Below are 142,461 nucleotides of genomic sequence, written 5' to 3' on the forward strand. Positions count from 1 at the left end.
TCCAACTTAACTGAATGAACCATCTGGTACAATTATAGCTATTCTGAACTATGCAGTTTATGATAACTATGCAGCCCCTTCAGCAACTGAAGAATTTGAAAGTAAATTAAAACAAAATATAATTTTACATTAAATAAAAAAGTTTTAAACTTAATTAAAATAAAACATGTCTTAAATTAAAATAAGTAAACTGTCATGTTTATTGCTGCCAAAAACAAGTTAAACACATTTGGACAGTGAAGGAATGTCAGGATTGTTGCTCAGAAAAAGGATCAACATGCTCTGAAGTCAGAGCACAAAAACCTTTTTGTAACAAAATATTGATTTCTGCTGTCCCTGTATCCATACATTATTAGCAAACAAAATATCACGATGCTACACAGTACGATTTTTTCCCCCAACCCTAGTAAGTCACAACATACCCTTCGTAAATACTAATGTATAGAAATCCTTACCAGCTATGATTCGTTTATTTTTTGTGGCTTTTTTCACAGTTTGTTAACATGCTGTGTAGGTGTGTACTTGACTAGCTGATATCAACATAACGGGGAAACATCTGGTTTGACTATTCTTCACCTGAAGTTTGAATGCTGAACATTTGCCTGTTTAAATCATAAGACCAGTCACTATACAGAGATGTGCTTCTGAATGTGGACGATGTGTCTTCTCATTTTGTAATGCAGTACTGCTTGTGTTGAGTGACGTAAACAACTGATCGATCTAAACTCTTTAAACGTCAAAATTGATCATTAGATTTTTCATGACACGGCAGTGGTGAGTGTTCCCACCTCTGCTCTTTGTAACTTAACGCGATCTTCCCGTTTTCGTGTTTTGGACATGATTCTGGAGTATATCTTCGCAGTGGCGATTGACTGCAAAATAAAGCTACCGGAAATGTACAACCCTACATCCGGTCTTAAAACAGGAAGTTAGCATTTTCTCGTGCACAGGGTCTATTAAAGAAAATATTTTATATACTTCACTTTACTAATTGGCTACTGCCAATATGAGTGAAAAAAGCATTGATTACACCAGTATGAACAAATGTCACAGCTATAAGTTGACCCACAAACTGAAGAAACACCTGTAAGTCCAGGTGGAGGGCAGAAACCTCCGGGCCTGAAACATGAAGCCGACACTGAGATACCCAGAAACTGCCTTTCCTCTAACAAACACCTGAGGCAAACTCCAAAAGGGAGTCAATCCCCATTGTTTCCTATGTTAAAATGTACAACGTTACAGCAGAAACCCACTGTAATGTAAAATGTGCCCCACCATAAGAACTGTTGAAATTTGTATAGCAGTATCTATCAGTGTCCATCTAGTGAGGTTAACATTAGGGGTGTGGCCACTTTGATTGCCATGCACCTGCAGCTGATCGTTGTCTGCCAGGCTCACTCATTGAACTGGTCCTCTCCACCATGTTTGTAGTCTTTATGCCTCTCAAAGCATGTTTAATGAAATAATAATAATGTCCTGCTGTGAGTTACAGACCATCCAAGATGTTCGTGACTGTCTAGAGCTTTATTGATCTGTTACTACTTAGCAATGATTAGCAGATATCCATGTTAGTGCATTGCTAACCACAGTGACAGGTTAGACCTTTGGAAAGCAGAGAAGGGAGGAGCCGTGCCTCACGCAGCAACACAACAGCTCCGATGTGAGTGACTGAGCCTGATTAAGAGCTTGTGTGTGAGAAAAGTTGCCAGAAGGGAAGAAAACTGTTGTTAGTGACTCTGTGATTTATTGCGTCATAAATTGTTTTAGTGCTGCGATAAACATCAAAGACAATCTGCAACCTGAAGCTGGGCTTTAGCTTTGACTGTAAATCTTTAGTTTAGCTACGCATGATTAAAGTATAATTAATTTTTTTATTTCTGGTTTTATTTCTAATGGGTTTTTTTTCACACCTAGTTTTAATGTTTCATTCAACAATAATGACCTTTGTGTGTACAGGTGTGTGCGTACCTGCAGCCTCCTCCACACATATGGAGACAGCTTTTTGACGGCGTACGCTGTGAGCAGGACGGCCGTAAATTTCCTGAGTCTGGAGCTCCGCCTCAGCTGAGCAGGCAGCTTCTCATAGGTCAGCTGCATGCTGACAGGTAGCCCACGAACGACCAATTGATGCACAGAAATCGCAGCGTGTCACCTAAGGTCAAACCGAACCTGATCCCAGACGGGTCCACTGTGAACCGATGCGGGTTTGTCAAGGAAACGCCATGCTGACCTCAGAGCGTGAGCCACCACCTGCACAGACAGGATCAGGTTTTAGATTACACCTCAGTCCAGCTGCAACCGTTAGACAGTTCATGCACTCCATAACACTGCAGAGTAAGCAAACAGCTGCACAGGGCCCAACAAGGCCCTCCAAAAAAGAAACATGTGGCTGTGAATGAATGATAGGATCGCACGGCTCTGTGTTCACAATCGTGTAGTGAAAAAAGTAGCCATCAATCAATTTTTATTATACTAAAAAAAGCAAAGACATGTGCATTTGTTTTTTATTGTAATGACTGATCAACATTTCTTGCTTTGTCTGAGACTAACCCACTGCTCTGGTGGAGTCACACCAACCAGTCTTAACTGGGAGAGCTCTTTGATTTCACCCATAAATAAAGACATTAGCAGTACAATCTGGTGCATGACCCATTCAGCAGAATTCAGGAAATTAAGGGCCTGACTCTCACAATTTCCTCCAGGACCCCCACATGAATGTGCTCCTTTCTATATTATCTACACCCGTGTGTGTCAGTGTGTAATGCAGGGGTGTCACGCATGCAGCCCGGCCTGCCAGAGGGTCTGATCCGACACCCTGAATGACTCTGCAAGATGAGAAAATTGCAGAAAAGTCTTCAATAATTTAATCTTCTTAATAAAGTAATCTGCTGTTCTATAAAAACATCAAATAAAATTGTTACTTAGACCTAAATAACTCCACCTGAGCTTTTAAAGAGCCACTTAAATCTGTGAAGCACATGTAATGTCAGCTCGAGACAAGCTGTTTCAACTGCTCTTACTTTCTCAAGATAACGCAGGCGGTTTGTTATGTCTTCTTATATACCTTAAAAGGATATCCATGTTAAACATCCCCAGCTACAAAACACATTTACACTCTGTTAAAAACATAAAATTATTCTGACGCAGAAGGAATATCAGCCAGAAGACGACCCTGGAAAGACCTTTCATATGCTATAACCTGTTTGTCCAGCCACCTGTCCCACGTGGTCCTCTGACCCTTGAGCCCTGAAAGGTAACTCAAAGTACTTTTCCCAGTTTTCTCCAGTGACTTATAAGCACACAGATAAAACATGTTATACACATTAAATCACTGCTGAATCTATGTTTTATCTCATGATATTAAAGCTTAAAATTAATTATAGAAAAATGAAATGTTGGCTGTAGACTGTCACACCTGCAGTGAATCTAAACCTGATTCATGTGCAGTTTAAACAGAACTTACATGTTTTCAGTCCTGGAATTTTATTAAGTTATAAAGGCTGTTCTTGCTTGGGGGTCTCTAACTCTGAGAACAGCCATAATACAAAGGTAAAAATTTCCATTACTTCATTAGAAACGCTAAAGTTATTATATTAAAGAAATCAGCTGATTCTGGGGGATCACGTGGAGGTATTTTCAGCTTTTACTGGTTTGACACGGAATAACCCAAAGATTATTACGCAATGCTTTCACTGGCCCACACTGAGCTGTATGTGACCCATGAACTAAATGACACCCCCCCCCCCCCCCCCCCCCATGTAACCTGATTTGATTAGTGTAACTTTATACGTATTATAAGTGTTGTGAACAGACAGAAGGAAGGTCTGTGATATATGTAATAATCTGACAAAATGTTGTTATATAAGGTCAGTAAACGTGCTGTGACATACTGCACACTGTTATATAACGTTAATAAACGTATAGAGATTATATAACATTAATAATAAGATCCTTGCTCTCTCTCTCTCCCATTTACTATCGACCAAGAGGACGGGCTCCACTTTAACGTCCCGCAGGTGTCCTGTCGGTGTTCCGGGTACTCTGGTAAACACTCACCCGGGTTCAGCAGCAGCAGTCGGTGACCTGTTGAACATCCACAGTCGGTGTGTCGGTGTACAGAGTCCAGCTCCGGTATGTTAGCTCCGGTCCCCCTAGCTTCTAAGTCTCCCGTGAACACTGACTGTAACAAACGGCTAACGGCACGCTGTCGCGCAAACTCGTTTATAACACTACTGCCGTTCGCAGAGTGTCCTGCCCTCCCGCCGAGCAGCTCTCGACCCGGACTCGAACTTTACTCCGGGCTGGGTGACCCGGCAGCGGACCCACGGTTGCTAACTGAAGCTAACTGCTAACAGGAACTTTGTTGTTTCTCTGATGTTGACATGAAAAGAGCACGAAGTTCCGGGTTAAATCGCTCCTCCTGCTTCACAGCCGCCCGGGACAGACGCGCGCACGACCCGCCGTCACTCCTCCACCAACTTCTTCTGCTACGCTGAACCGGCGGTGTGAGGACGGTCACACCGGCGGAGGCAGAGAAAAGTTCAGCATCTGTTTACCTGAGCAGCGGGCCGCGTCCGGATACCGACACAAGGTGCCCTGAAGGGCGGGCCGCGTTCCGATACTGAGGACGTGACCTCCCTCTCCTCCTTCTGCTTTTATCCGAACAAAATATAAGTAGCTGGGCGGTGGTGGGGAGGGGGTGTGATATTTTAAAAATAAATAAATAAATGAAATAAAACCTCTGATGGTTGGAGGTTAAAGTGATACATTTCAAATAAAATTATGTAAAGTTTACAAAATTAACTTCTAAATTAACAATAAAAAAAACTTGCAAAAATTGACAAATTTATGTAAAAAAAAAATACTACCAAATTTCAGACAAAAATATGGGAAATTTATAAACTAAAAGATGAAAAAGAAGTTTTGGAGAAATAAATTTGCAAATGTACAATGAAAAGACCTAGCAATAATTGGAAATTTATGAGAAGAATAATGCCAAATGTCTGAGAAAGAACTGCAAATTTATGGTGGAAAATATTGTTTATTTTTTTTTTAGGAATAAACGTTTTTCTTCTTATAAGATACAATAAAATACAATTTGAGTCAGAAAGCCTAAATTCTCTAACTTCCACTTGATAGAAAGAACATGAATTTATACCCAGTTTCATCAGGATCTTACATTTAGATCAAAATCTCTCAGGAGACCTGCTCAAAAGTAGCAGTCATACACTGAATCATAATGAAAACAATGCACATGCAAAATTATATTCAAATGTAACAAAAACAGGAACCGCCACATCCACAATTTAGCAATACCTAAAAACATGCTTGTCATGGAGGTGTCTTCCATCCTTTGTATACAGTTTATAACATAGATTACAAATAGCAGCAATAATGAACTTGAGTGTTCATTTACAGGTAGCTCATAGTCTTCTGCTAATTCTTTAGTTGTATTAAACAGACCTTAGTTTGAGTTAAAAGGGTTTAAGATTTCATTTAGAAACAAACAATGAACTCATTTGGTTTCTGCTTTGCATATTCTGTCACAAATACTTCCTACTGCTGGACCGCACACTAAAACACATCAGCACTTTGTCAGGCAAACTAGTTCAGCTGGTTATTTATGCAAATATGTGATCAGACAATCACATGGCAGCAGCTGAATCTATTGAAGTAAGCAGATGTGGTTAAGACGACCTGCTGAAGTTTGAACAGAGCATCAGAACAGGGAGGAAAGATGGCTGAAGTGACTTTGCACATGGCATGGTTGCTGGTGCCATTATTATTTAAAGATAATCATTATTTTAAAACACCACACTCTACCTGAGTGTTGTTGCTGACCACTTACCACTTTGACATGTGGTGGAATGGATTCACATCATGAATGTGGATGTTCAGAGGACAAATTTGTGACAACTGTGTGACGATTTGATGTCAATATGAACCAAAATCTCAGAGTGACACTGAAAAACTAGTTCATGCATTTATTACGTCTAGGTTGGACTACTGCAATTCATTATTATCAATAATAATATTAATAATGACAATAATTACAGCTTCCAGTTTGGATTCAGGAGACAGACGCTATCTCTACTTTTAAGATTAGGCTTCAAACTTTCCTTTTTGCTAAAGCATATAGTTAGGGCTGGACCAGGTGACCCTGAATCCTCCCTTAGTTATGCTGCAATAGGCCGAGGCTGCTGATGCATTGAGTGCATTTAATTATTAGTTAGTATTAATCTTTGGCTCTCTTCCTCAGCATGTTTTTGTCTCGTCTTCCTCCACTAACCCCAACTGTTCGAACCAAATTGCTGCCCCTCCCTGAGCCTGGTTCTACTGGAGGTTTCTTCCTGTTAAAAGCAAGTTTTTCCTTCCCACTGTCGCCAAAGCGCTTGCTTATCGGGGACCATGTAATTGTTTGGGTTTTCTCTGTTTTCTCTGTATTATAGTAGAGTCTACTTTACAATATAAAGTTCCTTGAGGCAGGTAAGACTGTGTCCTTAGACATTTTTTGAGTCCCTACATTGTCAGTATTATTTTACTGTGCGCGCAGTAAAGTTGTTTCAGACACACTGAACTACAGATGTCAGTGAATTTTCTTTTCTCAGATCATTGTTGGCATCGTGATGTTTGCACACTTGCATTTACTTGTGAGAAACGAGTAAAAACAGCCAGGAAAAAGAGGATCTAACACTTACTCCTCTGTGACTGCGGTGGAAAAAAAATCCAACAATAAAACACTGCAGATCTAAAGGAAGAGAAATCTTTATTTAAAAAGCACCTGCTGACAGCCTCAGGCTTTATTTACACCAAGATTCATTTCCATCATGAAACATCAGAAAGAGTTCAGAGTGGAAAAAGTACAAACGACCGATAGAAAACCTTTTTTTAAACAGAGTTACTGTACAGCAGAAAAAACAGACTGTACACAGTGCACCTGAATGCATCGTAGCAGAGCCACAGTCCACACAGTGGTACTACAGCTGGTCCTGGACCTGAACTGGGACACAGAATGGCAGCAGGAGGCCCTCAGAGCAAAGAGCTGTACTGGAGACTAGTACAACTTCAGCAGTACAGGAGATAGAGCTTTAACCTAAAAAAGTACTTAACTCAGCTGGAGGAAATTTACTCTCATACTGAGACAGAAAGAAAGAAATGTTAAATCATCAAAATACTGTACAGGGTTTGGTTGAGAGGCTCCACTGAACCTGGACATCAGCACGTCTGCAGTCCTGGTCCCTGAATACTAGCACTGCTCATTACCAGTACTACAGCAGGAGTACAGTACTGCACTCAAGCTAATACTGGTACTGGAGAGTACAGAATGTGACAAATATTCAGACTGGTACCACACCATTACATCCTGGTACTGCAGTAATGCAGTATGTTTAGTGGCGCTGCAGTATTATGTACAGGTAGAGCAGTACGGCAGCTCGAACAGTCGTGAACACGCGTGCTGTATTTACATCGTATCTTCACATGTTTCTGCTTTGGTGTGAGCGTGGAGTGAGGAGAGGGGCATGCTGAGACTTTCTGAAGCCGGAGGGTCACATGACCAGACTATCCAACACCCTGCCTGGATCTCTGGAGGTCGGCGATGCTTACACAAAATATGACTGAAACGTTTTGCAAACGTGCCTAAAAAATGCAAACAAATGGCCCTGATTTGGATTTGGCCATTACCCACTCCCAGGTCAATACAACATTCCCAGTCTCTCCCGAATCACCTGCTGCTGAATTCCTTAAATTCATTTGGTTTCCATTGAATGTTCTCCCTCAACAACGCTTGATAAAATATGATCCTTGGAGACTGGAGAGAATGTGGGCAGGCCTTCCTCCTAACACTGTGGGCTCTTCCAGTAAAGACACTATTTGGTCTCCAGCTGTTTTCACACAGACTTTAAACTTCTTACACTGCTGGAAATAGATTTATTCTATTCAGCCATACCCACAACCCATTATCGATGACTTTTCCTAGGCAGCTGGCAGGTTAAATACTCATTCATGTCTGATTCAACAGTGTTAGAAAATAGCCTGAAGCTTCAGCTTCATAAGGCACCAAATCACTCTGGACTGTCTCAAAGATGGCTCTCCTACATGACACCAGACATCCAAGAGCTGGAGCAGATTAAAGACCACTTCATGTATTTGGGTAAGTCCTGGAACAGTTCTGGGCTACAGGTCATGTGTGAAAACTGGAGATCCAGCTCTCTTCATCCTCAAAATTAAAGCTGACGTTTGCTCTCTGAGCAAGTTTGAGATCCACGTTGAAATCAACAGAAGAGCGCTGGAAACAGGACAGTGCTAAATGGGAGAAGCCTACATTAACGGGGACGACAGCCAAACTTAAATCAGATATGATTTTTGCTTTTGTGATAGAACACAAATCCGATGTTTTCACCTTTAAAATGTCTTAAAATCTTCTTCTAAAGTGAATCTGTGACCTGAGAAACTTCCTTTGATGTATCACAACCTCTCAAGTCTCAGTCTGATCTACCAACTTGGTCTGAGTTTGTCGTCATATTGGGTCATGTGACCGCGGCTTCATTGTGGGGGAAGCTGGAGGTCAGGCCGGTTTCAGTGAAGCTGGGACTGGGTCAGGCAAAGCTGCAACTTATGCTGAAAGACAATCAATAAATACAGACAGTAGGAACGTGTGGACACAGATCCTGATCAATAACTTATGGATTAATAACACTGACTTCACAGCGCTGAAGAAGCTGCATTTCATTCACGGACATTTATATAAAATCTTTTTTCTGGAGCAGAGTACCAAAAAAAACAAAAGAAAAACACAGAATAAATTCAAATTCATCGATTAACCAGTCACTACTGTGACCACTGTGACATTTCCTGATTGTCGCTGCAAATGCTTTTTTGTTTTTATTCCTGACAGAGCGTTAAAATTTGCAAAGGGAAACTTGGAACAGCTCCTCTTATTGCTTCAGTCGTCCTGGACTTGGAGTCCCGGTCAGCTCAGCAGGACAATGGCTTCACTGAGGGCTCCGAATGGGGCAGAAGGTCTGAGCTGCTGATGCTGTTTCTCCACATCTGGATCTCATTCAAACCACAAATACAGAAACCTCCAAAGCGATCCCTCTTAATCAATCGAGTGTCTGATCAAACAACTCCTGGTTCCCTTAGATGTGACTATTTTCGTCTTTCTGCGAGAACAAACTGTGTCGCAGCTGATGACTGTTTCATTATGGATTCATCTGCTGATCATAATCTGGATTCACTGTTTAAAAAACCACAAACAACAAAAACTGGGGAGGGGTTTCCAGTGCAGGAACTACGGGTAGCTGTGGGGTATTTTCCTTGAATCGGTGCCTCATTCAACAAAGAGCCTTTACACTTCCTGTTAATGCAAAACCCTCAATGAATGGGAGTCACCGGAGCCAAACCGCTTAAATATTTATTAACTCTTCTTCTGTAATTTTCACAAATACAAACAACTTTCTCAGCTGTCACTCTGCTAACTGCTCTGTTAAGACCTTATGGAAATCTAGAAGCAGCTGTTTGTGGTGCATGAAGGCGACTCATCTCAGGAGGCTGCCGAATACCTAATAACTAAAAAAAGATATTTTTCCACAACCCAAACCCTCTAAGTTTCAGCTCCATAGAAAAGCGTATTGGAAACAAATGAGAGAAGCCTACAGCAAACGGGATGGCAGCCAAACTTAATTAGTGTCTTTTGCTTTTTATAGTTGAACATTTTGAGGGGATTCCTGTGATGTCTTGATGTTCTACTGATGTCTAATGATAAACTGAAGACTTCACCTTTAACATTTCTAAAAAGGATCCTCTAAACTGAATCAGTGACCCGTGGAAGAGCGCCATAGGCGTTTACCGAGCATGTGCCTTTGTTTTGCCCTGAAAGGAGTCTTCCAGGTGTGGTTCTGACAAAATACGTGCTAGTCGTTCAAATTCTAGGTTCAGACTACAAGAGTTTAAGTTTCCTTTGTCACATTTGGGGACAAAGCAGGATGATGTAAATTACTCTCTGGGGTTAAAGTTAGGAAACTGTCTGGAATGAGCAGCTCGGAGGCCACGATGCACCAGAATTCATGCATCGGCTAAAGCGTCGACTTTGCACTCGGGAATTAAATACTGGTTTATTTGTGATCTGACTGAGCTGGACATGGGCTGAAGTCGTGTGAGTTGCATGTGTGAAAATGGCTCTTTGATAAGAAACAGCTGCCAGGGGTTAAAATGTCCGGTTCAACTTTCTGCGTTTGTAATTTCTCACTGCAAAGTGCAGCTAAAGTTAAAAACCTCTCCGGTGTTCCTGCAGTGGAAACCAACAAACTATCCAAACCTTAAAATGATTCGAAGTGAATTACTAAAATGAAAAGTGTCAGATATTCACATTTCAAGTCGAGTTTTCAGAAACCAAATGAACCTTTCAGCAGTTTGTATCGGCTATTAAAGTGTCCCGTTTGCAAGCATCCTCGTTTCCAAGTATCTGAAGTTATCAGATAAATTAACGCGTACAGAAAATATTTCCCTTTTGGGAGAAAAGACTCGTGAGTACGTCAGCTTCTGTGAGTCACTCTGCATCAGTGAGGTGGGAAGCTCCGTTTACTTCAGAGGATTTATTCTGTTCACGTTTGGTTTCTACTCGAGGGCTCTGCAGCTGCTTAAAGCCACAAACAGCAGCAGCGACAGTTCAGCTGGTGTCAGTAAACTCTGTGCTCGAGTTTTAGTGCAGAGATGTTGAGTCCAAACCGGGAGAACCTCAACGCGACGCTCCCTGCCTGGACTCACCTGAGGGATCGACAGGTCACCTGATCAAGTCACCAAAAAGTTCTTTTTACGCTTTGCTGGTTGGCTGCAGGTAGCTGGTGATGTCATCTGTCTTCAGAGGAGGTACGTCCTCCTCGTTGGTGTTTTAAGAGTCTGATTGTCTAAGCACAGTCTGAAGGGTGTAGAAACAGAGCCACAGACACCTCGTTCAGTTTCTGATTTAATCTAAAACCTTTCAGAAAATGGCTGCATCTCTGAAAGGACTCCAGGAGTCTTTGTTTTAGCTATCCCAGAAACAGGAACCTGTGAGAGACGCCGCATCTCCATCTTCAATCTGAACGCCTGAGAAATAACGACTTCCACAAAAGCAGAGAATCGTCTTCGGCTCGTCCATCTGCAGCTTTTAACAATAAAATGTATTTGGAAAAGACACGTACAGCCTGTGGCTGGTGTTCCAGCATCAGTCTGATGCCACCGTAGGAACCCGGACCTTCCTTTCTGAACAGTTACGGCTGCTTTTGGCCACTGATCGTCGGGCTGAGTTCGTTTCTCTGAGAACTGCGACTCCATCGAGCGAAGAGAACCAAAGATTTGGCCACGACCATTTACGTCGCTTACATGTTAGAAACTAAAATCCCTCAGAGTGAAGTAGCCGTTAGGATAGTTTGAGAAATCTCAGGGCAGGTCGTGCATGTGAACATCTCTAATTAGTCCAGAAATGTAGCATCTTCCACAGCAGATGACACTTTTGGTGGCAGTAATCAGGGCGAAGCAGAACGAGACAGATTACTTTCTGAATCCAGGCTTTAACAACTGTCAGAGGAAATTGCTCAATCTTCTTCTTTGCAACACAGATTGCTGCAGGAACTTCCTGTCATTAGTTCCTAGTAGAACTGATGTGTTTGGTGGAGAAGCAGCTGTTGACTTAAAGTCCATCCCTGATAGAAGAAGTTCACCGAGCAGAGCAGCAGTGACCCGAGCAGCGAGGAGGAGGTCCAAGGAGGGAGGAGGTGCTCCTCCCTCCTTGGACCTGGTCTGGGGTTTGGTTCATTTTTACAAACAGAAGCTCGACCCTGAGGGCAGACGAGGACGAGGTGGGCGGGGTTTTCCATCCTGTACGATCAGGCAGGAACTTCCATCCATCAGGACCAAGGTGTGTTTGATTCAGACACCTGGACACGCATTCCTTCATACTGCTCATCCCAGGAAGCCAGCCTGGAATTAGTCCCTTTGCCTGCCTCTCAGCATCGTGATTGGTTGCCGAGTCAGACCAGAGTCCCAGGAGACGGTTGGTCCATCGGCGGATCTCTGAGAGGGACTTCCTGTTTCTGAGCAGGGAACGAGTCGTGGTAGAGCGAGCCATCCACAGACCTGTAGGAAGGACAGAAATGGATATTTACCCACACAGCAGACAGTCTTCCTAAACGTCGCCTCACTTGCACTGACATTATTTGACCTTTTAGGTGCTTTAACATTTGTTCTCATTTTAAATATCGCTCTTGCAGCTTCAAAGCAAACATTACTGCTGAACAGAGGATAAGAGTTCTTCAGGGTTCGGACCGACCGCAGTGACCAGCAGGTTGGAGCGGATCTGTAACGAGGAGGCTTCAAGGCTCAAAGCTGAGGAGAAGCGCTCTCTGCTGAATACGTTTGGACTAATTTACACTGATTACCATCATCGAGTTTGAGGATAATCATGTTGGAAGATCTAAGCAAGTTTTTGCTGCCGTGTCTGGAATAAAGAGCCTGCTGTGATCAAAGACGAGTCGGACGCTCCGGCTTTCAAAGCAAAGACTAGAAGTGAAGAAAAAGCGTCCTTCAAAAAAAAGTAGATTTTAGCAGGTTTTTATGATTTTAATCTACTTTTAGTCCGGACACATTTGCGTCTTAAACTATGTAACAAACTTCTGAGTATAAAGGGGGGGCGTGGTCATCTGACCCATACCTGCCGTGCAGCGGGTGTCCGTGGAACGTGGCTGAATGCGGCAGCGTGTGTTTGTGATGCGGCGCAGCGTGCTGATGATGATTCGTCTCCGTCTGATAGGCCGACTGCTGAATGACACCGTGTGTCGTCCGTCTGCGCTGCAGAGCCCCGCCTCCTCCCGCCTGCCCTTTGACCCCTCCATTCATCTTACTGCCGTTGGTCCCTGCGGTCACCTTTCCATTGGCCTGGTTCTGGTGGGAGGAGCCTAAGGTGTTCCTTAGGTACCAGTCCCTCAGACCTGTCAATCACACATCAACAGCTTATCACAGTTTCTGCTCCATGGAAACGTCTCCCATCACCACACTCGGAGCAAGTTTCACGCTGTGGAGCTGACTTTAATCGTCAGGTTCAGTCCAACCTTTGAATCTCCTGCAGACTTTAGCTGTGTCCAGGTAGAAGATATGGTTTAAAGACTCCCAGTATAACCAGTTGTTAATGACACCCACATCAAACCACAGTGGTCTGTTGCACTGTTACGTGTACTGAACCTTAGATTACACCTTTAAAATAAAATAGAGGAAGTCACTTAGCTAACCGATCACTCACTGGTTAACTTGCTCACGCTCGTGTGGTAACAACTTATCTGTCTGAATACACAAACCCTGTTTTATCTACTGGGGACTATAACTCAACAAATGAACGTCAGGTTGCATTAAACAAGAAGTGAAACTAGAAATGAGGTCACAGAAGGCGTGAGCGCCGTTTACCCTTCTATTTAAACTCTACGGTAGTGCGCCTGAGACTTGATAACAGACAATAAAGTTGACCTAATGCAGTGCAGATAAATTAAGTGATGAAACAAACAACAGGCGGTGACCTCCAGTTTACACTGAGGCAGTCCACGGCCAAGTGGGAAAGAGTGGGAATAGAATTAGCACCTCCAACTATGGAGTACCCTCTCAGAGTCCAGGATGAGTTGCTGCCCCAAGTGGAAGAGTTTAAATATCTTGGGATCTCGTTTATAAGTGAAGGGAGAGTGGATCGTGAGACCGATAGAGGGATTGAGAGCCTGCTCGGTGGCTCAGGATGAAGAGGATGCCTTCTGGACGCCTCCTAGGTGAGTCTTCCCAGGAGGAGACCCTGGGGCAAACCCAGGACATGCTGCAGAATCACGTGAGGTCTAGAGAAGTCTTGGCTTCTCTGCTTAGACGATTTCCCCGAGATGCAAGCGTGGGTAAGCAATGAATGGATGAAGCAAACATATTTGTGTTATTCTGTCTGACTTCCACCAGGTGGCATCACCTCCTCACTGCAGTACACCAGCAGACAGTTTCTGCTGCACTGACCCAGTTTTATCTCCATCCCATGAAAGATTCAACACGTTTGAGCTTCACAGATCAGCAAACATCAGGAGCTGAGAGAGGCTGAGCTGGAAGCTAACGAGCCCCAAAGCCTCCGTAAAGGAAGTGCGGAGCAGCTACAGGGTAACGATACTCACCTTCCAGGGCGAGGGCCTTGTGGAGGCTCCTGGTGGCCTCCTCCAGTTGGGAGTCCTGGTTGGGGGGCAGCTGAGGGGGTCGGGGCGGCAGCAGGTGGGGGTGGGGGTCGGGCTGAATGGCGACCAGAGGGGGATTGTGGGTATCAGTCTGGCTCTGCTGCACCGGGAGGAACGGACCGCACGATTTGGTTCGGGTTACCGTGACCCGCCGCTGGTCGCCTTGGGGGCCGCGGTAGGTGGGCGGGGCTCCTGATGGCTGCTTGGAGTAGCCATTGTAGACTACCTGCTGCTGCGATGTGATTGGCTGTCTGTGGGGCTGAGAATGCTGTCTCTGCAGCTGCTGCTGTTTTCCCCAAACATAATCCAGCAGGACATCGCTGTACCCCGCTCCTCTTCCTCCTCTGTCTCCCCTTCCTCCTCCTCTTCCTCGCCCTGCACCTCCCCCTTTTCCTCTCCCATCGCTGACTCCATTATTTGCCCTCGACCGTCCGTCTGTCAGCGTCTCTGAGTTCCAATACGCGCCGGCCGTGCTTGTTCCTCTGGACCCCGGCAGCCCGTTTACCCACAATCCCCCCTGCTGCACCCCAACATCATCCTCGGGAGGGGTGATGCGGTCCAGGAGGCCATCGGAGCTGTTACTACGGCGAGCTGCATTAGCCTTGAGTCCTGCCTCCCCTCCTGCTCCAGGGTCAGACGGGCCAGAGGAAGAGGAGTCCTGAGAGCGAGGGGGAGGTGGAGGAGGTTGTGAGGGAGGCAGTGGGAGGGGCTTCTGGCTGTCCAGATGCTCAGTTCTGAAAGACAAAAGGAAATATTTTCAGTATACAGAGGGGAGGGGCAACCAAACATGATGAGGTGACGCTGAACATGAAACCTCAAGAAATCTGTGAGCTCCGATTATGACATCACAGACCGTGACACAAATGTGGACGTGCTCTGAGCGTACCTGTTGTGCACGGAGTTCCTCCTGGTTCTGTTCTGATAGAAAACCTCCACCGGAGACCCAGAAGAAACCAGCAGGGGGCGACACTGAGACACACCGTCATCTGCCAGATACATAGACAGAAATTTACTTGTGCTAGAAATGTCTGTGAAGGTTCTCAGTCATCCAGGTCATCGTAGTCAAAGGAGCTTGCAAAGAAAAGCGTCTGGACTTCTTTAAGTTAGTTGAAGACGTTTCACCTCTCATCCCAGAAGCTTCCTCGAAAGAGTGTCCTTTATCCTTAAGATGCAGATGGACAGCTGAGTCTTGTCCTGTGGAAGTGGCTCTTCTGTGTTGTGCCATGCGCTTGTGAAGTGGCTGGACCCACACCCAGTTTCACACCTTGGCTCAGGCGATTAGAGGATCATCAGGGGGTCCTTTTGTCCCTCTGTGGGGGGAAACTCCCACTAGGTTTAAATCTGGGACTCTCCACCATTTGACCTTAGAACTGAAGAAGCTTCTCGGATGAGAGGTGAAACGTCTTCAAGTAACTTAAAGAAGTCCAGACGCTTTTCTTTGCAAGCTCCTTTGACTTGTGCTAGAAATATTAACTTTAACTGAAATCTATACCTCAGTTCAACTTATAAAAGCTGTCAATCACTTATATTTTCCTTATGATATTGTAAGTCAGGATAAATACAGCTGTAACCATGGTAACCGTACAGAATGAAGATTATGTCAGATATCACGATGTTTGTAAGAGAAGCAGGTCTTATAATTTAAGGACATTTAATTTCGGAAAAGTGTAGCAGGGAAAACATCACATTCATAAACATGACCTTTAAAAAGATCGCACATTATGAAATAGATAAAATGGGTAGATAGATATAATTTTATTTCGAACATGCAAATATAATTCAAAAACAACAGAAAAAAACAAAATAAACAAAAAACAAAACTTAAAAATCATCAAGTTTTCATGTATATATCTTTGTCTACAGAATGCGTGTGCTCGAAAAGGAGTAGGATGAAGTTTACACTTCCTACCCCCTTATTTCAAATTTCATTGCTTACAAATTCATATCCAGGATTCAACATTATTTGATCATATATGGTTAACTATGTACGTCTATTAACTGCGTCTGTTAACTGTGTAAGTCTAACACATTGAACATACACAAATAAAAAACATTTTCAGCACGTAAACCAGAACAACAACAAACTACATTTTTACATAAACTAATCACCCTGTAATAAATAAAAATAATTAACTGATTAACTGTCTAGTGTTTGCCTGATGTCTAGTATACAAAATGTCCTATGATAAAAATATAGAGAGAGAATAAAAAGAAGGGGAAAAAACATTTGTTCAAAATAAAAAAATGCTAAATAATCAAAACACCCTATGCCGAATCAGTCTGTTCGCCTATTCACTGCCAGCAGCCGTGCAGTTTTCCAAGATGAGACCAGAACTGCATTAAACCTTTACTGTTATTCCTCCTGTCAGCCAGCTGAGGGCGCTGCAGCTACACTACCAGCTCTACAGTGTGTTTGCCTGTACATCCATCTTTGCGAGGACCAGAGCACAGACCTTCTGTTTCAGGGTTACATCAGAATCGGGTTTACGTTCGGGCTCAGGAGTGTTGGAAAAACATTAAGTGATGGTCCTCGTACAGATACAAGGGTGTGCGCGCGTGTGTGTTCATTACCATTGTCGTGTCCTGTTGAGTCTGATGTCGAGCTGCTCTCTGACCTCACTGTGTCGTCTGGAAACACACAGAAACAGAGTGAGAATAAAAGCAGGAAGACGCTGGTTTCCTCATCTTCCTGAAACAATGGCTTCACATCTACTGCCAGCTGTGAGTGTCTCCATATGTATGCATGTGTATCTATGAATGGAAACTTTCCAGGCCGTCACATCTATCGCACTGACTGCACCTTCTGCGTCTTTGGTCCTTTGAAGACCCTCCAACGAGGACGGCTTTCAGGAAACTGATTAATTCAGTTGTGAGGTCAGCGAGTGTGATGTAAACACTCATATCTTTGACTAGAGCTGATTTCAGGGTTTTACTCGCTGCGCGAACGTTACATAACGGACTCAAATGAAAACACGTGAGATGTGATAGTAATGATGAGATTACAAAAAGCAAAAACTGTATCCCCCTTCTCTGCTCACGTTGACCAGTCCCAGCCTCTGACCACTCGCATGCAAACAAACCTGCACAGATAAGAAAGGCCTTCCATGTCCATGATGTGAAAGTTCTCCTCACCTAGGAAAGGATTAGTGTGTTTGGGCACGAGTGAGATGCGAAGGTAATGTCGGAAACCTGTGAAGTGCAGTTTCTGGGTATTCTGTAGACTTTTAAAAGTCAGTCAGAAACATTTACGTTAACTTGGGATTTTTAGCAACATTTTTTTAAACCTCTTGAACTCGTTGCAGAAATCTGAGGACCAGTTTTGGAGGTCGGTGAACCAGTTGGAGAGCCGTGTGATGAACTGGCGATCTGACCAGAGCCTGGCAAACTGGATACATACCAGTCCTCGCATCGTTTAGAAAATGGATGGATAAGTTGCAGAGTGTGAAGACTCGTTGCAGGATTCTGGGAACTCGTTTCTGATGTATGAGGACTTCTGAGGTAGCGGGGCTAGTTAGAGCGGTAATAACACTAACTGCAGAGAGCTGAGTACACACTGCACAGGTCTAGGAACTAGTTTAAGAGGTCTAATAACTTTCTAAAGAGATCAGTAAAGTACAAAGTAGTGTGTGCCTCCTATCTGTGAAAGTGCTGCATAAATGAATACTATTTGCTTCGTAATGTCCTGAGACATCTGGGGGAGGTTATTTGATGCAAACCAAATTCAAGTTCATGGCCTGCTGTCACGAGATGCAGGACGTGTTGTTGTTGGTGTTTGATGTGCCGACAGAGTGTATCACTGAGTGAGGTGACTACTCTGAAGGGGATAGTACCCAAACTTCAATCAGGCTTTCGGTTTCTAACCCTAACCCATGTATGTACGTTTTTGATTAGGCCCTATAAACACGACATAGCAACTATACCTGAAAACCTCTCAACTGGAGGATGACAGTATTTCATTTTATTTATACAGCACCAGTGCACAACAGCACCCTGCAAAGTCCTTGTTGCTTTTTGCAAGTGCTCACCTATAGAGGAACGAGATGGATCAGGTACCATCTGTATCATAAATGTGTGCCAGGTGAATATGGCAGCAGAAACCGGATTGTGTGTGTGTGTGTGTGTGTGTGTGTGTGTCTGTACTGTAGACATCTTTGTGAGGACATAAATTTGGCATGCTGCTATGCCCACCAGTTTGAAAGGATTTTGAAAATGTGGTTTTAGTGTCAGGGTTACAGTTAGGCTATGGTTAGGATTAGGCTTTCATTTTTGATGGTTAGGGGTAGGGAGAGCGCCTAGGGAATGCATGTGTATTGAGTAGAGATGGACCGATCTGATATTACGTATCGTATCGGTCTGATACTGACCCAAATTACTGAATCGGATATCGGAGAGAAATAAAAAAGGTAATCCGATCCATTAAATATCAAAAAAGCACCTCACAAAACTTGCGACACGGCGTAACTCGGCTCATAACCGTAGTACGTCGGAGCAGTGTGCTCACGTGATAGAGCGGCTGTGTGTATTTGTAGCCTTGCTAGCAAACCAGCATTTTATCTCCGAGGAAGTGATCCCAGAGAGAAGTAAAGCAAGTGTGTAAGTTCATCTCTGAATGTTTGTAAAGCATTCCCACATTAAGCTTAACAACCGATATATGGAGCGAGTGCCTCTCTCTCTCTCCTGTTGCTACTTCAATCGTGAAACTGATCAATGATCAGCTGATCGGCTTTTCTGTCGTAAGTCCGTCTCTCTTCTTAGTTTTTGGCCCACTTCGCGCCAGAAAGAGGAAACCAGCGGCTGAACAACAGCAGCACGTTTAACCTTGATAATCTGTTGTTAGAATTTATTTAATATTACTTTCTACACCAGGATCCTTTTCTACAGCTGACGTAACTGTGCAGGGGCGGATCTAGCAAAGTTTAGCCAGGGGGGCGATAGGGCATGAACAGGGAAAAGGGGGCACAAAGACATACTTTTCTTTCTTATTCTCATTTAAAATGTCTAGCTTTTAATAAATAATTATCTGAATTTTACACCCAAAGTTTTAATCTTGTGTAAAATATATAGAAGTCCATTACTGTATATAGTAACTGTTAAGTCTAATATACCCTAGTAAGCTATAGTACTTTTTCCTTTGGGAAGATACCATCTGTGCAGTCTGCAGTTCTGTAGAAGAAAGATGTTGAATCTATTTAATTATTCTTGAAAAATAATTTATTTCTGTGCATTTTTTTCACACTGCATCAAATTAAAGTTGATTACGTTGATTAAGCATCATGAGGTAGAGGGTGGTTCCCTATTTTTTTTTTTTTTTTTTTTGCTGGGAGTTTGCAACCCTATTAGTTAGGTTGCTTAATATTTCTGCTAAGTACTCTTTAAAATACCAGAATAGGGAGGATGGAGCAGGTTTAAGTTTATTAGATTGATCAGTGTTGCTGAACTATGAAATATTTTGGGTGCAGTGTGGGTTTTTTTTTTGTTTTTTTTTACATACAGGTATAACAGAATAGCTTTAGTGTTGTCGTTTATTTAAACTTGAGTATGAACTTATACAAAATGCAGCAATATATTAAAAAAACAGTTTTATTGGTTAAAAAACACTATATCAGATTCATATCGGTATCGGCAGATATCCAAATTTATGATATCGGTATCGGACATAAAAAAGTGGTATCGTGCCATCTCTAGTATTGAGTGTGTGTGTGTTACCTGTGTGGCAGCCTCTGTGGACAGTCCTCTTCCCGTGGTGTGTGTGTGTCTGCGTGTGTGCGTTGTGCTCAGAGTCGCTGTGTTTCCTCAGAGCTCCACTGAATAAATTTTTCTTCGGCTTCGAACGCTGAGCGTCTTCCTCCTAAAGAAAAAACACACGCAAATACCTAAAGGTCACACCAACACATGCACGCACAGGGATATACAAACAGACTGCCTCAGCGTGAAACACACATGAAGGTCAAAACTGTTCCATCAACAACAAAAACACACACACACACACACAGAGGAACAGTAAAATTCTCCACCACTGTTGAAATTATTTAGAGTGAAATCACTCCTCAGCTCCTCACCTCTACTCGACACTTCCTGTTTCCCTGGCGGGACGTCCCACCTCTCCTACGAACACAGGGGGGCTTCTCCCCTGCCTCCAGGGGGAAATCACTGGGCACTGCACCCGTCAGCTCCTGACCAGGAAAACACAGGAAAACTTACAGCTATCTGGCAGTTACTTTAGTCGTTGTTAAAGTAAAAACGAAGGTAGAGTCGGCTGAAGTAATCGGAGGTTGGGGGCTGGACAGAGAAGACTAGTTAGAGACATAAAAAGAGCATCTGAGGAGGTTCAAGCACCAGATAAAGACATCTGAAGACCACGTGGAGAGGACTAGTTGCAGAGAGGGATAAAAGGATCAGTTGGAGAGTGAAGAAGACTTTGGTTTAGGTGGGAATGCGCTGTCAGTGTCATATTGTCATCTCTTTTTATGACATCACTTACAGCTTCCTGCAGACAGATGCGTCTCAGCTCAGCCAATCGGCTGCTAAGCAGCGCCTGGAGACTCCGCCTCCTCTCCTGTAGCTCCACCATTCGCTCCCTCTGCTTCCTGTCTGGGCAGGTGAGAGGGTCTGCAACACACACACACGTAAGAGACAGCTAACAGACACACTCGAGAGTGTAGCATCACCACATGCCAGCGTTTATTCTCACCAGGTGCTGAGATGAGTTGACCTTTGACCTCCATGGCTTGTGTGTCCCATATGCCCTCTCCACCTCCTCCTTCCTCACTACTCGACTCCTGTTCACCTCCCCACACACTCTCTCTCACCTGCAACAAGTTGTCATCACAAATAAAGGTTAGTGCTGCAAGCTCGCACAGACTCCCTGCAGTCCTGATGACACTGACAAACCCCGCTGCTCGTGTGATGTCAGCACCATGTTTTGACCAATTAGCCAATTAGAAGCTTCGGGACTTTCTCACCTTGCGACTGGGTTCATAAGAGTTCCAGTAGTTCACTCCTGTGGCCATCCAACAGTCAGAACACAAACCACAGCACTGCTTCACTAACTCGTCTCACTGCTCGGTTAGCTGTTAGCTGACGGTGAAGCTGCAGTTCCAAAATGGGCCTGAAGAGGGAGGCAAACAGTCTTCAGAGCTCCTGACCTAGGAGGAGAACAAAAGCACAAGAAGAAAAAGAAGAAGGTGTTAGAGTGAGGACCAATCAGGAAGTCAATAAAAGATTAGAAGCTAAAGTTCAAAACAAAAGATTTTCTCTCAAAAAGTCACAAATACTATCAAAGTAAACATTTTAAAATGTCAAAACGGCGTGCAGTTAGCTTGAACTTAGAACCTTAACAAATACATTTACACGAGAAATTACCAACGAAAAATAAAGCTGGAAAAAAACCCCTAAGAAATACTTGGAGTCGCTCTGGCTGAGCAGGCGACCCTGCCTGGGTTTGATTCCATCCTGGACCATTTCCTGTCTACTCTCCTCTATATCTGTCCTGTCCAATAAAGACTCTGGAGGACGAGGTCTCATTAGCAAACTGCAGCACAAACAAATGTTTAAATAGTGAAACATGTAGGTTTCAGCTGCTCCGTTATTTACAGCGCTCGCCACGGCAGGTAGCTGTGCACGCTTGATTTGGCCAGTTTATGTATACTCCATATGACTCTATATGTGTGCATCTGTGCATTAAGTGAGCTGTTACACACAAGCAGCATCAAACCTTGCAGTTGTTTGGCCACATGTTGGTGGCTGCAAAAGCCAGTAGCGCACCATAGACTCTCATTAAAATGTGCAACTTCTCAGCATTAAAAGCACGTTTATTGGCTGGTATGAAGAAAGGTTTGGTGTCTGTGGACAGCTGTACAGGGGGGATTTTTAATAACTGATCCATCTGCATACGGGTGAAGCAGATGTAGCTGCTCGGTGTCCAGTGTTGGGGAGTAACGGAATACATGTACCGCCGTTACGTATTTAAAATACAAAATATGAGTAACTGTTTTCCGTTACAGTTACCGTTTAAAAAGGTGGTATTTAGAATACAGTTACTTTGTTGAAATAAATGGATTACACGGCGGTACTTCCCTGTTTCATATTGTCGCGGGTCAGGACTGTTTGAGTTTTGTTTGACAGCTACGTTCTGTTGTTCCAGGCGGCAGCGTTACTGTTGCCATGGTTACAGGGTGACGCTCTCTCTCTGCGTGTTTCCTGGGTGAGAGAGGCCTTTTTGTTGTTGTTGTGCTAAGCTAACAGGCAGAACGCTACAGGTATAGCTCTAAAGAATGTAGCATCATGGGCAGTGTAGTCCGTGCTGCAGGGAGAATGGACTGCCATACACGTTATGTGTCTGTGAGCGAGGGAGGAAGAAAAAGGAAAAGTACGAGCTGTCATCGAGCAGAAACGGGAGCTGGAAGCATGTAAATATAATAATAACCACTGCAGCCAAGAAGAGAGCCTGATGAGCCCAGTTGTAAGTAAGCTATTAAGACTCGACTGTACACAGTGTTCGTGTTTTCCTCCAAAAACAATAAGTTCTGTTGGAGCAGCCTTTCAATGCCTCTCTCTGTCTCTGCTAGCAAAGTTGACCCAGACAACAAAGTAAAGCTAGTTTTCGGCTACGAGCCCAACACAGAACCCACCGTATTAGCCAGAGGTCCCTTTACTACGGTTCGGAGCCGCGGACCTTCAGTAACAGTAATAAATCACAGCAATAGTACATTCATGTAGTTGTAAACAGCATGATAATATATTAAGTAATCCAAAGTATTCAGAATACGTTACTCTCATTGAGTAACGGAATACGTTACAGAATACATTATGGGGCATGTGTTCTGTAATCTGTAATGGAATACAATTTAAAAGTAACCTTCCCAACACTGTTGGTGTCTGCAGGGTCTCACCTCAGCTAACTGCACTGAACTGGACCTCCCCAATGTTTTTGTGCTGCTGTTGCCTCTTGGAGTGTTTTTAATGGATGATCAAATAACACCATTTGCTCTGTGATACAAACGTCTTTATTAGCACCAATTAGCAGGTAGGTGTGCCAGTGTGTTGCACCCACAGGGACACTGTGGAAAATATCCTGACCTGGTTCTCACAAATCTGATGTTGTGGCTTATTTGTAGATGCTTCCAAGCCTTCAGCGGCCAACAGAGAAGCATCAATCTCGCCCACCTGCTTCGACCCAAACACCAACAAAACGTTTGGATTCACATTTTAATTGCAGATTTGTTTTACATGCAAAGAAAGCTGAGTGCAGGTAAAACCTTAAACCCATTTTCTGTTTGACTGCAAAATAAAGACAAAGTTCACACGTCACATAAATGCTTCATACAGTTTTATTCTTTAAAAGCTCAACGTGCCCTAAAGTAGCCAGTCTCTGCATTTTTACCAAGCAAACAGGAGAGGATGTTGCATTCATTAGAGAATGAAACCATCACATTTGGTGCTTTCGTGAGAGTTTTTACAAAGAAAACCTACAAATACTTTGAGTTCATGGTGATAATTAAATATGTCAGCCACTAAGGATGACTCAGAGGCTTTAATGGTTTGGAAAAGGCAAAGCCTTGAAGATCCTTGGGTTAGGGATTCAGTCTGTGTTTGTCTCTAAACTGGGATTAAATGCACAATATGAGCAGAGATACGATTTAAATGGATCTGAAACAATGAAGTCTTTTCTCGTGGAGCTTCGTGATCAAATGCGCAGGTTTGTGTGCTGGAGCTGCAGACGGAGAGAGCTGGCTCCAGATTTACTGGGTTTAAAGGAAAAATGTGGCGAGAACGGCGAGTACTGACATGCCTCAGACAAAAGACAGACACACAACACACACACACAAAGGTTTGTCTGTCAGTCTGTAGCCAAAACAGAGAAAGACCAAAACACATGAAGCCCATTTACAGTGACAGCGCGGTCGGGCGACAGATGTTTGAAGCTTGTGCGACCTCTGCGTGTCTGTCTGGAGAAATATTATCTGGACCTTTGAAAATCCAAATTTTAAAAAAGAGAGAGTGAGAGCTTAAGTATATCCTGCCTTGTGATTGGCTGGAAGCAGGTGTTTGATCTCTTCCTGCTGGTTGGAGGAGTGAAACCGAGAAACATCTGCATCATCAGACAGCAGCAAAGTCACAGCGCGATGGAAACAGGCTCTGAGCTTTGGTAACATTTTTACATGTAAACTTTAACCATCTCCAGCTGTTCCTCTGGTTTCATTCAACAGTTTTTTCTAATCCAGCCACATGTGCAACACTGACTGACGACAGTGTCGCTGCGTTTAAACCTTTAAGACCTACCATAGAACCAAGTCCGCCAGAGCTTATATTATATGTTTACATGCTGTGGAGCCATTTTTGGGAGCATTTCAAGTTGATATACATCAATACAACCATTATAGCCGTGATTTTAATAATATGTCTGCATTAAGTGCATAGTAATTACATAAATTGCAAAAAAGTGCAATAAACTACAAAAAATTGAAAATCTTTTTTTTTTTTTTAACATATATTTCTAGTTAGAGAAATTTAAGAGGCTTATCCCTGAAAACTGTAAATACAAAAAAGTTGCACAAAATAGTTTCCCACCACAGGAAATTTATTTTAAGTGTCTTCATAGTTTTATTTTTGAAATACACCAATTTTTATACACTGCAGGAAAAACGAAAATAAATATTATAATGCAAATTTGCAAAGAAACAGCATATGCATCAAAATAAACTATTTCCAGCAGTGCAATATGAGTCCTAAGCATCCCAGAAACCACACAGAAAGTCATAAAGTCAAAGATAACTTTTAAAAACACCAGTATAGGCTCATAAGGCCCTGATGGTAAAAAACTACATTTCTGCAACAATGACGTCACTTCCGGTTTCGGGCAGGTCATGGCGGACACACGATAGTTCATGCTGACGTCTATTCCAATGTAGGAAGTGTTACAAACAGCTGATTGGATCGGCAAAGCGTGTTTCTGGAATATTATGTTTTTGTTGCTGCAAGTGCTTTTTATGCAGTTTTTACAAAGCTATATGTGGAAGGAAACTGTGACCGAGGACAAGCTGATGGTATAAGATGTAAGTACAACTCCTCCGGTTTCATATGCAAAAAAAATTATTGCGCTAGCTTACGTGGTTGCAGAGCTACTGGGATTTAAAAATAGTTACGCAAAACAGAGCGTGCCCGCTCCAACCGGCTTTAAAGGGTTAAACCTAATTAGTTCAAAAGCCCACAGAGGATAAAAAATACACCGCACAAGCCTCTTTGTAAGAATAAAGAGGTTTTACATTTTAAAGGCTGTCAGTGGCAGAGTGCACGTCCGGAGCATGCAAACGTTTTCTCGAGGAACCTGAACAGCAAACCTAACAATATTTAGTAAAAAGCACAAACAGGTTCATGGATCTCTGAGTGTTTACAGGACTACGCTGTGCACATACAGCCTCTGTCATGCAACATCTACCTGCCTGTTTGAGCATCTGTTATAACAAGGCAATCAAGACCAGAGCAAAAGGTCGTTTTTCAAGCTTTAGATCTGTTCAGATTTGATCATCTCCTGTCTGTTTGCCTCCTAACAGGGATTCAATACTGCAGAAAATCTTATAAAGCCACAGCACGACGTCACTTCCCATCCTGGAAATGTTCCAGCCCAACACAGGAAAGCAGACACGAAGAAAACAACAAGTGTTACTTAATCACAAAACAACAAGGAGTCTGAAACCTCCGAGCACTTTTACCCTCCAGCTGGAGGAGAACGAGATGTCCTCCGACAGCACAGCCCTGAGAACAGGAAGTGGAGCCCAACAGGAAACAGGAAGAAGGAAATGAGTGATGAAAAAAAAAAAAGGGGGAAATTAGGGGGGATGGGAAGGACTGACTGGGAACAGCTGAAATGGTTGGTAACACTGGTGTGATTCACGCCACAGTATCCAGCAGCGGAGGATAAAGTCTCACACAAAAATTCAAGTTTGTGTAGAAATGGCGAGGATCAGAGAGGCGGAGCTTATAGCATTATCGCAGTCTTCTTCACACAGATGTTGAAACTGTGTAAGGAAGATTGCAGCAGATGGTTTGACGTCCTGTTTCTTTGGAAAGCTTCCTGTAGAGCAGGGAGGAGGTCAGGGTGGATGATGCAGGATGTTCATAAAACACTTTGAAATCTAACGTTAAACTGGTTTTGTTGTGACCAGTAAAACACATCTACTGACCCAGCTGCCCAGGAGGACAATCAAACAAGAATAATTTGCAGTAAAGCTTCATTTGTCGACCGTGTACGGACGCTGAAGTTATTTCAGTATTTGCAGACTGCTTCTTGGAGCCATCGGTGAGTCAGGCATGCAGGGACGAGTGCCAGGAGTCCACGAGGAGACGGAGGAGACACAAAATTACAGCCTCTACTACTACAGGAAAAAGACAAATGTACAATTTGACACTAAGATCATTAAAAAGGGAAAAGCAGCTGTACGTGACGTTTTCCTGCCTGAGCTGGCAGCTATTGTAAAAAACGGGTGTGTGCACCAATTCTGGTACCTGTATCCACTTGTGAGCAATTTTCATGACATATGAAATCATCTGCTGCACGAACTACACCGATCTCACCGAAACCATGGAGTTCGAACGCGGCTTTTGCTGCTCGGGTATTTATTTGCATGACATTACAGAGGAGACAGATGCAGCACTGATCAACATCTGAGGGAAACACTGGATCTGGATTTTAACGTTAATCAAGGAGTTTTTCCTTCAGGGAAAACCAAACAAATGTGGAGATGAGCCAGAGCTTACTGACGGGGTTTTCTGACACCAAATGCTCTGTCAAATGGTCTCCCCCTCCTCTCTGTCCTCCTCCACCCTCCTCTTACATTCCTGAGTCCTGCCGGGCCGAGTCCAGACCTGCAGCTCCTCCCTTCATCCATCAGCGGCTCGATTGATCGGCTTCAGCTCGTCCGTCTCCTCGCGCCGCTGTGATGGAGTGAAGTCTCCGAGACAGCTGCAGAAGTTCTGATTGAGCGCTTTAGCCGCTCTGATTCTCCAGCGTGTTGTTTGTGCTGCGAGGGCGACGCGCGCTCTTTACCGTTGGCGTCCTTTGATGTTTTGTTGCATCTCGTCACCAGAGGTTTGCTTCACATCTGTTTTTGTACTCTCACACACTCGCAGCCTGGTCTTTGACCTTGTTGTCTGTGTGTGTGTTTTGGGGGAGGGTTGGGGTGTCACTCTCACCTCCCCTCCCCCCTCTCAGGTGTTGCAGGCCTGAACAGCTGATCTGATAACAGCCCGCTGAGGCCAATCTGTTTCCAGTCTGAGTGCCTGATCTCTCTGAACCAGCGCAGCCTCCATCATCACTGCGAGGAGCAAACGCTTTCAGAGCCTCGACGCTCTCCCACCTCACAGTCCAGGGTCGGATATACGAGGGATGCGTGCACACAGACGACACACAAACACTTTTTGTGTTAAAAGTTCAGAAATCCAGAACAAGAACTACAGCTACATCCAATTTTCAGCACGATGCAGCTCTTATTTTAAACCCTTACCTTCTTCTGTAAATGATTTAATAACTGTAATTAAACTGATTTAATTTGATAGATTCACACTTCCTCGTCTCTTTTGTTTCAGTCGTGGCGCTTTAACAGCTGCTGCCTCCATTTATTTTGTGCCTTCGGTAGTTTTTCATCTGCTTGCGGCATCAGATCTGAGATTACCCAAAACTCATTTTTCCTGAATGTCTCGCCTTTATATTCTGTGAAATTGTGCTTCTTCTTTGCTGCTGACCTAAGAGAGTATGACATTCATTCACAGCTAAATGTGAAAACATGAATGATGCTCGTGAACATGCACAACACTCCAAAATGACTGGAATTCACAAAAAGACGACCAAGCACATGTGAAGCTTTATAAGTCAAACAGAAAATGCACAGGTTTCTGCCTTTGTGCACTTTTAGTCATGAATCTCTACAGTTTAATGCGTCTGGGCCGAGAGGTCTGCACTGTGAGGACTGAACCTCAGGTTTAACCTGCGCCTTCAACGTTACAAAGGTGGGTCACTTCTAGGGATGGGTACCGGTATCGGTTCTGACATAAACGGTAGTAACCAGACCGAAAAGCAGCGCACATTTCGGTGCTTTATTTTCCTGAGCTGTGATACACTTTAGATTCTAGCCAATCATTTTATGTTTCCGAGGATAGTAGGCGGGTCCAGGTACGTACGTTCTTTTAGAGCAGAGCTACAGATTAAAAATGCCCAAGGCGAAGCGGTCAAAGTCTGGCTGTACTTCACAGCAAAAGATGCAAACTCAGCAGCTGCAACAAGTGCTTTAAGCTGATACTGTGATGCTGTCAAAGGAGGTAACACCTCAAATCTGATGAAACACCTGGCGACACATAGCGTTTTTTTAAAAGCCGAGAAATGCGCCGTATTTGATAGCTTGCTGCGAGACCTCACACCGAGCACATCTACTGCGGGTGTGGTGCCTGTTATCGACCCGGAGTTAGCAACATCCCCCAAATACCCGAAGAGGAGAGTCCTGGCTCCTAGCCCTGCCAGTGTAGCAGAAATGATGAGGATGATGATGCAGCAGCAGCCGTTCTTCTCTGCGTGAGTAGCTTAATGTTGTTCGTGTGTAATTTACGTTGAGTAGGCTAACCACGTTATTACATTAATGCATGTAAGGTGAACTAGCAAACACCATCATAGCTACATGCAGCTGTCTTCTTGTTTGATGGCAGATACTCCCTTCACCCTGGACAAAAAGGCTAAAATGACCAAAGAAAAAGTGGAAAACAGTTAAACACGAGAGGTTTTTGGACTAAGTTTGTGTTTTTTCCATTGTTTAAGCTGCTTCCAGCCAAGAGTGATACCATATATGCCCCATAGCTGCAGAAAAGGCTAACATTGTTATGTTTTTACAAAAAAACAGCTGAACATGAGAGGTTTTTGGACCAATTTTGTGTTCTCCATTCTTTAAGCACCGGTTTGAGCACCGTTTAAGCACCGGCACAGTTTCAAAAGTACCGGTTTGGCACCGGTATCGGATAAAACCTAAACGATACCCATCCCTAGTCACTTCTGAGCCGTGCATCACACTGGCACTCTGTCCAGGACGTGCTCTGCGTTTCGTCCAATGACAGCTGGGACACACTCCAGCACCTCTGCAACCGTGAACTGGTCAAGTGGTTAAGAAAATAGATGGTTGGTTCCTATCAGCGCGCATCATTGTCATTTCGTCCCGTCTTCCTCCCTCAGCTGGTCGTGGCAGACGGCCCCGCCCCTCCCTGAGCCTGGTTCTATTACAGCTTTCTTCCTGTTGAAAGGGAGTTTTTCCTTCCTACTGTCGCCAAGTGCTTGCTCATAGAGGTTGTCTGGTTGTTGGGGTCTTCTATAAATAAAACTTTAGTTGAATTATTGGAAATTATGCTGCAGACCTAACTGACCTGAGAACTCGAGATAAGGTGCGTAAAACTACCAGCCAATCAGTCCTCTGGAAAAAAAGAGAGACAATTCCTTGAAGATCCCGGAGACTTCCATGCTCAGGGAGTATGTCTTTCCTGAATGACATCCAATAAAAAAAGAGACTCACAGAAGCAAATTATTCCTTCACTCGTGACCCCTCCACCTCCCCCACCACGACCCAGAAGACTCCAAGTATATTTCATTGTTTTATAAGCCTAATAATTGCCATATTTCCTTAAAACATGACACCTAAACCTTGTATTTGTTCATCTTGCAGGTAAAATTCTGCTTGTTAAATTCTTCACTTGCTCTCAGACCGTTTAAAACCAACCAGGCTGCAGCTGAATAACCATAACAACCTTTATTCAACCAGCAGGCTACACATCTGTACTTGAAGCCAGATCTTCCCTTGTGTTAATGAAGGAGCAGTGGACCTGATTACTGTTTCTAGCATTAGACGAACTACAGCTTAACTAACCACCTCTCACGTGCTGCCGATTCATATTTTTCCAATATTTCAGTTTGATCTTTGTTTGTGAAACGCTGCCAGCAGACCTGTTCCTGTGATTGTGAGATGCTGATAGTTAGACTGAAAGCCCTGAGATGACACATCCAGCTGATAACAGCCTTCGTGTGATTGCTGACTGCTGATCTTAGGTTAAGTGAAGCCAGATAAGGCAAAGATATCCTGAGCATGCTGGACGTGCTCCAGGATTCGTCCTCCAGATTCTGCTCAGACTCACAGCTGTGGAGTTTTACTCGCCCACAGAGCAAGACCAGAAGAAACACGTCGGGCCAATCAGGATCTGACGTTCGCCGCTAACGGCAACATGATGTAAACAGAGAGGAGCTCATGAGCCCGACAAGTCAACAACAAATCGAACATTTAAAGATGAGAAAGATTAACACATCAAATGCACAGAAGAGGCTCAGCACTTCACACACACACACACACACACACACACACACACACACACACACACACACACACACACACACACACACGGAGAGTTGGTGATGAAAGGCTGCAGCTGCAGACAAAGAGATGCAAATACAGGATTTAAATATTCAGCAGAGAGAGAGATGGATGCTCTGTGTGTGTGTGTGTGTGTGTGTGTGTGTGTGTGTCCTCTCACTGCCCTCACACTAAACCGCGAAGGCAGGAGATCCCAGCAGCACTAATCCTGTTATCACAAACACTCTCAGTAGGAACTGAACCACGTCTCCGACCCTCTCCGGTCCAGTACCGGATCGGTGCTGCGCTGCGTGACCACGGCTTCGGCTGCATTCACATTCATCTCACCAAACTCGTGCAGGAAATCAGAGAAACACGGCGAACATATAAATCACGCTGCCCAGAGTTCACCGATGTGTCCTCGCAGCAGCAGGTTCACACGAGTCTGTTCCTGCTGTTCTGTCCACCTACACATCAACCATCAGGCTTAAAATTCAGACACACGTTCACCTGCATACAGCTGACTCCTGACGGAGAGTCCAGAAAGACCACAGGTTTGTTCCACACCGTGTCACAGCCACAGACGTCCACTAAAAATCACACATTTATCATAAGTTTACAGCGCACGACTCCTTCCTGTGATCCCTGTCCATCAGAGCTGTTTGATCTTCACCATCAACACTCGTCTCTGGTTCCAGGGTCAGACGACATGTTTAATGTGCTCTTTTTTTAAATTTTACCTGATGAGCCCGGTGAGTTCACCGTATCTAAAGCCCTGATTACAAAAAACAGACTTTAAATAAAGAGAACACACTCATTTGAAACTCTTTAAAGCCCAATTCTGACTTGAAAACTGCATAAACACATGAAACGTTTAAACTTGGACGTTTTTACTTTCAAATAAAAATCTGCCCATTTCTAATTCGGTGCCAGGAACACGCTCCAGTAAAGTCAGAACAAGTTCCCCGCTGTGATTCATCACCTCTCCCTTTTGACACTGCTCGCTGCATGCCTCCCATTCTTCTACTTCAGGTCTCCTTTGTTGCAGTTTTTGTTTCATAATCCTCCAGCTGGTACAGGTCCTGACTGCAGGCAGGCCGGTTTAGCAGCCGGACAGTTTCCCTCATACGTGTGCAGAATGAGGTTTGGTTTTTGTGTTACTGAAAAAAGCAACACCTTCTCTAAAAAAAAAAAGGTTGAAAAAGCTGCAGCGTTAATGTTGCCCTCACAGATGTGGTGATACCTGCATCCTTGTGGATGCCGGCTTTGAACTTTGTGCCAATAACAAGCTGGATGAGCTGCTCCCAGCAGGTTTTTGATGGGGCAGCGCGACAGCGTTCACTTTGCCTCCGTCCATCGTTAATGAAAAGAAGGCAGCGGCGTTTCTTCAGATCGTTTATGGCTTGTTCCTGAGCACGAGCATTGATTTCCACTTCAGAATCGTGTGTGTCTGTAATGCTGCTTGAAGATCACAGCGAAGGTTTTCAGCTTCGTCTCTGTCAGCAATGAAGTTTTTTAACAATGTCATGAACAGTAGATAATAAAACCCCAAAGTTTATGAAATGTTACCTTCATGTAGCTTTATTACACATGTTCTAATGAAGGACCTCACCTTACTCTGTGTTTCGTTTTATACCCAATGTGACCCTCGAGAGACTGGTGTCTCCTCCTGGGATCAAACTGGGGAGCTTTCGCCTGTTAGGTGAACGTATAAACCACCACACAATAGACACTCTTCTCTTTTTACCAATCATGTTATCTAATTATCTAAAAATAAAAAAATAAAGTAAATAAATAGATTTTTTTAATCTTACTCCAGTCTTCTGTTGCCCCTGTCCCAGCTGTGTGAGACGTCATCAGATTGAAAAGGAACACAGTTTTTCCTTAAGAGCATTTTTTATGTTCTCCTTGCACAATTTTTAATTAAATGTCGGGTTTAGATAATCAGTATTCTATATTTTATTCTGGGAAACACGTTTGTCTAAATCTCAGCATCAACTGAATAATTAATCTGCTAATTTATTGAGATCTATTAGCTGCTCTGACACGTTTAAAGGGAATTTTTCATTTAACTTTTTACATTTTTTTATTCTCTGATTTTTCTACTTTTGTTCTGGCGTTAAAGTTCTTATAATACCAGGATCTTCATCTTTATCAGTTATTTACTTCATAACTTATTTAACTGCACAAAAGTCCATCCAGGAAAGTAACGAAGGTAAGGCCGGAGGCGAACCAGCAGCGGTGAAAAGGCTGTAAATACCTGCGAGTCTGAACCATCCTGTTCGCAGACCAGGTGTGGTCCGGCTCCAGCTGTCCTCAGGACGGGCACGTCCGCAACAGGAGCCGAGAAAAGGGAATAAAACAGCTTCAGTCCCGCGGACCAACCCGCCCGTTTGCTAGTTAAACTCCGCTTTTCTCCTCTCAGCGTCTCTGAGCTCTGACTCGCTCTCTATGACTCTCAGCTGAGTCTCACCAACAAGCTCTCCGCTGTCACCACCCCTCCACTTCCGCTCTGCCGTGTCAAAATAAAATGACAAAAGGAAGTCGTTTCACATCTCCGCGGGAATTCGATTAAGCAATGATGTATGAACTGCTTACATCATGAACTGCGTTTATTAAGGCTGTTGTGTTTTTAACATGTTTTGTATCTTGTTCTACTTAATCTGAACAAACCCCTAAAAAAAAGTCAATAATCACTTTCGGCCTCGGTTTTTATTATCACTACCTAAGCTCAGTTTTTAAAACCTTACGATGTAACTACAGCTCAGCCCATGCAGCAGTGTATTAATGACTAACCTCGTATTGTGGATGGATTATCTCAGTTGTTCTCCTGACTGAAGTTTGGTCCATTTACAAATGCGATTGCATTTGTCCCTAACCATCGGGAACCCTCACTTTAACTTTTATCAAGTGGAAAAAAGTTAACATTCATCCTCCAGCTTCACTGTGCTAATGTGTTTATATTATGCTAATCATAGCTGTGTAGCTAGCACATCATTATATACCAGCTACTCCAAATTCAGTAACCCTACAAACGTCACTGCTGTTTACTTTTCTGTCTTCATTTATGTCAGAAGTGATAGCAGAACTGCACGTTTTAATTTTCCAGTGAGAACGTGATCTATCCTCTTTAGATAGAAACTAGCGAGCTAACTCCCTGCTAACTTCAAACTCAGTTAAACTTCATAAATTCTGTTTTCATGGATGCCTGGATGTTAAACAGTTACCCCTGGTAGAGCAGCCACACTGATCATTTTATTAAAGATGAAAAAAAATTGTTATCATCAGTTTTTAACTCTCAGTGATGCCGCAGTGTTCATTTGGGACCTGAAGCGGAGTTTGGGCGGCTAATTACGTCAAACTTAAGACCAGATAAAAGTCCATGTACCGGTCCGTGAGTCGTTTGGTACCGGGCCGCGAGAGTTGAGGCTCAGGTGTGAAATGTATGGTTTTCAGGGTTTTATCGGTTTTCAGCGTTATTTTGTTATTATTTTTATCTTTATCTCGGTTTTCCTGGGTCTTTTCACGTGTGTTATGAATAAATTTTCTTTTTTCGGTACCGGTACTAGTTTTATTTTGTTGTATTTATCCGCGACACCTTAAAGGCCGGTCCATGAAAATATTGTCGGGCATAAACCGGTCCATGGCGCAAAAAAGGTTGGAGACCGCTGTTTTAAAGTTTAGCAGAGACGATGGAGGATCTTAAAATCTTACTGAAATGAGACCCGGGGATTTACTGAAACATAAGCAAACATAAAATAAAGCACAGTGTAAAGCTAAAACAGGGTTTGTACAATTCTACTGAGTTTGAAGCAAGTATGTGGCATTTTTTTGATTTATTTATTTATTCCTTTATTCTTGAACGCTAATATGCAGCTTTCCTGTATTTTCTTTAAGTAGTTTAAAGAACCATTTCCCCGGGCTTCTTGAAGGACATTTAAAGCTCTTCTCTGGATGTTGTCTGCCTTTTGTTCTGCTGTCCACATGACTCCACACTGCTTCAGCAGTGTTGATGTCTGAGCTCTGGTGAGGCCAATCCATGACTGATTGTCGATGTGTCTCGGATCACTCACATGCTGAAAAATGGAGCTGTTGCTATTCAGATGCTTTCCAAATGGTATTGCATGGTGGATCAAACTCTGACTGTAATTTTCTGCTGACCTCCTCTGTACTCACTGCCGGCGATTTGAAATCTTTTGAGGACACTGCAAAGTTTTCAGCTAATAGCTGTTTGGAGTCACCTTGTTGTTACAAAATTATAATTTTATACCCGTCAGACCGCCATAAGTGCCTAAAGATACAAGTTAAAGTTGGTTGTTTGGTAAGTTGTCTGTTATCTTTAGACAAAATAAATGATATAAATAAAAAGAAATAAAAACATTTGTTCAAGTTACATTTATTTTATTCTCATACGAGCTCCATTTTTTCTCCTGCTGTTCCTGACTCTGACCTGCTGCTCTTATTTTGAAAGTGGCAACATCCTGATAAAGTGCAGCAGATTGAAGGTTTCTTTTCTGCCACATGAAGGTTTTCTGATTCTAATGTGGGTCTATTTTCATTAAAGACGGGAAGCTGGAGGACTGTATTTTGAGATTGTGCAAAATCTGCCAAAACTCAAAGATCGATTTCTGCCCCAGAAACATCAGAAATTAACAGATGTGTCAATAAAAACTTAATCAACGTAAAATATAAAATCTATTACTGACATTTGAAAAGTTTATTTTTTATTAATCTTTTCTATATTCAGGTTTATTTATGTAAAACGCTCATGAGAAAAAAAAATCTTTCATTAAAAATAAAAGTAATATGAAAATTTATGTCATTTTCATTGATACTTTATATTATAAATGTTGAAAAATTATGGTGAAAAAATTTAATTACATAAAACTTAACTTTAATTACATAAAAAATAAAAAATTACATAAAAAATTAAATAACTAAAAGTGGGAAGATCCTAAAAAAAGCTGTGATGATGACAAATAAAAAAGATTTATTTTATTTAAAAAAAATAAAATTTGTCAAATTGTTACTTTATTTTCACATTTTTCTACAATTTCTTCATGTGATGAAATCCTATTTAGTGTATTGACTGCTGGACATGTGTGAGACTTTTTTATTGAATTAAAATAAATGAATTAAGAGGACAAAGAGCAGATGCTCATCAGAAAACTGCTTCTTTGCTTCCAGCTGTTTTGATAACGCTGTGCCCCCCCACCACCACCACCAACATTAGCAGAACAAAAGGCAAACACAAACACATAAATCACTGGCATTCACACACTCAGACAGACAAACACTGAGACTCCTCCTGTAACTGTCTGTTCTCACATTCTCCAGCTCAGCAGGACAGAAGCAGGGAATTCTGGGAAATAAAAACTTCCTGATGTGTACTTACAGACTTTCTGCAGGTCGGCTTTTCTCTCGTACACAGATTTTCCCATTTTTCCCACCAAGCGCCTGCCTGGAGCCTCAGCACACTCTCATTATTCATACATAAACAGCCCAGAAGCCACACAAACTGGCTCTACTGTGTTTACTGGTTGCACTGGTTGAAGTATTTATGAGCACAGCCACAAACAAGGGTCGCTGACTGAAGTACTGCCCAGTATTTAAACTGTAAAACATGACATCAAGAGCAGCCATCAAAGCTGAGAGGTGATGCTGTGCTTTCAATCTGTCTGTCAGACTGAGAAGATCTGAAGCCATGAATCAGCACATCTGTGCAGCAACTCACACCCAGCCAAGAAATCAAGCTAGTAAATGATGTAAATGATATTTACTTCACATTAAAAGCAAGCAGACTCTATCAGAGAATTCAAATAACTTAAGGTAAAGCTGCAAGTGCCAAAAACTGCAGTTCCTGTAACGGCCACTTGAGGCTGACTTCAAAAGTGAGTCAGTCCTGTAGTTTAGATCCTACTGCAAAAAATATTTTGCCATCTATGGATAATTTTTGCCTTCATAACATCCATACAAGGCATGATTTCTTTTTAAATTAATCTTCCTGGATCACAGAAAATATAAAAGACACACATTGCTACTGTGTGTTTGTCCTGCTTTGAAGCCACTTGTTAGTTGATACTTTACAATCTGGTTGATTGATAAGAAAACCCTGATTTTAGCAGAAAACCTCAAATCATCAGGAGCAATCAGACTTTGAAGAGATATTTCCATGAATGGGGCAAATACAGAAGAAGGAAAACGTACTGATTCGAATGACCTGACAGCTTTTAAGCATCGGGGACAACAACCCACCACACAGATGGAGGATATCGCTGCTTCCTGCATTCATACACCAGCGTCTTGTCTCACATGTGGGCGTGCTATTCCTTGTTTGGCAGAGGCATCAGCGGCACAAGTGAAGAAAAGCAGCTCCTTTTATTTTCACCGCCCTCAAACTGCAGATCTGCGCTCCCCCTGGAGTTCAAGGAGATTAATTAAATGATTTTAATGATACTTGCATCTGTTTTTTATGACCTCTCTGGTTACTGTGTTCTTCTGCTGTTTTTCTGTTCATTGTTCCCGAAGGTTTCAATCTCACTCAAGCTGCCTGATTAAAAAAACATGAAACTTGTCAAAGGCTTTATCAAATGATCAAACGTGATTCTACAGCAGGCTGAAATCTAAAAGTGAAGGACGGTGGTGCAGAGTTAACACTGATTGGAAAAACATGCTTCAGCTGTTTCAGGCCAGCAGTCGATGCTTTAACACACTAACAAGTTTAACAGCTGCTAAAAACCAGCAAAATCTTAAGAAACAGATTAACAACCATCTTTGTGAAATGACTTCTGTTAGGTTTTAATAAATAATTAGTTCCCCAGTAACTGCACATGTGCCATGAATATGACACTTATTACTCACAGCAAGCTTGATGTTTACAGGGTGATTCACAGAGATCGGTCCATAATGAGAACTGCAGAGTCTCTACTTAGCAGTGCACACACACACACACACACACTCCTCGTGCATATGGTACGATAACGTTTCCACATGCCCCTGGTACACTGCGCAGAACAACCTTGCCACACACACACACATACACAGCACTGGTCTGTTACATAACATATTGACGTGTCTGTCCAAATGCAGCAATTAGCATGACTTAAAGCTGTTAAAATGATGTCTGAATCTGTGTCAGCTCTCCTTGTGTTGCCCACAGGTGGCTGTGAGTGATTCTTCCCTTTGACTTTACTAAATATCCGCCGCCTCACACAGCATGCAGAAGAAAAAGAAAACCAGAGCTACAGTTACACACGTGGAGCTGTATTAATAACACGCTAACTCGTTCAGAGTCCTGCAGTAAAAAGTCTCGGGTCAGCTGTTAAACACAGATTTCAGGTTTTTATGGCAGATTTGCTTTTAATCAGGAAACCTTTATGAAAACCCCACAGTGCCTTTTAATATCAGAATGGTTAGCACTTCTAACAGAACAAACTGGTTCTCCTTCAGCTACCTGCCGTTGATTGAAGCTTTCAGAGAGAAAACATGTTTATATTACGTTATTTTCATCAGGCCTTTTTGTTTTTTAACTAACAAATCTGAGCTGCTTGTCTTAGATTATTGGTGATTATTCAAATGAACTGGCTGGATTTGTGCTTGTAAATCGGCACCTTATTAGTAGATTATTTGGACTTTTCATTTGCTTATTTACCCCCCAATAAATCTGGACTAAGGTTATTATTTAAACACTCTACACCAGGGTGTGATTTGTGAAAGAACAGAAGAGCCTGTTACAGTATTTATTTTTACACCGCTGTCATTCAAATGTTTTTTACAATAACTTTAGAACTTAAACTACAGTTTTTACAACAATATTGTAACATATTTGTTTAATGAAATAAATGATGACAACACCGGCATGGCACATAAGTACTAACTTGTGAATGCAGCGAATGAATGAGGTTAGGATTCATTCGTTCACACAGGAGTGCGCCTGCTCCTCTCTGTCAGCCCAACAAGAAGAAGCTGTAGATCTCACCTTTGGAGGGAATTCGATGTCACCAATCAGGCAAGTGGCTGTCACGCAGTAAGTCTACTGATTCTCGAAGTGAGTCAATTTCTCTTTTGTTTGGTTGACAGTAGTTTTCACACTGAAACACTGGTGCTTAGTGGCTTAATGACAAATCAGATGATTTCCCAGTATCATCTCATTTGCCATTCCCTTAGTTATGCTGCAGTAGATGTAGGCTGCCGGGGGATTCCCATGATGCATTGAGTTTTTCCTTTCCAGTCACCTTTCTCACTCACTATGTATTAATAGACCTCTCTGCAGAATCATACTTGTTATTAACCTCTGTCTCTCTTCCACAGCATGTCTTTATCCTGTCTTCCTTCTCTCACCCCAACCAATCACAGCAGATGGCCGCCCCTCCCTGAGCCTGGTTCTGCCGGAGGTTTCTTCCTGTTAAAAGGGAGTTTTTCCTTCCCACTGTCGCCAAAGTGCTGCTCATAGGGGGTCATATGATTGTTGGGTTTTTCTCTGTATCTATGAAGCGCCTTGAGGCGACTTTTGTTGTGATTTGGCGCTATATAAATAAAATTGAATTGAATTGAATTTGCCGTTAGATTCTCCTGGATGTTAGGTGTCAACGCTTAGAAAATATCTCACACAACAAATAAGTGTTGGCACGTATTGTTGCACAAACTGCAGCTTGTCCCATATGGTCTAGCGGTTAGGATTCCTGGTTTTCACCCAGGCGGCCCGGGTTCGACTCCCGGTATGGGAACGCCCTTTTTCCTCGAGTTTTTACCCAATTTCGCTGTGCAAGAAACTGCACAATCAGAATCAGAGAGACTTTATTTATCCCCAACGGGCAATTAAGATACAAATAATGACAATAAAAAGCTCTAAGTCTCTTATTTCAGTGAATATGGCGTCACTTTGGAATAACTTTTGTCATAAGGTGCTGTTCACCACTCGGTGGGTATAAAGGGGCCCTTAACTGTTCTTTGCTCTGTAGACTGTTTCAAGATCAACATCTTTAGTCCCCCCAGGGATTAAAATAATTTAGCAAATCTAGGCTGATGTAGACCAGAGGTGGCCAATCCCCTTCACCCCTGCTGGGAAATCGCATGTTGCTTTGTTGAGCCAAACAGTCAGAGATAGTTTAGCCACACTCTTAGTAAACTCTGTTTGTGTGTCTGACAGAGCTAAGCTAGCTGATGTTGACTAACTAGCACAATGGAGGTGATTCGGAGCAACATGGCAGTGAGAAAGTAAACAATATTTGGCAACTTTAAGCAACTGTTGGTGAAATGACAACAAAAAGTGGGCGGGGCTTGAGATAAACATCTTAACTTTCAGGTCAGCAACTTAAGCAACTTCCACTGACAGTGAAGAACACCACTGACTGACATTAGATGGTTTTCTACTGATTTTTCTTGACTTTAACCACAAAATTATTTTTTCCCTCCCCAATATTAACACCCCCGCCACTCTAACCTGATGCTTTTATTGCTGTTATTGATGAGATAAAAACAAGTAAGCAACTTTTTGCTTCCTATAGAAGAATCTTAAGCGTTACAGTCTGTCAAAGTTGAACTGAGCATGTTTCTAACAGGAAAAGTCAGATGACACTGCTGGATAAAGGCGGTTTATGGGGAGCTGTGGTTAAGTTGGTCCATTGGGGAATCAACACAGTGGAATTTGGCAGCGACCAATCAGGGCAGCTGCTGAGAGCCGGCTTCTAATTCAGGAGCAGAGAGAGTATTCATTAAACACAGAGACAGAGAGATAAACACCAGCTTCACTGCGCAGATTTCAAATACTTTGAGCGTCTAAATACAGAACGTGGATTCACACAGAGGGCACAGATGCTGAGGGAAGGAGGAGCCGTGACCTCACACTGACTGTAGAAATGCTGTAATCAGTGTCACTCTGTGGTTTTTGGTATTTAAAAGCATTTTTATTTATAAACTCTTTGCACAGCTTTAGTGTCTCCTGCATAAAGCAGATGGACCTCATCTGCGTTGAGCACTATATTTCTGTCTGTGAAGGTTCTCAGTCATGCAGGTCATCGTAGTACTACATTTCCCATAACACACCTGAGGCTCCCTGCACTACCTGGGGTCAGAGAGGGCGAGGTGAGGCAGCCGCTGCCCCCTGCTGGAACTGCACACACACTGCACACTGGTGACAGGACGCGACCCTGATCTTTTTTCCCCACGAGGGTCTCTGTTTTGTTGTATCTGACACCGCCGGGGGTAGAAAATAAGAGTGGGCGAGAGACTCTGACCCAGACAGAGAGAGAGAGAGAGAGAGAACTTCAAACAGCTGATGTTTAGATGAGATATGAAACTGCATAAAACAGCAGACCAGTGTGCTTCTGTGTGTGTGTGTGCTGTTTTTGTTTCTTCAGATGAATCTGCTCTGATATCAGAATAGATAAAAGTGTCATTTTATAAAACTCCAAATTCCATTTTTCATAGTGTATGTTTGAGGTATATTTTATTTTATTTATATTTATTTAACATAATTCAGTGGCTACATCTGAACTTCAAGGATAGAAACAAAATATCGATCATATCTCACTACTATCAATCCAATATCAATACCAGCGTTGGTATCAATAGTATAGATATTTGGAGTAATTGATTTGGACCCATCTAGCCCCCCCTTTAATAGCTAATGCCCGAGTACCAAAAACTGCAGTTCCGCCTTTGGCCGCTTGAGGCAGACTCCAAAACCAAATAAGTTGTCTTGGGGTCCCAGGTTAAAATGTCCAATGTAACAGCAGAGTTAAGCCTATCACAGCTGTCATAGATTGAGAAGCCGGGTACATCCCACAGACAGGTCGCAGACAGGTCGCTGTTCACGCCAATGTTCAATTTAGAATCACAAATGAACTTAACGCCATGCACGTCTTTGAACTCCAAGAGGACGCCAGAGTTCACAGAAAAGAAGCTGCATGCAGAAAAGTCCAACCTGGATTCAAACTCAGGACCTTCGTGGTGTGAGGTGCTAGCGCTAACCACCGGACAAGCGTGCCGCAGATTTGATTAGCTTAGCTTGGATTTAAACAGGACGCTAAATATGAAGTATGCAATGAAAAAATGTAACTATCCAGATCTGTAGTTCAGGAATTGCTGGAATGAACATGCTGAGCGGGAGAGTCCCAGACGTTCACACTGGCAAAGGAAGAGTCTTAATATGCTGCTGATCTACGAACGCCTGCACTGTCCTTCTGACGGGGCCACAGGGCGGGGTGCTGCTGCAAGAACGGCACAAATACAGCTCGGAGCATTTCATCTCTGTCGAGTCAGATTTGCACCACGAGTAATCAGATCAGAGGTGGTGCTCCTGGTCCATGCAAGTCTGCAGGAACAGCTGGGACACGCAGCCTGCCAACAGCCCACAGGCCTCGGTCAGCATCAGCCAGTCACGGCAGGGTGACATTGACGCTGTGCGTACGCTGCTTTATTGTGTTCTGAGAATTCAGTAAAGTGAAGCAGTGATGAGTTGTACAAGCGAGACAAGTTAGCAATGCCTAAAACCAAACTTCACCAAATATGTTCGAGTTTTCTAGGAGACTCAAACGATTTGCTGAGAAACAGATAAAAAAAACATCTCTGTTTCTTTTTTTTGGCTACAGAGCTTGAACTGAAGAGATATATAACTTTGTGATGTTTTGTTTGTCAGATGTGATGATAAAGAAAAAGTATCTGAGGCCGTCCTCCGAGCACGTTTGACCCAAGAAACTGAAAAACTGATCCAGGACCTGCGATTGTGTGACTTTCAGGTCAACCTGTAACCTCACCAGCAGCAGCACAGAGACAGAGGCTGAGCTCTCTGATTGGACGTGTGTCACAGCAGGGGTCTCGGGGAGTTATAAATGGTCTTCTGTGTCAATCCGTGGCTCCGCCCTCTGAGCTGCTGTATGTGCGATGTCACTGCGATATCACCTGAACGCCGCGTTGTATCGTTCAGCGGATAAAACCAGGACACTTACTCTGAATCTGAAAAGAGTCTTTAAAAAGGTCTGACCCCGGCAGGCAGACGTGTCCTCACTACCACGGTTTTTAAACTGAAAGTTGTCCACACACACACACACACACACGGAAACACACACACACAGACGGTGCCTGGGGGTTGAAAGGTTATTGGCTGCCTGGCTGGATCTCTCAACCAATCCACTGCGAGTATTCAGAGTTGGGATTTTGTGCATTGTTGCTGTGCAGAGAATCAGCAGCGTGACCTACATTCATCCTCGACACACACACACACACACACGCACTGTAAGAAACACACACACAGGTGCTGAGTGTGTGAATCAGTGTGTGTTTGGCTCAAAGGCACAGAGGCACCAGCTTCATCAATACTACATGTGTGTGTTCTCTGGAGGGCGCGTGTGTTGTTGTGTCTCTGTGAGGGCCGGGCTGAGCTGCGGGAAGCGTCCTTCACAGAGCCGAGCAGCATCCGAACCTCCTCGCTCTCTGAGATCATCGCATGGCTTAAACGCTGATACAGGCAGGGACACGACGGCGTTAACTAGAGCGCCGTGCACACACAATTCACCGATCAGTTCAACAGGAGAAACAAAGGAAACGCGGAGGAGGAGACGGTTTCTGTCGGGATGAAATCATCCCATCCAGCTTCTGTTTTCCCAAAAAACATTCCTGCACCAAACGCTGCTTCCCGTCAGCGAGAAAAGACTCGGATCTATGAAACAAATCCAATAAAATCTGAGACATCTTCGTGTTGAACTGAAGCCAGCAGAGCCGTCTCAGTGCCGCTGCTTTTCTCTCCATCTGTCAGCACTGTCATCCGGTTTGAATAACCTTTATTGAACTGCCGGAGCGCGCGTGGGCTCGGTGCTGAAGCTGACAAACTCAGGGACAAACTCCAAGCTTCTCTCACACATGCACTGCTGCCCTCAATCTTCCCGAATTAACTTTCTGTTCATTTTGACCCAAAATATTTTGATTTTAAACCTGCATCATCTGCTCCCGGGAGAACCAGACTCAACACGGTGTTTCCTTGAAGCTTGAAGGCTCTTTAAATCTTGCTGAAGCTTTGGGAAAGGCTGAGCTCAGCTGATCCTAACAGGACTTGAGTGTGGACTCTGTCAGCACTGTCACCGGGTCTTATTGGTATTTTGACACCTGGAACATCGGCAGGGTTTAAGGATAAATGACGGTGATGAGTGGGTGTAGTAGTAGAAGATGTTGCCTGCCAGAAACGTAAAGACACTGGTGAAGGCAAAGTTTAGCTAAATCTAATTGGGCTAGTGAGGAGAAGAGGCGCTGCTTTTCTCTCCATCTGTCAACACGCTCATCCAGTTTGAATTAGCTTTATTGCATCTTTCAGGACAGCATGGAGGACAAACTTCTGCTTCCCGTCTGGCTCACACATGCTACATGCTAATCTAAAATAAACACATGGAAACGACTAAAATTAATAATTGGGGGACGCGTTGAAATGACAGCGTAGTGAAGCGAGTGCTTCACTGAAACCTGCATCTTTCTGGGCAAACACGGGGTCTAACTCTTGCCCCTCTTGGCTCACACATGCACTGCAGCCCTGACCTTTTCTAGAGACTACCTGACATATGATCAGATATTAAACTGCCTTTAACACAGCTGATATTTGCCCATGTGAGAACAGTGCAGGTAAGACAGAACCACACACAGGAAGACCCTCTACTCTGACCGTGCGTGAGACAAGACAAGAGATTCTGCACGTGAGAGAGGAAAACGGAAAACAGCCACAGATGCAAACGTGAAGCCTGAGAAATGTTCTTCACTGCTGCCTGCGGCTGACAGCGAGGAAGGCGCGAGCTGGGGATACAAGAAGGAGCAACAGCAAAGAGATGAATACATCACACCTGCAGATCGCTCAGTAACAGCCGAGGACTTCTGGTTTGTGAAGACCCGATCGCATTCAGAGCAGTTTACTTGTCACCCATCACTGCAGCACACATTCACTCTGCAGCACACATTCACTCTGCAGCACACATTCACTCTGCAGCACACATTCACTCTGCACAAACTGAATATAAGAAACAAACACAGGCACAGTCATGACTTCAAAACCTCAAGCTGAAAATTTTTCTCAGCTTTTACTGTGGACGCGATTAATGCTGCACTCTTATTGCGGCTGACCCTAAAGCATACCAAACCTCATTGTCTTTCTTGGGATTAATGAGGACCATAATTTAGAGCACAAACCTCGTGTCGTAATAAATAAGAGTTGAAACAAGCGACTTGGACCATAAACTAGACCAAAAGAATTTACTGAGTTCAAAGAGACCAGGGAAGCTGCAGGGTGTTTTTTGCATGGACTTCAATACAATCAAACTTCTTTTTACAACCAGAAAAGTCGCCCCCTGCTGGTCGTTGGAAAGAAGGCAGGTTCAATGCGCTTCCACGTGACCTGCACTTTTCACACTACGTGCACCTTCGATCAGCTGATGAGTGTTTCAGGCTATGTCCTCACATACACAGGTATTTTTGAAAACAGAGATTTTCCGTTTTCGTTTTAAAAAATAATCCCGTCCACACGTAAAGGCAGAAATGAAGGAAAACGCTGCTAGGAACATGCCAAAGCAGCAGGTGGCGCTATATTCCTAACCGTGTAGAAATGTTGGCCAATCAGAAGTCTAGAAGCCTCGGTGGGAAAAAGTAAACAAAGCTGGGGCATAGAAGCAGAACCGAGTCGTCTGTGTGGAGGGACAGTAACTGTGTGTGTATATGTAAGCATTTAAACACTGCAGAGACAATTAACAGTAACAGTATTGTAGAAATTCATTTCACCGAAACAATAACGTGGCGCACAGTGTGACGTCAAAAAAAGGCGCACATCTTTGACGCTGCGTTTTCTCCGTTTTTCTCAACCACACGTAAATGCAAAAACGGAGTTTTAGAAAATATCCACCCTGGCCGGAGTTTTTAGAAATCTCCGTTTTCAGTGACCGAAAACGCCGTTTACGTGTGGACGAAAGGTGCAAACGCATAGAAAAATCTGCGTTTTCAAAAATACCCGGGTACGTGTGGACGTAGCCTCAGTATCCCCGCCTATCACCGTAACCTTCTGCATCATTTGCTCCTTTCTCCCCGCGTGTCCTGTTCGTCGCTGCCGGTGAAGTTAATTGCATTATAATCAATAATGTAATCAGCGAAACAGCATTTAGTCTCAAACCAGATGTTTGCAGATGTTCTACATCAGCGGTCTCCAACCTTTTTTGCGCCACAGACCAGTTTATGTCCGACAATATTTTCATGGACCGGCCTTTAAGGTGTCGCGGATAAATACAATAAAACCAGTACAGGCACCAAAAAAAGGAGATTTATTCATAACACACAGGAAAAGACCCAGCTAAACCGAGTTAACTATAAAAATGGTAAAAACCCTGAAAACCATCAATTTCACACCCGAGCCTCAACTCTCGCGGCCTGGTACCAATTGGTGACATCTGGAAGGAGAGGAAGCAGAGGATCTGACATCACTTCCTGTTTAAATAAACTAAGGCCAACTTATTGAATCTCTCTGAGCAACATATCAGTTCACACAGAAACGACCGCAAAGCATCACAAAGGAACTTTAAACAGGATAAAAAGGTTAAAGGTCAAATAAAGAGAAGGTAAAGGAAGCTCGGTTAGGCGAGTCATGTCAGCTCATGTTCCCACACTGACCCATGTTCATGAACTTTGGGTAATGACTGAAAGAATAAAACCACAAGTATAACTCTCTCCAGCCGGCTGCGCGGGGTGCCCGCGGCTGATTTAGGAGGGATTACACTTGCAGCTGAGCCGGGAGTGGCAGAGGATCCCCTAAGAGGAGCTGAAGGAGGCTACTAGAGAGAGAGAGAGAGAGAGAGGAGCCTGAGTGCCTCGGCTCCCTCGATGCCGCCATGAGCCTGAAACAGAATAAGCTGCTTTACTAAAACAGAGAGAGAGGAGGAAAGAAAGAGTGAAAAGTTGTGAAAAAAGGAGCAAAACAGCAAAACGAAAAGAAAAAAACAAGTGTAAAGAAATTAAAAAGCAAAGCATACAAAGAAAAATCAATAAAAGAAGAAAAATAGAAAAATCAAGGAAACAGGAACAAACGTGCAAAAGAAAGTTTGAAAGAAGCCACAAAAAAATTAAGAAAGAGGAAAAGCAAAATATATAAAGAAGAAAAAGAATCAGGTGAAATTTTTATTCTATGGCTCTATGCTGCAAAGTCTCTGCATCACTTTGCTCTGACAGCTTCTTGCCGGTGAAAAACAAACGCAGAAGCCTTGAGCTGCCTGCTTTCTGCTGACTGTCTCCAGCAGAAGCTTCAAGGCTCTTCTAAAACAAGCACACAGCTGAAGGCTGGTTCAGCTGACCCTAACCGGACTCGAACGTGGACACACCGACCTCTGTGCAGGTGCAAACGCCCGTCAGAGTGATCAGACTCAGACTGCAGGACCGGCTCCACGTGCAGCCTGAAGGTCCTCGTTAATACAGTAAACATGGGCTGTGAGTCTGAGAGCAGGCGAGATGAAAATCTGAATTTATCAGATTTAATGTTCAGCTCTGACCAACACGTTAAATCCTCTAATCCTCCTCTCTCTCTCTCTCTCAGTTTTAATTTGCTTTATGGAGCGAGCACAGAAACAGACAAACAGCAGAAGAAGAGAGTTCAAACTCCAGGAAACACACACCAACGATTACCACACACACATACACACAAACATCCATCTGCTCCTGCAGCAAAACAACAAGTCTGTCCCCCTCAGCTCCCATCATCCTGCTCTCAGAAATAAGCGTCCTGCACACATCTCAGCCTGCTACCAACACTTCTACACAACACTACACTGCTGCAACGCTTTTCCATCCACGAAACAAGATAAAGTCGCTTACTCTGTGTCACAGTCAATCTGCAAACTCGTAAACGTGTAGTGAGCCAGCTGGAATCACCAGGATTTCCCCGCTGATTACTCAAAATGTGATCTAACGTCATCTGTAAAAGCTGAACACAGCCACTGTCACGCCGCCTGTGAGCGGACTCAACATGTTGATGCCTCGGCATCGGAGCCCATAGTGATGACAAAATCAGGACAACAGGGCGGAGTGCTGCGTGATCATGCAGGCTTTGTCTTTGTTGTCTCCGTTACTGTTTGTTTGCTTGTTTCACTGACATTTTGTGTCTTAAAGGCAGAAGCAGAGACGAGGTCTACACATTAGCTGAGGCTAGAAGTCCTACATGCGGTATATGCAGTAATGTTAACATGCATGTCCCTGTTATGTGGTGCTAACAGCAGAAAGTATCAAGGTCCAGTACAGTGATTTGAATAGTTTCCCCCATTATAACAACTCTAAGAGGTGTAATTTTTTTCTTTACCTCTCATACACCTGTGTAATTAAGCTACAGAGCATGGCTAATCACTGTTCACATAGCTATATTGCAGCTAGCTGGAGGTGCTGCCTGTTCACTGTAGTTTTAATGCATTTATCATACAAACATCGTGTCCTGCTGTGTGGTACAGTTCATCCAAAACATTTACGTTTCATTTTTGGTTAATTAGAACTAATTAACGGGTATCTCTGCATCGTACGCATACAGTTTGTTGACGCAGCTTGCTAATTAAGCTAACTAGTTTTAGCTAATAGCTACACTCCACCCTGTGGTGTAAATATGGTAACTTCCTGCCCTAAAAGACCAACATGATCTCAACCAGTAACACTGAGGTTTCAAAATCCAGATTACAGAACTAATGGTAATTCAAAGGTGGCTACGTCCATCTTTTATATACAGTATATGGGGAGTTACTCGCTTTTAGAGCTAGCCTCATGTGTTGCTCGAGGAACTGCAGTTCATGTTTCTGATGTGGAGGTTGCAGCTTGTAGCTGACTAAACACACAGGAATAAAGCTCCATTAGCAGCTACAGCCTCTGTTAGAGTTTACTGAAAACTTTGATTTGTTCCTTTCAGTTTATCGACGTTTCTCGGATGTGTTAATTGAACAGAGCTCTCCAGGTCATGCCTCAGCATGTCAGTTGTGTTAAGGTCAGGCTTTCTTCTTCACTCTGGTTTTTGTTTCATTGTGGGCTTCAGCTCGTGTCTAAGCTTCAGGAGGAGTCTAATCCACTTCTGAGCCGCTTGAGTTAATGTGAGAAAATCTCCTCAGATTAAATTAATCTGCTTCAACACACTCATTGAGTTTTTTCCTCACATCAGATGAATGAAGTCACCGAGCTTCTCCTGAACTCATTGCTGGACTTCTGATCTCAGTTTTACATCAACACTGAAGCAGGACACTGTTTCTTTGCTTGTTTGTAATAAAAGATAATAAAGAGTCTGGGAAAAAATATCTGCAGCACGGATCTACCTGATTGATCGATTTGGTTTTAATTTATACTCTGAACAAACCAGGAACAAATCAGGACATCTAACTGACATGACTTTGGTTTTCCTTTAGTTTGGTGACATTTTTGTTCATCCTCAGGATGCACAGATTTGTGTTCAGGCAGACAAACCAGTATTTGTGTCTATATGTGGACCAGCCCTGCTTACAGTGGCTCCCCGAAGGCTCATTTTGAGCCTCACACAAGGCAGGACAGCAAGAATAGCTGTGTGTGCGTGTGCGTGTGTCTGTGTGTGTGCGTGTGTCTGTGTGTGTGTGTGTGTCTGTGTGTGTGTGTGTGTGTGTGTGTGTGTGTGTGTGTGTGTCTGTGTGTGTGTGTGTGTGTGTGTGTGCGTGCGTGCGTGCGTGCGTGTGCGTGTGTCCCAAAGCGACTGCACAGGGAGCACATCCGAGGGAGGAAAAATAAGGGAAAAGAAAGAAGGAGGTCAAAATAATGGTTCTACCGCCATCACAGCCGTGGGGGCTCCGCCCACCTGCAGTACTGTAGAGAGTACTGGTAACGCCATTGGATGAGAGCATGAAGGAGAAAGTACTTTACAGAGGTGCAGTTTTCATGTACTTCTAAGTATTTCTGTGTTAGGACGGTTTCTGCTGCAACTTCATTATATTTCAGATGCAAATGTTGCACTTTGTACTCTGTAAAAATTAATTTTAAAGCTTTCATTACTTTTTCTTATTTTGCACATTTTATGATATAGTTCTGTTTGAATTATTACTGTATTTATTGCAGATTTATGGCAGCTGACTCTCAGTATTGTAAACATATATGGCAGATAACAGATTTTACCAAAGTAACAAATAATAAAACTAAAGATATTTTCTTCAGAATTATTTTTTAATTTAGTTTTAGTTAACTAAAATAACTTTTGGAGTAATTCAGGTTTTTTGTGTGTGTCACATTTCAATTTAGATATTCAAAGTGAGGCCCTATCATGATTTTGTCTTTATGTCCTCCCTGAAGAAAATACAAGAGCTGCCCAATCCTGGCTTAAAGCACATCCAGCTCCTTTCAGGGGCTGTAATTTACAAAACAAATAACACGTTTTATTTATTAAGACCTAAAGCTAGTGATACAGCCAATAAACTCATCAAGAATGTGTTTGCTGGGCTCGTAGATCAGGTAGGAAGTAGAGAAGTTTTCTCATAGACTTCTATTCCATTGAAACCAGGTGAGTCGCCCCCTACTGGACATTCGCGAGAATGCATGTTTAAGACAGGGACTGGTTTCAACCCCGACATATATGTACAAACATGCATATACCACACATACACAGAGAGAGAGACACACACACATCTACACACACTGTTTCTCTCTCACACACACACACAGATACAGACACACACACACACACACATACAGGCACACACCTACACACTCTCTCTCTCACACATACTATACCCTGGGTCTGTCCGTCAAGTCAGTGTTTTATGATCCTGAGCAGGAAAACTGGGAAAACCCTCCAACCTTTCATTAGATAATTACTAATAAATAATTACAAACCGATATGTAACATCGCGCGCAGGAGCAGCAGCGGCGGCAGCACGTGGCGCTGGGTGTGACGCGCAGCCACAACAACAACACTGCTGTCAGATCTCATCATCGCAGCAGCTCCGGTGTTAAAATCAGCCTCACTCGGGATTTTTCTGTCTCTGCGGAAAAACCCAGCACAGCTTCAGAGCACACCTCTCGCCGCCGCCCTCTGAACTGTGACCCGATTTGTTAAAGAGAGGCTCGGTAGACTCGCGGCACCGCCTCGTGCAGCTCGGCTGCAGCCCGCAGACATGCAGACTAAAAACAGCGATTTTTTGAATGGAGTCTGGCGGAGCAGCGGGGAGCCAGCCGGGGCCGTGTGTAGGTGCGCCGGCGGGTGACAGAGCTCCTACCTGCTGGCCTGACCCTTCACCTGCAGCTCCTCCGTCACAACGTCCAGGTGCCGCTCAGCTGATTGTCTCCCGCTGCGGCTCGCGCTCAGCCTCACATCACCTGGACTCTGCGCGCCGATTGATGACGCCGACGGTCGCCTCCCGCGTGCAGCGATCCGATCAGTCATGTAGGGTCGACACTCTGTTCATCACTCTTCATCCTCCTCGACACGGCGGCCACTCTCTGTGCTCAGTGAAGCTCCATCAGCAGCAGCAGCAGCAGCACGAGGCGCGCTCACGACGCCAGCACCATGCGGCGGGCATGCGCACGCCCTCGCCCGACTCCAGCAGGAGGTCCCTTCATGTTTCACAACGCGACGTGTCTGTGAAGGTTCTCAGTCATCCAGGTCATCGTAGTCTAAGGAGCTTGGAAAGAAAAGCGTCTGGACTTCTTTAAGTCGCTTGAAGACGTTTCACCTCTCATCCGCGACGATAATCAGAGGAAACTGTATCTGATGTAGATCCATCCGCACACCTACATCAGTCTGCTTACACCACGCTTGATTTATAAAACACGTTTCAGCCAAAAACTAAGTTTTAAAAAACGTCTTAGTGAAGGTCATAGACTGGATATAAAGGATGGAAGTGCCTTCCTTTTCCGTGACCAGCAGGGGGCGACTCATCTGGTTTCACGAAGAAAGAAAAGAAAAACCTTTTAATTGTTCTTATTCATGTTACTGTGTCTGAGTAATAACACTGCACTGCTGGACAGTTCTATGTAACAGTGGTCAGCCTTAAAATAACTGCTTTGTCTCCAGCTCTGTTCTCTGTGGAGGAATAAAACGTATTTGACCAGTCCTCATCTGTCAGTGTTATACACTGCAACACTTTTTAATCAGAGTTTAGCATCAGGTCAGTTAAACCTCCAGGTATATTGATGTGATCAGAGGGTTGTTAATCAGTTTCATCTGCTTTGGCATTAATGAAACTAACAACAGAGGAGCAACAATGACACAACCCCAAAAACAGGAATGGTTTTACAGCTGACAGCCACTGACATTTTTCCCTCTTCATCTTTTCTGTATTTTACTATTTAGCATTTGGCTCGGGTCAGCGTCACTACTGGTAGCATGATACTTGGACCTTGCACAGGTACTCCAACTCCTCCAGGATTTCACCCATTACCACAAGGTTTGTTGTGGCACAGTCTCAGGAGCATGGAGGAGATTCCAGGAGACAGACAGTTGCTCTAGGAGAGTTGGACAGGGCTGTGGAAAGCCCTTAATCCATCAGGAGGACCAGTAAATGGTAAATGGACTGGTTCTTATATAGCGCTTTTCTACTCTTTCTGAGCACTCAAAGCGCTGTACACAACTTGTACATTCACCCATTCACACAAGCACATTTTTCTAAGTGCTTTCTAAGTAACATTCACACGCACATTCATACTCCGATGGATGCATCGGAGAGCAATTTGGGGTTAGTATCTTGCCCAAGGATATTTGGCATGCAGACTGGGGAAGCCAGGGATCGAACCACCAACCTTCCGATCAGTAGATGACCTGCTCTACCACCTGAGCTACAGCCACCCCAGTATCTGCTCCTTTGTGCAAGGAGGAACAATGAGCACTTCCAGAGCTACAAAATGACCTCCAGCAGGCCACTGGTGAGAACGTTTCTCACAAAACAATCAGCAACAGACTTAATGAGGGTGGGCTGAGGCGCCGACATCCTCTAGATCCAATAGTTCACCTCTGGGACAGTGCCATCCAGACTGTCCAGAAGCTCAGAGAAGGCCTGGTCCAGATCTGGGAGGAGACCCCACACACCAACCTCTGAAGCCTCATTAGGAGCATGCCCTGATGTTGTCAGGTATGCAAAAGCTTCCTTTTCTCATTTGACTTTGACGTAAAAGCTGGAACGTGACTGTATACATAAATACCGATTTCTTGTAGGCATCAGTGAAAATGATATGAACACTTTCCATCACAACCAGTGCAGTCTCTTCACATTTCCTCCTTTTACTGAGATGAATGTCTGTGTGCCAGAAGAGACATGAAGCCAGGTACGATCACTGTGCTCCCTCTGTGATGGAAACCCCTCCTATTCCACGTGATGAATGCTGGAACAGCTCCAGCTCTGACGGAGGCCGGGGCAGCAGGTCTGTGTGATCAGCTGGTGAAGAAAAATCATATGTAAGCTTGAAAACTCAAAGGAAAACAAGTCATTTCACCTTTACGTGAACCACAGGGATCATGAAAAATCAACTTCACTCAGCGATAAAGTCATAAAAACCAGCTTTCTGTAACAGGCTGGATCTCTAGTTTCAAGTCAAACACTCAAGATGTGATTGAAGTGCAGACTTCCAGCTTTATTTCCAGGGGTTTAACAAAACTGCTGCATTTCCTGAACGAGGATTAAAGCCATTATTGAACAGCGTCCGCCCTGTTTGTTAGAGGCTTTAAAGTAATTCAGTGAGTGAAGTCTTGACTGATGGATTTAAAATCCACGGTGATGGTCTACAGAGCCAAAATTACAAATACTGTGTGAATACGTACGTACCTAAATGTGTGTTTTAATTGTTAATCATATAAATATGTTGTTGAAACCATCAAATCATTTTAGGTTGAACTTTACTCAGTGAGCAATATTTAAAAACATGAATATGAGCAGAAGGTGACCTGCAGGAAACGTGGAAACAGAAACTCTGGTGACATCTGGCAAACTGTGAATCAAACGTGCATCTAAATTCTCCGAGCGGCTCAGTTTGACTCGGAGCAGCACATCTGAAGGGTTAATTCAGAGAATTATCCTGCCGCTGGGACGAATGCAGAAGAATAGCTCCCCACCTACCACCACCCACATGTGCAGAAACACAATGAGGCTTCAGGCTAAGCTGCTCCTGTTTCCGCTGATTTCTGCTCAGATGATGTTTAAATCTGCTGCTGCTTCCTCTCTCCTGTACTCCAATTACTATTTGACTGACTTTCAGCGTCTGATGATGTGAGCAAGCGCTTTGGTGACAGTAGGAAGGAAAAACTCCCTTTCAACAGGAAGGAGCCTCCGGCTCAGCGTCAGGGAGGGGCGGCCATCTCTTGTGGGGAGGAAGGAAGCATCTTCTTCAGGCTCTCGTCTTTAAGAGTGCATCTCTCCAAAAAACTCACAATAAAACATTTAAATTTTGTTTAAATGTTGATGATTATCGCGTATGGCTCAGACATCTAGTATCTTGAATTATGATATTTCCTACGATCATTGAAAAAAGGATTTACATAATGAAATGCAGAGATGGGCAGTAACGCGTTACTTGTAACGCGTTACTGTAATCCGATTACTTTTTTCAAGTAACGAGTAAAGTAAGGGATTACTATTGCAAAAACGGTAATTAGATTACCGTTACTTTCCCGTAGGAACGCTGCGTTACTGCGTTACTAAAACCGTGATTTTCTTGCGAGAATGTCTCATGACAGTGACGTAAGCGAGTGCGACGTGTGTGACAACAGCTGTGTGCAGATCAACAATGGATCATATATCGAGTGCTGGAGAGAGTATGAGCGTGCAGCGTTTAAAGCGTGGAAGTACTGACCTTACTTTGAGTTTGATTCCATAAAAAGTGACAAAAACATTAGTGTCCGTTGTGCGTGGGAAGAAAACTTCTTTTTACAGCGAAAAAAAACCCCTAAACTTCCAAGCAAGCACCGAGTGCGCTACGACGTAATGGGAAACTCACAGAGAAACTGCGGTATCCTTCCACTGACCGCTGTGGCACACCTGCACCAGGATAACCCTCCGCCTACCCTACTCCTGCTTTACAGGTGAAAATAGAGCAAAAGGACCGCTAGTCTTTGACTTTATTTATTTTCTGCTGTGTTTTACTTGCATCTGAAAGAGTGAAGGTAAACAATATATATATATATATATATATATATATATATATATATATTATGTGCTGGAATGTGCAGAAAATAGGTTTAAATGTTAAACTAATTTCTTCCAGTCAGAGAATGGTGCATATAATTAAAATTTTGCTTCATGCATAAAGTTAAAAGATTAAAACTAACAAAACAAGTTTTAAAAAGAGACTTTTCCATTTGATTACATTTTGTATGATGGATTATGTAGAAAAAGTAGAATTGGGCTGAAAGATCTATCGCTTTATCGCCTATTCAGGTTGTAAATCATGTTTTTAAAAAGTAACTAAGTAACTAAGTAACTAAGTAATTAATTACTTTTGAAAATAAGTAATCAGTAAAGTAACGGGATTACTTTTTTGGGGAAGTAATCAGTAATTAATTACTGATTACTTTTTTCAAGTAACTTGACCAACACTGATGAAATGTCAAACTTCTGATCAGTTGTGTATGCACACACAGCATTTGGGGCTCCTTTACCACAAATGACTGCACCCGTGTGGTGAAACATGGAGGTGTTCAGCTCGGCTGTAGTTTTGGGTCAGATGTTTCGCCTTCTTGAAAATACTCCACAAATTCTTTGCGGGGCTCAAGTCAGGCAGGTGAGTTGACTGCCTGCTCAAACGCAGTATACTGGCAGCTGTTTTGGTGCTTTACCCCCAAAAAGGAAAAGGAAATTAGCATCTCCATACATGCTGTAAAATACGGAAGAGGATTAGGGCCACTGGGAAAAAAAGTCGGAACGTCTTTTTTTTCTCTTCTTCTTCAGAATTCTGGGAAAAAATAATTCTGAGGAAAAAGTCAGAATTCTGACTTTCATCTCAGAATTCTCGAAAAGAAGAAAAAAAGATGTGCCCACTTTTTTTCCCTGGTGGCCCTAATCCTCTTTCGTAGTAAAACCTTCTGGCAGAGGCTTTGTTGACTTTGGACTTGATAGAACACACTGGACCGACCACAGTGTTGGGGAGTAACGGAATACATGTACCGCCGTTACGTATTTGAAATACAAAATATGAGTAACTGTATTCCGTTACAGTTACCGTTTAAAAAGGTGGTATTTAGAATACAGTTACTTTGTTGAAATAAATGGATTACACGGCGGTACTTCCCTGTTTCATATTGTCGCGGGTCAGGACTGTTTGGGTTTTGTTTGACAGCTACGTTCTGTTGTTCCAGGTGGCAGCGTTACGGTTGCCATGGTTACAGGGTGACGCTCTCTCTCTCTGTGTGTTTCCTGGGTGAGAGAGGCCTTTTTGTTGTTGTTGTGCTAAGCTAACAGGCAGAATGCTACAGGTATAGCTCTAAAGAATGTAGCATCATGGGCAGTGTAGTCCGTGCTGCAGGGAGAATGGACTGCCGTACACGTTATGTGTCTGTGAGCTAGGGAGGGAGAAAAAGGAAAAGTACGAGCTGTCATCGAGCAGAAACGGGAGCTGGAAGCATGTAAATATAATAATAACCACTGCAGCCAAGAAGAGAGCCTGACGAGCCCAGTTGTAAGTAAGCTATTAAGACTCGACTGTACACCGTGTTCGTGTTTTCCTCCAAAAACAATAAGTTCTGTTGCAGCAGCCTTTCAACGCCTCTCTCTGTCTCTGCTAGCAAAGTTGACCCAGACAACAAAGTAAAGCTAGTTTTCGGCTACAAGCCCGACACAGAACCCACCGTATTAGCCAGAGGTCCCTTTACTACAGTTCGGAGCCGCGGACCTTCAGTAACAGTAATAAATCACAGCAATAGTACATTCATGTTGTTGTAAACAGCATGATAATATATTAAGTAATCCAAAGTATTCAGAATACGTTACTCTCATTGAGTAACGTAACTGAATAGGTTACAGAATACATTTTGGGGCATGTATTCTGTAATCTGTAATGGAATACATTTTAAAAGTAACCTTCCCAACACTGACCGACCACCACCAGCACGATCAAGCAGACCGACCCATCAGACTGTGGAAACATTAAAGACTCTTCAGTCTGTGCCTCTCTATTCTATCTCCAGACCTCGATCTCCAAATTAAGTGCAAACTTTACTTCAATGAAAAGAGGACAGTCCAGATCTTTTTCTCCTCAGGCCAGGCCAAGACACTCCTGATGTCGTCTCAGGCTCAGGAGTATCTGGAATGTGACAGGTGTGATTCCGGTCCAAAAGACGTCTGTGTGGCGGCTCTTTATGGAACGACAGCAGCCTCAGTCCAGTCTTTGTGAAGTTCTCCTGTTCTTGAGTAAACTTGTCTTGACATCACTGTTTCCTGCAACACTTTTCCCAACTTTCCATCAATATGCTTCCATACGGCACTCTGTGAACAGCCAGCCTTTTCAGCAGTGACCTTCAGTGGCTTAACCTCACTATGGAGGGCATGATGGTCATCATCTTTCACGTTAGCAGCTTCCTCGTGACTGTGCTAGAAATATTACAGTTTACCTTTTTAGTTGTGATGAACAAAGGAAAAAAATGTAACACTATATAATAAGGCCCACGAGTAAGGCTGTGAATGCCCTGTAATTAAACTGAATTTCAATTTAATTATCTTTACCTACAAATACTTAAAAGTAGGCACGAGTAACAAGTCAGGTAACGATGGAGCCTTTTTTCACCCCTTTCACAGTCACGGTTTAAACAACTTTCTAAAGGTGAATCTCCTTTCCTGGTTTCCTGAGGTTCGGCAAGAATAAACCACTCCAGCAGTAAAATGATGCAGTTACACTGTAAAAGTATTTACAGTATAATTTGTGTCTCCTTTCCCAGGGCGGGTTTAGGCACTACTTCAAAAGCAATTCTTCAATATTTCTTCGTCCTGGTAAAACAGATGAAACAAAGTACTTAAAATAATCATGTTGACTTTTTTGTCCTGATTGTTTGTTTCTGTCACATTTTGTTTGTTCTTGTTCCAGATTTTGAACACAGTTGACCGAAAACCAACATCCATGCTGGACTTCCTCCTTTGAAGGAGGTATAATTCTTTGTATTATTACAGCTCTGCTGTTGGAGCCAGGCTTCCTTTCAATCAGCCTCTCCATGTTCTGCAAACACTTAACTGCAGACTATTTTGCATAATTTGAGTCTTTTCTGAGATACAAATTAAAAAATGACTCAAAAAGCCCTAAATTATGTTTAATGCTTGATCCAGCACTTGGATTGGTGTAACTGGTGGTGGCTGGTATGTAAGAAAACTTGGAAAACTGATGGTGACCGAGACCTTTGGCTCAGATTAGATTAACAGTTCCTACTCCCGTTATACGATCCTATTTTATTTAATAGAAAAGTCCAAAATTTACACTCTTTTTCTTTTCAAGGCCATCCAACACCCTTCGAAGGACCAACATTAGCTGCCAGGCCATATGTTTGACATCAGGGACATAAAAGCTACACTGCACAGATATGAATTACAGTAGATTACAAATCAGCTGATTCTGAAAGGATCAGGTGGAGAAATCACTGATTTCTGTTCCAAGAGCAGGAAATGTTCTAAAAATCTTTATTGTTTCTGAGAATATTCACAAACATCTGGTTTGATTTTCAAACAGCTCGAGTTTCCTTCACTGACCAATTTGTGAATGCTGTGAACAACAGAAGAAGAAACAGAAACCACAGAAGAAGAACTTTGAATAACCTGACAGACGTTTATAAAAATGAAAATAACATTTCAATGCTACAGGGAGAAAATAATTTACAACAGAGCTGGTTTAAACACCGCCCCTCTCTGCTGCAGAGGCTCCGCCCACAAACAGCACCATAAACTGTGACCTTTAAAACGACCTCAGACAGAGAGAGGGCGAGAGACATTCAGAGAGAGAGAGGGAGGGGGAGAGAGAGAGAGAGCTACCTACATATAACTCAAATAAATTCAAATTTTAATCCCATTTGGAGAAATGCTGTTGACTCTGCCCAACATTGTCTCCATGACAACAGCAGAAAGAAACAACAAAGGAAGAAGAGTTCTGATTGGTCAAAAAAAATGTACAAATATCCTACAAGTCTTTTGTTTTGTTTGTTTCCAGAGTCCCGCCTCCTCCAGGTTCTGGCAACCAAGCAACAGTAACCAATCACAGTCTTCAGGAGAAAGTCGACTCCTCCTATTGGTCGGGTCTGAACTTCTTTGGTCCGGCAGATTTACTAGGGACAAAACAAAGAGGTTCAGTGAGATTTAAAGAATGATTCTACTCGTTTCAGCTTTGCATGAATCACAGCTCAGAATAATCCTTCTTTATCTTAAAAAACAAAACAAAAAAATTTAATTATTGTAATTTCTTCCCTTCTAGTCACTACAGTATAATTTCCTGCTGCGAAACTTCAACATATCCAGGATGTTTCTGTTATCCGCTCCGTCAGGTCAGGCGGCCTGCAGTCATGTGACTACAGCCCTGTGGAGGGGCAGCATGTACTGCAGTCGAAGCGTTGAGGCTGATATTTAAAGTCTAAAATCACGATGAAAATAACTGAAGGGAGTCGGCTTCGCTCTTTTTTTTTTTTTTGCATAAAAATGAACAGGAAACCGTCTGAGAAACACAAATGGAGTCTCCTTGTGTAAAGTCAGTAAAATGGACATTTTCACATGATCAAATGAATGTTGGGTTGTTCCCTTTTGTTTTTTAAATACAGAACAATAAAGTTGTGTCAAAGATGTCCTTACAGGTCTGCAGCGGGTCCTGATCCTGGTCTCTTCACCGCTGCTTTGGGGTCTTTACTGGTTTCTACAGAAGACAGAAAAACAAACATGAGCTCCATTTTTTTCTGAAAAACATCAGCACACCTGATCCTGGTCCTGGTGGTTCTCACCTTGCAGCCACCGGACCTGCGTGGCGGGACCGTAGCCCTTCTGGTTGCGAGCTGCAATGCGGAAGATGATGGCAGGTTTGGTTGTGTAATCGATGTGTGCGTTGGCGAGGCTGGAGGACTGGACCAGGCAGGACGGGTTGGGGCCACAGTAGACCCTCATGAAGGCCAGCTGGGTGGCACCAGAACCTGAACTGGAGGAGGAGGAAGCCTGGCTGGAGTGGATGGCCAGATAGACGGAGTACTCCGTGATCTTCCCCGACGTGACGGCGGGAGGCTCCCAAGTCAGCTGGGCCCCGTCCAGGTTCTGCAGGAGCAGAGGTCACATGAAAACATGAGGTTCGGCGCCCCCTACTGGTAACATTGCAGGATAATTGGCGGCCATAAAGCCCGCATCTCACCTTGCTGATCTTGATGGCGCAGGGTGCTCCGGGGAAACCGGGCAGGCACGTTTTAAACGCCGACACCTCTGAGAACGCGCCACGGCCGCAGATGTTGATACCTGCCACACGGAACTTGTAGGCTGTCCCCGGTTGTAGCTCCACCTTTCTCATTCGAGTGTAGTCCGGGACCGCGCCCGAGTCGTCCTGCAGGATTGGCGTCATCAAAGACATGATCAACAGGAACATCCCTGTAAACTGAATAAAACTTTATTTAAAGGCGGCGTTCTTACGTCAGGTGTGTTGTCGTCGTAGGGGACGTAGTAATGCGAGACCACCATGTTGGTGACTTTAACGATGCCGACGTCGAACCACCGATCCTCCTTCACCGACGTCTTCACCTGCAGGGGGCACACAGTTAGCCTTTTGTTAGCATGACGTTACGGTTTTGTTAGCATGACGTTACGGTTTTGTTAGCATGTCATTAGCCTGTTTTTCAGTCGCTCACCGGAGCAGTCGGTGCGATGCCGTTGGGTGCCTCTGGCAGTGCGGCAGGCGCTTCATTCTTCACCTGCCCTGATGTCAGAGTGGGGGCGGGACCAAACGTGCTGGCCAATCGCGCAACAGCGCTCGTTACCGCCGATGATGCCAGCTCGTGTCCGTTACTCGTGTCGGCTGCCGGGTCGTTGAGGCTGTCTGCAGGAGCAAGGCCCTCTGGGAAACACAAGATATAAAATCTTATAAGGCTTATAAACTAAGCAGCAGCAAAGTCATCAGCTGATCAGCTCTGATCAGTTATTGATCAGCTATCAGTCCTGTGAGCAGATTAAAAGTGATGAAGTTTAAAAAGAGCCAAACTCAGTTCTCTTAGAAATGAAGAAAATATTTTTGTCTGTCCTTCGATTGTCTCCTAACGAACGCTCTATGACGCTGAATGAGAATCTATCCATGGACAGGTGAGTTTGAAAGCTTTACAGGTGACTTATTTGTTCCTCACACAGAGTCGGGATCGATTTACTTTACTGCAAGTGAAAACTGATCTGTTTATTTTCCTGTCAGTTTTATTTTTGTCTGTTTTTATGCCTAAATTCATAGACGTAAGGGCCGTAGAGATTCGTTTGTAGCTAAAACATTGGATGGGCATGTGAAATCTCTGGTTCGGTCTTGTTTTTATCATGAAATGTGGCTAAGCCCGGTTTTATCTTGCTCTGAACTCAAGATTGCTATACATGCATTTATTTCGTCACGCTTGGATTATTGTAATTCGCTGTTTATGTGTCTAAGCAAAGGTTCTCTGGATCGTCTGCAGGTTGTGCAAAACGCTGCAGCGAGGCTTTTGACAAAATCTTCCAAGTACTCAGATGTGACACCGTTATTATCTCAGTTACACTGGCTTCCTGTTAAATTTAGAGTCGATTTTAAGATCCTGGTTTTGACCTACAGAGCTGTGCACAGACTGGCACCAGCCTACATCTTTGATCTGCTACAGCCCGATGTCCCCAGCAGGTCTCTGAGGTGATCTGATCAGGGCTTACTTGCTATAAAAATACTAAGAGGAGGACTAAGGGTGACAGAGCTTTTGCCACTGTGGCCCCGAGACTGTGGAAGTCTCTCCCCCAAACATTAAGAACTGTGGACTCAGCAGCTGTTTTTAAAAAACAACTCAAAACTCACCTTTTTAAAACTGCTTTTGGTTCATTTTTTGCCTGTTTTATTTTCTCTTTTTAAATCTTTTTATGACTTGTAATCTTATGTGCAGCACTTTGTGATTCTGTCTTGAAAGGTGCTATATAAATAAAATGTATTATTATTATTATTATTATTATTATAAAACAAACTGCCTAGCAACAATGACAACATTTAAATATACAATAATGACACTAAGTTTAGACGTCTGACAGCAGGTGTACCTGTAGGGATGCTGCTGTGCTGTGGCTCCGGTTCTGGCTCAGGCTCAGGCTCTGGTTGGTGGATGCCCTGCAGTTGCTGCTGCTGTTGGACGAGCGCTGCCAGCTCCTGCTGAGTCAGAACGATGGGAATAGACTGCTCTGAGCCCTCAGCGTCACCTGCACAAGACAGACAGAATAACATCCGTCATGAAGGCAACTATGTCACACTGGATCCACACATTTATTTATTTATTTTTTTGACACTGTAATTTTTATTGATAATTTTGTCACAGTTTAAACACAGACATGTATTGCATTACAGGAGAAATAACCATGCAAGCACACAGTCAAAACAAACAGAACTAAAGCGAACAAAAGGTGTGGGTGCCAATTCTAATCAACTACCGTATGCATACCTGCCTTTACTCCGCAGCATACATACTCCAGCTTATATACGTACTTTTATACGGGCAAGCATCAATAGATATACAGAGTTATAGACCTTAAATGTTTTGTTCGTTCATTAATTTTCCTTGGTGCCATATAATGTCCACTTCTCCCACTTAGCAACGAAAATATCTTCCTTTAATCATTTTTTCCATTGCATAGATTTCTCCAACAATATTTAACCAGTCTTTTGAAGAAGGCGGATCCAGTTTGCACCAGTTTCTTGTTATAGCTTTCTTTGCAGCTATCAACAGGATTTTTGTCAAATACAAGTCGTCGTACATAACATACTCTCTAATATTCCCAAGATATACAGTTTTAAAATTGTGTGGTAATTGATAGCCCAAGATATTGCCTATTACAGGATCCACACATTTTGCTTTTAAACCTTTACTTTTGTTGCACACTCAGATGTGATGAGTGAGGGGTGGACCTGACTGTGAACCCGCACACCCATCAGCTAATGACTTGTGGTCGGCAGGTCATTAGCTGATGAGATTATCCTGGATAATCCCCCTCTGTGATTCTTACAAAAACTGTAGCGTACAAAATGAACTTCATGTTTTAATCAGTATGACCTGAAACTAGCAAGGCGAGCCGTTGAACTCTTAATGTTTCCCGAGGAGGCGTTTGATCGAATAAAGGGGAGAATTGGGAAACGCTGCAGTTGGCTTATCAAATCCCTGACCCCAAAGAGCAAACAGCTGGAACTGGAAACATGCAAGGACACAGATGTAGCTCCAGCTGTTTGGACTCTTTTCTTGGCTTAACGTGAATGATCATGGCTGGTTTTTAGTGCTCTCGTGGGATCAGAGTAATCAGAACCCGGACATTAATGAAGCTGTGATGTTGTGAAACTGCAGTGGTGGTGAAAGTAAGTGTGAAATAAGTGAAGTAACAGCTTTTCATATTCATGGAGTTCTTACGTCCACTTACGGCCAGACGAGTCTTTAAAATAATGACATCTTCTCACCGATATGTCCCGCTGCCTGCAGTACTGCCTGTATCGTCGCCTGCTGGGCTGCTTCCTCTGTTGCCGTGGTAACAGCCAGCTGATCCGGCATCAGCGCCCCCGTCACCATCAGGGTCGTCGCCGTCCCAGAGACGTCCTCGCCTCCGTCCCCTTCAGACGACATCAGCTCCTGAGGAAGACCGCCGTCTGAGGACGCCATCTGAGGGTGGGGACAAGCCAATCAGCTGCCTGTAGGTGAGTGTTTGTGCAAGTGCGTGTGTGGACGTCTTACCTGTGCTGCCGTATCGCCACCCTCAACATGAACGTGTAACACTGCCGCTGCTGATGACATCACATCCTCTGCTTGGCTGTCTGTCTGCATAGGCTCCTCCCCCTCATCTGCTGCTGTGTCCATAGCAACAGCCTCCGAGGACTCCTCCCGTGGCTGTCCGACCAACGACGAGATCTCCTGCGGAGGCACAGACATGTTGGTGTAATGTGTCATAATAGTGATGCCACGGGTGTGTGTCCGCGTGTCCGCCTCTTACAGGTATGGCTGGTCCTGGTGTGGGCGTGGCCTGTGTAACAGTAGTAATAGCTCTGCTCTGATTGGCTGCTGTGGAGGGGGGCTCAGATGTGGAGGGTTCTGTGGATTCCCCCTGTTGGCTGTCTCCACCCTGCTGAGCTGAAGACCACAGGACAGGAAATGAGGTCATTTCAGCTCTCGTTTTTCTTTGTCTTCAAAAAGTCAGGTGTGAGCAGGTTACCTGTAGCAGTGGTGGCGGTGTTGGTGGTTCCAGTCTCGTGGGTCTCACACGGTGGATTCGAACACACCTGAAACCAGAAACCGTTACTCTTGTTTGTCTTTAACCTGCCACAACTCACCTTCTGATCAGCTGACTCACCTGTTGGAGCCCTCCAGCTCCAGCTGTGGTGGCAGTGTTGGTGGTCCCGGTCTCGTGGGTCTCACACGGTGGATTCGAACACACCTGCAGACACAAACAGCTGGTGTTTAACTACAGACATCACCACACCTTCAACCAACGACTGTCCACCAGTAACCTGCATGTGTCAGGACTCAAGCGCTCTCTGACCTGTTGGAGCCCACCAACTCCAGCAGTGGTGGCGGTGTTGGTGGTTCCAGTCTCGTGGGTCTCACACGGTGGATTTGAGCAGGTGTTCAGAATGACAGCAGGTGGAGCTGACTGCTGAGCTGCAGGCTGGTTTGAACTCATCTGAGGAGGAAAAGCGGGAACATGATGGTCACACAGAATCAGCAAAAACCTTGCGAGCCCTTACAGGACTGAGTTTTTCCTGCACTGTTAGCTAAACCGTTTTACAGACTTGACTATGCGCTCCTATAACAACCACATGCACAGCGAGCTGGTCCTCAATTATAACAGAATGATTGAGGAGACTCGACTCAAGCTGAGTTGGTACTACGGAGAGAAAAAAGACTCCATGAACTCACCTGCAGCTGCTGGCTCATGCTCGCTGAGGCCACCGTGGCAGTGTTAGTTGTTCCTGTCTCGTGTGTCTCACAGGGCGGGTTTGAGCACACCTGGTTGCTACCGCCGATGTTGGCGCTGGCGACGGTAGCGGTGTTGGTCGTCCCCGTCTCGTGCGTCTCACAGGGTGGGTTGGAGCACACCTGGTTATTACCGAGGATATTTGCAGTGGCGACTGTGGCAGTGTTCGTCGTCCCCGTCTCGTGCGTCTCACAGGGCGGGTTGGAGCAGACCACTGTCACTGCAGCATCATTAATAACAGCATAAAAAACTTTGAAACAACCATCACGTAGTTCAACGTGCATTACAGTTTATTTCGTGCAGCAGCTAAATAGAAAACTTGTGGTACTGGTTTCTGTACCTGCAGCAACTGCACTTTCCCCAGTCTCTCCCTGCGCAGTAGTTGTTGTACTCGTAATCGTAGTACTTCCAGGTTCCTCTGAAGTAGGAGAAGCCATGATAGAGACTGGCAGATCCTGGACGACCGGCTGAGCCTCTGCACCGCTTGGTGTTGTGATCAGAGTCACCTACAGAGAGAAATTACAGTATTACTACAGAATAATGGAGAAAGAAAAGTACTAAAAACAAGTTCTGCTTGATAGTTTTTTCATGTCCTGTCCAGTGTAACTGCAGTACTACAGTAAAGTATTCCAGTATTTCTCCAACATTAGATGAATTACCTGCTTGGGTCCAGTGGCAGCTGTGGCTGTCGTGACCTGGCCAGCCAGTGTGGCAATAGTTGCCAGGGTGGTGATTGGCGTTGCCAAGGAGGCGTTAACCTGAGCACCGGCGGTTCCTGCCACGGTGGTGGAGATGTTTCCTGTAATCGTCCCCAGACTGGAGACACCTGCAGAGGTAAAATCACAGCTGCTGTGTTTGGACTGGTCACATGTCCACTGACACTGAACAGACTTAGCGGGGGTGCAGTGCAACAGCCGCTGGAACATTTTGGACAGCGCTATCATCGCTGCTACAAAATCGTGAGCCAGCTGGTCGTCATCATCTCCGACCTCAAATTTGGGTCAGATTTTTAACCCTGCTACTTTTGGATAATGTAGGATGGATGCTGTTGCTGTAGTTTGCATGCAAATGTTTCAGTGGTGAGACATTTTATACATGTAACATATTTGCAGTGTAGAAGAGAAGTTTTAATCATGCAGCCCTGGTGCCAGAACCGACCCACTGAAGGGTCTAGTGTAGCCCACTGGAGAGCTTTAAGTGTGAAAAGTCAAGCTGTTTAGAGGCCTATGTCCCATAATCTTCTTCATACCAAAAACAGAACGTCTCATGCAGTGAAAGGAGGCGTTTGTCTGTGTATTAAAGCACAGACACACATAGTAGCAGAGGCAACAAAGACATGTCGATAATGCCAGACAAAAACACAAAGTGTGAAAATTCAAAATGTTTCAGGCTGATAAGGAGAACTACGTCATACAGCTGTTTCAACATCACACGCTGTGTATACTGCATGTGAGTGTTATTAGAAAAAAGGTGTCATTAGAGTCTGGAGGAGCTCAATGTTGCTCTAATGTTAGTATGATTGGCAGACATGTCACTGCAGCACTGACAAAACAAACGTGACAAATCATACATTGTCAGGCATTAGTTTGTAGCCTCGTAGCAACAGCATCCCCCTGCTGTGAGGGTCAGTGCAGGTGGGTTACCTGTGGTTCCCTTGACAACCAGCGTGGTTACTGTGCCGGGCTTGGTGCCGACACCTCCTGGCGAGACCAGTCTGACTCCGCTCATCGGGACGGTCCTGAGGATTGTGCCGGGCGTACCTGGAGCTCCTTTCAACACCACCTGAACACACACACACACACACACACACAAAATACTTCAGTTGGCTTTAAATCCCCTGGGTGGTGCTGGAAAGATAATCCTCACTTTTTCCTTCATGAAGGTAATTTTGGCGCCCCTCAAAAAGACTTTAAGGTCTTTTCACAACTGCGGTGTTTAGTTGGTCTAAATCAAACTCATTTTCCTCCTTGGTGCGGTTCATTTGTGCAGGTGTGAACACAGTAATTGGGTACGGACCAAACCAACTGCAGTGAGACCTCTGGAGGTGGTGGTCTCGGTGCGGTTCCAAATGAACGCCAGGGTGGTTCATTTACGGTGTGAATGTAATCGGACCTCGATTCGAACAAACTACCAGGCGTACGTTACGTTTAAAATGTTCTGTAGCCACGTATGCTTTGCAGCAAAGTACTCTAGATGTGCAAAGGCATGAACGGGCTAGAAGCTAGCTGTGAAATTAGTTACTCCAGTTCTCCTATAGTCCAGAGCACAGCATCATCTTCCTGTATTTACTCTTGTTGTCCCGCCCCAGACACACCTGGCCAATGAGCAGACTGAATATTCTCATGTGGTTTGTAGTGACGTAAACAAACCAAACCAGCAACAAGTTTACAAACTCATCAAGACCAAAGTAAACGAACTACAGGTATGAAAACAGTCTTAGAACAAAAAAAAAAATCAATAGACACAGCTTTGTTAATCAGGGTTTCCATCAAAAACAAAAACAAACGAACACAAAAACTCACTGCCTGTACAGTATTTGAACTGTTACAGTTATTAAAAAAATTAATATAATTTAAACCTGAGAATGGAGAAAAAAAAAAAAGTACTATATTTTTGGAAAAAACACAACTTTATGACCCAGAACTAGAAAACTAAAATGAAAAGAAAATATATTTATATTTAACACAGTTTTGTTAAAACCTGTCAGCACAACCAGCCTGATGAGGCTTGAGCTAAAAAATGGACTGAATTTAATAGTTTTAGCCATTTTAAATATCAATGTCACAAATTAAAATTTAATGTGTAATTAATAAAAAAAATTAAATGAGAAAAAAACAAAACTATAATAACTGTGATGACAGGCGGATCACGGTGACTGTGAGCCAATAACATGAACAACTGAAGAGAAAAGCTTTGCTGCACTTTGTACACGCCACTTTAACCTGATGCTAAAAGAGCATAAAGATGACAACGATGTGGCAACAGAGGGTTCATGTAAAGGAGCCTCAAGTGTCTCATTGGGTATAATTTTTTTAATTGAATACATGTGGGTTGGTGTCTACCAACCCACATGTATTGGTGGTGTCTACACCACTGATGTGGTGTCAAATGTGGCGGATGTGGCTGATACATGGAGTACATCAGATTACCGTCTATTAAACAAACACACGACCAACACAGACTTCCGAGGATTGTTTTCTGACAGTTTCTCGCAGATTTCTAAGCTTATGTTTTTTTTCCTGACGTTCTAAAACCAACACGTCTCATCAGTCTGATTCGTTCAGCCTGAATTTTACTGTCTGCATGTTCACGCATTACAGTGTGTGTGTGTGTGTGTGTGTGTGCGTGCATTACCTGTGTGACCCCCTGCTGGCCTCCTGCAGACACTTTTGGCACGGTGGTGAGGATTTTTCCAGCGGTCCCTGGAGTCACCATCTTGGTAGTCAGGATGGTGATCGGACTGTTTCCACCTGGAAGGGAGGAGCTTCACTCAGTCATCCACCACATTAAACATTAAACTGGACTTACAGTGGTCCCACTTTCTTTCAGGGATGTTCCCGGGGGAGTGAAATGACCCCAATGAGGCAGTCGTAATAAGAGCTGGTCGAGTTCTCTTAATGCAGCAAAAGGTTTCTCTGCTTTTTTATCTCCTTTACCAATGAAACGACTGTTCTAACCAGGCAGAATCTACAACATTGAAACACAGAACTGAGGCTATTTGGATGTGTTACTGGCTCTTTAAATCATGGAAGGCTTTGAGGTGTGTGTGCTGGTGTTGTACCTGCGCCTCCCTGCAAAGCTGACACTGGGATGGTCTTAATGATGGTGGTTCCGGGTTTGGAGGCTGCCGGCGCGACGCCCAGGATGGTGGGTTTCCCTGCTGAGGATCCAGCCTGTGCCGTGCTGAGGATGGTGGTCTGCTTACCATCGGCAGACGATACCAACTTCAGGATGGTTCCTGCAGGGAGACCGCCCTTAGCCTGACAGGAAGCCGGAGGAGGAAGAATTGGGGTTACTGAGTTTTTAAAATTTTTTACATTCTAGTCAGAGAAGAAACTTACATTTAATGTTGTATAACACCATGCAGATAAATTCATGACGTAAAAAAAGTTTTGAAAAAATTTGCCAAGAGTTCCCAAACTTTAAGCAGTTTTGAACCCTTTAAGACCTACCATAGAAGTCCGCCAGAGCTTATATTATATTTTTACATGCTGTAGTGCCATTTTTGGGAGCATTTCAAGTTGCTATACATCAATACAACCATTACAGCCTAGATTTTAATAATATGTCTGCATTAAGTGCATAGTAATTACATAAATTGCAAAAAAGTGTAATAAACTACAAAGAAATTGAAAATCGTTTTTGCTTTTTTAACATATATTTCTAGTTAGAGAAATTTAAGAGGCTTATCCCTCAAAACTGTAAATACAAAAAAGTTGCACAAAATAGTTTCCCACCACAGGAAATTTATTTTGAGTGTCTTCATAGTTTTATTTTTGAAATACACCAATTTTTATATACTGCAGGAAAAACAAAAATAAATATTATAATGCAAATTTGCAAAAAAGCAGCATATGCATCAAAATAAACTATTTCCAGCAGTGCAATATGAGTCCTAAGCATCCCAGAAACCACACAGAAAGTCATAAAGTCAAACATAACTTTTAAAAACACCAGTATAGGCTCATTGAGGCCCGGACGGTAAAAAACTACATTTCTGCGAAAATGACATCACTTCCGGTTTCGGGCAGGTCATGGCGGACATGCGATAGTTCGCGCTGACGTCTATTCCAACGTAGGAAGTGTTACAAACAGCTGATCGGATCGGCAAAGCGTGTTTCTGGAATATTATGTTTTTGTTGCTGCAAGTGCTTTTTATGCAGTTTTTGCAAAACTATATGTGGAAGGAAACTGTGACCGAGGACAAGCTGATGGCATAAGATGTAAGAACAACTCCTCCGGTTTCATATGCAAAAAACATTATTGCGCTAGCTTACGTGGTTGCAGAGCTACCGGGATTTAAAAATAGTTACGCAAAACAGAGCGTGCCCGCTCCGACCGGTTTTAAAGGGTTAAATGGATTTGACTGGCGATTCTAAACATTGTTTATTAATCGTCCCAGTGAGAACTGAAACTGAAGTCGGGGGTGTCTCAGTATTCGTTTACAGAGGGGGTTCAAACTCTGGGACCAGTACCTGGAGGAGCTGAGTTACTGCGTTGCTCCCAGCCTGGACCGTAACGGCACCACTCTGAACTGGTTTGGTCTGGACCACCGATACCACTTTGCCCAGGCTGCTGAGGTTACTGAGCTGATACAGAGGGAGGGATGATGTCATAAACAGCACTCTGACCCACATGCTGATATCAGATAAATTATCATCTAAACCAGCGCTGCAGCTGACATCACTCACCAGTGTCCCGCCTCCTCCCATGCTCAGTGGGCTGTTAACCAGAGTGATGGTCTTTGTGACTCCACCCACCACCGTCGTGACCACCTGAGCCTGCTGAGAGACGGTCACCGTGCCCGACTTATGGACCGTGATGATTGGCCTGCTGGGGGTCCCAGGGTTGGAGACGGAGGCCCCACCCACCTGGGCTGCAGCCGTCTTCAACAATCCCGTGGCCATGTTACTCACCTGAGAAAAAGAGCAAGATGTTACACGTCACCTGCCGCGTGTTCTGATGCAATCCTGCGTCTTGGAGGCGTCAAGTCGAGTTTTATCTTTACCACTTTGACAGGCAGACTGCTCGTTCCTGGACTGACAGCGACGGTCTTCACTAGGGTTGCTCCTGCGGGGACATTCAGCACCGTTGCCGTAGATGGAGGGATCTTCTGAGTCGCTGCAGCTGCCGCCGCCAATGCTGCCATGCCACTCATCTGAGGATTGCTGCCGATTGGCTGAGGGGAGACAGGGATAAGCCGTCATAACAGGAACATTTGAAAAATATGAATGATAATCCATATCAAAGTTTATGACAGAATACAAAGTGTTTGTTACAGGAACAAATCCTGTTTTACCAGATTATCCACGCTTACATGGACGACATGTGCAGAGCGATGTGTGACACCTGTACTGAGGAGGGTGGGAGGGGAGGTGAAAGCTCATAAGAAACAAAGTTCTGTTTACCGTTTGACCGGGCTGAGCAGGTACCACCATACGAACACCTGCAGGAAGTGTCGTCACACCAACTGGCGACTTGGGCATGGCCTGTCTCACTGTGACGATGGAGGCTCCACCTGTTGTACCCGGAGCTGATGGCACTTTCAAGATCGCTGCAGAAACAAAAAGATAGGTGAGGGACATTCGTGTGCACCCGCTCGACCACCACTACATCTACCTGTGCAAGTGTGGAGACCCACCTGGTGCTTTAGCAGCTGCAGCCAACGGGGTTCCAGCTACAGATGCAGTGGGAGTAGGGACGAGCGTGATGCCGGACAGGGGGACAGCTTGGTTGGCTGGTACTGCTGTGACGGGGCTTTTGGGGGAGCTGGCTCCAGGTGTGGCAATAGTGGGGGAAGGGGTTGTGGCAGGTGACGAGGCCGCAGGCGTGGCGGGAATGTCGTACTTCTGCAGCTGTAGCAAGTAGGTGTCTGCAGTCTGCGACGGCCCCCAGCTCACCTCCAGAGACGTAGTGTTTGCCCGCACCAGCTGCACCCGAGAGGGGGCGCAGGGACGCTCTGAGAACAGGTCAGACAAATGATACCAGGTCAGACTGTCAGCTCAGGTACAACAGCACTAGTACACCTCTGTTAGTGCACTCACCGGTCTCCAGGTACCAGAGGTCTTTGCAGCACACCTGGTTGTTCCAGGCCTTCCTGTATCCATCTCTGCCGCTCCAGATATAAAGTCTGGAGTTGATGGCGACGCTACAGTGACCTGCGCGAGCTCTGGGGATGTTCTCCTCTGAAGTGTCCATCAGCACCGTTTCCCAGCACATCGTGTCTGGAGGCAGACAAGTGAACTCACAGTTTTGTCGTTTGTGTTGAATTCCTCTTTAGTTTCAGTTATTTATGCACATGTCGAACATCTGTTATGTCAGCAATATAATTTACATGACCTGCATGAACACGAGCGCTCAGCACCACACATGTGAAGAGTGAGTGTTGCTGTGTATCTGAGTGTGTATTTGTACCTAGGTTGAGGCAGGCCAGTGTGTTGGTGCACTTCCACTCCTTCTCATGAGTCGCCACTTTAACATCATCCATCACCAGAGGAACCCAACCTCCAAAAACATACATCCTGAAAGGAAACAGTCGGGATTTCAGCGTGCAGTAGTAGAATACAGCTCAGACGTCCTTGTTTAGATATCTGACCCCCATCCATTTTCAGCCACTTATGCAGGTCCAGATTGTAAGGGCAGCAGTTTAAACAGAAACAGTGTCTCCAAGCCATCTGACATAATCTCTCCTGTGTGCCTTCAGTTCTCCCACAAGTTCCAAGTTCATCAAGTAGACTGATTTCACTTTTCTTCAGTTATAGCAGTGCTCAAGATGATAGATTACTCCGTCACCAAAGTAACCAAAATACATCAAAACGCACACCTGCCATAGTTCCTCTCCGTCACACAGCCTGACTCTGGCATCTATCTGCTCCTCGTCTAAAGTTCAGTCACAACAGCAGCTGAATAACCAGCGTACTCCAAACATCCTTCTCCACAGAAAGGTTTTCCAGTTCCTCTTATTGAAACCTGAAGTGCTCAAAGATCATATATTCAATATCTCTAGAAACTTCTGGGTATTCCCCGGTGTTCCCACCCAGTTCCAGGTTTCCCCAGATAACCTCCAGATAGAAGCACCAGGACCACTTCAGCCGGCTTCTTTTAAATTTGGGCTGTTAACAAAAATCAGCCAACGCCTGTGTGACTGCCAACAAAAAGAGCCATTCAGGGACAGAAAAGTTATTATAATAAAGGCTCTTAGGCCTTTACGACAGGCGTGTGGTGAGTGACCTCTGCTTTTGCAATTAATACAATAGTAAAAGTCACACTGTTGATATGCAAGTTCAGTACAGTGGCAACCTGATGGCTAGATAGCAGAGCTGTCCCTTCAACCGCTGTTGTTTAAAGTCCTCAAGAGAGGAAAAAAAGCTCTGGGATGCTGACACTTTATTTGAAATACAAACAAATAAAAAATAAACAAGGAGATCTTTGTGTGTGTGTGGGGGGGGGCAGTACTTGTTGTTGATGGTGGTGGCGGAGTGCAGACTGCGAGGTAGGGGGGCCGTCCCACCGAGGCCTGGTTTGCTCCACACCAGAGAGTCTGTGTTATGAAGAAGACAGGAGCCAATCAGAAGTCAGTACAGCAGGTTTGGACCCGAGTGTCCCATTTTTTGATTTTTTTTTTTTTTTTGCTGTTTACTTCAAATTCAAATTCAAATTTTTTTTATTTGTCACATACACAGTCATACACAGTACGATATGCAGTGAAATGCAGTGAAATGCTTGGACAACTGCTCGTGACCTAAAGAAAAAAGAAAAGGCTATGAATAAGATAGGAAATAAATAAATATGAAAATAAAAAAGGGTAAATTTAACCAGGAAGGAATAAAATAAAATATAAAAAATTAAGTTAAGAATGAGATAACTGTACAACAAAATACACAATACACAGTATAGAAATATATAAGAATGTAAGAGAAATATAAATATATATACACACAATAACAGCAGCTGTACAAATATTAACTGGAAATGAGGAATATAATGTCCAGTGTTGTGCAATCCACATTATATAGTGTCTTCAGACCAAATGTTTTGTAAATTTAACAGCTGTTGAATCAGGACACTCGTCTCCACAGAACTACACAAACACTCAGCAATGACGCCACCTCACCTATGTCGAGGACCCACAGGTCCCCCAGCCGACAGCCACTCATGCCTCCGTAGATGATTAACCTGCTGGCCCCGTGGTTTGTCGTCACCACCGCCGTGTGACTTTCTCTGGGTGGTGGTGGTGGGCCGGACGTTGCTGGAATCTCCCAGCCGACCACGCTGGAGCCCGGCCGCAGCTCCAGACAGTACAGGTCATTCAGGTATCTGAGGGCAGAGGTCAAAGAACAGGCTCAAAGTCTGTATCTGGACCAATAGTTTTTTGCTCTGGCTCCCGACGTTTCCTACCTGGGGATGTTGTTTTTGGGATCTTCGCTATCATTGGCAAGTCCACCAAAAAGGTAGCACCGGCTTCCAATCAGAGAGAAGCTGTGTCCAAGACGGGGGCAGGGGGGTGGGCCATTCTTTGGCGCTTTGGCCTTCAGTCGTTTCCACTCCCAGCGACTCGCCTGAAGGTATAAGGTGTTACATAGTGAAACTTTCATGAGCTTTATAAAGCTTCATAAAGACTTCCAGGCTCTGCAGACACTTTGAATGACTGTTTTTACCACATTTACAGTTGAGATGAATGAATAAAAAAAGAAAAAAGCATAGCCACGCTAATCAGCTATGTACCTACAGGCTAACACACTGCTGTCTACACCGTCAATCGCCATCTGTGATAGTTAGCGTCTGATACCCCGCTCCCTGCAGTAGCATCACTGACCTGCAGCTCATATAGGTCGTTGCTGTATTTGCCGTACTCCACCATCCCTCCGAACACCAGCAGCCTCGTCCCGTCACACACGAAGCCATAGGCGGCACAGCCGGGGGGGATGTCACCACGGACTGCAGGGATGAACCACTGATTGGTGGCTGGAAGTCAGATTGGTCAGATGTTATTCAGGATGTTCCTGATTTCCAGTGTTTCATGATAGCAATGTAACTTCTTCACCCAGTTGGGACCGTTAAAAGAGTCACTGTGAAATCTGGGAGACTGAACTGAACCTCTTAAGACATCCTCTGACACCACACACACTACGAGTAGGGATGCAGGAATCTAATATTTGGTTGGAACATCGGATCAACCCCCACTCAGAAAACGGGACCTGCTTAATTTCTCCATGTTTCATTTGTTGCAGGACAGCAGTTAGTGGGTGTGGAGGAAGCTGACAGCAAAGTGTCAGCAGTTTGGAGGTTTTTCATGCTTGCTACACCAACACCTTTTCTTTTTATGTTCGCAAAATGTCTTTTAGTTAACAGCAAACTGTGGTCAAAGTGCGCTGACAAAACTGAAAAGCTCGAATGGGAAGATGATCCAGCCTCTCGAGTCTTATGTTCAGTCAGAGGGATTTGATATGTGGAACATACACATACACACTCTACATGGTAGACCCTAAGAAGGTCATTGGTTTGGTCTAACACTTGCTGGAAAGTTTTATTAAATTATGTTATTCACACAGTTTAATGATCACTGTGACAAATTTTCATGACAAATATTTCAAGAGATTTAAACAGGGACAATGAGAGAAAACCCCATTACAAACTTTAGAAATTATACTTGTTTTTTCATGAAAAAAGCTCATTTAGATTTGGAACATTTGCAGCCTGCAAGCTCACATCAACAAGATGTGAACTTGGCATGAAAACACACTACATACAAAAATGTTTAAATCTACATCAACTGAAAGAAACACATTCAACAAGCATGAACAGCAGCCCCAGAGAATGTTATTAAGGTAATAAAACAGTACAAATACGCTTGACACCAATTGGCTCAAAATACATTTGTGCTTTGAACCTAAAGCTTTAGGAAATCATCAACAACACAATCTCCACACACAGCAATTAAGTTTTCTTAGATAACGTCTTGATGCATTCTCAATCATCCAGGAAAGTAAACCAGCCCACTGAATGAACAATGGGCTGGGAGGTCAGTTCCTTAATCTTAATCATGCAAATTCTCATGACCATTGATCAACAACCACTGATCAAAGACCACTGATCAATGGCCATGAGTACCACACAAAACGCTAAGTCCAGATGAACAGAATCAACTTTTTGTTGATTTTCTTAGATAACTGTTTTTTTTTTAACAGTAACTTTGCTTTCTGTTTATTTTATTAAAAATGCCCGATGTAAACGGAATAACTTGAGAAATTAGTAAAGTCGTAAATATGTAAAAATTTAGTGATACATGCAGATTTTTATCTGCAGTCGATTGCAGGTCAGAACCACGATAGAGAATGATAAAATAAAGACAACCATATTAAACAAATAACGACCCCACAAACCACTTGGACGCAAATACAAAAACACTAAAAACGAATTTTGAAACGTAAGTGTTTTTAAACTGGCTTGTTTTTAAATGTTTTTCTTTATTTTCTGCAGCAACGTGGGGGTGTGTCCATGTGACGTCAGCAATGTTTTCAGTAAAAACGCGCCATTTCTCTCTATGCTTCTGCCAGAGCCGCCCGGTTAGCCGCTAGCTGCCTGCTAACCTTGTTAGCATGCGGAGCGGGGCTAGTAGGTTTTATTTGGTAGTCTGAGGTTAGCCTAGCCTAGCGTAGCATAGCCTAGCAGGATAAGGGTTATTATTTATTGAGCATTTCAGCCTCATTAGTCACAAGCAGAACAAAACTCCGCTCTCTTAGCTCTTTAGCACAGTTAGCATCGAGATAGCATATAAATTAATTTAGCATGCAGCCACACATACCATACTCATAATTATTTGGACACATGGAGCATATGAATCGTACCTGTGTTGTAGACATGCAACTCGTCCACGATCCCCTCGTTCCCCCCACCGAACACCACCATCAGCTCCTTAATGGCTACGGCCCTGTGTCCGTGCCGGGGCCGTGGGACTGGACCAGTCGATCCTACGACGCGCTTCCAGCGGGGCTGTAGCACCGCTGGCCTCCCGGGTTTGGCTTCCATTGGGCTGTTCTCTGGGTGCGCTCCTCTCGGTCCTCAATGACAGACAAAGATCAAAATTCAGTCGCGAGTTTAAAACGGTATGCGGCTGGCATTAGCCCGCTAACTAGCGCCAGAAGCTAACTAGCCGGCTAATGTCCCTGACGTTGTTGAATGGCTAACTAGCTTCTGCTACCAGGATTAAAGAGCCGCTCTGTGAGCTGCGGTCTAACCCGGTCCGTCCCCTTTTATTGGACCCACTATATAAAAAAGCCTTCCTTTCTAGATCCAGCCGCAGAATCGGGCTCAGACAGAGACCACTGGGGTGCTATCCAGCCCAGTGGGCGCTGCTTGGAGACGGGAGGAAGCCGCCAATAGCAGCTCAGGCTAACACAAATGAGCATACGGCTGCTGCGTGCAGTGCTGTGAGGAGCCCCGGAGGCAGCAGGCTGCTATCAGACACGCAGAGCAGCCGGGGCGGGAGCCGCCATCTTGCTGCTAGCAGAAGCCGCTGAAAATGGCAGTGAAGCTAGGTGGCTAACAGCTAGCAGCTAACAGACAACTTCCTGTCCTCAGTAGTAACCTCTATATACAAAACAGTGACTTATTAGCTCCGTGAACAGCTTTCAGTCTACTGTATTAAACTTTCTAACTTAATTTAATCTGTACATTTACAATAGTGGGAATATTTATTAATTAAAAAATAATTACTTCATTTCTAAAAGTCGGCTGAAAAATTCAAAATCACTTTACAATCTGAATACAGAATCAAAAACTTTGATCAGTTCAGCCATCATCTGCTCATATAGACCCCAAATGACAGAAAACTGCTGGCAGATTCAAATAACTTGGGACTAACTAATCTTATTACTGCATTTTTTATTTATTGTTTATTTATTGTGTATTTATTATAAGTATGTATTTGATTACCTTCTTAGATAATTATTTTTTACCCTGGAGTCCGGAGGCATATAAAAGATTAATATAAAAGATTAATTAAAAAAGCTAATCTTCATGTGTGAGTTTTGAAAGAAATGTGCTTGAATGACTGTTTTAAGTCATTATTTGTGCCTGAATGACTTGCACCATTTAAACGCAGCAGTTCCAGTCAGGATGCAGAAGATCCTGGAGCTCTGGCCTGCTGTGATTGGCTGCCTCCCTGTCGGGTGACTGATGATGCTCTGGACACTGGAAAACTGACAGTTGTGGACTTGACTGAGCTGGTTGTTGAATGTTTGTTTAAACAGCATTGCTGCTGACAGGTAGCATAAATATGTTTCACCTCCAAACTGGGATTTTACCCCCTGACTGTGTCACCCGAAAAAACTGGAGGGATTCGTAAAAGGCCCAGAGCTAAAAGTGACGCCATCGCCGTGCTGCTTCATCCACCCAACAGAAAAACACAAATTTCAAACTTGCAAAGAAAAGCTGCAAATTTGGGATTCTTACACTTTTCAGTGCACATTATATTTAATTACATTTTATAATTACATTAACTAAACGTTCGGCCCAAATTTAGTCAAAACACCGTAACCTTCCATCTTAGACACCTACTGGAGTGGTTTTCAAATGCTGTTTAATATATACCACAGTTAAATATGCCACACAACGTGAATGTTTTCAACAGGACTTGACCCAAATTCTCAAGGCCTGGTTCCTCGCCTGCCTCTGCCTGATGGCCCTGAGAGTTTGCCGTCATCTACCATTAACAACAACCAGTCAAAGCGGAGGGTCCCTCCAAGCAGACCCAATATAGCATCGACGTTTTTAGATACTCAAACAGAACAACACACCCGGGCTTCTGCGATAAACACACCAGAAAACTAACAAACTAACTGCAAAATAAACACAGAAAATTGTATTAAGGAACGGTTTACATGAAGTTGTTTTTAAAAATAACTTTGTGAACACTTGGATAGCTTCACCCTGACCTCGCCCATTATATAACACGCTATATTCAATCAGCCATTTTGCAGTGCTATTGACATTCTCTACAGTAAATGTCACAACAGAGCTCAACAGCTACTTTTTTATAAGGTCTCTGTTTCCAGAATTGAATTTCCCATTTCCTATTTCAGGAAATCCTTTTATAAAGAGTTTTAATCCTTGAACCGAGACAACCAGCTGAGAGGTGACCTTTGACCATAAAAAGATTTCATTAGTATTAAAAAATAATAATAATGGAAAATGGAAAAAATGACAAAGGTTCAAAACTGTGTACATAATTACATAATTATAAGAAATCACTCATCACATAATTAACTGCAGATCCAAGACTCCACAGCAAATGGCCGTAAACCCTCTAAATGCGATGCTTTCATTGTTGTAGTGCTTCTATGGTTAATATGTTGTACAATAACAGTTTGAATGGATTTTTGTAGTTTGTGTTGCATTATGTTTAAGTATCGCCTCCTTATTGACACAGAGCTTTGCACCTGACTGCAATCAGCACTCTTGTGGTTTCTAAAGTTTCACACTCTCAAAGCAACCTGATGATCTTAGGTTTAAACATTTCCATGGCAACAGCGGCCTCCACCACAGATGTAGGATTAAAGGTTGAAAAGTTCTACCCAGGACATCTAGCCTACGTCCTGTAACTTTACGAATACAATTCATGACACAAGACTGTGGATTCTACAGCAGCACTATCATGGTTTTACAACACCGTACAGAAGATCCTACATCTATCAGCTTAGACCATCATTGACCGGAAACTTCCAGTGTCCTAAAAATCAGGATAATCCGAGCAGCAGCACGTTTTGCTTAAGCTGAAATATTTTTCACTTGTACAGGCACATTCTCATCAGCTGCATCAAATTCACCCCATTGCCTAAGCTTTGCTAAGGCTGAACTGTTTGTACCACATCACTGTGTAATTAACTGTTAATTTTCTATTAGGACAATTAAGGCTCTGGTTGCCTAGGTAACCCTATAATATTTTTACCACTGCCTCATAGGTCAAAGAAAGGTTGCTTCAAATTGCATTAGGGACCTGCTCAACTTCCAACAAAAAAATGATCATGCTGGCAAAACCAACTGGTAATATTGCTGTAGATGTGTCCATTTTTAACATACAGTCTATGACTGTAGACTAAATATGGATGTAATATAATTTACTGTATTTGGCTTCATTCTTCTTTTAGGTACTTCCTTTAGGGGTCACGACAGCGGATCATCTGCCTTCATCTCACCCTATTGCTAGCACAGTCCTCCTTCACTACGTTCATTTATCTTCTCTGTGGTCTTCCTCGTTTCCTCCTCTCTGACAGCTCTATCTTCATCCTGCATCCTTTGTCCACTATAGCCTCTATCCCTCCCATGCACATCTCAGCCTTGCCTTCCCTTCCAAACTCGCTGTTATCCTCCTGTCACAAGTTCCCAATGACGCTTGTCTGCACTTACTCCACCCTTCTTCACCTCTATTGTGCACTGTCCGTTACTTTGGATGGCTGAACCCAGGTATTTAAACTCATCTACCTTCAAATCAAGCTGCAGTTTCACTGTTACACCTTTCTCCCTCTCATTCACACACATGTATTATGTCCTGCATCTATTACATTACTATAGTGTAAAATTTACAGCTGGGCTTGTAAAGCTGGAATTCTTTACACAGATTTGTATTTTAGATATTTATTTTTTGGACACATATACGTTAACAACATCAGTATCATTGTTTTCACAGTGTCCTAAAATCTGTCCTGCTAATGCTCTGCTGTTTGTTTCAGAAACATGGAAATGCTTGCTGTGACCAAGTGGACAATCCAAACACAGCCAGCTGAACTCCCATTGAAACCTTACACGGGCTTTTTCACGTCGGAACAATTAAAAGCTCAGGTACACCTGCTGTTCTCCGCTTCCGGTTAGCTCGGCAGGTAACCGACGCACCTGGCTGCACTTTTATTTGCTGCTCAGTAACATTCATGACAACATAAGGGGAATCCAGCGCCACAGCTATTTGCTAGCTAATGCTAAAACCCACCGCTAGGCTAAAGCTGTTAGCATGCACTCACAAAGCTAACCGGCTAACTTGTATAATGTTTTATTTCTTTCGTATCTTCTTTATCACAACTGTAAATTAAACCTGGAGAGAAATCAAAACGTTTAGGAGCTGTTCTATGAGACATTTTAGATCCCCTGGGTGAAACAAGTATTTGTCCACCTAACCAAAACAAAACCATTTTCTCTCTACGGGAAGCCGGCGGGCTATCTGCCCATTCTGATCCGGAAACGGAGCGTAAAAGCAGACGTTAGCAATTCTGCAGGGTTGCTAATGCTAGTCTACTTTATTAATGTGCTGTTAGCAGACCGTTCTCGTGCTAACCAAAGATTATCATCGTTGTATCAGATAGCGTCCAACATTAGCTCAAATTACCACAAAGAGCTGCAGGTAGCCGTACGGATAGCTTAGCTAGCACAGAAGCTTCATTAATGATTAGCATCTGCTAATTTAATAGTGGTTAACTGATGGAGCCTTCACCAAACTTCCTGTTAAAAATGATTCTTTAGCCCGCGGGCTTGAGTAGCTCTGGAACGGTTAATGTAGCTCAACAACGAGCTTGCATTAAATAAGTAGCTAGTTATGCTAACGGCTGTTAGCACTGACGTCCCTTCCCTCAACAAACATGGCGGCAGTACCGTTAACCGCTCAAACAGGCTGAAAAGTCGCGAGTAGCATTCGACCCGGTCCTGCCCGGTCCGGTCTGGAGTACTTACTCACTTTGCGGATTCTGTCGTGTACAGTCAGACTGAGCTCAGAACAATCTTTCCGTAGCTTCAAACGCTCATCTTCATCTTCGACATGCCGTTCAAAGAGACGCCATTTCCTCCCCAACTTCACGGCGCAATAGCGCACCCCTCAGGACATACACAAACACACAGCTACAGTCTTTCAGTAGAAATGGAAACTAAATGTCATTAAAGCAATCTAAAATAAATGAACAAAACAACTGGGTTTTAAAAACTTGTTTATTTAATTAAATTAATTAAATCGGCCAAACTATTTTTATAAACTGTCTCAAGTGAAGAACTAGTAAAACCAGTTAACAATAATTATTTTCAGTGTTATATAGTTGCTTAGTAAAAAAAGGTCCAATGTTAAAATGCCGAATTTTACAAGAAATAGACCTAAACATGTTTAGAGGCTGCTCCAAATCAAAAATGTTATCATCTGATTATATTTTCTCCGTGCTTCAGTTTTGGTGACTGAAAATTTAATATTGTATTTCACAGGTAGCGGTGTCTCGGTGTTCCACCTGTACAGTGTATAGATGCAGTTTGCCATCAAAGCCAGCTAGCAGTACCTGATAACATTTCACCCTCCTGTCCACATATGACATCTTCTGGCTCCGCCGATAATTACATTACAGCTTCAAAATGCAGAACTTGTGACATCACAGTGGCTACTGTGTTACCTTTGTCTTGCTCTTTGAACAACAACAGCCATCAACCCGATGCAGGTTTTTGTTGGCGCTCAATAACATAAAACATCGTCTCAAACTCTGCGGCATTCAAAGCATATAGCATGTACTGCGTTTTCAGAATTTTATGACACAATTACAAATATTAAAATATTCCCATGTGAATTTTAAAATTATTACAGACTAATGAATAAATAATTTCAGTTAGATGAAAATAACAGGAAGTTGCGTTACGCTGACATGAGCATCACTTGGTTTGAACCCAGTGATGTTTTTTGGTAAATGCACAGCTGGAGAAATCTATGAAACCCAGATTCACCAGCAGTCTGAAATGTGACACACCAGCAGCTCCACCATCCAGCACTTTTTTCGGTAACATTAGTGATGATGAAATCCACAGCTGCACTCCAGAAACTGTCCATCTTTGGTCCTCTGCTTTGTGTCCATAATAGATAACCGCAGTCACTTGTGTTTAGTGGGAAGATAATCCAGCTCATCGCTCTCCTCTGGTCCTCTGATGTCCCCAAGACTCTTCTCTTCATCTGATCAGACACAGGAGAAACACAATGAGTGAACCAAAAACAAACAAAACCAACAGGTATCATAAAAACTCCTGAGTGTGGTTTACATACAGATGTTTTCAGACGACAGCAGCTCAGGAGTACGAATCCTTCCTTCCTCGTACTGAGCTTTCTTCTCCAGGAGTCGCTGTTTGCTGGAATTTATCTGAACTGAACAAACAGGAAATGGATATAGTTTCAGAAAAGTTTAGGACAGGTGTTCAATACTGTCTGAAGAAACTAAGGTGTGGGCCTTTAATGAGTTGCTCACATACTTGAGGGCTCTGGAGATGTTGACTTCAGGGACCCTGCAGGAGAGAAGCCGTAGAGCCTTGCAGTGGCGCCTGCCGTGGTTTGCCCTCTAGTCTCTGGTCCTGCTGGGGCCCCTCTCAGTGCTCCGGGTGCTATACTCAAACTGGTGCTATTGGGCTGGGGAGGGAAATTGTACTGGTCCTCAGTGGGCACCGAAGGCTGGTTGCACTCAACCTCTGTGAGCCTAGCTGGACTGCGATACTGGGCTTTGGTGGAAGGAGATAAAGACCTGCAGCTGGTCCCGTTTGATCTCAGCTGAGAGCGAAGGTCGTACTGGGAGAAACCTCGACTCTCGTCGGTTTCACACGGACCAGCGAATGAACAGGAAGACACAGGAGGGAAAATGGATGACGGGGGAAGAGATGATGATGAGTGAAGTGGGTCAGGAGTGGCGAGGGTGAACAAAGAGGGAGAGGAAGAAAATTTGGTTGACTGTGACACCTGGTAGGTGTCCTCCAGTGGTCCCAGTTTACTCAGCTCTTTGGAAAGCTGTTGTATATTAGAGTCCAGAGAGCGGGGAGGTCTGGGGAAGGACTGGTAGGGAGGCTCCCTCATCATTTTATATACGTCCTCAAGAGATGCACACACCTATGAAAAAACAAAACAACACACTGAGGTGAAAAACAGGAGGATCCAAACAGGAGCCCTGAGGAACTCCAGAGTGCTTTAAGCAGCAGTCACAGAAGTCCAGATTAAATTAAATTGCACCACAACCAGTCTGAACTGACAGGATATGCATCTGAAGAAGTCTGCAACCACTGAAACTACATCTGAGGAGGAAACCAAGTGAGTGCGGCTGGCTCTTACATCTTTCATTACCGGTCTCTTCTTCCTGAGTTTTGCGAGACACCTGCAGGCCAGATCCGCCAGTTGCAGGCTACCAGTAAGCTCAGCAGTGCCCCCTGCAACAAAAGTGAACACAACAGGTAACAGGAAGGACATGGAGCAGGCACAACAAGGACAGGGACTGTGGTCTTAGCTCCAACACTGACCGGAAATCAGCCGTTTGTCAAGATGCTTCCTCCAAACTGCTTCAGTTGAGCCACCTGGACCTTCCTTGATGTCCTCCACCAGGTCCTTCTGCAAACCAGAATCAAAACCAGGGTGAGCCAGACTCAAACAGACCAGGTTACCAGCAAGGAAACACACCTGCTGGGTTTGGAAGAATTCTGCCATTTTCCAAAGCTTCAGATTCAAAACAGCCCGATCTGCAAATCGACTGTGTGAGCAGGTGTGTGCTATTACCAGGTATCTCTCTCCACACATCCCATCTTTCTCCAGAGCTCGACGTCCAGTCAGCACCTCGAGCAGCACCTGAAACACACACACATGCACTATTTTCAGACACTTGCTGTGTTTCTCTTCTGTTTTCTGGTCTCAGAATAAAAATGTTCAGTTTCACATCAGTTCCTAAAACAGGATATTTCCTGTTGCCAACTCTATAACTTACCTACAACTGACGAAGAGGTTTCTCTAACTAATAGATGGTTGTTACTTATTTTATAAACAAAACCACCTACAAATTATTATGTTTATGATATTTTTTATGGTTTAATGGCTGATGTTTTAGTGTATTTAATTATGCTTTTCAAACATTTTCATGGAGAAGTTTGAAGCTTAGGGTACAAATTATGCTTCACAGTATACTAGTATTACAGATCAAACGATAACGCCGTCATACTTGAAGTCTTTCTGTTTCCAGGTACTTTTTTTTTTTACTTCCGTGCTTCGATTTCAAATTCTACAACTTCTTGTTTACATCTTTTGTGGTGTTTAAAATATTTTCTAGAGGAACAATCAAAATTGAGGCCTGCAGCTGTAAATCTTGCTACTCCTCAACGGTTAGCCACGGTTCACATCGAAACATCACATCATAGTGATTAGGAATTAACTGCATTAAAAATAAAGTCCTGTAATATTAAAAACATACATGTTTCACACAATTTTCCACTGTTCTCATAACAGAAACGGGCCTGTTTCTGTACCAAACTACAAACCGTTATTGGAAAAGCAGAAATATTTTTATAATTAGGAATATATGAATACACAGAGTCCTCCCATACTGTGCTAAAAGTTCCTCTTAAACTAACAGACTTCGTTTCCCATGAGGCCCTGTGACATCTCACCACTCCGAAGCTGTAAACGTCCAGTTTGGGTCCCAGCTCTCCGCCTCTCACGTATTCCTCCGGCAGATAAGCCAGCGTTCCTCTCACTGTTGTCGTTTTACCCACGGATGTCGTGCTAGCTGCCGAGGTGCCGGTGGGTACAAACCGAGCCAGACCGAAGTCTGAAAGCTTCGCCGTCATGTGACTGTCCAACAAAATGTTGGAGCTGGAGAGAAACAGATAAACAAAAGGAGTTCAGGTTAACACACCAGGTGAAAGCAGAGGCTGTTGTTGCCACTGCGCCGCTATAGTGCAAATACTCGCACTATCAGACTTTAAAAAAACAAAACCAAAAAACCAACAGATGACTTCTTGACATCACTCAGCCTTATAACCAGGTGGACCACATCAACTGTGATAAATGAGTAAATGTGGCGGTAAATACACTTCATGCAAATCATTTCATTACTTCTTCAACGGAAACTTCGTCTTGATGTTTTTTTCCTGTGACCTTTGTATGAACTGTGAAATGAAGGCATGAATTTCAACTGAAACTTTACCCGACGGTCTGCCTACGCTGACGTGTTTTACACACAATTCAGAGGAAAACAAAAATGATGCCGACCTCCAGATAGCAGAAGAGGAAGAAGAGGCGCTTCTTCCTCTCTTTGTTGTGTTTGGCTGAATGACAAAGGACACCATAAATATTTATCTTCCTGATCACTTTTCCTTGACTAGAGGAAAAATGTGAGAAGTTAGAAGAGAACAGACTACAGGGTGAACGTTGGTCTGCTGTGGTGACATTGGAACGTCCTGGACTACAAAAAGCTCATCTTTCACACTGTTCCTGCGTTGGTCATACAAAAGAGGATAATCATGAAAAAATTTGAAAACAAATGGAGCAGGCTCGGTCTCAGCACACAGAGCGGGTCGCACGCGGTGGTTCAATCCCTGGTCCTGCAGTGCATATGTTGCAGGCGTAGAATACAGCACTTTATGAATGTGTATGACGAGCAAGACTGTAGCTCGTAGTAAAAAGTGCTTCGACTGCTCAGTGAGAAAAGTGCTATATAGGTATTAGCGCATCTTCCAATTCAATAACATAAATAAAAATAAATTCATCATCAAGGCTGGAATTTGAAAAAGGGAATTTATGACCTATAAGCAGAAATAATATTTCTCGCTTTCAGATTAGTTACTCATCGTGTCCAGTCATTTCTCTCTTCCTGCAGGAAATAATCACGTATAGCTTCTGCTTTCTGCACGTTTCAGTGACTCATGTCAAATAAAAGTAATCCTAAAGACTGTAATACAGCTGTTCTCTTTGATCCATTTAACACATATGGATTCATAAATACACTGAAGAGCTCCAGGGTGAAGATCACCTTTTCACGTCTCCGTGGATCAGCGGCTTTTCGCCTTCAGGGCGGCAGTGGAGAAACTGCAGAGCTTCTGATGCGTCTTTAACAACACTGACTCTCTGAGGCCACGAGAGCACCGCACACTCCTGAAACACACACACGGAAATAACACAACCCTCCGAAACAAATTGTAAATTATGTAGTGTGCAGGGTTTTCCCCAAGCACTGAAACTCGGGTGCAGGACTGAGTGTTTCTACAGAGCATCATGGAGAATGCACATGAAGAGGTAAAGGTGATTAATAAACACCACCATTACCACACCAAGCCTTTCATATTTATAATCACTTCCCATCAGTGGATCTTATTTATTTGTATATCACAATCTTTTATTCACATCTACTTGGAGCAACAGATGAAGGCCGATACGCTGGGTGTATCAGGTTTCAGTGTTGCCAGCTTTCTTTCGGTAATATTGCAAGGATAATGGCAAAAGCCAACATTGAAAAGACCCAGCAATGACCACCTATGACACCCAGAAAGCACCCGAGTCCTGGGAAAACCTGGGAAAACCCTGGAGTTATCTGAGCCGTGTGCGTCTGTGTATGTGTTACGTTGTGCAGCTGGTCCTCCAGAGATCTGTTCTCCATGTAGCTGTAAATCAGACACAATGAACCTCCTCCGTCACTGAACCCTAAAAGATCCACAATGTTGCGATGTCTGAATCTGAGGAGGACACACACACACAAAAACACAAACAATAACAACCATGTGACTTTAATCAGAACAGATGAAATCTGCTGTATCTCACTGAGGAACTTCACCCACCTTGACAGTTGCTCCACTTCAGTCTGGAAGCTCTTCTTCAGCAGAGCCCAGTCCAGCAGCCCGTCCTGTCAACAACAGCAGCAATTCTGACCAATCACAATCTACTTCCTGGCAGTAAAATGGACCAATGAGAAGGCTTTTTCAGACAGTGAGCGGTCGACCCCTCTCTAATTATCAGTTTTTCTTTTAACTTTTCTAAAAAGAGCCAAAAGACTCTTTCAGACTAATTTTGTCTCCGTTTCCATGGCAGCAAAAACCTCGAAAATCACAGCCGTTTTTAAAAATCTGTCTGTGACAAACCCATAGACTGTACGTTAAAGATGTTGGCAGCTACCGTGACAGCACCCATCGGATTGTGAAGTCCGTTGAACCCTCGAGATGAGCCATTTTGCTGACACCATGTTGGTGTTTTGAAACAGGATGTGCACACTCACTGTCACACACATGTTGATGAGCAATGAGCATTTCCTGGAAAGTCCTCTCTCACACTTAGAATGACCCAAATGTACAAAATGGACTCAATTTTTCATTAAGTGTGACTGAAACGAGAAGCTGAGATGATAACATCCGCAGTAAAGTGTCGACTATGTTCCTGACAGAGTTTTTTGTTCAACAGCAGCAGTCGCTCCCTGGTGGCCTTTAAAAATGATGCAGGCACCTCTACGATGGCTTCACTTTTTAGATCCAGATGCATGTTTTGTGTGGAGACGGGCTTTAGAAGGGAACCACCCGACCCGACCACCATCGCAGGACTTCCAGGTCGGTCTAAAAAGTCAACCAAATGTAGAAGTTACCTAAACCGGCCTTCTAACAGCCAGCAGGGGGCGACTCTTCTGCTCTGTGACCTTTCGTCTTAACATTTTTGACTCGGTCACTAGTTCCAGGTCAGACTGAATAAAACATGAAGATCATTTTGTAAAATAAAGAATCAAAAAATACTCTAATTGGCTAACAACAACTCACTCATTAAAACAATTAGCTAGAGGTGTCGTCATGGGGACTTGACTAACCAATGGCCTGGAGGCTACATTCATCTTTTATAGGGTCTGTAGCTGTGACAAGCCAAACCAAAAGCCTGCACAGCCTTTTTGATCTATTTCCAACTTTTGTGTTGCTTAAACTTCATTGTTAATGGCCTGCAGGTGGCGACTCCTCTGGTTACATAAAGACTTAAAGGGCCCTTTCCTCAAAATAAAAGTGTGCAACGCCATTTCTGACTTTTTTGTATTTCATCTCATTTCCTTTCATTTCTTTGGTGCCCGACAGTTTTAACTTTCTAGCTCGAGCGCAGAAATAATCAGACGGTTGGGATCGTGAATACATTTACTGTAACTGCAGCGTAAACTGTAAGCAGAGTTTTTCTGTACCAGTCCTGTTGCTGCCTGAAAACCGCTCGCTGTCTGAAAACCCCTCAAGACTAAACTGCATCGTGATTGGCTGACCTCTTTGAATTTCTTGACGGCGCACTTCATGTCCTTCAGAGTCGCTCTGTACACGACTCCAAACCCCCCCTCCCCTATCTGCAGGCAGGGGGAGAACCCGTTTGTCCCAGCATACACCTCTTCATATGACAAGCGCATCACTCGGATGCTGCTGCTCACCGCCACCATCACCTGGGGCTGGGGGATGACATCACCACCATCATCGTGCTTTGTTGTAGTGATGTGTTTGTATTGATTGTTGAACAAACCTTGTGTAATGTGTGTGCAAGTATGCGTGTGTGAGAGAGAGACCTGGTGACGTTGTTGCACTTCAGAGAGTAGCCCCGGGGGGGGCGATGCAGGTCTGGGTAATGGACTTCGTCTTCCTTTATTTACAGAATAAAGTAGTGACATCATCAGTGTCACAGAACAAGCCGACCGGACATACGTAAATGTCTGTTTATGCTTGTGTTACCTATTGAGACCAGTCTACAGGTGTCCAGTATGGGTGTGGCCCCAGGCTTTTTGGGAGGGGGGACAAACTGAGAGTCAGAAAAAGGAGATGAAGAAGGAAGATGACGAGCAGGAGCAGGAGCAGGAGCATAGGAGTAAAGGTCCAGACTTCTCACCCCTGCAGACAGAGAGACAGAATGAGAAAAAGTCAGTCCTATACAAAAGGTTCAACTGAAAACATGGACTTCAGGCACGTTGCACTAACGTATAGTGATGAAGTGTTTTAAGAGAATGTGATCAAACCAGAGACATCTTCAATACGCGTACAGGGAGGGGTACAGCACTGAGGATGCTGTGCTAAGTGTCACTCTTTTAATAAGCAAGCATTCAGAAGATTCAAAACCTTATGGTCAGATTCTATCTGCATTTGATTGTTCGTCCACACCCGCAGTCCAAAAACTCTTAAATTTAGAAAAACCTTAATTATAAATTGGTTTTTATCCCTTTTGTCTAGCCGGTCACAACAAGTTAAACAATTCAATCTCCGCGAGTTCCCCTCTCCTTTTCACCTTGTATACTACTGGCTGTTGAGGTAACTGGACTAATTATGGGGTTATCAAATTCTCATCACAGAATTTGATAACCCCGTTATTATTATATTATTATATCCTACATGCAGGTGACTGCCCGTCTTTATCCCACAGGGATATCAGTGATTACAAAGTGTGATGTAACCGTGATCGTCTCATTTTGAATAGTGATAAAACTGGAAAAAAATATGCTATTTGACCCTAAGGGTATATGTGCACACGACCCAGTGGCAATTGCTGTCTGTACAATAGAGCACATATAAGTACTTGAGTATCTATATGGACAAATTCTTTAATCGTGAAGAATACGTTGATTTTTAAATGTGAAAAATTAGCTCAAAGACTCCACTGTGTTTGTAGACTCAGGCTGTTTGAAGTGAGCTCTGTGGTTATGGGTATTTTTTGTAATTCAGTACTTGAAAGTTTGATTAGATGTGAGATGACAGCCTGGTTTGGCTCGCTTACAGTAAATTCAGAGTCTAAGATTAAGAAACTGATAAAAACTACCATGAAAGGCAAAGGAAACAAAGAGAAACAGTTTCTCGAATGCTGCTTTGTTTAGCACCGTTTGTCCAAGATTAATATCTAATGTGGTATGACTACACAAAGATAAGAGGCAAGTTTATTCTTATCTTTGCATAGTCTTGCAGAAACATGAAAAAGACGACGTCTAGGTGGGAGCACTGATGCCGCCTTTCCAGATGTGAAGGCTAGCAGTTCTATAGCCACTGATGTACTTCCATATAGGGCTGGGCCATATTATACCGTTCACGGTAATACTGGTACAATGTTAGGCAACGATAAGAAAATGAAATATCGCGATAGAATATGGGTCAAACGCGCATGCGCAGTGCTTTGTTTTCATACGCACGTGGCCGATTGTTGAGTGAAACGGATGAACCAGAATTGGTTTGTAAAAATGGTGCAACTTCAGTGATGTGGAACTGGCTTGGTGTTTGTCCGTCAGATACACAACAAAGCACATTTTTTTGTAGAACATGCAAGCGGGCCGTCGTTATTGCCGTATTTGTTGGACTAAGGTGCTCGTAAATCTGGGAGTATCTTGACAGACAGTAATTTTTGGAAGTGTTCCCGACTCCATGCACCGATTTCCATGACAGAATCGTGCCTGTTCTTAATGCTGTGCCTCCTGAGGGCCCAAAGATCACAGTATCCAATATTTATTTTCAGCCTTTTCTCTTGCACACAGAGACTTCTACAGCTTCTCTAAATCTTGTGATGACAGTATGTACTGTAGATGATGAGGTATTCAAAGTCTTGTTAGTTTATGTTAAGGAATATTATTCTGAAATTCTCCCCCAACTGATAGACACTTTTTTAAAGCTACAACTACAAAAGTAGTTTAAATTGTTAAGTATCAACTTATGAGTGAACAAAGTCAAGCATGAGGGTAACCACAGGCAGCATATTCAAGATGAAGTGATAACTAAAGGACAACAACTCTGAGCAAACCCAACAACATTCACAAAACAAAGCACCCTATGTTGGTTGTGATCAGCTGTAAACACCTACAGCATATATCTGTGAAATCCAACACATTTTAAACCCTTATTTTCCTTTTTAAAAGACACTTGGGAACAAATATATTTAAGAATTTTTAATATATGGTCTTTTTTTTCTAGATGCAGGTGTAAATAATTCTTTATTGACTCCTGTTCATCGAGGGCCATCTCACAAGCACCGCGGCTGAACTGCAGCCAGTTTGTGCACCGTGGCATTAACATTAATATACTATCCCTCGGGGTCAAAGGTCAGGTCAGAGTGTTTGGAGGTAAACTCACAGTTCAAGATGACATCACGGGGGCGTAACAGCTGCAGATCCTCTAGCAGGTCGATCAGCTCTCCGACTCGAATGTTCCTGTTCGAGCATTTGACCATCACCCAGTGGGTCCGCCTTTCCTGCCTTTCAGCCAATCGCACGTCGTTCTGATCCATCAGCATCCCAGAGGCTGTGAGACAGAAACAGTACAATCAAAAACTGCAGAAATATGAAGTAAACTGATTTTACAGACACTCAGACTTCAGAGGACAAACACTAGCTCGCTATAAACAATCACAGATATAAAATACAAGATAAGATAACTCACTAATAACAATAAGATAATTTTTTGACACTTTAGCTGTCCTCTGTGATCTTTCAGGCCTTCTGGTGTTGGCAGTACAGCCATTCTGTTATGCCGATTGCTGTCTCTCTAACAGCTTTATTTGTGTTTGTCAGCCTAATAATGAAAGAAAGCTAGCGCTAGAAAGCTAGCGCAGTTCTTTTTTAAAAGCGCTCGAATTAAAGCTGAAAGTCTGCACCAGAATCACATCTTGATGATTGTTTCAAAATTTCACCGTGGTAGTGTACAGAGGCGAGAACACAAAAATACAGAAAAAAATTACTCCAAATACTTATGGAACCTCACATACTGTATGTTGAGCCATGTGATCTTATTCAGCGTGCAACATTTGCACTTTTTTTTTTTTTTTTAACATCTTTATCTGTTGGTTAACACTTGTGACTCGTGCTTCATCTGCAGTGTTGCATTATAGTTCGTCTGAAAGATTTCAAGGACATAATCAACGCATGTGCTGTCCGCCACAAACCACAACTCCATCACCTGATGTGGGTGGGATACACAACAACTGGGCCCGATGCTTTTCAGTTCGGAAAAAAAAATGACCAGAGTTTACCACGAGGAGGAAGAAGTGCAAAAAACCCAACATAGACCAAAGGAGCAAACAGGAAAAGCATGGGCGATGGCAATTTATTGTTCTAACAACTGGTTTCATTTCATTTCAAAGAAGTGCTTGTTCTGCTTGTTCTGCCTCCCCTTGCCCTCAATCACTAACAGTGTCTGTCTGTGCAGAGTCCATTTTCCCCTCCAGCTCCTTTTTGTTACTGTAAACAAATACATTTGTTTACTGTAAATACTGTAAACAAATACATTTGTTTACAGTATTTACAGTAATGTTTACTGTAAATAAATTTGTTTACAGTAAACAGTAAACAAATGATTATTATTTGCTAATAAAATAACCAGCAACAGCAAAAAATATGAGCTAGAACAGCCCACATTAGTGGTACTTTGTCTCTTTTTTGACAGCTACAACAAGCCAACCTTCACGGTTAAAACAAAAAAACGAGTATTCATAACTGACTTTTCCTTAGGGGCGATCGTGGCTCGAGAGTTGGCAGCTCATCTTGTAATCGGAAGGTTGCCGGTTCGAGCCCCGGCTCGGACTCGGTCGTTGTGTCCTTGGGCAAGACACTTTACCCGTTGCCTACTGGTGGTGGTCAGAGGGCCCAGTGGCGCCAGTGTCCGGCAGCCTCTGTCAGTGCGCCCCAGGGCGGCTGTGGCTACAATTCTAGCTGCCATCACCAGTGTGTGAATGGGTGGATGACTGAATGTGTAAAGCGCTTTGGGGTCCTTAGGGACTAAATAAAGCGCTATACAAATACAGGCCATTTACCATTTTAAACTTTGTGGCTTATATTGACCAGGATAAGCCACAACAGCGCGATGTCTCAGGGATCACAAGTAGCTGCCTTTGATGGCTGCGAGGGTGATGCAAATTGGAACTGATGGTGATATCAGAGAAAAGGTGCACGTGGCCAAAACACTAAAGGTGAGGCTTCAAAATAACATCATAATGCCTAGCTCCATCATCTGTATACAGTTTCTGAGCCCTACATCTAAATCTTTTTTAAATCATCTTTTCTGCCAACTCTAACTGCTCTAGTATTTCTTTTCAGTGTTCCACAGCTGTGAATGTTCTCTAATGCTTAAATTTAAGTTTGTCGTTTTTCTGTAAAACTTCTATTTAAGTAGAAGAGAAACTGCCAGAGGTCTTCCTCCCCACCATCGCCAAATGCTGCTTATACAATGTAAAACTTTAAAAGTGTATTTCATTCGAAGAAAACTTAAGATTTTCAAGTCACCTGAACTCAATATAGTACACCAACATAACAGAGCTCTACCTAATTTTTAGTCAAATAAACCCCACACAACCTTAGTTAAGAGAGTTTACAGTAAAACAGAAAACTTCTGGATTTTTTGAGAAACCTCAAACTGTTTCTAATCACATTTCATTATGTGTCAGAACACACAGGCATTTCAGTTTCTGTCACATTCTTGTGCTCCGTATTTACACAATATTAACCAAGTGCACTTACAGATAACGTCAACCAGAGACTTCCTCAAAACAGCCACCGGTGAATTTATCTATATTTAGGCTAACTGTAGTCAAAATGTGACCTAATATCGGAAGAAAACTGTACCTGATTTAATCTCAGCTGACACTCACGCTGAAGCAATCTTTTATTATATATTTTACAACTATGTGGAAATAGTTGGGACAGGTAAGCCCTGTACCTGAGGGCAGACTGAGAAGGATGGGTCACAGCTGAGGCTCTCACAGCTTGTTTAATTCTCATTTTCTGTAGTGATTTCACATGGCAGCAGTTAAAGTTGTTACACAGAATAAACACGCTAGAGTTTATTTTGGTGAAACACCCAATTAACGGTGGACTCCACCGTCCCTCCTACCCCAAGCTGCTGGCCTTTAGCTCTCAGTCAAAGTTCGGGTTCTGACTCACCAAAGCGGGTCCAGTCCTGGTTTGACAGCCCGTCCATGATGCGGCAGAACTCACAGTCAACGGAGGCGGGCAGGTTGTAGTACAATACGGCCCTCGGGTCTCCTCCCGACATCTTTACCTAACTCCTACAAGTTAGTCCACGCTGAAGCTAATAGGCTAACCGATGACAGCGGCCACCGCGGGGAACTCTGGGTGGTCTGTAGGGTATCAGATTCACACAAGGACCTGGATCACATCAGAACCGCCCGGAACGAACCTGTTCCACCACTTCAAAAACTCTTTCAAACTACAGGTTTGAGTCTTTCAGCGCTTCCGCCTAAAAGAAGCTAGCTGCTTCCGCTCCGTACTACCGAAATAAAAGCCCAAATAAATGCACTGTTTTAAAACTTTTTTTTCTTCACTTTTTACTTCTTTTTTTTTTTTAAACAAATGTTTTACCTCGTGAGCCACATACACCCCGATTTGATCACAAGTGGACCACACCAGTGAAATCCCCCTTTCTGACAGTTTAAATCAGTTTAATTACACATTTAATCCTCGAGATGTCTTAGGACCGGACCGACAGATAAAAGGACATCTCAGTTTTTCTACATGATAAAGAAAAGCTGTCGTGGTAAATGAAAAGAATCTGTCAGCATGACTCTGGGTTTAGATTGTAAGACATAAAGATATAAAATGTAAAATGACTGGAAAAAAAGTTTTGGTAGCTTACTATCCTGATATTATAAAAGAGAAAGCTTTTTGCAGAAAATGGCACTTTAAATTGTGCTTGTAACAAACATTTCTGTAGTAGTAAAAACAGCAACGTCTCTTATCACTCTAATTTTTTACCTATTACCTAATTAGTTTGGTTTAGCATAAATGGCCATGGGAGAGGTCTTTATCTGTGGAAAATACAGCTGTAAAACGTAGAAAAATGCAGTTAACAGATTGGAGTCTTTGCTTGGCCAAATTTCCAATTTATTTATTTTGTTTAAATGTATTATTTTTATTTATGAAGCACAGTAAAAATTCAAAAATAATATAAATTCTTTGTTTGGGGGGGTTAATGATAATTACTCAAGCATAAAATGTACTTTTTGACTATTAAATCACCAAAAATAACCAGAAAATCCAAATATTACTCTTCTCTATACCATGATTTGTAACAGTGTATTACATCAGATCGGTCATTCTTACATGCAAAGTGTCAGCTTCTCCACTGTGACCGTTTCCTGGTTAAATATAATTTCCTGCATGACAAACTCCAGACTGTTGTTGTTTTTTGTTTTAACTATCAGTCAGAAAATAGGATATTATTAGAACTAGAGCTGCTTGGTTTAAACCACAGTTATTTGGGTCAGTGCTGAGATTGCTGTGATGGAATCCAAATACAAACAGAGTTTTGAAAACATGTAGATGTATTATGGTTATAAAATGTCCTTTTCACATTGCAATTAATGTTTCCTGCAATGCATTGAGCTATGTCACCTGAAAGAGACACTTTATTGTAATATATTAAGAGATTTCATCATATTTTAACTTATTTTATATTAATTTTTATGCTTACCACATTTTATACTTGTTTTACATCCTGCAGGACTGATGTGTGTAAAAACCTCGTATGACTTTCATTTCACTACAGGAAGTCCTAAGTGAGTATTTTCTTGTGGCTTTGACTAAAATGAGTCATTTTCCTGTCTGAACTATGACAAATGTGAAGCATTGCATTACATCACACACACACACACACACACACACACGCACACGTTTCACACTTCCTTTTTCTCACCGTATTTTTTTGAATGTTAGTCATTGAATGAAACGCCTGAATGCTTCATTAGCTCAGTTCAGTTTGTTTGTGTCAAAGGATTAACAACAGCAAACTGTTATTATTAATACCACATACGAATAACAGCATGAAGTAGAACCGTGAAACCGAAGGACTGGGTCACGTCTCTGCGAAAAACAGAGAAGCTCGGTAGTTTTGCTGACCTCAGTGGAGATATTTGAAAAAATTCCAGGTTTAAGATTCTGGTTTTGTCATCAGATTAATAATGCATCAGGTATGAGACTGCATAAAGATCGCTGGGATTCATGTTCCCCCTGTGCAGCTGGGCTCTCATATCTGAGGATTTTGCTTGATTGTTTTTTAAAGATACTTTCTATAAACTACTACATGCTGCACAGTTACACAGTTTATTCTTTTCATGACACTGGTGAACTGAAAGACTTAATTGCATGAAAAAAGTAAAAAATAAAATAAAAAATAGTGGGGTGGGGTGATAGATTTTGTTTTCCGGTCTTCATTGCCTTTATGTGGCTGTCTTGACTCGACCTAAAGGATATTGAGACAAATTCTAAAAATTAGCATGAAGGAATTTTTGTGGGTCCCCTCCAAGGCTGAGGTCCCTACATAATTGTCATTTCAGTCCACTGCTGCCTCACTGCAGGAAGGTCGTGGGTTTGAATTCAGTCTGGGGCTTTTCTGTATGGAGTTTGCTTGTTCTCCTCATGTATGTATGGGTTCTCTCCCGCTTCCTCCCACAGCCCAAAGGCATGCATTGAGTTAGGTTAACTGGTGATTCTAAATCGACTGTGTGATCATGAGCGTGAACGGTTGTCTGGCTCTCTGAGTTACCTCTTTGACAGATTGGTAAAAAAGACTAAAAAATGTGCCACCATTACGCCACACACTGTTGAAAGCCAAACAGAGTGTTTTTGCCATCTTAGTGTTTTGAAACTGGACATGACGTGTGAGGCGTGGATATGACTGTGAAAGTGAGCGTGCCACGGGGTCATTAGTCAATGAGAATACCCTGGATTTTCCTCCTTTCTGACTCTGATATTGTCCATGTTAAAGACAAAATCTGCAATGTTCATAATTACCACCAGGGGGCGACTCAAGTGGAAGCACATTGTGAAAAATATGTCCCTAAGATTCGCTCTGTGACCTCAGTGAATGATTTCATTGCCTTTATGGGCTTGACCACTAGTTTCATGTTATACTACATAAACGGGTGACGTTGCACAGTTGGCTTGCCCACCAAAAACGCTCATTGGCCGCCCTGTGGTCATCATGTGTGGGTGCCATGGTATTTTTGGCCCACAGGGTCCACAGGACCCCCATGACAGTTTTCTGTGGGTCAACCCATAGTGTGTTTGCCCACAGAAAACCCACAGAGGGACCCCAACAGGCAAAACTGTTGTTTATCCTGTGTAGGTCCGCACAGGCAAGAAGTAAAAGATATCAGAGAATATCCAATTTTCATATTTTCAAGTCAGGCTTATTTGTTTGATAGCATTTGAGTTTATTGTTGTTGGGTTTTTTCACCCCTTTGAGGGCAAGTGGATCCACAGTGAAGTGGTTTACATTCATTTATACATGCAGTCACTGTTGGTGCACTGTAGAATTTTGCTGTCCTTGAAAGCTCTTCATCCTGCAGCTACATCACTGAAATATGTTAAGTGGTTTTTTTTTTAATAAAAACTGGAAAAAATCAAATTCAGACTCAGAGGGAACGCTAATAAGTTTTTACAGATGTGGCAGTTTTTTATCATTTATTTTAATTCCTTGAAAACAACTGGACTTGCCTAATTTTGAGTATCTTTTTTTAAATAGTAAATGGCCTGTATTTGTATAGCCCTTTTCTAGTCCCTAAGGACCCCAAAGCGCTTTACACAACCAGTCATCCACCCATTCACACACTGGTGATGGCAGCTACATTGTAGCCACAGCTAATAATATATATTGGGTTAGACCTTGGGATGGGGATTGGTTATAAGTTGTTTAGTAGTTTCCAAAACAGCTTCACAATTGTTAATGGCTGGAACTGTATTGATTTATACCTTTATATCACTTGTTTTTGTCGAGGCTGATAGGTCAAACTACATGTGAATGAAGTGGAATTTATGGCTCAGCAGAGGGAATGCGTTCACAGGCCGCTGGCAGCTCGAGGATGGCCCGTCTACCTACAGCACGCTCTGTTATAGATAGAGGCAGCACACAAAATATGTGGTACAGCTGGCCTGTGGGTCACTTTCACTCTTTGTTGGTTCGTCAGCTGTTGTTGGTCTGTCTGCCAGCCCAGGAAAAGGGCAAAGTTACAAAGAGATGAAATGAAATCAAGTTTTAAAAATAATAAAAAGTGTCCACTGCAGACACTGTCTGTGCTTTTCATGCTTTATTTTTGAGCTTCAGTGTTTGCTTTGTGCGTCTCCAGTTCCTGGTGAACGCTGCTGTTGCTCTCTTCCCTCTTCCAGCCCACTTATCAACCAATCAGGATTTGGCAGACCCAACGCCTACGGATAGTGGAGATTTTGGAGAACTGCACAGGAGCACATCTGTGGTGAGTGAAAACCCCTCTCAGTTCAAACAGAAATGTGTACGCAGACTGACACAATTCCAGGACATAAATTATACTTAAAGAAGCGGCTAAAATTAGCTTTTTTTTAAAATATTCATTGAAAAATGAAGAGTCACACTCAATACCAGTTGGTGGTGGTAATGTGCCCTGGATCGTGGTGGCCGGGTAGTCAGCCCACTGGGTCTCAGTCTGAAATGTGGGGCACACCTGGGTCCACACCATGGGTATGCTGCAGACCCACAGTGGGGTCCAGGTGTGCCCTCATTTTATGCTAGTACTTGCTACAGTGGGCTGCCAATAATGGACTGTGTGGGTCTACCCACAGTGCAGCCAGATTGTGGGGCATTGTGTTTGTGTTTGGCTCTTCTGCAGGTAATCTGGTTTTAATGTGCTAAACAAGCCCTCAAAAAAACCTTTACTCTTAACAAGTTTCACTTCATTTTTAAATAAAGGGTTAAGATGGGTCACTGTGGCAGCAACAGGGTATTCAAGACAGTCTTTTCCCCAGCAAGTTTTCCAGTTCCTCCAGAGTCATTCCAAGACAATAGTTAGCCCAGATAAGACATATTATCTCCAGAGTGTTTTCCCCTGGGTTCTACTTCCAGCCCAGGTCTGACAGGCATCCTCATCAGATCCCCAAACCATCTCTGCTGGCTCCTTTCAACTTTAAGGTAGCAGCTCTACTCCAAGCTCCCACCAGATGTCACGTCTAAGTCTAAGCCCAGACACTCAAATCAAATCAAGTTTTTATTGTCATACGAGTGAAATTCTTGTGTGCAAGCTTCACAAGCAACAGAGGTATGTAAAATAAAAATAACATAAGAATAAAGCAAAATATATAAATAGAAATATGAGAATTATAAGAATTAATATATAATCAAATATAAGAATGCATGCACATTACTAAATATGTATACCAAATATGTGTGTGCGTATATATATATATATATATATATATATATATATATATATATATACAATAAAATAAAATAAAATAAAATATACAGAGTTTAGCAGTTGCAAAAGAAATGGCCTATATGTACAGTATGGAGTGCATAATGTCAAAGCTCCAGTAGTGAAGGTGAGGTGTCTATGAAGTGTTCTGCAGTCTGATGGCCTGATGGAAAAAGCTGTCTCTCAGTCTGCTGGTTCGGGGCCGGATACTGCAGAACCTCCTGCCTGATGGAAGTAGTTTGAACAGTTTATGTCTGGGGTGACTGGAGTCCTTGATGATCCTCCCCGCTTTCCTCAGGCACCGCTTCCTGTAGATGTCCTGGAGGGAGGGAATCTCACATCCAATTATCCTTTCGGCACACTGCACCACTCTCTGAAGACCTTTGCAGTTGTAAGCAGTGCTGTTGCCATACCAGGTGGTGACAGCACAGTGGTAGAAGGTCCTGAGGATGCGGGGGCTCATGCCAAATCTTTTTTAGTCTCCTGAGAAAGAAGAGACGCTTTCTTCACTGTTTTGTTTATGTGTACTGACCTGTACTGACCATGTGTGATCCTCTGCCAGATGTACACCTCGGAAACGGAAGCTGTTCACTCTCTCCACAGCAGCGCTGTTGATGGTGATTTGGGGGGGCCTTCTCTGAACTCTGTGGTGAAAACTAATTTCAGCTTCTTTTATCTGTGATGTAATTCTTTTGGTCATAACCTCATCACTATAGGTGAATATTGGAACGTAGATTGAACCGTTCAGGGATTCTTCAGCGTTCTCATTCTAGTGCACTTTGAGGAACATCCCAAGCCCAGGTCAAAAACTATCCTCCATGGCTGCAAACAGTCTGAGGAACTCTCTGTTTTCCTTCCTGAGTGGCTCCTTCAGGCTAACCAAAGGTTCTTCTGTCTCAAACTTCTCCAACATCCACACTTTTGCTTATTAACCAGCCAAACGCTCAGCTCTTCTAGCCTTCCAGTGCCTTTCCAGTGTTTTAGGAATCCCACAGATCAACTAAGCCCAAAGGCCTCCTTCTTTAACCTGACGGCTTCTTTCACCGTCAGCATCCACCAGAAAGTCCTTAGATTTCTGACACAACAGGCACTGACCTAACTTCTGGAAAAAAGCTCCTTCTAAAGTGGAGACCTTAAGCATGCCTCCCTGTCTTCCATTTTCCACAGAAATTCTTCTGGAGGTATCAGTTAAAGTGTAGATGTGTGTCAGAAAATATTTACATAAAATAAAGTGTAATAAAAACCATTATGAGACATTTTATAAAAGTTTAAGATTTGGCGTATTTATTGTTTTGAACCATTTTACCATTTTTAACAGTGTATCTTGTAAACAGTTACATATTTAATACTTACTTTAAATACTTTAAAATGTATTGTTTTATTTTTATATCGGTTTTGCATATATTTTTTGCGTTACTGACGCTGATATTTTGACGTTTGTTATTTTTACAGATATATTCAAAGCGGTACGAGAACGTCTCACTTTGACCGTCTTCTCGCGGGACTACACCGCCCCTGCACCGTGCTGTTGACCCCATGTCGGAGCAAATCTCGCGGTGTTGGCGGTTGACGGCGGTTGGAGATGGAGTCGGAGGGGGCGGGGTGCAGCAGGAGGGAGCAGAGATGTTTGGAGCTTTTTTTTTAATATAAAATTATTTATTTAAATAAAAATGGCCGCCGTGGAGAGCGGAGAGGAGAGACTGTAAGTGGCTTTTTACATTTATCCTCCCTTACCGTGCCGCCGCTACCGTGGCTCCGACGGCTGAGAGCCATTTCTGTCGTTTGTTTTATCGAAGTGAAAGTGCGTTGATTTTTACCCCGGCCTGTCGCGGCGGAGCGGGGTTAGCAGGAATACGTCACCAACTTACTGCTCAGTCTGTACTTTAGCTGCGGAGCGAAGCTTAGCCTTAGCTTAGCCCGTCCTCCGCGCACTACCGGGCCGCTCCGACTTTACCACAACTCTCCTGGAAGTCAGGCCGGGGAGTTGTCACAAATATCCCAGCCGCGGCTTAGCGGCGACGGTGCACCCCTCCTCCCGCGCTCCGTCTGACAGGCAGGAGCTAACGGTTGCTAGCTGGTTAGCAAACACAGTGTTCTCATGAGAGGAGGGTCCGGCTGTTGACACTGCTCATCACTAACCCGGGTTAACCCCGCTCACCAGTAACCTGGGCTAACCTCCCTCACTGCACTCGCAGCCTCCACCCACCCACCTACCCAAAGCGGGCTGAAACAGATCATTACCCTGTTAGCGGCCAGCTGCCTTAGTGCCGCTGAGCCACATAGACACAGAGTGTCTGCCACTTTTTGTACATGTTTATAACTGCAGAACGGGAGTAGAACCCATCACCCTGTGCGTGCGTGTGTTTGTGTGTCCCAGTTTCTTCAGCAGCTCACTTCCTGTTCCTCACATCCACCTGCAGCTTCAGCAGCACCAACACTCACTGTTGCGTTTGTCTCTCAACAGCATCACTGCCATCATGCACTAAATGTACACACACATTGTACAATGGCAGAATTTATCAAAATCAAAACACATCGGTTTCCTACTCATCCAGGGGTGTGTCTAAAAGTTTGGGGGTTGGGTGCTATGCCCACCCCCCTTGAAGAAAAACCAAAAACATTCACAGGGCAAAACTGAAGCCCAGGAAGAGATGCTACAAGCTGCTGTTCCTCCAATGGCCACTTGAGGCTGTCCAAAAGTGAGGCCATCTCCTTAGGGTCCAGTGTTAAAATGCCAAACTTTACAGCATTCAAAATCATATTTAGACTTTGGTACAAAATACATTGTAGATTATTATGGATAGTATCTCTTGTCATAACAACTCATGAGTAGGGTGATTTTTTTTTTTAGTAACTGTAGGCTTGTTTTAATAGTCAGTTGTACTAATTAGTACAAATTAGTAGGTGTGGCTCCGATGGTAGAGCAGATCAGCTACTGATTGGAAGGTTGGTGGTTCGATCCTTGGCTTCCCCAGTCTGCATGTCAAATATCATTGGACAAGATACTAACCCCAAGTTGCCCTCCGATGTGTTCACTGGAGTGTGAATGGGTGTGAATGTAGATTAGTTTGCACTTGTGTTTAGAAGTGCTTGTATGAGTGGGTGTGAATGGGTGAATGAGGCATGTTGTATACAGCACTTTGAGTACTCCGGGAGAGCATAAAAGTGCTATATAGGAATCAGTCCATTTACTAATTAGCACATATTAGCACTGGGTGATAAATTGTCACTATTTTATCTATATAATAGATAAAAGAATAATATAATAATATAATGGCTCACTAAAGTCACCATGGTACCAGTCAAAAAGCTAACATTTGTGCTTCAAAATAGAGAGTCTATGTGCAAATCAAAACACTCAGCTTGTAAAGATGTCACACTCTGCAGTCGATGTACTTGTGTTTGTGGATAAAAATGTGAATTTCTTTGTCTCTGAAAATAATTTTTCACTACTGTGTTCTCATATGTACTGATTTATATGGAAGTTCATTCCTGCCAGTGGAAACAAAAAGCCAGGCAAAGGTTTAGTTTTTTCATCATTAAGAAATATGTGTAACTAATATGAGGCCTGAGTTTGAATCTGCCTTGAGACAAAACAGGAGAAAGAGAAGGACACACACTAAATAGCGTGTCCTTCTCTTTCCCCTGTTTTCCTCCTGTTTATATATATATATATATATATATATATATGTGTATATATATGTATGTGTGTATATATATATATATATACAGTATATATATATATGTATGTATGTATATATATGTGTATATATATATATATATATATATATATACATACACACAGTGGAACCCTGACTTATGAAATTAATTTGTTCCTGAGGGTCTTTCGTAAGTGGAATATTTTTGTAAGTTGAAGCACCCATCGTGCCTTTTGAGTGAACGATAGGCTATAGGCTAATTACTAACTGCAACAACAATATGTCGTTCAAGTGGAACAGCTAAGTGCAAGTATGAAAGCCAAGGGGGTTGTCACATGATTCGGAAGGCATTCTGGGCATTGTAGGCATTCTGGGCTCAGCCAATCAGAGCCAGCGGATTTCGTTATGCGGGCATTTTGCCATAACACGGGCAGAAATATTGCTGTTAAGTGCCTTTGTAACTTGAATTTTTTGTTGAATGGGGTATTTGTAAGTCGGGGTTCCACTGTATATATATATATATATATATATATATATATATATTAGGGGTGCAACAATACTCTTATCGATATTGAATCGTTCGATACAGTGATTTTGGTTCGGTACGCATGTATCGAACAATACAAATTTTTTTTATTTATTTTATCAACTTTTCTTCTGACGACGCTGTCTGTGTTGAGAGCTCTTTATGTCAAACACTAGCATAGCTATGCTAATGCTATGCTAGGATAACTTTCTAAAACTATTCAGGAAGCTTTTATTTTGAAAATAGCACACATTAATGCATACTTTTAAATTTCCCAAAGTAATTGGAGACACATTTAAAGTAGCCTGGTAAATTTCTGTAATTAACTGGAGACTTTCTTTTTGAACACTTTAATGCTTTATTTCAATATTCCTGTGAGTAACTGGAGTTTTTTATTTTTGAAAAATCACCCTTGGGATTTTTATTGGGAAAATCTGACAAACTTCTGAATAAGTTCTATCTTACTTAGGACTTGGCTGTAGATGTCTGTAGTGAGAATCTGTGGTTGTCTGGCTCTTTCTGCTTACTCTGGTCACATCAGCTGCCTGTTGAACTGTAATTCACCAATCAGGAAACGGGGCTTGAATAGGCTCTAATTGAATCAGCCAATTGCAATATTCAGTTTGAACTCACCAAATGACACCAATCTGACAAAAGCTAGACAATTTGAATCAATTAAAGAATAATTTGCTGAATCAGCATCCACACTAATTAAAATCATTCCCATTAAAACGATATACACATATTATTGGTTCAGTAATTAACAAATGAATTCTATTTCATGCACAGATTGGAAAAGTTCTCATTATGCAAAAACAAACAGATTACATTACTGGACTAATTACTTGTAGTTGTATAATGAGAAATGCCAGTCTGGGAGTATTTCTTACTTGTGCTAATGAAATAATTTACTGACATCCATATATGTGGACCGGCTTTGTAGGATTTTATATTACTGTCATAACAAAAGAACCAGCATGAAAGTAAAGTTCACATTCAAGATAAACTTTAAATAAATCCCAGATCAACAAAGCCTTGAATGTTCACCCACAGTAGCAGAGGAAAAAAGGGTCTTAAATAAAGTATTAAAATATTGAATATGTACTTTGATGAATGAGTCACGGGATAAATACTTGAATCACTACAGTCATGGAATTTTACTGGTTACAGCTCTAGTGCAACCAAAACTATGTGTGTCTTAAGAATTGTGTTCAGTGTTTAGGGATTTAAGTTATTTATTTGACTTACATCTTAAATTTTACAGCTGCAGCTAATGTTTCGAAAGGAGCTCTTAAGGGGGGCCAGTGCCACCCCATGCCCCGTCTCTGGACACACCCCTGGGTCTGAAGGCCCTCCAGGAAATTCTGAGGTTATGCACTTCACTTCCTGCAGTCTGATGTTTTCTGCATCGAATTATGATGAAAAGCACAGATAAATGCTTGACATTACTTCAACTATCAGACATTCTGTGGCATTTTAAAATAATTATTCTCAACTTTTCACATTTATTATGATCCCTGCTGAGTCAACACACGTTTGGATGTTTTTTGTTGTCTTTTGTGTCCAACTGTTTTCAAATGTGAGAGTGAAAATGCAAGAAGGTGATAATTTTGTCTGATTTCAGGCTGCTTTTCTGTTAGCTCTCTATATTTGGTGAGTTCACCATTTCATAGTGCTGTGTGAATGTATAGTGACTCTTTATACAGCCTATATATGCACTTGAAGTATCTCAAAATAACAACCAGTGTAGATGTTCATGGTGTAATTACTACTTTAAGGAAAATACTGCTGTATGATATAGGGCTGGGCCATATTATACCTTTCACGGTAATACCAGTACAATGTCAGGCAATGTTAAAAAAAATGAAATATCACGATAGAATATGGGTAAAACGTGCATGCGCAGTGCCTTTGTTTTCATGCGCACATTGTACAAAAAACATGGCGGCAGCGGAGAATGAGAAGGGCGAAAGCGGATCGTTGAGTGAAACAGATGAACCAGAATTGGTTTGTAACTAGCATGGTGACAAGACGCTGACTCAACAAACAATCGGCGTAGCTTTAAATAGCTGCAGGCCTTATGACAAAAGCAGCAAACACTAGGGGGAACTAACTAATGAACTAAACTAATATAAACAGCTGCTTGTTTAGGTGAAAATAAATTGACTTTTTTTTTTGCACTAATAAAGTTGTGGAGTTGTAAAGTATTTTGTCACGCATCAATTATATTGTCAGTTATATCGTTATCGCAAATTTTCAAATATAGATCCTGATAAATATTTTTGGCCATATTTTCCTGCTCTAGTATGATATAATTTATGACAGAAATACACCTGGATATATATTAATCTAGCTAATGTTGATCTGTCATGTTGTGACAGCATAATTAAAATGACCAGAGCAACTTTCGATACAGGGAGTAAGAGGAGTGAATCAGTGGATAATTTCAGACACAACCTGTGGGTCACTCCACGTCAGTTTACCAGGTGCCTCCCACCTGACCATCTCAGAGATTCCTGAAGAAGTTCCAGTGGAAATATTCATGTCTTAATAGGAGTTATGCAACATTCCCAACCCCTACTGTATTAGTTTTCTCAAAAGCAAAAACAAAAAACTGTTTCATGGCATATTCATAGCATATTTATAGAGACATGTCATGAAATGTTTCTATAAATATGGACTCGGGAGTGGAGCTCAGGTTAACGTAGAAAGATTCGTTATGTGATCTCTGACAGCAGATTTGGAGGCCTGTGGAAACCACAGGTTTGGAGGTAGGGGACTGATTTTAGTTCAGAGCTTCTCATATACAAGGCACATAATGTTCTTTAAATTGCTTCAAATCAGATGAATGTTTTCACAAGTATTAAAGCCTGAAAAGGAAAAAAGCAAAACCAAAAAACTCCAACGTATTTTCATTCAGCTTCAGTATAATTATATTATTATATTGGATTTGATACCAGGTATCACAGCTGAGGAATATTACTCAGCTGTGATACCTGGTATCAAATCCAATGTAACAGTTAAACAAAGAGCAAATTTCTGTTAATATTCAAATTCAGAATTTGCTCCTAATACCATATCATCTCAACAAAATATACTGAAATTAATATATATGTGTGTGTGTGTGTGTGTGTGTGTTTTAGGCCATGTCCACACTGATACGTTTTCATTTGAAAATGCATCTTTTTCTCTCCGTTTTGGCCTGTCGTCCACACCGAGACGGCGTTTTTGGTCAAGGGAAACTGAACTTTTTGAAGACGCTCTCCAAAGTGGATAAATTTGAAAAGCCGTTTTCGCATCGCCGTGTGGACTGCGAAGATGGAGGCTTTCGAAAACGATGACGCATTTTAGTCATATGATGCAGTCATGTGAAGAATTCAACTAAGATGGCGGACGACATTGTAGAGGAGTCATTTTGTTTGCTCCTAATTTTGACAGCTCTATTAAAGGTTAATGTCAGTTTGTACATGCTCCACATAGCTCCAGATAAAACTGGACACTTTTCCTCTGCATTTTGCTGCGACTTTTCAAAGAGTCGGAAAGTAAATAAACGGCATACAGAAGTGATGCAGGTCAATCATCTTACGTTTCACGGATGCGTAGTACAGTAACAGGCTTTTCAGTGTGGATGAAAACAATTGAAAACGATAGTGTGGACATGGAGCATTTTAGACGAAAACGCCGTTTTCAAATTTAATCGGATTAGTGTAAACGTAGCCTTAGTCCCCAGGTTCGTCTCGGGTGCTGGATAGTTGTCTGTGATAAGGGTAATGAATCCGAAAGTATTTGGACCTTTGAGGGTTTGATAACTTTCTTTGCCAATAAAGTTTCCTCAGTAATTTTCTGTTCATTTATTAGAACAACAGTTCATCTCTGAATGTGTCTTTCAACAACCTGAGCATTATAGAGGACATTGTATTTCGGTTGGTGTCGTGTGGTGGATGGTGGTCTTCAAGTTCAGGAACAGACAGCAGGTTCACATTTGGATTCCTGTTTGCTGTTCTGGCTCGATAGACAGCAAACTCAGTGAAATCACACACGCTGAATTAGGGCTGGGTGATACGAGGAAAATCTAATATCATGATATGTTTTTTTGGCTATATCACAATACAATATATATATCGCGATATGTTTAAATAACCTCCAAAACCAAATGTTATTTTTAACTATATAGTGCTTAAAATTGCACTGCTATACTCATTCAAAAGGATCATTCAATATTTTTTCTTCTTTGAATACAAAAAATCTGAATGAATTGAAATGTTTTATTTTAACCATCAGTTGCACACAGAGGTTTTTCCACAATGACAATACTTTGATAGTAAATCTAAAAATGACTGTAAAATATAAAAATAGTAATATAAAAAAATGTGGTGACCTCAAATTACAGAAACAAAAGTCTAGATAGTGACCATAGAAACGACTGACCAAGACCAGGTATCACAGCTGGTTTATTTAATGTTTTCTTTGGTGTGTGGGGGGACGTTGACATTCAGTGTAAAACATCCTTAATTTTGCAGTGGATGACTTTTCAATAAATAAATTTGTGGTGCGGCTATCTTTTGCAGCAATAATTTTAGGGCATGTTTTGCAAATTGATGCATTTTGTTCAACAATCTCCTTGTGAAATCCAAACGAAAGCGCGTCTTGTTCCCTTCCTCATCTGAAAATCCCGCTGTCGCCATTTTTTCCCTATCTGGTAGTATATAAACACGCATGCTCAGTGCAGTGTGGGTAGCAAACTTTCTGGTTGGGAGGGGAGGACGAATGGTGCATTTGCAGCGTGTGGGAGAAAAAAACCTCTGAATTACAGGCAGACAGCTTAATAATTCTATATCAATTTATTCTCGATGTTTACGATAAAGCCATTTTAGCCGTTGTATGTGAAAAAAACTCACGATACGCCGAGTATATTCGATACATCACCCACCCCTACTCTGAATGTCCTTGGAGCTGGCTGATTCTGGTTTCGTATGCCTGTTGAAAAGTCAGTAGGTAGGAGCTGTGTAATACTACTTTAGATTCTTGGAAGAAATACTACCTTTTTTTTAAAATCTGCGCACTGTTGGACAAGGGATGATATTAGTTGTTTGTAAAAAAGGTAAAACACAGGCTGTATAAAACGACTCTAAATTCTAGCAATAAAATAGAACATAATCTAGAGTAATGGACTGATATAGAAAACCTTCGCTTTTGCCATATAGCATCCAGCCGGTTCTTTTTTTAACTCTTGTTATTTTAGCCTATTTGCATTATCTGGACTCAGCATGGTGTCATGTGACGTGTTGACACTCCATTTCCACATACCTCCATACACCTTGCCTCCATTGCCTTTCAAACAGCCTGGTTGCCTCTGGTCCAGATATAGTGCTGTTTTGAAGTGTTGGCATCATGTCAGCATTAACAAACTATTCCCACCAACTGACTGCTGAAGGAACATCCTCGGTCTAGCTGAAGTCGTATGATGGGTAGCTTTTCCCATGCTTTTTCCCTTTTCATTAGGCAGTGGCCTGTCTGCACTGGTGGTTTGCTCTGCGTCAGAAAATGATACGTTTTTAACCGTGTCTGCCTTGTTAACCACCTCCTAGTCAGTCAGGGCTTCCATGCGTCACACTCTCAATAGCCCCATCATCCAGCAACTACTTGATCAGACCTGAAAATACTTTTTTAAATTATTATTTGCTTCAATTAAGCATTAGACCAAAGTTAAAATGGAAATATAAACCAAATTTAAAACTATTTGGTTGATGTCAGTTCAGAATTAACAGTAAAGTAAACTAAAAGCATCTGGCCAATTTTAAGAATGTGTTTATTAATGTTAAAAGGAAAATAGAAACCTCTCAGGCGAACATCAGAGTTACCTTTGTAAGCATTTCTGAGCACTGGCTTTAACCAGCAAGAGCAATTGTTAATTTAGATGCAATTTGTCATTAAACTCACATCTTCCTATTTTCATAGACTAAGAAAAAGATAGTTACCAATGCCTAGTCTCTGCCAGTGTGACACAAAGTGCAATAATTAAGTTAGGTAATGTATTTTACTTTTTTAAACCTAAAAAGACTCTGAAGGGGTTAGTGAAAATATATATAAAAATTATTTATTTATTTATTTTTACCTTTTGTTGTTCAGCTGATATCTGTCTACTTATGTTCACTACAGGCTGACTCATTTATCAGTGTGTAAGTGAGGTTAACCAACATTCATTCCAGCTTCTATCAAAAATACTACAGCCTTATAATAATAATAATAATAATAATGATAATACTCATTTTAATTGTAAGGATCACAGAGTGTTTCACAGTTTGGATAGAAACCAGACATTTGAGAGTTTTCAGCATACAGTTCATATAAACAAATATTCATGTTTTTATACAAGTAATTAAAGTAAAATGTGAGTCTTAGCAACATATATAAAGATAGTAGGGGTAATCCTATATGTAGGCTAGTGCAGTTCAGTGACATGACATAATAACCACTGCAAAAAATATGCAAGACTAAATTTAAAAGACTCAACATCAAATAAATACATTTAAAATGGTCTTTAAGGAGAATAAGGGGATCAGAGTTTAAAACCTAGTGTGATCGCTATTCACCAATCACAGGGTAGAACAGGTTTTTCTGATGACGGTTTAACTTTTTATCAGGTTATTTTTATTTAGTTTTTTATGTTTCTGAGTTTGTAAACAATAACTGTTGGATGGAAGAGGACATCTCGGCTTGGATATCCTCCAGCTAAACTGGAGGACCTAAAATATTGGCCTCCAGGGGTTAAGACAGCAGACTAGCAGATGGATTCCCAGATTTCCCAAAGGGACCAAGAGAACTACTTGGTCCAAAAGCGCTTTTTGTTTTTTGTGTTTACATCGCAGCCTGAAGCCCCATGAAGATCAGACTAATCAGTCAGCTGCTCAGACTTGTCTGTCACATCTGAACTGAGCTTTTGGAGAAACTCTTGCAGCTTCAACACATTAGGATGTGAAATATTAAAGTTCTGATGGTGCTTATAGGTTCTTTGTTGTTGGAAACTAGAAAAGTGTGATTGAGAATTAATGGGAGTTGGATGCTGTGGAGGAGCTATGAGGCAAACGAGGAGATGAGGAAGGCCAAACAGGAGGGTTATTGATGTGAAAGAAGACATGCAGGTGGTTGGCGAGACAAAGGAAGAAGCAGAGAAAAGGAAGTGGTAGAATGACAGGAAGACCAAAAAAGATTAGTTTTAAGATCTCATCATGGTCTTCATGGTATCCATTCATTTATAGTTTTCTTCTGCTGTTATTTTCTTCCTGTACCTCCCCCACCTTCTCTCATTACCCAGCAAATACTTTAACACAATCTCCTAACAGTTTGTGACATACTTTTGACTTCTATTGATTTGTGGGGTCTAATATGTACTGATTTATGTCCGTGGTTGTTGAATCTCGGCTATTACAGTTTGTGCTGCTTTGAGAATAGGACTAAGCATTTGAGCACTGAAACAGTACCAAAACAAAGGTTTCATCAAAGTGTTTTTTCAACCTCTCTAGACGTTCTAAAAAAGAAAAGTTGCCATTATAAACACTGTGCATTTTATATCCTTATATCAAATAAAAATATCAAACGTTTGACCTCTTGCTCTTATCTTACTGAGGTGACTGTTAGCTACTTACGCAGTAACCGATTTTAAAATGCTGACATTGTGATAGCCTGCACATGTTAAGTTCACCATGCAGCAACTGAGTCAGAATTTTCACATGTTGGCTTGACAACCTTTAATGTAAAGTTGTTTACATGAAAAAAATAACAGGTGTCGATAATACTGGTCTGTGTATGAGAGGTCACTGTGTGGCTTTAGTAACCAAATTAGTTGTCGGTCAAGTGTAGTGTTAAAAATAGACACATGCCTTTAACTTCTTTATTGCAGTGTCGTGACTATCACAACTGTTCAACCTATGGTTTTTGACCAGGGAGACACTGTTGCTGTTTGTCTTTAGTGTTCATGTTTCTGTTGTTCATCTTTCTTCCCCTGAAGGGAGGGACTGTGCAATAGGTTCCATTTGTCTGTCTGTTTGTCTGTTAGCAATCTAGCACCCAGTTTTCAAGATATCATTTTCAAATTTTGTGTGACAGTAGATATCAATAACAGCTCGAGCTGATTTTATTTTGGTGTGCCTCAGGTCAAGGCCTGGGTAAAAACTTTATTTTACCCTCAATCTTTTTATGGATTGTCTTCAAACTTCACAACAGTATACTAGCCATTGGGGAACATGAGTACCTAGTACCTTGGCTAAGTATTTGACCCAGGTCAAAGTTTACCTTGGAAAAAAAATTAAAGAAACCATATCGAGTAATATATCATATGAAAGGGGATAGAAAGAGCTGTACAACACCCTCCTTTCTACTTGCCTTCACCTGGTAGTTTCACCTGTTTTTTGCTCAATTTTATTGTATTCCACACACTGAGGTTGACATCCCCTTTGTCAGATTGTTTCTTTCTTCCTCATGCTCCTCTTTGTGGATTTTTGTTGGACTTTTACTCACTTGACTTTCAGTATTTTGGGATTTTCTTGGCTTGGCCTTTTTGGATGGTGTTCTGTTGTTTACCCACCTGTGCTTCCTGTGCTTTGTTCCTCTCTCCAGCAAATCCTTACCATATTTTTTCAGACCATAAGGCGCACCGGATTATAAAGCGCATTAAGTGAAACAAAACATTAAGATAAGTCAAACTTGACTGAACTCATTCTTCTTGCTTCCTCTACTTCCGTACCATTGATTCATTAATGTTGAATTCTCTTGCAGCTGCTTTATTCCCATGTTGTTGCAGTATATTAATGACTAACCTCCTATTGTGGATGGATTATCTCAGTTTATAGCGTTTATAGCATCCTGCCTTGGGATTGCATTTGTTCCTAACCATCGAGAACCCTCACGTTAACTTTTATTAAGTGGGAAAAAGTTAGTTTTTGTCCTCCAGCTTCACTGTTTATATTATGCTAACATAGCTGTGTCGCTATATCCCACGTCATTATACGTCATTATTGCACGTCATTTTATCCCAGCTAGCCCAACTTCAGTAAACCTACAAACGTCACTGCTGTTTAGTTTTCTGTCTTCATTTATGCTGAAAGTGATAGCAGAGCTGAACGTCTTAATTCTTTCAGAAATCTCTCAGTCAGAACATGCTATATCATGTTTAGCTGGAAACTAGCGAGCTAACTTCCTGCTAACTTCCAACTCTGTTAAATTTAATAAATTCTGTTTTCACGGATGCCTGGATGTTAAACTTAATTGTTACACCTGGTAAAGCAGCAACGCTGATCATTTTATTAAAGATGAAAGAATTTAGACAGTTTTTAACTCTCAGTGACGATGCAGTGTTCGTTTGACTTTGGGACCTGAACAGACGGAGTTTTTGGACCCAGATTACTCCGCAAGGCTCCTGACTACCTGCTCCAACAATCCATCAAGCGGTACGACTTCATAGCTTAGCAAAGTGGTACTAAAACATTTTTTGACAGATTTTTGAGCGCCGTGTACCACATAAAGTCGATTGGAGGTCAGTAAGCACAACCAGAATTCATATATAAGGCGGACCGGATTATCAGGCGCACTGTGGATTTTTAAGAAAATTAAAGGATTTTAAGTGCGCCTTATAGTGCGGAAAATACGGTATATATATTTTACATCCGTCTCCTCATAAGTTAATACATGAATGTATAGACTTTGTGAACTATAAGTTTGGCTGTGCTGCAGATAATGGATCAGATAAGCTTTTACATAAATGTGATTGAAATCTGAATGTCTAATGCACCCAAACACAACACCCAGATACTTTAATAGTTTATTTATATATAAATCTGTTTTTATAACATGCAGGTTTTATTTTATAGCCAGCAAAGACAAAGTAGTTGGTGTTACACAGATTTATCTCGTTCCAGCAATTAACATTCAGAAACAGAACAATTGCACCCATCTGTACACATCTGTTAGGTTAAAGCAGAAGAGAAGGAGAATATGAAAAAGAGGAAGTGCTCGTGAATGCAGCCAATTTCAGACAAGAATTTTCTATTACAGATTTCAATGTCTCAAAACCACCTCAGAGCTTTTGTTTTCATGTATTCAGAAGCAATGTTTATTAATTTTATGAACTGAAGTTTTTAAATGACTGATTTAAAGTTTAAGAAAACACAGGCATTCTGTTGGGTCTGACATTTTCAGTCTCAATGTGACATTTAACTGGAAATGTGAAGTAAACACCGGTCTGGCTCGTCTTTAGCACTCATGCTGCTGAAATAATCATTTAACACATAAATATTAATGAGGAATTCTGATTAGTCTTTTAATCAGAAGAGAGCTATCTGTCCTCTGCTGTCAGTTCCACCAGTGACTCTGATTTTGGTCTCTTCTGGTTTCTGTCAGAGTTTATTTAGTAAGGTTAATCTTGTTCCAGCTGTCAGACTTATGATGAGAAACAGCCTCTGCTCCCCATTAGAAAAACAGGAAATTCAACATCGCTTTGCACCAAATAAAGATGGTCGGTCAAAGCAAGATAAAAACCATCACAGTTTTATATAACTTTAAAAACTAATTTGGTGTACTGAGGGAATTAAAAACTGATTAATCTGCACTAAAAATGTGTGCTGCAGCTGATCCAAAGCTTTCTTAGATAAAGTAGTTGTATTCAGCTGAGCAAAGGACACAAACTACATCGTAACTTGTTAAGTTCAAGAAGTATCAGGGGGAAATGGACCGCTCATGCTTATCTAATCTAACATTAGATGTGTATCTCTTTTTGTTACAAAGCTGCTGCAGTGGGTAAAAAACACCACAGTGACCTACAGTTACTTAAAGACGAACCATAGCGTGAGTTGAAGACTTCCTGTTGGTGCGTTCAGGGGTAGTCAGTCACTGTAACTCACCACTTCCTGCTATTGCTTCACAATCCTGTCTTTAAGTGATGACGTGATGAATCCTGCTTCCGGGCCCAAACCACTCTGTGTTTAATAAGGCTGTTGTGTTTTTAACAGGTTTTAATGCTTTGCATTTTGTTCTATTTAATCTACAAGCCCCTAAAAACAGTCAGTGATCACTGTCGGCCTCTCTTGCTTTCTATTATCCTTATTATTTTAAAGCTCAGTTTTTAACACACCTCAGTTTTGTGCAAGATGTAACTACAGCCCAGCCCATGCAGCAGTGTATTAATAACTAACCTCGCATTGTGGATGGATTATCTCAGTTGTTCTTCTGACTGAAGTTTGGTCCGTTTATAGCATCCTGCCATGCGATTACGATAACAAATTTCCCACGTGTGGGACTAATACAGGTTATTTTAATTGCATTTGTCCCTAACCATCAGGAACCCTCACGTTAACTTTAATCAAGTGGGAAAAAGTTAGTTTTCGTCCTCCAGCTTCACTGTTTATATTATGCTAAGATAGCTGTGTTGCTAGTGATCATGTAGCACGTCATTTTATCCCAGCTAGCCCAACTTCAGTAACTCTACAAACATCACTGCTGTTTAGTTTTCTGTCTTCATTTATGTCGGAAGTGATAGCAGAGCTGTACGTCTTAATTTGTTTCAGAAATCCCTCAGTCACCACATGCTGTATTGTTTTTAGATGGAAACTAGCGAGCTTACTCCCTGCTAACTTCTAACTCTGTTAAATTTTATAAAAAAAATTTTCAAGGATGCCTGGATGTTAAACTTAATTGTCACACCTGGTAGAGCAGCCACACTGATCATTTTATTACAGGTGAACATATTTAGACACTTTTTCGACTCTCAGTGATGCCGCAGTGTTCGTTTGGCTTTGAGACCTGCAGCGTAGTTTGGGACCAGGCGCGGCTAATGACGTCCAACTTAAAGACCGGATAAGAGCACCAGGCTGCTTGAGCTGATAACCTCACTATGAGGTCCACAAACAAAGGCAGGGAGTTTTACCATCCATCCATCCCCCAAAAAAAGGTCTGTACCCCATTTAGCTCCACTGTTAACGTGGGCTTTATTTCTGGAAAGGTCCGAAATCCGATATTGATCCAATCAATCACATGCATGGTTTATAGTGTAATATCCCAACATTCACTACATACAGTTGCAGGAAAAAGTTTGTAAATCCTTTGGAATTTGCTTTATTCTGCATAAATACAGAATAAGTCTTAAAAGTAATAAAAATGTTATAATGTATAATGTTGGGTGCCCACTTTTTCCTTTTCAGTGATTGATGGAAGTAGCCACCATGACATGTGTCACTGATGTTGGACTCTATATTAACATTTAGGCGATCGCATGCTAGCAATTGTAATCTACAAACACCAGTCAGATTTAGCAAACAGACAAAGGATTATGGAGAGGGAGTCACAGCGTCTCGCCAGCTTTAGCTTTAGCAAATAGAAGACCAAATCACCAGTAGCCAAATAAAGGCATTAGAGAGCATTTGTAGCTGTCTGCGAGATAAGTGCTGCACAGGGACGTCTACAAAGTGCTACACAATCAGAACTAGGAGTAAAGGGTCAGGCAAGGTACTATATAAGTAAGATTTCACAAACCGTACATAAAAGATGGACGTAGTCACCTTGTTACCCATTGGTTTCAGGTTCTTCATTTAAAGGCATTAAATGAAGCGTTAGCATTTTGGCAGCTATAGTGTGTGTATAGCAAGTAGTGACAATATTTGGATTAGCGGGTGCTGCTGGTAAAGATGTCCACTGAAGCCAAAGCTTTTTAACATTAGAGTGTATGAAGATTGTCTCACTTTTAGAATCAGCCTCAATTGGCCGTTAGAGGAAGTGGAGGTTTTGGCACTTCATTTTTAGCCTCAGTGATTGTTGCTTGGTTTCCTCGCTACAGGCCTTCGCACAACATTTATTTTGGACATTGTTAAACCATTATCTTTAGTCTTCATTGAACATTATTAGGTGGAATGATTTGTGAGTTTTAGGGTGTCGTGTTGTATCTTGACCCATTTTCTTTTAAGGAACAGTCTGTGGACGGATGCCCTGACATACATAATTTGCTGGAATTAATCAGAATTCATTCCTAGATCAATCACCACAACCCATCCTCCATGGATGTGGCAAACACAGTTAGGTTTAGTTTCTTATGCTGGAATTTAGTGTTTCCCTTTCACTACAAATAACACTTCTCAGTGTTATTTGTCTCAGATATCAGGTCTGAAGGATCTTTTGAGTTAAATGTTCTGCAAACATTTGATGGGAGTGAAGTAGGGCTGCCACGATTAGTTGACTAGTCACGATTACGTCGACTATTAAAATTGTCAACGACTAATTTAATAGTCGATGCGTCGTTTGAAGCTTTGTAAGATTTCCAAAGACGCAGGAATAAATAGTAGGATTTAAGAGTGTAATAATGGACGGAAACAGAAGAACAGCACTGCATGTCCAGGGATGCCAGCTGCCGTTAAACGCCAAAGAAGAAGAAGTAGTGTCCGGTTTCATAGCTGTGTCCAAATTTAGCGGCCGCATCCTTTGGAGGCTGCATTTGTAGGTCAATTACGTTACAAGGACGTGGCACGCCTGTCCAAATTCGAAGACTCCCTCAAACGCAGCCAAAAGATGCATTCTTTAATTCCCCAGATTTGAAGGATGGGTCGGGTGTATCCATCGTGGCCCAACCTATCCCAAAATTCATAGCGCGGCCAAGTCAATTCCAGTTTCCAACAATGGCGGCAGCTACTTAGTTTTAATATTATTCTTATTATTCTTTCTGGGTCACAAAATAAACGTTTAACATATTTTCGGGTGAGAATGTAGCTGTGTAAACTTCAAATATCTGCTCAGTTTATCAAGACATCACATATTTGCAAAAGTGCTCCAACATTTTCGGAGACGTCTGTTACCCACTAGCTCGATAGCTAGCACGGGTTCAAGGCTCACTAGAGCCACTGAGAACATTGAACTGACAGATGCGTGCTGGTGCAATAAGCTGTAAGTTTTACGTCCAATGGACGCATGATCTGATTAGTCGACTAATTGCAAAAATAATTGGTGACTAGTCGACTATCAAAATAATGGTTTGTGGCAGCCCTAGAGTGAAACTAAAGGAAGCCTAACGTGTTCTTACTGATTCAGTCAAACACTGATCTGAAAGTGTTCTATGTGGATGAACTCATATTTATGAAGTTATTTGGATTCTTGCAGCTAACAGGTTGTGGTCATAATGTCAACAGCATGATTATCTCTCTTTTTTGTGCAGGGAGGAGGGGCAAGAAGGTGATGAAGGACCTATTGAACCCCAGCCTCCAAGGAAGGAAAAAGACAGGTCGAAGACCAAGAAACCCCGCAGGGAACATCGTCATGCTGAGCGGGGGACGGAGACCATGGCCTCAGCTTCAACCTCAACAGCACAGCAGCCACAGACAGGGTTGGAGCAACAGACCCAGGTAAAGACTGCATTAGAAGTTAGTAGAAACAGTGGAATCATGGAGGGACAAATTTCATCACCTGCTGAACAGCATGACACATTTTGCTCAGGATGAAGGACAAGTTTTTGCTCACCTTTTCCTTGCAGATGTCAGAGCCAGTGGCCGGTCCCTCAGAGCCAGGGTCAGAGTCTGCAGGTGGTAGCGAGTCTGCTTCCAGGCAGCGGCGCTCCATCATTCGGGACCGAGGGCCGCTGTATGATGACCCATCTCTGCCCGAAGGCTGGACCCGCAAACTGAAACAGAGAAAGTCTGGACGCTCTGCTGGGAAGTTTGATGTCTACCTAATCAAGTAAGCCATGCCCTGAGCCACCCTGACAGTGTGCTCGTTTTCCAGGATGTAGAGGAGTAAAACCCCCAAATGAACGTTTGTGATGCTTTTTTTTTTTTTGCTTTTTTTTTTTTTTTTTTGCTGTTTAGCTCGGAGGGGAAAGCGTTTCGTTCCAAGGTGGAGCTTATTGCCTACTTCCAAAAGGTCGGTGACACAACAACCGACCCTAATGATTTTGACTTTACTGTTACTGGGCGTGGGAGCCCCTCCCGCCGTGAGAAGCGCCCACCCAAGAAACCAAAGGTGGTGAAACCATCGGGGCGTGGTCGTGGGAGGCCCAAAGGTACTAAAAGATGTGTTTCTAGAAGTTATACTGAAAAGCTGTTCCTGAGTATTTCTATTTGAGTATTTTTTCTGTAATTGTGTATCTATTTGTGTTTTTGTAGGCAGTGGGAAGATGAGGCAGGCTACAGAAGGAGTGGCAATGAAACGTGTGGTTGAGAAAACTCCGGGCAAACTGCTGGTCAAGATGCCCTTCGGCAAAGCAGAGACCTCCACTGGTACCACAACCACCACCTCAAAGGTATGGTTGCTCTGTCGTTTAGTCATTCGTACATTTTCGAGAAGCACAGTGTTGAGATTGTCGCAGTAAGCTGAATAACTCAAACATGCATTTCCTAAGCAACTTTCCTCATTTCTTCTGTCCAGGAAAGCTAACAGAAATATGCTTTAAGAAGAAAATATGCAACTCTCCAAAACTGATGTCCACACGTATAAACATAATCATTTAAAGATATTTTGATTAAAATGATCACACCTCTACACCATAATGTCATCCAATGAATCACCACTTTGTTGAGGTTGATTGACTGATTGACTTGTGTTTTTCAGTAACCTTCAAAGCAGCTCTTGAGAGTCAAACTGGTCCCCCTTTGACCTACAGGTGTAATGTAAAGAGCATCCGATATCAGGCAAGACAGGAAAGACTGAAGACCCAACTCCCAACCAGCAACATTGGGTCATGCTGTCCTGCCATTCTGGCTCACTACCTTAGTTGGAGGCATCCTGTAATTTTTACCCCTCAGCTGTGAAAGGCTGATGGGTACTGCCTAGGGCTGCCACAAACGATTATTTTGATAGTCGACTAGTCACCGATTATTTTTGCGATTAACATTTTTAAGTTATCTAAGTGACTTATATATCATGTTTAACCTGAGTAGCGAAAGACAGCAGTGGGTTTGAAAACGATTTGCCGGGAGTCCGGTGTTCTCACGGGCTCTAGTGAGCCTTGCCCCCGGCTAGCTATCGAGCTAGTGGGTAACAGACGTCTCCGAAAACGTCGGAGCCTTGTACATGCAGTGCTGCCATCTTCTGTTTCAGTCCGTTATTACACTTTTAAATCCTACTACTTATTCCTGCGTCTTTTGTGATCTTACAATGCTTCAAACGATGCGTCGACAATTTTGATAGTCGACGTAATCGTGACTAGTCGACTAATCGTGGCAGCCCTAGTACTGCCGTCATTTTGCCGGGCGGGTGGGCGGCATGGACACCAAAGTTTGTGAGTGTGATAACTCGAGAACAAGGCAACATAGGATTTTGAAATTGATACCATAGCTGCATGTACATTGGACAAGTTTGAATTTCAGTGATCTTGACTTGAAGATCAAGTTTTCTTAAAATCTTGTGAGTTCAATAATTCCAGACGGAAGTAATCTAGGATTTTCAAATTGAGACCATAGGTGTATCTACTTGGAATCTGAGGGGTAGTGCTGGTGGCAGCTTGTATTTTTTTTCTTCTTTTTGTGTGTGACAGCAAAGAAAGGCAACCCAAGGTTTTACCTTGATCAACTTTAGCCTGCAAATAACTATTTAGAGATTTTTAAATCATTTTACAGGAAATGACAGACTGTAAATCCTCATTTGTAGCAAAGTTAGAGACATGGCTAAGGATCCTGTGTGTGTCTCCAGTTCCATCTTTACAAAGACCTTCTGAATATCCCAGTGAAAAGAATGGGAAGGGAATTCATGGAAGACTTTGTTTCCCTTCGTAGAGTTGTGTCCTGAAGATGGGCAAAACAGCTAGCATACACTGAAATAAGGTCTTAAGCAATTGATCAACACAAGAGATCCACAAATCATCTGGAAGGTAGAAAAGACTTTCACTAGGAGTTTAAAATAAACAACTTATCTTGACTGGCTGTAGTCCTGCCAAGAATGTCTTGAGAGTGGGTACTGGGGACTTGGCTGTGCACCAGTGTTTATGATTTTCATGGTTCGAAACTTAAGGCTCTACCTGGAGAAGATCCTCACAAACAGAGGTAAATGACGAGTAAAAGTAGATAGACTGTAGAATGTGGTTGCAGTAAGTACGGTTAGTATTTTCATCCATCTATTATCTGCTGTTTATTTGGACCTGGATCTTGGTGGAAGCAGTCTAAACAGATATGCCTAGATCTCTCTCTCCTCAGCCAGCTCTTCAAGGGGGACACCAAGGTGTTCCAAAGCTAGCTGATTGACATGATCTCTCCAGCATGTTTATTGCCTACCCTGGAGTCCCTACTATTTGGATATTTCCAAAACAACTCACCTAGGAGGCATCCAGGAAGCAGTCTAGTCAGTGCTTTAAAATCTTAAATATGTTTTTATAATTCCAGCAACAATGCTAATGCAGGTTTTTCCTGTTGATCTGGCAATTCCCCTGCAGGTGGTGTCTCCTGCCTTGGTGACCAAGTCCCGCCCTGGCAGAAAGAGGAAATCAGAACAAGAACTTCCACCTCCACCACAAACTGCCCCCAAGAAACGGGGCAGGAAACCAGCGTCAGCCTCCACAGCAGCATCAGTCGCCACAGCATCCACCTCCGCTGCATCAGCGTCTGGTAGCTCAACAGCAGGAAGTTACGCTGCAGCTGCCATCTTGGCTGCTGAGGCCAAACGGAGAGCAGCTAAGGAGTCTTCCACCAAACCTGTTGTCCAGGAAACAGCTCTGCCAATCAAAAAACGTAAAACGAGAGAGACAGTGGAGGAAAGGGAGAGTGTGCAGACTCCAATGGCTACAACAACAGAGACTGGAAAGTCAACAGCGGCCGAGGAGGAGAGCAGTACAATGGCAGGAGGTCCAAGCTCAGAGCCTGAGCCCGCCCCCTCTGAGCAGAGCCAGTCACAATCACAGAAGCAGCCTTCTGCTTCAGATGACAGCCAACCACATGGACACAAGACACATAAAGGGCGGAAGCACAAGGACAAATCAGGAGAGGCAACAGGTGATGGTGTAACCAAAGGGGAAGAAGTAGGTGAAGATGTAAGCGATAAGGGAGGAGAGGGGGGATCGGGTGGAAGGGGTAGCAGTAGCAGCAGTAGCACTAGTCTGTCAAAAAGCCACAAAAGGAAGGAGCGAACACCTCACAAGCACCACCATCACCACCACCACCATCATCAGCATCGCCACCAACAGTCCACTGTCTCAACATTGGATGAACCTTCTCCTCCTCCTCCTCCACCCTCTGGACACCCAGCACCTTCTAGCCAGTCCAAGCCAGACATTGAGCCTCAGACTGTGCCTCAGCTCACCTCCCAACAGTCGCAGCACACCCAGCAAGCTCTTCCCAGACCGCAGTCCAAGTCTGCACCACAGTCCCTGCCCGAACCTCGACATCCTACCCTGCAACCACGCTACCAGCCCCAGTTTCCCCATGAGTCTCAAGCCCAGAGTCGTTACCCAGCACCCCAGTCCTCTCCTACCCGACACGGCCTGACACAACCACGGCCCCAACAGCCCCCATCCCAAACCCACAGTCAGCCTCAGGCTGCCAACCAGAAAGCTTCCTCACAACCTGTTCATTCCTCAACCCAGCACCGAACCCAGCTTCAGAGTCAGCATACGCAACCTCAGTCACATCCTCCTCAGTGCCCCTCCATCCTGCACATCCATCCGCACCAAACAAGGCATCCACATCCACAAACCACATCCCCCACAGCACCCCAACCTCAAACCCAGTCAAGGCACCCATCTCAACTCCAAACCCAGCTCAAACAGCAATCTCAGCCCCAGCCCCGACAGTCACTTCAGCCTCAAATTCAATCCCAGGCCAGGACCCCAACTCAAGCTCAGAGTCAGTCCCAATCCAGGCCTCCAGCCCAACCTCAGTCTCAGTTGCAGCCCAGAACCTCGGGCCAAACGCAGCCTCAAACCCAATCCAGAACCCCAGTCCAGTTGCAACCCCAACCTCTGTCCAGGACTCCAGCCCAATCACAATCAGCACCACAGTCCAGGACTCCTGCCCAAACGCAGTCAACACCCCAATCCAGGACCCCATCCCAAATGCCGTCGACACTCCACGCTAGGACCCCAGCCCAAACTCATCCTCAACCTCAGTCCAGGACCCTAGCCCAAATGCAGCCTCAATCCCAGCCCAGACCTCAAACCCAAATGCAGCCACAAGCCCAGTCTAGAACTTCAGCCCAACCTCAACCTCACCTGCAACCCAGACACCAAGTGCAACCACAGACAAGGCCCCCAACGCAACATCAACTCCAGACTCAATACAGACCACAATCCAGTCAATCTCTCTCCCAGCCTAGGCCGCCCCAGTCCCAACCCCAGTCCCAAGCACAACCACACTTTCAGCGGATCCAACCACAGCTGCGCTCCCAGCCACACTCTCAGCTTACCAGGCCACACGTGCAGCACCTGTCATCCAGCCGACCATCTTCCAGCCTAACCAGGACCAACCTCGTCCCTGCTCAGCAAAACCAGAGCGAACAGCCACAAGACCTGAGCACCACAAGGACTGGCAGAGGGAGCCTGATCCCGAGCCGAGACGTCAGCGTGGAAGGGGTTAGGACAGAGGGGAGAGGGGAGCCAGCCATGCCATCCGAAAGCAGAGAGGTTTTAGGAGGAGACAGAGGATCAAACAGCACCTCGAGGCCTCCCAGCTCCATGCCTCCTGGACCTCCTGGAGTATCTGGGGCTGGTCACGTGCCTGGGGCAGATGGTAGGGCTAGGCTCCGGGCAGAGCCAGAGGCAGCAGGTGAGGGTAGGGAGCTCAGAGACATCGTCCCGCAATCTGCTGTTCCCTGTCCCAGCCGAGAAGAAACCGTAGAGTCACGGACTGCTGTCAGCGAAAGAGTCAGCTGATTGGTTGGACTGCTGAACCTGCCGTCTACCAATAGCCTGACGGACTGAATCAGCACCAGGCAGAAGAGGAGTATGACTGGGATGTCCTTGTAATGGTTTTTACACCGTTTACAGATAGAAGGAAAGCGTCACACAGAGCTGGAAGGACTGTCGCAGCTTGTTCTCTGTTTGATTCTGTCTGGAGACTCTGTAAAGTTCTGGATTAGAGAACCAACCTGGCGCTGAGGGACACCTCGAGTGGAAAATGGATAGTATCTTTTTTTCTAGGAAAAACAAATGAAAAGGAAAAACCGATAAAAAGTGTGTGTGTATATATAATCAAAAGGCAGCTGTTGTGTCCCGCTAGTCTCCGTGGGGAGGGGGGGGGGGAGTAGTTTGGAACTAAAAACCAACGCTTAACAACACATTACTCTGAACGAAACGTTGCTTCCGGAATATAACCTGTTTTTTTTATTTAGTATTTTGATAGTTTATTGTTTTGTCTCTGTTATACAGCTTTAAAGTCTGATATTATTGACTGACAGTCCCCTACTCATCGCTGTGCTGCTGACTGACAGTCCCTGACTTTTAACCTGCTCTTAACTCCTCCTGTTGACTGACTGTCCCTTACTGAAACTAGTCCTCGACTGAAAGCCTCAGAGATGATGTGAGGCGGCGGTTTGCACCTTAAACTGGTTTCTCGGAAATCTCATCATTTATTTTCGTCCCCATTTTCCATTAAGCTAACAATAAACGGAGAGGGGGCACTAATGTTTTCCATCCATTTTCAGAATGCCTCCTACAAGTAGTGAATCTAATCTGTGAGTATTTATACCCAATTCGTGACTGTACTCGGCCATGATTTTGAGTCATTCTGAATACCGTCTAAAATGTCTGAACAGTGTGAGGAGTTCTTGATTCCTCTTAGCAGAGTCAGTTGCTTGGCGAAAAAAAAAAGCCTCCTCATTGGTTTTTGTAAGTATGTCCAACAGAGCAAGTTGTTCTTCCAGGATGAATCTGTTTTCCGTAGTCTTTTGTTTCCAAAGGAAGCACTTTTAATGTCAAACCAAACCCACTTTCACAGTAGCTTTATTTTAGTTTTTAGTCTTAATGAAAGAGTGGGAAATTACTTATTTTTATCGTGTCTTCATGTTGAATATCTGGAACAGTTTGCACTCCTCCAGTTTGTACAATCAACCGCCTGCATGTCGCTCGGAGACCCTGCAGGCCTTCAACCGGAGCGCACCTACGCAGAGGTCAACCCTGCCAGGTTTTACTGTCGTCGACAGTAGTAAAACCTGGACTGAGGTGTGGTTCAGTTTCACGTGGGTTTAGTTGTGCCGAGGATGGGCAGAGCTGTTCATTGAGCTAAAATCTTGCAGAGTGATTCAGAGGGCGCTTAGGGGGACTTGAACCTAGTGAAGTTAGGTCCAGGATGACCTCTGGTCGTTTGATTTGCAAAACAGAAGCAAAGAGAAAAAATGTGGTACAAATAAGAGCCGCATTTATTTAACTTATATTTCCAGAGGTACTCTATATTTATTCCTTTATTTCTTTTCCTAACACTCTTGTGCTGCCAGTCTTGTTATCAGTAGACGGCTATGTTTCCAAATGCTGAGCGCATGTCACATCAGAGCTACTCTACTTAACGGTTTCCAACTTACAGAAATGTTGGAAAAAATGGGAAACTCAGCTTTACCGAAAGCTCAGACAGATCTGACTAAGCCCTAATAAGGAGATATGATAGCAAAATCAAACACTAGGCAGCCTGCTGATAAAAGTGTTGAACAAATATATATTTCTAACTCTCCAACAGTAGTAAAACAACCTCATTCTGAGTTATCAATGTCCCTGAAAAGCAGCTACTCTATGTTTTTATCAAACAGCTGCTGGGCTGTCTGAGCTTCTCTGGAGAAATTTAAACTTTGAGTTCTGCTGCTGTTTATTGAGTCTGCAGTAAGGATCATACTCAGACATCTGATGATATGAACACTCACAATCCGTAAACATGAACAAGGTTTAGGCTCAGATAAACTTCTTTCAAGGAAGTAAAATGTTGCTTCAGACTGCTGGTTTTCTGCAAAGATAAGACAGATTAGTCCGCTGACATGGCAGCAGCTGTGAAAAAAGTCATGACAAGGTTACATCCCTGCTGCGTTCACATCTCAGTTTCAGTTCAGTTCCGTTTTATTTATGTAGCACCACTTAAGGCACTTTATATTGTAAGGCAGACGTTACGAAGAGAACCTCAACGTTTTGACGATCCCTTCAAATGAGCAGCTGTGGAAGAAGAAAAACTAAATTTTAATAGGAAGAGACCTCCAGCAGAAACCAGGCTCAGGGAGGGACAGCTGTGATTGGTTGGGGGTCAAGGTGAAAGAGAAGAACAGCTTTATCAAAAAGTTTTCCATCACTGTGCAGGATGAAGCCTGCATTACTGGCGCGCACACAGATTCTGGCAGCAAAAAATACATTATTTCCTCTGTTTATGATGTTGCTTGAACACTACTCTGATGCCCCCATTGAACCAGGCATCAGTGTTGTTTAAACAAACCGTTACCGACAGTTTCACCTTAAACAAAGCGTGCTGATTTTTACATGCAGCACAGATAACTGTCAGATGACTAAGAATGATTGGCTGCATTCCCTCAGGGGTTGGCCAACCACAAATGTTAAGCAATCTGAGCCTCACTCCAGAGTTTCTTAACTTTCAGAACGTACTACACCATGAGCAAAGACTTTTTAAGTTCTCTGGAACCTAATTTAGACCCTGGAGTCTTTTTGAAGGATCCTAGCAGTATAGAAAAAAGTCAAATTTTCCATCCTTACTTTCTACTGTCACAACTGAACCAGGCGCCTCGTTTTCCAAGCACAGACTGCATAAAAGAAGGACGGTGCTGCCTGAAAAGTGGAACCATTATGAAAGTGCCTTAAATCTGTGTTCTTACTAATGGCCAGAACTCCAAGTCCTAATGTTTAGAGGCCAGTGAGAAGGTGACCCTACTTCTCACTTCATTGATGTCCTCAGTAAGCACTTTCCTGATGAGGTTATGCTCTCAGTTGCAACTTTGAAGTTTTCCTCAACATACCATGATGGTGTAAATTGCTTTCCCTCTCATATAAATAAATAGTATGAAGGGAACACTTTAGCTTGTGGCTACCGTATCACTGACCAGCCACGAGTCTACCACCCACCTTCCTGGACCCTCTGCCATGGTTCAGGGTTGGTGAATTGATCCCAGGCCTCGTATCTCTGGGAAAAACACTGTAATCCAGAGTTGGTTTTGATGGCAGGCAAGCACCTTGTAGATGAGTATGTGAATGTGTGAATGACAAGCAGATTGTAAGCCGTTTTCTAGACCCGCTAAGGTTGAAAGGCGCCAAATAAGTGCACATAAGCTTCTTCCGAATCTGGACTCTTCTGGCACCACAATGCCAAACCCAAGGCTTCGCAGACCGGCACTGACTATGATCTCTTCTTTTGTACAGTCTGTGTTTACTGGAGGCATTCAAAACATCAGACTTGATCTGATCGGGACCTGACTATTGATTTAGCATTAGCAGCTGAGGAGCAGCACAAACGCTTCCATTTTTCTCTTAACTCTGAAGTTTAAGTCTCCTCCTCGCCTTAAAACATAACCAAATGATCAAGGTTAATAATGAGCATGTTTGGATCCATTCAGAGACCTTTGGGTATTGGACATGTTGATAAAAAAGCCTCACAGATGTAAAATTCCAACTCATTACAAAGAACAAAGCAATCTGAATGCAAAACTTAAAAAAGGCCAGGGGGACTAGGAAGAAGCTAGTTCATTTTTAAGTGTGCAGCTCTGAATTGTGACATGAAAATATAATAGGAAAAGTACAGCAGCAAAATAAGCAACAAAAACTTTAAAATCAGGACATAAAAGGAGACAAAATTATATTAAAAACAACAACAGTAATAAGAGAGGCTTGAATGAAAAGAAAAATATAGAACTGCATTTTTTTTTTTGGCAGGTTGTTGCCTTCACTGCGTTTCAGTAAGTTTAGCTGCTAACGTTTGCTCACCTATGTTTGCTTCTCTTTCTTTTTAGCCCTGGAGGTTGCCGCTTGTTTGAAGCCTCCGTACTCTTTGTTTAAAGGTACTTGAAGAAAATTACTGTTTAGTTAATTTTTGAATGTTTCCAAAGTCTTTTATACTTGGATGAAGAGATACCAACTGAAGTAAAGAACAGGTGGTATTTTTGAGTAATGTCACAAGATTGTGCAGCAATGTAGCGTTTTTTTTTTCTGTAAGTACGCAAGTTATTGAAACATATTTGCTTTACACAGGTGGCCTAGAAAAGGGCAAAGCATCCTTAAAAAAAAGGAGCAGCTAAAAAGAATTGAATGTTAAAACGCATAAATAAGCTACTCCTTCATTCACAGCAGTTATCTCTGCCTGTTTTACCTTCCTGACACAACCCCAAAGGGATTTGTGTCTCTTCCTCGAATCAAACCAAGGATCTTTTGCTTAGAAGATCAATGTGTAAACAAATATACTATGGTTGTGAAAGCATCTCACCGGTAAGACGCTGCCTGCCTGGTGATGAAAGGTTTCATAACATTTTTAAACGGTAACTCCAAAAAGAACCGTTAACCCTATTTTGGATTTCATGAGGTTATATTTAAAAATTCAATATAAATTTTATTAGACTAGAAGAAGTTAAACAGAAAAGCATCTTAGAGCACACTCACTGTCAAAACACTGCCCCCTGGTGGTGCAAGCCTGAGTTAAATTATGCAAAGGGTAACTACAAACAGTACCTTTAAAGTGGAATCGAGGTGTTAACCCATTAACAGGATGGTGTGCGTCGTTATTGGTTCTAAAAATACATTTATTCATGAAAATATAAATAAAACAAGCTGAAGGGAACAGAAAACAAACTTATGTGAACTAAAAGAGTAATTAAAACCGTGAGAATTATAAAGTATCTTCGTTTTTTTAGATCATCCTGAAACATCCCGTCAGGAAGCCCAATTTCTCTCATAACCCTTTCTCTTTGGGAATCTGAATGTCTTCGTCCTGGACAAAATAAACGTGCCTCGCTCTGTAAAGTCCTCGCGCTGTGACGAAGCCTCTGCGTAGGTGGCGCCGCCCAGTCTGCCCAGAGCAGCGAACCCGTTTGCTTCACGCTGCTGCAGAAAACAAACGTCCCGCTGTAATCGGACTCACTCCACAGGACTCGACCCGGCACAAACTACAGTAACCAGCCACCATATTGCATGTTCCAGAGTTTAGTGCCTATAATATTGTGCGTCTTGCCAGAAGCCACCATGTCAGCCAAGCCATGTTGTGTTTCTAGATTAGTAGTGATGTGTGTGGTGACTTCATAGTTGCTAATATTGAGGATGAATATTCTGCTTTTATTCTGGTTGGAATTCAGTGGAAACTCCAATACACTGTCGCTGTAGACAAACTAGTTTTTACCTGTTTTCTTATTTTTCTTTCTAACTAAAAGCGTTTGTTGTCCCCTGATCTGTGTCGTCTCTTTGACTGCCTGAGCTTCTCTTTTTCACACAAACACCTCAGAGTCAGAGGACGAGGAGCCAATGGCTGAAACATCCTCATCTTCACAGTGGCTCTTGCAGGAGTGTCGATTATCCGATCACTCCAAAGAGCACATACAGGACATATCACATGTTAAACCTGAGAAATCTGGTAACAGCTTATTTTGAATTTGATGCCTTCACCTTGTGTTGCAACAATCTTCTTGCTCGATTTTGGGTTTTAGCTGCTCACCAGTGAAGGACCTCCTTTCTTGTACTGTTTGCTTCATAACGCTGCAAAGCACCCAAACTACTTCCACTACACTAGTAATAAAGCTGCTCAATAAGCTATTTAAAAAACATTTATTTATGTATTTCAGTTTAAAGATGTACGTTTTTAAAATTTAATTAACCATGTATTTACAAAACGTGATTAAAAAGCCCGATGAGGACAACCACAAAACAAAAAGCTGTGAAAGTAGCAATAATTCAGAGTCCTGGGTTGGAGCAACCTGTAACTCAACGCTTCCTTCAGCCGGCTCTTCGGCTGTATTTTTGACCCCCCTGCTCTGAAACTTTTACATGTCATTCAGCATTAACGGCGCCTTCACAGCTGTGTAAAACAAACACTTGGACCGTTAGATTATAGAACATAAACCTAAACATTTAATTTTATTGCTGCACAGCAGCAGCTAAAAGGAGCCACGTGTGGAGCAGTCTATGTTTGTAGTGAAGACAAGCTTCTGATGTTTGAGACGTCGCCGTCTTCACCTGGAAGGTAAGAGTGACCGAGCAGAGCTGTGAGCCCGGATTCAGACCACCTGCTGACATCTCGCCTCGTTAGATTCGGCTGTTTGCACAGTCTGTGATGTCACACTGTGCAACCTGAGAGACAAAGTTCAGGGCTTTTTCAGCGTAAAGAGCAAGATCTCCTCTGCCATCTGACCTTTGACCTGTGTCGATTGAGGGCTGTCTAAATCAAAAACAGCTTCACTGTCATACAAAGGAGTGACCTGAGATAAAGACAGCCGAGATTCGAGTTCATTAAAAGTTTTTAGTTACTTTAAAGAAGTATAAAATATGCTTATAAAACTACAAGGGTTCGAATAAAACTCCGGAAGCATGTAATTAATACTTATACAGAAAATTAACCTTTAAATATCTGAGGTGGGATTTCAGTTTAACTACTGTAGATGTTTTCATTTCGAGATTAGAGCGACTGGTTTAACTCTCGTTCTTTCTGTCTTGTTTGTTTTTAAATGTCCCCAGCTCAGTCAGCAAACAGTAAAATAGTGCGTAAGTGAGCATCAACCACATCATTTTCTGACTACTTTGAGTAAGCTTGCCTGGGCATGTGCAGTGATTTTGCAATCTTGGACTTTCCCTAATTTCTGTGATGTTCTGGCTTTTTGTCATCTGGGGACTTCCTCCGTCACCGGAGTCATGCTTGAGTCATGATTGCCCTCTTCTGTCCTCGTGATACTGAGTGACGCTCTCTGAGGATTGAGCTCTAATAGCTCACAGCTCCCCAATAAACATGTAACTTCACGTCCAGTTACTTATGACTCTCAGGTTCCTTCTTATTATTGCGATGCTGGACGTCGACATTACTCGTGACCAAAATTTAAAAGAACGAGATCAGTGTATTTACAAGTAACCTTCAGACTGCTCTAAACACAGTTTTTTTTTCCTATTCTTGTATAGATGATGTCAAAGAGATCCCAGAAGCCCCACCCACCTGCTGTGCAGACCTTCTGTTTGTGAGTGGCAGCCAAACAGTAAAGTTATCTTAAAGGGGGAGGAGACCAATTTACTGCATCACAGCACAGAAAATAAACATAAATAAGGACCTTTTTAAAACTTTGGATCATGAAAAGCTGCTCCAGTAGAGTCCAAGAGCAAAAACATGAGTTTGAACACAAACTGTAAGCAGGGGCGTAGCCAGAATGGGGTCAGTGGCACAGTGGTCACGTCCCAATGGGACTGTTTTGGGCTGAACCTGGACGGGACTCATGGCTCTTAGTAAGTTTAAATCACCATCAGACTGACCTTGAGAGAACGTACCAAGCAAACGCTGTCGCGACAGCACAGCTCCTCATGCGCCGTACCATTTATTTTTATTTTGTAGATATTGGAGATAATAAAATATAATAATAATCTCTATCTCTGGTGCAGTAATATTATACATAAAGCTACAGAGCAGTGTGAATAATCAAATCATTTCATTTTACTCAAAGTAGTCACAAATCAGAACTTCTCCTGGTTGACTCCAAATTATCGCTATCCAACTGTTTTGCTGTTACTATCAATAACTCGTCAGTTTCAATCTGTCCCTCTGTGAAAAGTTTGCTGTCATCTTTGACAGTACATTATGCTTTGACTCATCAATGATGTCACTCGCTCAGCATATTTGCAACTCTCTTACATCAATCGCCTCCGCTCCTTCCTCGCTCAGCATGCCGCTGTCATTCTCGTCCATGTAACTCACTCTTATTTGGCCTGCCACAAAAATCCATCAATAAGCTCCAACGTGTCCATAACTCTGCTGCCCGTATTATTACTGGGAATCCCTCTACCACCACATCACCCCTACCCCCCTGTGGCTCCCAGTTAAACTTCACATTAATTTTAAAATACTTCTTTATACATTTAAGGCCAATCATTCTCTCTCCACACCATACCTTTCTGATTTGGTACAGATCTCCATCCCATCCCGGTGCCTCAGATCCTCCTCGTCTTGTCTTCTTTCTGTTCCTTCTTCTCGTCTTACTACCATGGGGGGGCAGGGCTTTTAGTCACTCTGCCCCCTGACCTCGGAGACATCACTTCATTCCCTCTTTTTAAGTCCACCCTCAAAACCCACCTGTTCAAGATGCCTACTCTATATAACTTCTCCATGCTCTTAAACTTTCTTTTATTATTGTGTTTATTCCTGTTTTTATGCCCGTCTTATTTGCTCTGTGCAGTGTCCTTGGGTGTTTTGAAAGGTGACTTTAAATAAAATTTATTATTATTATTATTTCAGCTACAACATTAAAGTAATATAGACATCAATTAATCAGTAATTGGGGGGGGGGGGGGGGGGGGTGAAGTGGTCCAGCTTTTTCTTCAGGGTCTTTTGAACCACACACCGAACCAGTTTACCTTGGAAGACGCCAAACACAGAAACGATTGCAAACTTGTCCAACATGATAGAGTTTTGCTTCCCAGATGGGAATTTTTTTATCAAATATTCTGAATTCCTGTGGAGGGAGCGGCGTTTTTCCTATTCTCGGTCCCCAACCCGTCCCACGGCATACGCCCCTGCCTTAAGGACAATATTTCTGCTTCGGGCAGTTGGATGTCCACACCACCAGGCCAGAGGGGTGATAACAATAGTCCAATGCTTTCAGGTTGAGGCTTAAAATCTAACCCATGATGACGTGATGGTGTTGTGAGTTTCAGAGTAAAAAAGTCTCATTGTTAAAGTTAAGTTGTGTACCAACAACACAAACTCTCACAAAGTGTACTCAAAATAAATAAAAGAGCTTCGTCTGTTTGGATTAATGGATCAAAGGTAAACTGATCAGAAAACTCACATCTCGTGACCTCCCGTTAACCTCCGTGCGGGTAAAAACCCCGCTCTCTTATTGGCTGACGGTTGACCTGCAGACAGGTGAGGATGGCAGCTCGTGCTGACATGGTGCTGCTGCTGCTGAGTGGTTCGGTTCTGCTCGGACTCTCCGCCGGTCCCGGACACTCCTCTTCCTCCTCGGCTCCGGATTCTGAGCGCGGCAGGGTGGAGCTGCGGCGCGTGCGCACCCTCGCGGCTCAGTCCCGGTACGGAGAGTGTTGGGCGCGAGCTCTGGAGCACCTGGACGCGAGCTGCAGGGACTTGACGTCGGAGAGCCAGAGCTTGATCGCACTGCGGTTCACCCACTGTCACCTGAGCAGGTAACAACCCGCCACTGGAACAACAGGTGTTTCCTCGCGCTGCTGTCCTGCACTGCGAGCCTTTATTAAATAATCCCGATCAAAATCATTGCATTTAAAAGAAGCAGCTGGTGTTTGTAGCACGCTGCTATTTTCTGGGTTTGTATCTCCTATTCGCATTCGTTTACTTCCATCATGTGGCCGATTCAAGAGCTGCAGTACAGCTGGAAGAAAAAAAAACGAGGGAAATCCCAGAACCGCTTGTAAATATTCTAAATCTGTAAATATTCTAAATTTTTATTTCTTCCCAACAGGCTAAATTTCTCTGTAAAGGGGGAGTAAATATGTACTTTGATATATTTGGATCTTCAGTTTGGGTTCCTGGGGTCACTCGTTACTTCAAATTGTTTTAAGGTGGAAGCCTAAACCTAAACCTCACCTCAGTGACTAACCCAACCACCACTATCATTTAAAGCTGAGGCAGCAGTTTGCTCAAACCTTGGGTGTGTTACCAATGACCTGGCAGATGTTAAGAGGTAAACTTTTCCCTTTTATAAAGAAATCAGAGACGTCTGTGCCCCAAACGAGACCACAACCACTGCAAAAAGTAAAGTATAGTTTGTCAGATGGCATCATCTCCTTTCCTTTGATAAAACATAGTCCATTGTATCCTCTGCTAAAGGAAGTAATGTAGGAGGCATCGAGTCACCTTTCCTTACAGGTTTAAACCAGCTGTCATCATGGCTGCCTCGCAGATACTTCAGTTTAACCATAACCTGTGTCTGCCCATCTGTCAGCTCAGGCAGGGATTTCCCAGCATGCCCTGAGGGGTCAGAGGTCAGCAGATGTACAGCTGGCATGGACACAGTGGCATTTAACAGCTACACAGAGTTCTTCACACACACTCACTCCATGTGCCACTTCCTGCAGTCTGAGGCCTGGCAGCGCCAAGCAGAAAACACCATTTACAGGTGAGCAAGCACAGATGACATCGTGCTGAGGTGAGGAAGTGCATGTGTGTGTGTAACAGATGTGTGTGTGTCAGGCTGACGGAGAGCTCGGCAGGTGTAGCCGAGCAGCTTCAGTCCACCAGGCTGATGGCTGAGGAGCTGATCGAGGCCCAGAGTGCTGCCTTGCAGGCGCAGAAGTCGATCCTGTCCAATGGCGAGGAGCTCAGAGTCACACTCAGAGACTCAACGCAGGGTAAACGCACACTGATGGCCTGAGACACACAGTCACCTCTTCGAAATGTATCAAGCACCTGAAAGACTCACTTCCTCCGCCTCTCTCCACCTGTTCCCTGCTCAGGTCTGCGGTCGGTGTTCTCAGAGCTCAGCAGCACCTCGAGGGAGCAGCAGGTGGCGCTGTCCGAACTCTTCAACAGAGTTTCCTTTTTGCAGAGTTTCCTTCTGATGGAGACTCACAGCCTGAGCTCCTGCTGCTACAACGCCGCTGCCCTCTGCACCTCCTTCCTCATCACCTCCACCCCACGCTCCTCCAGAGCCAGGTAACGCCACCTCCCTTCCCCGCCTTTGCACAGAGCTGGGTTTTAACGTGTAACTGATAACGTGTGTGTGTGTGTGTGTGTGTGTTTAGGTTGGTGTTGTTGAGTTTAGTATGTTTGAATTTCTACCTGGAGAGAAAGATCTACCAGTTTGTGCTGAGCTCTGATAATCCTGAGCACCAACACATGGTCAGTATGCTCACCTGATGCTTTAACCTTTGACCTGATGCACACATTAACACATTCATCACTCTTTCCTGCGTTCAGGAGCTGCTCACTGTGTACGTGAGTGCGTTGAGGCGATTCATGGTGTGTGTTGGAGTGTGTGTTCTGCTGGTGGTGTGTGTGCGCTACAGGGACCCGGTGCAGCAGAGTCTGCAGGTGCTGCAGCAGCTCAGAGAGACTCAGAGGAGCCTGCAGGAGGCGCTGCAGCATGCAGGTGAGCTCAGCCAGCATGCAGACACTTGGGAAAACTGTAGACTGTATTCAAAAGATGGAAGTAGGCACTATGAGGGTTATTTCTGTGATTTCTTTATCAATGCGTAACGGGACGTTGAGATCCAAAAAAGCCAACATGGTGGTGCTCGATTAGCTGTTGGTGGTGTCACAGTGGACGTCTCCAACCGGTTGGAGGTTTTCATAGATTCTAGCGAGTTTGATTGGCGCAGATAATTTACTGAAGAGAAAACTTTGTCTGCAGAGAGTTTAGGGGAGCGACGGAGGACGGTAGAGGACGATCAGCTTCCTGTGAAGGTGAGAACATCAGGAGACAGTTCAGGTGTACACGCCTGCTAACAGAGGAGAGGTTATGCTCTGAGGCTACGTCCACACGTACCCGGGTATTTTTGAAAACGCAGATTTTTCTATGTGTTTGCACCTTTCGTCCACACGTAAACGGCATTTTCGGTCACTGAAAACTGAGATTTTTAAAAACTCCGGCCAGGGTGGATATTTTTGAAAACTCCGTTTTTGCATTTACGTGTGGACGAGAAAAACGGAGAAAACGCAGCGTCAAAGGTGTGCGCCTTTTTTGACGTCACACTGTGCGCCACGTTATTGTTTCGGTGAAATGAATTTCTACAATACTGTTACTGTTAATTGTCTCTGCAGTGTTTAAATGCTTACATATACACACACAGTTACTGTCCCTCCACACATACGACTCGGTTCTGCTTCTATGCTCCAGCTTTGTTTACTTTTTCCCACCGAGGATTCTAGACTTCTGATTGGCCAACATTTCTACACGGTTAGCAATATAGCGCCACCTGTTGCTTTGGCATGTTCCTAGCAGCGTTTTCCTTCATTTCTGCGTTTACGTGTGGACAGGATTATTTTTTAAAACGAAAACGGAAAATCTCCGTTTTCAAAAATACCCGTGTACGTGTGGACGTAGCCTGAGTCCGTTCCACTGGTTCCAGATCAGCTGTCTCGTGTTTTCCAGATGAGATCAGAGAGCAGAAGAAGAGAGGAGATGCTGAGGAGGAAGGAGGAAAGAAGAGAAGAGGAAGACAGGGAGGACATTTCGCTGTATCCCACCACTGGTGGCTCAGACCCATCGAACCTCTCGCACTTCGGTCAGTAGTTGTTCATCCATCCATCCATTTGCCAAAGGGCAAAAAAGTTGTCTTTGTCTGTGTTGTGTCAGGACTGAATCTGATTGCAGTTGGATTTACAGTCTGCACACTCACAGAGGAAGGAAAAGCATTGGTTCAGGCTCAGCTGATACACATCCAGCTGGCAGACGTCACATAAAGTGTGCCCTTTAAGCTCCTCAGCAGTCCTTCTGGTTTGCAAATACTGATGCAACAAAAGAATAAAATAACTCTAGTGTCAGTGTAACGTGTACAGTGAAATTAAGTGCAATCAGGAGTGCAATGATCACTCGCAACAATAATAAAAATAGCGTATAAATGATATTAAACTATATAAGAGATAAAGACAAAGGAGACAAGAACTTTCTCCATTCTTGTTTAGTGCAAAGAGCACATTCATGAGGACACTTCAACACTGTCTGATGCTAACAGTGAGATTGATCCTTTATGATGTTATTATGTTGAATTTGTGTTTTTCCAGCAGCAGTAACTACGCAGGTTCCTCCAGAGTAGCGAGAGGACGTCCAGTGTTAATGATGTCCCTTTTTCTGTCCCACAGGAAAAGAGACATTTAAAGCACACGTTTTAAATCTCTCGGCCTCTGGAAGATGTAACGTCTCTGCGATGCCTTTTTATGTTTATGGCCCAGCTCAGCTGGAAGTCTGTGACCCTCTCCACGGAGTTCCTGCTCGTTATTAAAGGCTTAATTATTGATTTATTTCATCCTGAAGTCGATGATCAGCTCTGTTGCCTGGGAGGTGTTCAGGAGCAAGTTATCTCTGCACCTCTGACTCTGTCTTCTGTTTATATCAAGAACAAACCTGCTCGATTTATTAGTGTTTGAAGTTGCGCTGTGGCTGTTGTGGCTCTTTGGTGTTGAAGCTTCTGTGTCTAAAACAGCGACGCAGGTGTGGACGTGCCTAAAACCATCCTTCTTGATGACCAGCAGGGGGCGAAATAACTCAGAAGTTGTATTGAAGTCTGTGTGAAAGTGAACCCAGAGTCAGTTTAAACGGAGTTTATCGTAACTGCTTTTGGTGTTACGTATGTCAGCTGTGACATCACAATAATCTATAATTAAAGAGTTAGTTTAGTCAATTAGCTTCAAACTTAAACGGTTTGAGTTTAATTAGCGAGATGCAGATGTGGCACAGCTGTCCACATGGTTTCTTCTTCTACGTCTTTTTGTGCTGCAGGTTGGAGCAGCGACAGCACCGAGAACGCTTCATCAGCCGACTCCACCCTCAGGAACGGTTCCCACAACGCCTCAGTGCGTCAGAGTCCAGGCAGGCGTCCTCGCCACTCATCCTCTCGCCTTCCTCGGTCTCCCCCCTCCTCCCCGCTGGTGTACAGCATCCTGGTGGAGGACAAACAGGTAGGGAGGGCTGATTATTGAGTATTGATCTGTAGGGTTAAACTGTTACAACCAAAATTAAAAAGCTGAATATTGATTCTGTAAACCCGGAAACTCACAGACGCAAACACGGACTGGGAAATATCGACGAGCTGTGAATCTGATCGATTAGAAACCAGAGTTTATGTCGTGTTTTATTTTCTCTTAAACATCAACTATCAGAATATTTTGTTCACGTTCTTTGGGCCTGATTTGACTATTCTTATTCATCTTTTGATGTTTAGTGTTTTTACATTTTCTTTGGAAAAACATTTTGTTTTTGGACATTTTAGGAATATTGTGTGATGTAAACATTAGAAATATGATTTCCCTCCTGGTTGTGATGCTGACCTCTGCTCTCGCGTCTCTTCTCCTGTCCGTCCTCCTCTTCATCACCACCCTGATGTTCAGCCTCGTTACAGCCTGAGGAGCAGAAGGTCGGACGTTCACTGACTCGTCATTTATGTTCCCGTTTTTCTACTGGAAACATAATTTTACTTATTTTTTTGTTGTTTGTCTGTTTTCGTAAATTTAAATAAAATGTTTTTAGATTTTAAAACAAGAAAACATGTCAAAGTGATGAGATGTAAAATGTCTGTTTTTGAAATGTTTTCTGAGATGAAGCTGATTGGAGTTCACGGCACACACGTTGTTTTTTGTTTTAGTGCATGTAAAAAATTGGCAAAGGTAGTTTCTGGTACGAAGGTTGTGTTGAACTTCAGAGTTTTGATAAACTCACATGTTGTGTCACAGATCACACACTTTGTTACATGTATTCACCGCTCTGAGTGCTTAAGTGCATCCAAACTGTCCAGTATGGCTACAGTTGCAGGAGCAACAGTCTAAGCTGAGGAGCCGAGGCCTCGCTCCTCCCAGCCGTCTCCTCCAGCTCGTCTGAGGGGACAGTGAGGTGTTCACAAGGCAGCCGAGAGATCTAATCTCTCAGCGTGTCCTGGGTCCGCAACGGAGACCCCTCACCCCCCCATCCCCATTAGGACATGTCTGGAATACCTCACCTGGGTGGCGCCTCGGAGGATTCTCGAACCACCTCATCTGGCTGCTGGCAGCTCTACTCTTCCTCTCCTGAACGAGCTCCTCATCTAGTCTCTTAGGCTAAGTTCACACTGCAGGTCTTAATGCTCAATTCTGATTTTTTGATCAAATCTGTTTTTTTTGTCTGCTCGTTCACACTACAAATAAAATGCGACAGCAAACGCGCTCTAGTGTGAACGCTTAAAGCGGCCGCATGCGCAAAAGAAGACGTCACACACAACGCGCTCTGTTTAGACCCAGACCAACAGTATTGTTTGACTGATGGCCCTTAATATAAAGACTTCGGACTTCACGTTTCCCAATTTTTGCTTTAAGTTATTTTGTTATTTACATAATAATGTAAATAACCTAATAATGATCCTTATTGCTGTTTTAGAGGAGCGGTGCTTCAAAGGATAGTTGCAGATTTCTGTCAAACTCTGCAGATTATACAGAACAAATACAATGTTCACGTTGTCTTCCCAACAGTTTCATTGACATCTACACCGGATGGCCAGGAAGCGTTCACGATGTCTTCTTGGGCGCTTCTCTGGCGCTGATAATTGGCTTCTGTCTTGTGTCAGTGACGTAAAAGACGGATTTAATGCGACCTGACCGTTCAAACAGCAGTCGCTTTCTAAAACATCAGATATATATCAGATTCAGTTCCACATACGAAAGTGACCCAGATCGGATTTGAAAATATCGGATTTGTGCCGTTCACACTGTCACACCATGATCAGATATGGGTCGCATAGTGTCCAAAAAATCGGATTTGATGTGCTTTCGCCTGCAGTGTGAACGTAGCCAAAGGTAGATGAGAGGGAAATCCACAGCTTTGTGATACTGCACTCATAACATAATAAAAACACTTGGTGTGGAGTGCAGTACCTTAGCCAACATGGTAAACAGGCAGAAACAGAAGCAATTTTCATCTGGTAGTAGATGAATATCTATTCTTTTCGGCAACACCGAGCATTACCAAACCAGCCAAGAGATGATCTCTCCGGTGTGTCCTGGCTGTGTGTCAGACTGAAGGCCTCTTGAATCAGTCGGGTAGTTGTAGAAGATTTTCAGGACGTTTTCTGGTTAATGCGGATTATGTTGTCGCCTTCACTACAGAAGAATTCAGTTCGTTTGTGTGCTGAAAGACTTTAGCAGATGTTCACACAAATAGCCTGAAAATCACGGTTAAGCTTTGCACTGTTTGTCACATTTGATGTGAAACAACATTCGCTGCACCGGCATCCACACAGAGACACAGTAACAGCTACTGTTGGTCACACAAGAGAACCCCTGACAGTCATAGTTTAGAGTGAATGGACATCATAGGGTGATGGTCAGTGGTTTGACTCCACATGCACGACACTGATGATGGAACCCATGTGTGTGCATGATGGGTAAGAAGCACTTAAATCTTCAAGTTCCCAGTTAAGAGTCCAAAAAGATTTAGTCCTTTCAAGTGATGGGAGCTAAAACAGAGGCTTTCAGACGGAGCACGAGAAGAGGCCAGAGCAGCATATGTTGCGGAAAGCTGATCAAGCAAAATAATAAGCAGGATATTTAAATATGTCAGCATGTCCCAGCAGGTGGCAGCAGATCTTTGCTCTGCCTGAAGAAAATGTTTTGACATGTTGGGAGTCTGCTCCCGTCTGTGGACGGATCTTAAAACCACTGAAATGTGACCTTTGTTACGATCTCAGACTGAGGCTCCGAGCGCAGGAGGGACATGTGGAATGAAGGGTTGGAGCCCCCTGGTGGTCGAAAGCTGCTACTCACATCATCCTGAAACTTGAATCTGTGCTGCTGTTAGAAAGAGAAAAAGCAGAGTCATGAGTGGTGGAGAGTCAGTGGAGCTCAGACTCTGGTGTTGGTAAAGGGGAAAATTTTAAAATATCCTGCTGGAATTTTTCTCCAAAGTTTTCCTTTTGCTTCAAATTTCAGCCTCAGAAAACAGAGAAAATGAGAACCAGACCACAGGGAGAGGAGAGAGGGAGGAGGGGAGCTGCTCTGGGATCAGATGTCTGGACGGAGGAGGAGGAGGAGGAGTTGTGGTGTCGGTCTGCAGCTCAGATCAGACTTTCACACAAAAGCCCGGAGCTGCCGAGAGACGGCCAACCGACAGCCAGTCTGTCTGTCCGTCTGTTTGGACAAACTGACGCTGAAGAGAAAGAGCAAAAAGTCTTCAGAGGGAGTCAAACCGAAGCAGCAGGAGGAGCAGAAATCAGAAAAAGTGGAGGCACTCGAGCAGGAGAGCTGAGTCGGCACATTCTGCTCTAAAGCTCCTACAGACGTGTTTGATTTCAGGATTTTGGATCCTCAAAAGTTGTTCCTCAGCTTTATCTCAGAGGAGCTGGACTGACAGAAACCCTCAGTCGGCACACCCGGGGATGGTTTTTAATCTGAAAACCACATCAGCCAGATTCCTCTGATTGTTTCTGCGGATACGTGACGTGGAGATGGAGGCACGGAGACTGGTAACGTTTAGATTCCTGAAAGAGTGACAAAGAGGAAAAGATGGGAGCGAGAGGGGGAGGATGAAGGAGGGTGAGACATTTTTGACCTCCACATGGCTTCAGCCAGAGAGCAAACCACCAGAGAGTCGCAGCTGAAGTTCATTTTCCTGAATGGAGAAAAGAGTGAAGCAGATAACCGATGCCGAGTGCGCCTGTGTGGATTTCTCTGAGAGCAAAACCGACTCTGACAAGCAGAAAGTGACTGATTCAAAAACAAACACCCATTTTTTAAAATAAAAAGAAAAGAGAGAAGGAAAAATCTCATGAGAGTGGAGAATGAACTGAATAAACTCTGACCTGCGTACAGGTGTGCAGTGACGTACCTGTGCAGGCATGCAGCTGAACCGACCTCGCAGCTCTCTGCTCAGCCTCCCTGCTCCTCCTGCTCCCTCCTTCTCCAGTCAGTTCAGCACCATGAGGTTCTCCTACCACCTCAACACGCCGCCACATGGCAGCCACAGCGCCACCTGCAGGACAGGTGAGTGCACTGCAGCTTTTGTGTATTTGTTTAAAGGCACTTACTCTAAATGTATGTGTTTTTAAAAGCTTCCAGATTTAACCACAGCTCTGTCTGCATGTTGTGTTATTGAGCAATGAACTGAAGTTAAACTAGGGCTGGGCTGTACTTTCATGTAATGCCAGACTGCACCACAAGATGGTGCAGCGATTCACCGTGACCTTTACAGGTGAGTCATCATAAACATTGTTTAAAGGGGAAATGCCAAAGCCTCTTAAGGAAATGGAGGAAAAAGTAAAAAGAAATGTCAAAAGATTAGAAGGAGAAAAAAACAACACATCTGTAAACACATCTGGTAAAATGCTGCCCCCTGGAGGTTAATCTTATTTGACGCATTCTGCAGAGGGTAATTACAAAAAGTGCCTTTAACTCAGCAGAAATTGCACATTTTTATAGGGATGGTGTCGGCAGCTGGTTCCGAGAAGATAAAATATCTGGAATTTTTAAAGTGCTGTGCAGAAGTCTTGCGTCGGCCTCATTTCTTCACATTTTGCTTCCAGTGAGCCAAAATTTCTTCCTTGTAATTTAAAAAAAAAGTGGTTCTGGACAGTTCTTCTCCAGGCTTTCTGAAAGTCTTTAAAACTTTTTCCTTTGGACTTTCTCAGTTACTTGCAGTCAGATCCTTGTACCTGACCAGTTTCAGAGGCTGTTTGTTTGTGGAACCACTTAACACTGACCTATGACTCATTCAAGCATAAAAAGTCACCAATTCAATGGACGAACCAGTGATGTTTCTACACGTCAGCATTGTTGGGATCATTACTCAATCCATTATACATTACTTATTACTTTTCTTAAAAGTAATGCAGTACTTTAATTACTCACTGGGGAAAGTAATTTGTTACATTACTTTCCAGTTCCTCCGTAAAATGACCTGAATTGTGTCATAATCAGCACTTAGCAATATAAACCTTTGGCTGCAGTCACGTGTCCTAATAAGGACACACATAAGAGCTTCCTCTTAGTATTTAGGTATGAACACAAAGCAAAGATGAAAACCTTCACAAAGAAACTTAGATGAGATCGCCATGGTGATTCTCCTGTGGAAACATTAACAGGTACAAACGGAGTCTGCAGACTGACTCCTCATCAGTTTGTTACCTGTTGAAGTTCAGGGTCTGGCTGTCGGGCGGCGTTCAGCTTTATCGT

General features: G+C 43.0%; 7 protein-coding genes and 1 non-coding gene across 13 annotated transcripts in view; 4 read left to right on the forward strand and 4 right to left on the reverse strand.

Annotated features, from left to right (window-relative positions):
* abcd1 (ATP binding cassette subfamily D member 1) overlaps nt 1-4,574 on the reverse strand; it is a 28,000-nt gene extending 23,426 nt beyond the window's left edge. Inside the window, exons 1-2 of the mRNA XM_087833509.1 lie at nt 4,057-4,574; nt 1,969-2,250 (exon numbers count right to left, since the gene is read on the reverse strand). Of these exons, the coding sequence (XP_087689635.1) occupies nt 1,969-2,097 (129 nt within the window). The 5' untranslated portion in view covers nt 2,098-2,250; nt 4,057-4,574. The remainder of the gene's footprint in view (nt 1-1,968; nt 2,251-4,056) is intronic.
* Nucleotides 4,575-6,763: 2,189 nt separating this feature from the next.
* ccdc120a (coiled-coil domain containing 120a) lies at nt 6,764-51,089 on the reverse strand. Of its 2 annotated transcripts, XM_087833787.1 has the most exons (12): nt 50,812-51,089; nt 32,859-33,110; nt 21,188-21,370; nt 20,917-21,034; nt 20,707-20,834; nt 20,285-20,398; nt 19,932-20,073; nt 16,797-16,853; nt 15,112-15,211; nt 14,169-14,959; nt 12,692-12,968; nt 6,764-12,117 (listed from the first exon to the last, which is right to left on the reverse strand). In XM_087833787.1, exons 3-12 carry the CDS (start codon nt 21,233-21,235, stop codon nt 12,012-12,014), a joined length of 1,881 nt encoding a protein of 626 aa, XP_087689913.1. In that variant the 5' UTR covers nt 21,236-21,370; nt 32,859-33,110; nt 50,812-51,089; the 3' UTR covers nt 6,764-12,011. The 2 variants fall into 2 exon arrangements, with proteins under 2 accessions (XP_087689913.1, XP_087689915.1); XM_087833789.1 differs by lacking the exon at nt 32,859-33,110.
* Nucleotides 39,253-39,324, forward strand: trnae-uuc (transfer RNA glutamic acid (anticodon UUC)). The gene has a single exon. It is a non-coding gene; the product is annotated as a tRNA-Glu (tRNA).
* A 7,215-nt stretch (nt 51,090-58,304) lies between the features above and the next one.
* Nucleotides 58,305-81,240, reverse strand: hcfc1b (host cell factor C1b). Of its 3 annotated transcripts, none has more exons than XM_087834313.1 (32): nt 81,119-81,240; nt 76,245-76,457; nt 74,213-74,361; nt 73,795-73,955; nt 73,511-73,713; nt 72,853-72,937; nt 71,812-71,918; nt 71,442-71,621; nt 71,039-71,356; nt 70,806-70,951; nt 70,406-70,576; nt 70,089-70,313; nt 69,873-69,986; nt 68,459-68,657; nt 68,032-68,147; nt 66,321-66,459; nt 65,337-65,503; nt 65,018-65,183; nt 64,620-64,897; nt 64,243-64,383; nt 64,054-64,137; nt 63,916-63,982; nt 63,697-63,833; nt 63,441-63,617; nt 63,170-63,368; nt 61,771-61,926; nt 60,369-60,574; nt 60,154-60,261; nt 59,882-60,067; nt 59,484-59,787; nt 59,338-59,398; nt 58,305-58,820 (listed from the first exon to the last, which is right to left on the reverse strand). In XM_087834313.1, the coding sequence occupies exons 2-32, from the start codon at nt 76,423-76,425 to the stop codon at nt 58,781-58,783; spliced, it is 4,971 nt and encodes a 1,656-aa protein (XP_087690439.1). In that variant the 5' UTR covers nt 76,426-76,457; nt 81,119-81,240; the 3' UTR covers nt 58,305-58,780. The 3 variants fall into 3 exon arrangements, with proteins under 3 accessions (XP_087690439.1, XP_087690438.1, XP_087690437.1); XM_087834312.1 differs by having other exon boundaries at nt 81,115-81,232; XM_087834311.1 differs by lacking the exon at nt 81,119-81,240 and adding an exon at nt 80,774-80,788.
* Nucleotides 81,241-81,348: 108 nt separating this feature from the next.
* On the reverse strand, nt 81,349-94,370 carry irak1 (interleukin-1 receptor-associated kinase 1). The gene is made up of 15 exons (XM_006803712.2): nt 94,050-94,370; nt 91,249-91,416; nt 88,879-89,034; nt 88,716-88,789; nt 88,425-88,601; nt 86,983-87,047; nt 86,769-86,880; nt 86,181-86,302; nt 84,817-85,021; nt 83,936-84,004; nt 83,683-83,770; nt 83,498-83,592; nt 82,654-83,278; nt 82,451-82,549; nt 81,349-82,360 (listed from the first exon to the last, which is right to left on the reverse strand). The coding sequence occupies exons 1-15, from the start codon at nt 94,159-94,161 to the stop codon at nt 82,281-82,283; spliced, it is 2,247 nt and encodes a 748-aa protein (XP_006803775.2). The 5' UTR covers nt 94,162-94,370; the 3' UTR covers nt 81,349-82,280.
* A 6,557-nt stretch (nt 94,371-100,927) lies between these two features.
* Nucleotides 100,928-128,854, forward strand: mecp2 (methyl CpG binding protein 2). The gene is made up of 6 exons (XM_006803713.2): nt 100,928-101,051; nt 117,723-117,909; nt 118,038-118,240; nt 118,369-118,562; nt 118,666-118,802; nt 120,927-128,854. The coding sequence occupies exons 1-6, from the start codon at nt 101,020-101,022 to the stop codon at nt 123,354-123,356; spliced, it is 3,183 nt and encodes a 1,060-aa protein (XP_006803776.2). The 5' UTR covers nt 100,928-101,019; the 3' UTR covers nt 123,357-128,854.
* Nucleotides 128,855-132,361: 3,507 nt separating this feature from the next.
* LOC118455199 (uncharacterized) lies at nt 132,362-140,559 on the forward strand. Of its 3 annotated transcripts, none has more exons than XM_087833543.1 (10): nt 132,362-132,779; nt 133,556-133,729; nt 133,804-133,961; nt 134,067-134,265; nt 134,355-134,451; nt 134,530-134,701; nt 134,963-135,015; nt 135,704-135,836; nt 137,051-137,229; nt 137,659-137,727. In XM_087833543.1, exons 1-10 carry the CDS (start codon nt 132,508-132,510, stop codon nt 137,698-137,700), a joined length of 1,479 nt encoding a protein of 492 aa, XP_087689669.1. In that variant the 5' UTR covers nt 132,362-132,507; the 3' UTR covers nt 137,701-137,727. The 3 variants fall into 3 exon arrangements, with proteins under 3 accessions (XP_087689669.1, XP_087689670.1, XP_087689671.1); XM_087833545.1 differs by lacking the exon at nt 137,659-137,727 and adding an exon at nt 140,224-140,559 and having other exon boundaries at nt 132,490-132,779; nt 137,009-137,229; XM_087833544.1 differs by lacking the exons at nt 134,963-135,015; nt 137,051-137,229; nt 137,659-137,727 and having other exon boundaries at nt 135,704-136,202.
* Nucleotides 140,560-141,127: 568 nt separating this feature from the next.
* Nucleotides 141,128-142,461, forward strand: part of fgd1 (FYVE, RhoGEF and PH domain containing 1) — a 40,125-nt gene continuing 38,791 nt past the window's right edge. Inside the window, exon 1 of the mRNA XM_035913333.2 lies at nt 141,128-141,273. Within this exon, the coding sequence (XP_035769226.2) occupies nt 141,129-141,273 (145 nt within the window). The 5' untranslated portion in view covers nt 141,128. The remainder of the gene's footprint in view (nt 141,274-142,461) is intronic.

Source organism: Neolamprologus brichardi, chromosome 20, assembly GCF_056152115.1.
Source record: "Neolamprologus brichardi isolate AB-2024 chromosome 20, ASM5615211v1, whole genome shotgun sequence".
In the NCBI taxonomy this organism is placed as follows: Eukaryota; Metazoa; Chordata; class Actinopteri; order Cichliformes; family Cichlidae; genus Neolamprologus; species Neolamprologus brichardi.

Excerpts from the sequence above, each read along its gene's own strand:
- ccdc120a (XM_087833789.1), bottom strand. The coding sequence starts at position 21,235 with ATGGCCACAGGAGTGAACTACTGGAACTCTTATGAACCCAGTCGCAAG. Across the intron at positions 20,399-20,706 it reads GCATCTGTCTGCAGGAAGCT|GAGCTGACGGGTGCAGTGCC; the intron begins GTAAGTGATGTC and ends TTTCCTGGTCAG. Across the intron at positions 20,074-20,284 it reads ACAGGAAGTGTCGAGTAGAG|GAGGAAGACGCTCAGCGTTC; the intron begins GTGAGGAGCTGA and ends TTTTTTCTTTAG.
- hcfc1b (XM_087834313.1), bottom strand. The coding sequence starts at position 76,425 with ATGGAAGCCAAACCCGGGAGGCCAGCGGTGCTACAGCCCCGCTGGAAG. Across the intron at positions 70,577-70,805 it reads CTGCTCAGCCCGGTCAAACG|CCAATCGGCAGCAATCCTCA; the intron begins GTAAACAGAACT and ends GTCTCCCCTCAG. Across the intron at positions 65,184-65,336 it reads CTGCCACTGGACCCAAGCAG|GTGACTCTGATCACAACACC; the intron begins GTAATTCATCTA and ends TTCTCTCTGTAG.
- irak1 (XM_006803712.2), bottom strand. The coding sequence starts at position 94,161 with ATGTCGGGAGGAGACCCGAGGGCCGTATTGTACTACAACCTGCCCGCC. Across the intron at positions 89,035-91,248 it reads CCGTGATGTCATCTTGAACT|GGGTGAGAAGTCTGGACCTT; the intron begins GTGAGTTTACCT and ends CTCTGTCTGCAG. Across the intron at positions 83,593-83,682 it reads TGACAAACGGCTGATTTCCG|GGGGCACTGCTGAGCTTACT; the intron begins GTCAGTGTTGGA and ends CTTTTGTTGCAG.
- mecp2 (XM_006803713.2), top strand. The coding sequence starts at position 101,020 with ATGGCCGCCGTGGAGAGCGGAGAGGAGAGACT. Across the intron at positions 101,052-117,722 it reads GAGAGCGGAGAGGAGAGACT|GGAGGAGGGGCAAGAAGGTG; the intron begins GTAAGTGGCTTT and ends TTTTTTGTGCAG. Across the intron at positions 118,563-118,665 it reads TGGTCGTGGGAGGCCCAAAG|GCAGTGGGAAGATGAGGCAG; the intron begins GTACTAAAAGAT and ends GTGTTTTTGTAG.
- LOC118455199 (XM_087833545.1), top strand. The coding sequence starts at position 132,508 with ATGGCAGCTCGTGCTGACATGGTGCTGCTGCTGCTGAGTGGTTCGGTT. Across the intron at positions 132,780-133,555 it reads ACCCACTGTCACCTGAGCAG|CTCAGGCAGGGATTTCCCAG; the intron begins GTAACAACCCGC and ends CCCATCTGTCAG. Across the intron at positions 137,230-140,223 it reads TCCTGGTGGAGGACAAACAG|CCTCAGAAAACAGAGAAAAT; the intron begins GTAGGGAGGGCT and ends TTCAAATTTCAG.